At 45.0% G+C, this 142955-nt stretch overlaps 3 protein-coding genes, 1 long non-coding RNA gene and 1 other non-coding gene across 9 annotated transcripts; 3 read left to right on the forward strand and 2 right to left on the reverse strand.

The window, feature by feature from the left end:
• The first annotated feature begins 4848 nt into the window (after positions 1 to 4848).
• On the forward strand, positions 4849 to 38365 carry FDFT1 (farnesyl-diphosphate farnesyltransferase 1). 3 transcript variants are annotated; one of them, XM_055346166.1, is made up of 9 exons: positions 4932 to 5046; positions 9135 to 9167; positions 13430 to 13527; positions 14430 to 14613; positions 20514 to 20642; positions 24064 to 24255; positions 29854 to 30030; positions 31566 to 31718; positions 37432 to 38365. In XM_055346166.1, the coding sequence occupies exons 3-9, from the start codon at positions 13523 to 13525 to the stop codon at positions 37651 to 37653; spliced, it is 1062 nt and encodes a 353-aa protein (XP_055202141.1). In that variant the 5' UTR covers positions 4932 to 5046; positions 9135 to 9167; positions 13430 to 13522; the 3' UTR covers positions 37654 to 38365. The 3 variants fall into 3 exon arrangements, with proteins under 3 accessions (XP_055202140.1, XP_055202141.1, XP_055202139.1); XM_055346165.1 differs by lacking the exon at positions 9135 to 9167 and having other exon boundaries at positions 4849 to 5046; XM_055346164.1 differs by lacking the exons at positions 4932 to 5046; positions 9135 to 9167 and having other exon boundaries at positions 13111 to 13527.
• A 3948-nt stretch (positions 38366 to 42313) lies between these two features.
• On the reverse strand, positions 42314 to 62683 carry CTSB (cathepsin B). Of its 2 annotated transcripts, XM_055346328.1 has the most exons (10): positions 62583 to 62683; positions 50493 to 50643; positions 49234 to 49319; positions 48194 to 48308; positions 47070 to 47188; positions 45921 to 46006; positions 45468 to 45611; positions 44836 to 44952; positions 43689 to 43817; positions 42314 to 43311 (listed from the first exon to the last, which is right to left on the reverse strand). In XM_055346328.1, the coding sequence occupies exons 2-10, from the start codon at positions 50616 to 50618 to the stop codon at positions 43214 to 43216; spliced, it is 1020 nt and encodes a 339-aa protein (XP_055202303.1). In that variant the 5' UTR covers positions 50619 to 50643; positions 62583 to 62683; the 3' UTR covers positions 42314 to 43213. The 2 variants fall into 2 exon arrangements, with proteins under 2 accessions (XP_055202303.1, XP_055202304.1); XM_055346329.1 differs by lacking the exons at positions 47070 to 47188; positions 49234 to 49319; positions 50493 to 50643; positions 62583 to 62683 and having other exon boundaries at positions 48194 to 48267.
• A 13432-nt stretch (positions 62684 to 76115) lies between these two features.
• On the forward strand, positions 76116 to 79990 carry LOC129493619 (uncharacterized). Of its 2 annotated transcripts, XR_008661176.1 has the most exons (4): positions 76116 to 76438; positions 76651 to 76730; positions 79242 to 79360; positions 79509 to 79990. It is a non-coding gene; the product is annotated as an uncharacterized LOC129493619 (long non-coding RNA). The 2 variants fall into 2 exon arrangements; XR_008661175.1 differs by having other exon boundaries at positions 79242 to 79990.
• A 55459-nt stretch (positions 79991 to 135449) lies between these two features.
• DEFB136 (defensin beta 136) lies at positions 135450 to 136131 on the reverse strand. The gene is made up of 2 exons (XM_055299941.1): positions 136077 to 136131; positions 135450 to 135622 (listed from the first exon to the last, which is right to left on the reverse strand). Exons 1-2 carry the CDS (start codon positions 136129 to 136131, stop codon positions 135450 to 135452), a joined length of 228 nt encoding a protein of 75 aa, XP_055155916.1.
• Positions 136132 to 139651: 3520 nt separating this feature from the next.
• LOC129494026 (small nucleolar RNA SNORA72) lies at positions 139652 to 139784 on the forward strand. The gene has a single exon (XR_008661283.1). It is a non-coding gene; the product is annotated as a small nucleolar RNA SNORA72 (small nucleolar RNA).
• The last annotated feature ends 3171 nt before the right edge of the window (positions 139785 to 142955 follow it).

Genomic DNA, 142955 nt, shown 5'->3' on the forward strand with positions numbered 1-142955 from the left:
ACACTGAAGATCCAGGCTAGACTGCTCCACCTCCCAACTTTCTCCAACTGCATCCAGAAGCCTAGGCTCAAGAACAATGAAACGGATGCCATATTAACCCACAGTTGAAGGTGGTCAGGGTAAGAATGGAACAAGGCCAGCGAGGTAAATGAGAATCCTTAGTATTTAAAAAATTTTTTAAAAGATTTTATTTCTTTATTCAAAAGAGTCACAGAGAGGCAGAGACACAGGCAGAGGGAGAAGCAGGGTCCCCGTGGGGAGCCTGCTGTAGGGACTCGATCCCAGGACCCTGGGACCACACCCCGAGTAGAAGGCAGATGCTCAACTACTAAGCCACCCAGGTGTCCCTAAAAATTTTTTTTTTTGATATTTATTTATTCATGAGAGACAGAGAAAGAGGCAGAGACATAGGCAGAAGGAGAAGCAGGCTCCCTGTAGGGAGCTTGATGTGGGACTCGATCCCAGGACCCGGGGATCACGACCTGAGCTGAAGGCAGATGCTCAACCACTGAGCCACCCAGGTGTCCCTGAAAATTTTTTTTATTATCTTTTAAATTACATATACCAAAAGATTCAAGTGATATAAAAGTTTCCAGAACAGAACATAGAAGAATAATTCTCACACCTGTGTCCTCTCAGGAGCAGACTTCTTCCTCTGACTTCAGTGACTTACTAAAGTCTGTAGAATGAGGGGAAATAGAGTGCACCTAGCGGTTGAGTTGTAGGGGTCGCTGTCAGCACCATCGGAATTATAGCAGAATTACATGGACTTAGTGGAAGAAATGTGAAAGCAGGAACATGGGTAACTGACAGAAACCATAGCTACTGTGCTCCCTTTTGAGATTTTATCCAGCATGGCAGGAGGCACTCGGAAAGTTTTAGTCCTTAAAGGAGGGCAGGTAGGGATGGCAGAAGCGGAGTGGATGGCAGCTAGAAAAGAGGTGATGGGGTGGTGTGGAGCAGTGGAAATTACTCATATTGTCCTTATGCTATTAGGATGGAAGGAGAGGTTTTTGCTTGACAGAGTTGCAGGTGAAAGATGGGACACATGGAGAGTCCAGGTTTCACTTAGAAGTAAGGAGAGGTGACACTTGTATTCAGCAGATTCTAGGGGAAAGATTTCTCTATCATGAATTAGAGTTTTGTGGTAATTGACACTGAAAAACGTGATGTGTAATGTTAGTGGCCCTCGCCATTCAATAAGTATTTCTGACATGCCTCCTAAATGCTGTGTCTGGGAGTGCAAGGATAAAAAAACAAACCCCTATAGGATAAAACCCCAAGGATAAAAGAAAACCCTTATAGTGATAGGAAGAGACTGGCTTATGACAAAGAATGTTAAGTGTTTCAGGTTATAAAGAAACTGCTCTGTGAGGGTGGGGAGGCTGTAAGTGTGTCTAAAAGTTCCCATACAGTTCTAATTTCAAGCATTGTTACTCCACAGAAAGTAGTGGAGACTTGTTATGGGGCAAGCACTGTGCCAGATTTTATGTTTAAATGAGAGGCTCTGACCTTGAGTTCAGTGAAGACATAGAAAAGAGATCATTGGAATACAACAAGTTCAAGACAAGAGCATCAACTGAACATGATGGAAGTATTGAGGTTTGTGGAAATAAAGACTACTGAAATAAGAACAAATGAGGCTCTTTATTCAGAGCTTGCTAGAGCAAGGGCAGCAGCCATTGTCACTTGTCACTTGCATTTGGCAGAGACTCAGAAACAGGCAGGGGAGTGGGTAAGCTCTATAATGAACAAAAGGGGAGGAACCAGGTATGCATACTCTGGTCGGAAGGTTGGCATGGAGAAGCTGGAAGCAGGCTAACCAGCAGCTGGGTATCTTATGTAATTTGTTTGAGGAGTATATTTGGCTTTCTGTGATTGGTCCTGAGTTGAAAGTAGGGGAAAAATATGGGGAAGTTATTGACCTAGTCCTGACTACTCTGGGCCTGTTGCTGCACAGGTTGTGCATCAAAGTTTTGTCATGGTGTATGGTCTGGTCATTGTCTATCTGTCTATGCCATCTCCGACTGGGCACCTAGGTCAGACTTAGGAAGCTGGATTAGGATCCAACTCTGTCTCAATAATAGCAACACCATTATATCAGCCATGTCTGTCTCTTTCTCCTGTCTGCTGGCCCTGGAAGCTCTTTGAAATCAAACCTCATCTTGCTGGTTTGTTTTTTGTTTTTTTTAGTGTCTGCCACATGACTGGTGTCAAGTGGATGTTTGTTGAATCTAAAGAACAGATAAAGGAGAAGTCAGGGAACTTCAGAAAAGAATTTCTGAAGGAAGGGTATCCACGTAAGCTGTGATGACCTTAAGGCAGGTAGCTGGGTGAAGAGAAAGGAAGGACATCCTGGGTGTGAATTACTCTGGTGGAGACTGGGGTATGTGGTCCTGTGGCCTGTTGGGGAACTGCAGGTGCTGCCAGGGCCAGATCAGGGCTATACAGAACAAAAGTGATGGGATAGAAAACGGCGAAAACCCATAAAAAAGGAAAACAGGTGCCAAACAATGAGGGAGTTTTTATTCAATGCCAGAATCTTTAATTTTATCTTGAAAGGCATTTCTTATAAGGCATTTAAAATTGAAGAATTGTAGGCAAGAGAATAATATAATCAAGTGTGTGGGTTTTTTTTTTTTTTTAAGATTTTATTTATTTATTTATTCATGAGAGACAGAGAGGGGGGGGGGGGCAGAGGGAGAAGCAGGCTCCATGCAGGAAGCCTGTGGGACTCCATCCTGGATCTCCAGGATCAGGCCCTGGGCTGAAAGCGGTGCTATACCACTGAGCCACCCGTCTGCCCACAAGTGTGAGTTTTAAATTACTCAAGCTGTCACATGGGCATGCATGGAGAGAGAGAGAGGTGGGAAGTTGACTTGAAAATAGTTGGGAGAGAAGATGAAGCTTAAAACAAGATGAATCAGAGAGGAGAGGTTACAATGAGAGATGTTTGTTTCTTAGGTTCCACAGACTTGATGGAGGGCAGGTGTAGGAAGAGAATGGAGTTAGGGATGACATCAGGATTTGATAATTAGGCAATGTTGCTAGTGCCATTCACCGAAGTGTCAATGGGAGAGAGATTTCAGTTAGGGATGTAATAACTTTGGAGGACATCAAAGAAGAGGAGGTACAGGTCAGTTCAGTAAATGTTCACTGTGTACCTAGTATGTACCAGGAACTGTTCTAAATGCTTGGGGGTGTGTTAGTGAACAAAATAAAGATCTGTCAACCATTGAGCTTAGGTCTAACAAGAAGAAATAGACACTGAACATACAAGTAAACTTAGTATTATATCAGCCTGTTATAAATACTAGGGCAGGGATGGGGGTTGGGGTGGGGGTGGTGGTGGTGAACTAGAGCAGGATGGGGATCCGCAGTAGTGGTGGGTGGAGGGCGAGCACAGTAAAGCACTGATCAGGAGAGTGGCTGGCTCAGGGTCCTGGATGGAGTCCAGAATCGGGCTCCCCACGGGGAGCCTGCTTCTCCTCTGCCCTTGTCTCTGCCTCTCTCATGAATAAATAAAATCTTAAAAAAATAAAATAGTGACCAGGGCTCATGGCTGGCTTGGTTGCTTAAGCCGCTGACCCTTGATGTGGCCTCAGGTCATGATCTCAGGGTGAGAGAGTGTGGAGGGGAGAGGGTGGGGATTCACATTCAGCCTGGAGTCTGCTTCTCTCCCTAGGCCCTTGGTGCACTTGTCCCCAATCTCTGTCTCTCCAAAAAAGAAAAAAATAATAAAGATGGAGATATAAATTTCTACATCAGCCTTTCATAGGTCGTAGAAACGCTTCTGATGCATTTTGGGGACAAAGTGGACACACAGTTTAAAAGATCCTAGAGATGGGCAGCCCGGGTGGGTCAGCGGGGTGTGATCCTAGAGACCAGGGATCGAGTCCCACATCAGGCTCCCTGCATGGAGTGGAGCCTGCTTCTCCCTCTACCTGTGTCTCTCAGGAATAAATAAATAAAATCTTAAAAAAAAAAAAAAAAAATCCTAGAGGTGAAATTCTTGGAGTGAGCGACATCATCCCGCGAGAAGTGAAAGGCTCTGCGAGCTGTGCAGCGGGCACGGGGTCACTGCTGGACGGGGTGCCCAGTGTTGCACGGGGCTGCAGGTGTGACTGCCGGCCAGGCTGCCCGGTGTTGCACGGGGCTGCAGGTGTGACTGCCGGCCAGGCTGCCCGGTGTTGCACGGGGCTGCAGGTGTGACTGCCGACCGGGTGCCGGTGTTGCACGGGGCGGTCAGCGCCTCCAAGCCCTCGCTCCCCGGGGCGGACAGTAAGCGCCCGCACCTCCATGGTCCGCCCCCCCGCCCCCCACCCGCCCTTTAAAAGTCCGGCGGCCTCGCGCAGACACAGCACGGGGAGGTGCACGCCCCTGAAGAGTCAGTGCGGCCGCAGGACAAACAGGACCCACCACGTGGAATGATGACTGACAAAGTCGTAGCGAACTCGCCCTCTGGGCTCGCACCAAAAACTCAGGACGCCGGAGCGAGGACCCGCCGCCGGCACCTTGCAGGTCCCAACTCGGGTCTGAGATCCCGCCCCACCCTCTGCAGAGGAGAAGCGCAGGACAAGGCCCACCCCCCCACAGAAGCACCAATCCCGCTCACCCGCCCCTTTCTCGTCCTCCAATTAGCTCAGAGGGTACGGTCGTCACGCCAGACTCCTCCTGCAGCCGATTGGCCGGCGTCTCCCTGGTGCGAACGGTTCTGGCCAATCAGGGCTCGTCAGTCCACCCCGCGCGCCCCCGAGAAGTGGCGCGAGAGCAGAGCCCGTTGAGGGGGGCGGGGCGGTGGGCGTGGCGCCCCGCTCTGGGCCCGCCTCTGCCCCGCCCCGCCCGTTGCGATTCCGGGGTTTAATCCTTCGCTGAGCGCCGGCCGGGGTCCACAGGAGGTGTCCGGAGTAGCGCGCCAGCCCCGGGAGCCTGCCGCCTGCCGCCAGCATGGAGTTCGTGAAGTGCTTGGGGCGCCCGGAGGAGTTCTACAACCTCCTGCGCTTCCAGATGGGGGGCCGGCGGAAGGTGATACCCAAGATGGACCAGGTGGGCCGAGCATCCTTGCATCCCGGCCGGGGCCGGCCGCTGCGCGCGGTGCTTTGGGGCCTGGCGGGCAGGCCCGGCTGCCGCGGGCGGGGAGCGCGGCGAGCGAGTGCCCGACGCCTCCGGCGCCCTCCTTCCCTCGGGGTAGCAGACCCCCGCCCCCGCTGGCGGCCCCGCCCGCCCCGCCCGGTTCCGCTTTCCTTACCCCAAATCGGGCCCAGCCGACCCAGGTCTCGTCGGCGGGCCTCGTCTCCCCTCCCCCGACCCTCCCCCGAGTTGTCTTGGTGCTTAAAATGTTTCTGCTCTTTGAAGACATTGGTTGTCAGGTAGGTTTTCTTCATGCTTCTGTCCTTGCGCGCTGATGTTTATCTGTGTGTCTTGATGTTGCAAGATTGAGATTATATGGGTAGATCAAGTGGGAGAGGACGTGGGAGAGAATTTCATCAAGGGAACGAACTCTGCAGATGTTCCCACGATGATCTTTTCTGCAACGAAACGTTGCTCATGCTTCCAGTTTTAGGTTATCCTTCTCCCAAAAGCTTCCCTCCCTTCTTGGGTCTGATCAATCCCTACTCGACAGCGCTTCCTCGTTTTGTTTTTTGTTTTTAGTAACACATATTTACTCTTCCAAGTTCTTATTTGCTACCTGTATATCTGTCGAGCGGCAGCCTTGTTGGCCAAACGTGGTTTTATTTACTTCTATTTCATCCGCCTCATTCTTTGCTAAATGGATACTTACGAAGGTATTTATCACAACAAGAAAAATTATTCTTAAGTGATCATTGAATGAAGAAGACACATTCAACAGAATTAGTGGGTTATATCAAAACATTTAAGTTCTCTTCTCCAGTGGCACATCACAGGTACCGTTCTTTGTTTTAAATGTACTTTTAATTGGTGTTCTTCATCAAAACACTTTCATTTCCATCAGAAAAAAAAATGTTCACTTTCCTTCATAACTCAGGATCCTTCTCATCCTTCAAGGTATAGCTTCCGCCGTTGCCACCTCTGTTCACCCTTCAGTGCACAGGGACGCACGGACACCTGTGCCTTGCTAGGTGTTACGCTTGATGCACCATGGCGGAACGGCATGGATAGACAGTTAAGACGTACAAAGAGCTCACCATCTTGTCGGGTCAGTAAAGTAAGATTGTTCATAGAAAATTTGGGGGCACCATAACAAGTAACCTGTGAAACTTCCTCAGCCATTTTATCTGGTACTGCTTCATATCAGCCCCAGAGTCTTGTATTGTGGTGATTTGTGTATTGGTTCTATGATCCCCAAATCCCTTTCAGGTTTAAGATTCTATATTTGATTCTGGATCTTTAAGCTACTGGGATATAGGAATCCTATTTGATGTCCCTTTAGTGAATTAATGAATAAAAGGCGGGGGCACAAGTTAAACTTCATGTGTCAGAGTATAGTAATTGCCATAAGGAAATTTACAGAAGGGAGAACTCACTTCTGGCTGGAATAGAGGATTCATCTTTTGGGGAATGCTTAAATTGCTCACATGTCTTGCTCAGTGAATGTTTAATTAGAGATTCTTGCTAAGAGTTTTTGGGGCTTTCCTGACATTATTTGCCAATATTTATGTTGTTGCACATCTGTGTGTTTTGAGGGGAAAACAACGGCCCCTGTCCTCATATTCTGTAATCCAGTTTGTATGGTCTCCTGAACACCTCCTGTGACAGGTAGTTCACTACCCCTGGAGACTTGCCCTCCATCCCCAGACAGTTTTGGATTTTAGGAAGTGTTACGTTACTCTGTTCTCCTTCTGAAACCAGAGTCTAATCCTTGTTGTGTGATACAGCACTTGATGTGTTTTAAGAGAACTCTCATACTCTCTCTGAGAATACTGACATTCCAGCCAAATGTTCTGTGTTTTTCCCTTACTTATCATCATCTGTAACTCTTTCCAGATCATTTACCAACCTGGTCTTTCTCCTTTCAAAGTCCAAAGTTCAGTGGACCAGTGTTCACAGTTGAACAGTAACTACCCTTTCAGTGTGGTCTGGTCATTTCAGAACTTTAAATTCCTTTCTTATGGATGCTGTATGTCTATGTAACATAGATTAAGACTGCTTTCAGTTTTTTAAAAAAATACATTTTAACTATAAAATATTTTAAGGAAATAGAAAAATATTGAAAATACCATAACCAATTTGTGTCTATTTCCAAGATTAGATGGATAGTGTTTGCTGTATTTGCATCATCTTTTTTTTTTCTTTTCTTAAGAAATAAAATGGTGATATATGCAACGAAAGTCCATTTCCCGATCCTACCTCACCAGCACATCAGTGTTCACTATCTTCTTGAAGTAGTCTCATCATGCTGGGGACTTGGAATTGTTGTCATTCAGGTCCCTAACTGTAATTGCTCAGAACCTTTTCTTCCATTTTGATGCTCTGTTGACTTTTTAAACTTAGATTTTCACCTTTTAGATAAAGAGTGTCCTGATAATGGCTAATGTTTATTGAGCTCTTACTATGTGCCAAGCACTATTTTATACACCTCCTGACATCTGTTATTTAAACCTTCCCGTATCCTTATAAGGAAGGTACTAGTTTTCCTGTTTTATAGATGGGTTGTGGCTGGACAGTCTGTTGGTTAGCAGGCTGGAGTGTTAAGGGCATCCTGGGCCATATGTGTCTCATCATCCGCAGGCTAGCCCTGAGGTCCCATGTGGCAGCTGGAGTGTTTCAGCCTTGCTTGAATCACATTGGCTGCTGTCTTATTGGCCAAAAAAGGGGACCTAGATTTAGGGAGGCAGAGAGAAACCCCCATCCTGTGATGAAAAGAGCCATAAGCTTTTGGGACCTTTTTGTAATTCATCGCACTTAGTCAATCTTGACAACAACCCTAAAGTGACAAACACTATTATTACTGCTCTTTTATAGGTTAGCAAACAATGGCATAAAGTAATCAGATAACTTGTTCAAGTAGTGATTCCAGAGTGCCAACCCAGGCTACTCTGAAAACCTCCTTGCCCCCAGTTTGGAGGCTGCCTGCAAGGAAGAGCTCAGGTTTGACGGCCCCAGACTGCTGATCAGATCCTAGTGCTGTCACATGCGCTCCCACATGTGATACAGATACTCTCTAATTCCTAGTTCTTTTCTTCCTTTCCAAACCTGGTGTATATTAGCTTCCTTCCTTTAACAATTATGTGACCACCAATGTCAAGTACTATTCTAGATGCTAGAGATACAAAAGTAAACAAGATAGGTGAAGACCTTGCTTTTATGAACCTTATATTTTAGAGGAAGACAGAATGAAAAAAAAGCAAGTATGGTTGATCCTTGAACAACGTGACTTTGAACTGTATGGATTTACTTATACATGGATTTTTTTTCCTGATAAATACAGTCCAATACTGTAAATGTATTTTCTCTTTATTTTTTTTTTTTTTTTTTTTTTAATTTTTATTTATTTATGATAGTCACAGAGAGAGAAAGAGAGAGAGGCAGAGACACAGGCAGAGGGAGAAGCAGGCTCCATGCACTGGGAGCCCGATGTGGGATTCGATCCCGGGTCTCCAGGATCGCGCCCTGGGCCAAAGGCAGGCGCCAAACCGCTGCGCCACCCAGGGATCCCATGTATTTTCTCTTTAATATTTTCTCAAGCTTACTTTATTGTAAGAATACAGAATATAATACATATAACCTATAAAAACCTAAGTGTTAATCACTGTTTATGTTTTGGTAAGACTACTGGTCATAGCAGGCTATGAGTAATTATGTTTTGGGGGAGTCAAAAGTTATAGGCAGATTTTCAGCTGTGGGAGGTGGCCCATGTTCCTTATCCCCACATTGTTCAAGAGTCTAAAGTATGTAACATTTCAGGTGGAGGTAAACACTACAAAGAAAAATAATAACGGGGCAAAGGATCTATGTGTCTAAAGTCAGGGGACACAATTTATAGGGTTGTGATTTGGGTCCAGAGACTTGAATTCTCTGAGATTCGTTTTTCTTTCTATAAAATAAGGCCATTGGAGAAAACAGTAGCATTGGTTACACATAGAGAGAAAAGTGGTAAGGGCATAGGAGAAAGACTTTCCACGTTATAATCTCTTGATTTTTTTTTTTTTAAGTGAGACTCTTCTAGCTCTAAGATTTGATGAGCAGTAAGTACAATATTATTTGTTTTGTTGCTTGCAGTTTTTCTGAGCCCTTTTTAAGCCCCCTAGAGCCATTAAAAAAGAGAATAGTTGAATAGAGGAAGCATAGGAACGCATTTTCCTTTGCTTAACATGATCTTAGCTTCTCTCTCTTTTTAAAGATTTTCTTTGAGAGATAGAGCAAGTGAGAGAGAGAGCACATGAATAGGAGAAAGGGAAGAGGGAGAAGCAGGCTCCCCACTGAGCAGGGAGCCCACATTCTGCTCAATCCCAGGACCCTGAGATCATGACCTGAGCTGAAGGCAGATGCTTAACTGACTGAGCCACCTAGGCACCCCCGTTAGTTTCTCTATCTCTTTCTTCTACTTTTTTTTTGAAGATTTTATTTATTCATGAGAGACACAGAGAGGCTGAGACATAGGCAGAGGGAGAAGCAGGGTCCCTGTGGGAAGCTGGATGTGGGACTGTATCCCAAGACCCCGGGATCATGCCCTGAGCCAAAGGCAGACTCTCAACCACTGAGCAACCCAGACATCCAGTTTCTCTTTTAAGTTAAGTAAAAACTGGGGAGAAATGTGCATTTAGAAGATACTGATGGTTAGCTGTTTCTATCATGGAAGAATTTGGCTATAAAAATTCAGGGTTCAGTAAACTTGATTTATACTGAATTTTTAGAACTGCCATCTGCAAGTTGTGTGATCAGAGGGCACGTCATGGGCAGCCCTGGTGGCCCAGTGGTTTGGCGCCGCCTTCAGCCTGGGGTGTGATTGAGTCCCACATCGGGCTCCCTACATGGAGCCTGCTTCTCCCTCTGCCTGTGTCTCTGCCTCTCTCTCTCTCTCTCTCTGTGTGTCTCTCATGAATAAATAAATAAATAAAATCTTTTTTAAAAAAAGGGCAGATCACGGTAAAAGGTGTTTTGTAATTGTGCATTTCTGGCTTCTTTCAAGTCTAAATCCTAACTCTTAGCTGAATAACTTTTGGTAATTTAACCTCCAGGCAACAGTGTCTTCATCTATAAAATAGAGATATTGATCACAGGCCCTTAACCACAATTTCCCAATGCGTAAATGGCTTAAAGATGAGGAATGTTTTCATATCTACCTCAAAGTCATGTGGCAGCAAAGCTACCCTGAAGTGACCCTGGCTTAGTACAAATATTCAAAGATTTTGCTAAAGAAATACTAACAATTAATTATGGAATATTACTCTACTGAGGTTGGGGCCATATTTACATCTTATTGCCTGTTTTCTAAGACATTAAAAATTCTGAATTCTGCTGTACATCTGGCCATGAAGTTTGAATGAAAGTGGATGTAGGTCTGTAATATCTTCCTTAAAAGATTTTTTAAGGATGAAAGGTAATATTTATATTTTGCTTGGCCTGTAGTAGTTGCCCAGTAAGCGATAGTTTGTAACTTTATTGTTACATAAAATTGGTTATGTTTGTGGGATTTCTCCCCATTCTGAGGAATCTGTGTTAAAGTCTTAAGGAAAGCTGTGGGAATGGTCAGTAGCCATTCTTTCAGTTTGAGGCTAGAGTCCCAGTCCTGGGAGTTGAGTACTTCTAGCCACTGCACACTCTTCCTCCAAATGCCCTCCATCCCTGTTTCTCCCCCACTTGAGGGTTCTCAGGAGCACACTTCATCTCACACACCAGTGGAAAACATCAGAAGGCTCTAGGGACAGGCAAGCAGTTAGCTCTAGTTTTTTTTTTTTCTACATCTCCCCTCCCCCCTAGCAGCTCATGGGAATCAAGCGCTGGAAATTTTCACAGTGAGTCGAGTTTTCCAGTGTTTGATAGTTATACCTTCCTGTATCTTCTTGGTAGTTTGAGGAAATTCTTTGTTGCAGAGTGAGGAACTGAAACAGGTGACAGAAGAAAGAATGATGAGGGAAGAAGGCAAAGGAAGGGATTTATTGTCCTTGCTCATTTTAAGAGTGGAGGAGTGTTGGTAAGGAGCCTTTGATATTCCTTAAAGTTGCTGTTCTTTAAAAACCTCACGTCTTTTATTTCAGTTTATGGTTAGAAATCAGCCCCCAAGCCATTAATTATATCTGAGGATTAAAACATTTGGTAGTGCAGTGAAAGGAAGCATTCTGGCCTGGTAACAACAGCTTAGGTGAAGACCTGCCATAGAGCTCAGTAGTAGCCGTTATTTTATTTTACTTGACTGCTAAGCCTGGCCTTTCCACACTTGAGAGGGAAGGAGTTAGTGAATGGTTTTTAAATACTCTGAACTTATTCGTTTATTCATCAAACCTTCACTCAGTATAGTCATATGCCAGATACTGCGTGAAATTATTTTACTAATTTATGGTGCTAAATATTAACTTTTACTAATAATTTTTTATTGACTATGGCAAGGAAATGAAATTCTCATGATTATGTGATTTTTTTTTTTAAAGCCTTACTTTCTTGATGTAGGATAGGCATCCATGATAAGAAATTCAGGCAATAATACACATATAAAAAGAACACGGGTCCACCAGGGTTCAGAGTTCACTGTTAACATTCCAAAGTGACTATAGTATATTTCCACCAGTGGATATGCCATATAGATATTAACCACTCTCCTGTTAGACATTTCAAATGTTTTCCTTCTCTTAAAAAGAGTGAGGGAGACCGAATGGGAGAGGGGTTGGGAGGATATATGGGAACTTTGTATTTTCTAATGTTTTCCTGCTAACATAAAAGAGCTCTAAAATTAAAGTCTCTATAAAACACACACAGCCAGCAATTCTTTCAGATATACTTGCTTTGAAAATATGGCACCCTTTTTTCCCCTGGAAAAATGATTCTTGTTTTCCTTAGGGAAGAGTAGAGTTCAGGAAGCTGCTCATTACAGCTCACTCATTTGAAAGAAAAAGACAATTGGGGGACGCCTGGGTGGCTCAGCAATTAAGTGCCTGCCTTCTGCTCAGGGTGTGACCCTGGACTCCTGGTGCTCGAGTCCCCATCGAGCTCCCTACATGGAGCCTGCTTCTCCCTCTGCCTGTGTCTCTGCCTCTCTATCTCTCTGTCTCTCATGAATAAATAAAATCTTCTTTTTTTTTAAAAAAAAAAAAGGTGATTGGAAATGTTAAAAGTAATAGCATTCCAGAGGATAGAAGACGATTAACAGGTGTTAAAGAAAAGCCAGAGGTGAGGGATCCCTGGGTAGCTCATCGGTTTAGCGCCGCCTGCTGCCCAGGGCGATCCTGGGGACCTGGAATGGGAGTCCCGCATCGGCTCCCTGCATGGAGCCTGCTTCTCCCTCTGCCTGCCCTCTGCCTGTGCCTCTGCCCCCCTTCTCTATTTCTGTGTGTGTGTCTCTAATGAATAATAATAATAATAATAGAAAGCCAGAGGTGGTAGTTAAAGCAGTAAAAGTAGGTGTTATTCAGAATAGCCACTGCAATAGGGGAAAAGAGACCTGCGTATATAGAACTGGGCTCAGTTCCGAATACAAGGACAAGTGGGAATTTCTAGCTAAGGAGCAGAGTGGACGAGGCGGTGGATGGAAGGTGACGAAGACGGCATGTCTGGGGTGAGGGATGTTTTCCCCAAATGACCTAACCTAGCTGCATTCTTGCTGGAAGCAGACCAGGGCGATGGGATGACGGGGAATGAGGAACTCCGTCGGGTAGTCAGGGTGATCAGTAGCAGGATTCTTGCTAAAATTGGGCGATGCGGGAACAGACCCAGAAGTACAAGAGTGGAGGGTTCAGAGGAGCCAGACTCCAGTTTGGTGAAGGAGAGCTCTTGGCACCAGGAGGAAAAGCCAGCTTCCAGGAGAGGACCGGGCTCCGCCAGCCGCCCGCGCTCCCGGGAACAAGGGAAGGCACCGGTGGCCGGGGGCGGGGCTGACCCCGGGAGGGCGGGGGGGGGGGGGGGGAGGGGAGGGGGCGGGGCGGGCAGCCGGAGCCGCCGGGGAGCCCATCCCGCCCCTGGGGGGGGGCGCCTCCCAGCTCCGCTCGGGTCTATGGAGGAAAAACTCTCCGCGGGCCCTGCGCTTCCCATGGCGGCGGCCGCCTGCGGCACCAAGGCCATGTCCCTGTTCAAGCGGACCCTGGTGCTGAGCCCCGCCTCGGCGCCCCGGGCCACGGGCACCGGCTCCCCGCCGCGCGGCTGCCCCTTGCCCCCCGCCGCCTGGTCCTGCAAGGACCGGGCGCGGGGAGAGGGCGTGTGCGGCCGCCTGCGGAGCCCGCCCGCCGCCGGCCGCCTGCCCCAGTCCCACTCCTGCTCCTCCGCGGCCCCCACCTCCGTGTGTCTTCTCTGCCCGCAGGACTCCCTCAGCAGCAGCTTGAAAACCTGCTACAAGTATCTCAATCAGACCAGTCGCAGTTTTGCAGCTGTCATCGAGGCGCTGGATGGGGAAATGCGGTGAGTGGCCAGACAGCTTCTTTTCACTTGGGGGGAGGAGAGCTCTTCCAGGGGACTTTGAGCCCCTGGAGGCTGCTTTCTGACAGCCCCGAGCATTGCAGCCTCCGTTTGTGCCTCAGCGAGAGCATGCCCTAACAGAGTGGAAATGTCCTAGCTGGAACACCCATGTATTTACTTTAGAATGCTCTTCCGGGCACTGCGCCCTAATAGTGTCCCTGTGGGCCCAGCTTGCAGGGAAGCGGGGAGGGGGGGGGGGTGTTTATTAACTTTTTTTAGTCCTGGCAGCTGAACCTGTCTCCGAGTAGGTCATGCCTTTTTCTTGACTTCACTGTGCCTGCCACATTGCAATTCTAGTATATGGAGTCAATTCTAATGAAGTTGCTTTTTTATTTTTTTAAGTTTTATTTAGTTAAGTAATCTCTACAACCCCACGTAAGGCTCAAACTTAGGACTCCTGTGACTGAGCCAGCCCAAGCGGCTTCTGTGCAGATTGCGTACATGAACCTAGACCAATTGCCTTGGTGTATGATAGTATTTACACTGAGAAGTTTTTGACTTTATTTTTTATCTACAAAATACTAGTTCCATGTAAACACTTGGTCTGTTGATATTTGTGCTGTTAGTTCTAAGTTAGTTAAATGTAACTCATTCTGTGAGCAGTTGTGACAGCTGGTAGGTTTTTTATTTTGTTTTTTTATAAGTAAATCACTGAAGTCCATCGCTCCCATCTAAGACAGGAAAACTAAGATGTTTCGTTAAATACTAAAAGCTTTGGCTGTCCTTTCATAGTTCTTTAGAAGTAGGGCTGTAGGAGGGTTTGCATAAATGACATTTTAAAATAAATATTTTGGAATGTTCGTTGCATTATATTAATGCATTTTACATGAATTCCATTTTTACAGCCATGCGGTATGCATATTTTATCTGGTCCTCCGAGCTCTGGACACTCTGGAAGATGACATGACCATCAGTGTAGAAAAAAAGGTTCCACTGCTACACAACTTTCACTCTTACCTTTATGAACCAGACTGGCGGTATATGGAGAGCAAGGAGAAGGATCGACAAGTGCTAGAGGACTTCCCAACGGTAGTGGAATTACAAATCTCTTCTGTGTATGGTTGTGTTTATAATTGATGATATAGTTGTCAGCCAGCCCCCATACCTGTAGAGAACAATAAAATAAGTAGTCTGAGGGCAGTTATGATATGATGTGATGGTTAAGAACTCTGGTAGCCAAAACTCTGAAGCCAGACTACCTGGGTTGGAATCCTCTCTTCCACTTATTAACTGGTGCATAGTGATGTGGCCTGTGTAAACCTCAGTTTCTTCATCTCTCTATAGATACCTGACTCCTAGTATTGTTCTGAGGTTTCAAAGAGTCACTATAGGTTAGAATGGTATTAGCTCCTATTGTTAGCAGTATGTTGCTTAGAAGCCCAGTGTTTCTTCCTTTGGAAAGATACATTCTAATTCTAGTGGTATTAAAGATGGATTCTAGGCTTGCTCACAAAACTCATTGCCTATATAATACAGCTGAAGTATAGGGTGCTACTGGCTCCTGGTACCCTTAGCCTGGTAGCACGGGTATACTGTTCATGATGGGTAGGTAGCTGCTGGGTTGAGGACCAAAAAGCAGGGTGATCCTCTACCACTAACACTACATGATCCAGGACAAGTTCCTAAGTTTCTTTTTTTTTTTTTTTAATTTTATTTTTTTTTTATTCATTTATGATAATCACAGAGAGAGAGAGAGAGAGAGAGAGAGAGAGGCAGAGACACAGGCAGAGGGAGAAGCAGGCTCCATGCACCGGGAGCCCGATGTGGGATTTGATCCCGGGTCTCCAGGATCGCGCCCTGGGCCAAAGGCAGGCGCCAAACCGCTGCGCCATCCAGGGATCCCAGTTCCTAAGTGTCTTTGCCTTAGCCTCCTCATTTGTAAAGTTAGAGTTCTGAGGATTGATAAGTTCATATATATAAAGTACTTAGGAGAGTGCCTGCTATATGCTAATTATTCTATATATATTAGGTATTTAGTCCCTTCCGTTGGACTTAAGTGGGTTATAATTAAAATCCTGAGTTTTAGAAAGTTGACAAGGCTATGTTATATATGTGACTAGATCTTACTTTTCTGGTATTTGTATGTCTCATCACACAAATAAGTGCTTCTTTCATATCTTATAAATAAAAGTTTGCTTTAATGAAGTCTCTTGTTCAGAGACTTTGGTCTAACAGACCAAAGAAGCCCTTCTTTTTTGTACTTGCTAGCATTTGAGGGGAAGAATAGTCCTCATGTGGCTGTTGCTACTGGAACAATCAGTATTTCTGAGTAGGGAGGGGAGGAATCCATGCTTTGCAAAAGAATGTTTTGAGGGCACCTGGGTGGCTCAATGATTGAGCATCTGCCTTTGGCTCAGGTCGTGATCCTGGGATCCTGGGATCCTGGGATTGAGCTCTGCATTGGGCTCCCTGCAGGGAGCCTGCTTCTCCATTTGCCTATGTCTCTACCTCTCTGTGTTTCTCATAAATAAGGATAAAATCTTTTAAAAATCAAAAAACAAAGAATGTTTGAGGGGCTCCTGTTGGAGTAAGGACTATTTCAGATTACTGAGATTATGTCTTTACTGTCAAAGACAAAAATAAAATACAATAAAGTTCAAACCAGAAGAAAAAGATCTGTGAGGAATAATTAGGTGGAGCTGATACAGTATAATGCAATTCAAAAGAAGAAAAAGGGAAAATAATTTGTGAAGCATGATTAGGTGAGGAGTTAAAGCACTTACCTAGAGAAGGTACCGGTGATTTGGTTCTCCCAGAACACCTCTCATATGACCAGAGAGGCTGGGTTTCCTCCGACTAGAAATCCATGGCCATTCACTGATGAGCTTGTGAAATTCTGCTAACACAGAGGAAGTGCTGAAAGCAGGGTCCCATAGCATTTATAATTGATGTGTATTGTCACTTTAAAAAGTTATATTCTAGGGGCCTCTGGGTGGTTCAGTCTTAAGCATCTGCCTTCAGCTCAGGTCATGAGGTGCTGGGATTGAGCCCCATGCCAGGCTCCCTGCTCAGTGCGGAGAGTCTGCTTCTCCCTTTCTCTCTCCCTCTGTGTTCTCTCTCAAATAAATAAATAAAATCTTAAAAAAAAAAAAAGTTATATTCTAGCTAGAGCCTCCAAAACCAAAAAACTCTTCCAAACTATTTTCAACTTGTGTAGATTCATAACAATTGAATAATGTCTAGTCCTGGGATAAATGTTATAGGTATTTTAAAAATCAAGGCAGCCCAACCCACTCAGCAAAAATGAAAGAGTATGAAAATATGTGAATGCTAGAATAATTTGGGGGCTATAGCTGGTAAATGTTTAGATAATATTTCAATATGCTTAGAAAACCAGTCTTCTTTATAAAGACTGCATTCCAGTGGAAGAAAGTTTGCTCAAGAAAATGTCATCATTAAATCAGTCTTTCCTATGTTGGGTAGTAGGGTGAGAGCAGATAGACACCACCCTTCTGAGAACAAGAGACTGGTCCTGGTAGAGTAGAAGGGAGCAGAGAGCACAGGCCAGGCATCACTGTTTTGCTGGTGTTAACCTTTTATATTCTTAAGAATGGGAACCATATGAAGCTATGTGTTTCATGAGGATGTAACTTTGTTTGGAGGTCCTTATAGCCTGTCATTCCGATTGAGATAGGAATATATGGAAAGTCATAGTGCCTCATTTTCATAGGGAATGCTTTGTCTACATGCTGATATATATCCCAGCACCTCCTTGAGACAAGATGTACAATTTGAAGGGTAAAGCAGTCTCCTTGGGTTAGATGTACTATCAGTTTTGGGCGAGGTCCTGAGACAGAACAGATAACTTGGCCTCACTCACACAGTACTGCTCTTAGACTGAGGTAAGAAGGACCTTCGCCTCCTGGCCCCTCACTTTTGGGGGCCCCACTTAAAGAGATGAGGGGTCCCCAGGGCCATGGGAGTATGCCTTCCCAGAGTTTATGCAGCTCCCCTTCTAGACTGTGGTCCTGGTTTCTGGAATTTCTTGCCCTCAATTCTCTGAGCCCACTTCCCAGGTTTGCAGTCTGTTTCCTCAGGCCTGTCTTCTCCGGGGGGGACAGTGATGGTGCCCCTAGGCCTTCTGGTGCTAGACAGAGCTGGGAGTGGGAAGGGAGGGTGCAGGCTGGGAGATGGGGATCAGCAGTCTCTGCCCTACTGCGTTTTGGAACAAAGCCCTGAGGAAAATTTAAATTCACTCCTGAGTCCTTCAGGTTGTGGTGAAGGTATCTTTATAAAAGCAGGAGAATAGAGCATACTGTTTAACAAGTTACTAGTATGCCTGGTAATTTTAAGATTGTAAGCCAGTATGGTATGTAGGCTTCCATTTGTACTCTTGTCCTGGGCCCCACAGACTTCAGGCATAAGCCTAGACAGAGTGTTCTAACCCAGGGAGCCCTTCCTCAATGTGTGTGCATTGAGATAATCTGGTGTTTTATGCTTTAGTGGTCATTAGTGGATATCATTTGAAGTCAGGCTTTCTAGAACTTTCACTATATGTTATGGATTAGATTAGAGAATATCTTTTTTACCTGGTACTGGTGGAAACTAGTAGTCTTCAAAATCTACCCCTAAACACAACTTGAAGGGGCAGCTGGGTGGCTCAGTTGTTTAGGCTTTTGCCTTTGGCTAAGGTCATAATCCTGGGCTCCTGGGATTGAGCCCCATTCAGGCTTCCTGCTTCTCCCTCTGCCTCTGATCCTCCCTCTGCTCCTGCTCTCTCTTGTTCTCTCAAATGAATAAATAAAATATTTTTTAAAAAACACAACTTAAGGAATAACAGGGCTATTTTTAAATGCTACTAGTAATAATAACAAACATTTATTGAGCTATGAATTAGTTATGAAATATATTTCATTATTCACTTACTATTTGTATTTTATGTTAATATAGTTTTAACATTTAATCACTGGCATACTTTACTACCCTTTTAAAAATTGGTTAAAAACAGAATATTGCATATAAGTGAAGAAGGTAGAATTACCCAGTTGTTTTGATCATAACACCCCAAAGTTTATAGGGAATTTTTATTTATAGGTGAATAGAAGTGTCATGCTACCGTTGACCCCTACTTGGTGTTTGGCCATCCTCCATTATACTCGTGGATTCACCATGATATCCTTCCTCCATGTACTTGAGTCACCAGAAAGTGACTCATGGACCTATAAATCTATTATAGTTGTGAAACAGAATTACCTGGAGGGGCGGTAAAAAGTCACTCAGAGCTTGTTACTCCTACAGAGTATGTGAATCTAGGTGCTGAGTGTGGAGGAGTCAGCAGTGTTCTCTCTCCACCCTACTTCTAGTGTCTGGGAAAACACCACTTTTTCCTAGATATTTTTGTTTCCATGTTTTGAATTAGATATTTAGTCCTCCAGAGTTGTTGAAGGAGATGTTTCTCCTTCAGCAGTAATGTGTTTACTTCATTTTGGAGTGCTTGATGTTAAGAATCTAAACCACTCCTCTTTCCCCACCTCACTGATCTCTGTGCTTATAAATAGAGTGACCTAGTCAAGGGTCTGTGTGGAAAGAATGGGGTCTGAAGGTGACTCAGGGATTCAAATACCCTTTGGTCGAGTTGCTCATTTGTTTCAATCCACAAAGGAATGACTTTTTGGCTTTGTCTTGGAACTGCTATTCTGGAAAGAACAGCATTCTGGAAAGATTGGATTGATTTTATGGATTCTAGGGGAGTTTAACAATTGGTGCTGATCAGAGTAATCCTAAAATTTCTTAGGGTTCTGAATCCCTTTGGGGCTGTGCAATCAGCTGGTTTTCCCTTAGGTCCTTAAATATAGGTGTTTCCTGAGGAAGCTTTTCTAAGCTTTCTGTGAACATAGACCAAGTATTTCTCACACTTTTGATGCTTAACAGAGTCTGTTAACTGTCTCCAGTATTGTGTGTTGGCTCTATTAATATTTTGTAGCATTTTAAGAAGTTTCGTGGTGTTTCCATATTGTATTTTGATCATCTATAGACACTTCTTTAAACTTAAACAGGTTATTTGTGCAATAGCAATGAATTTAAAAACCACCAGTATGACTTCTACATTAGAGCTTGGGCTATGAAAACAAAATGTGGGGTACCATGCCTCAGATTACACTAAATTGAGTCGTGTAAGGAATTAAAATGTGTAGTCTTATATTAGGGGAGACACTAACTTCCTGATAAAAATTTGAGAAGTGATGATAGAAAACATTTGGCTGATCTTGGTAGAATGTAAACCTGCCAGGGGCTTAAGATTCGGCTCCTTTCCAGACTGTGCATCCCCAGTGTCTAGAACAAAGCTTGTTATGTAGAAAATGCCTAATACATGTTTGTGGAAATGAGTCCTCCCTATCATGAGGTTTGTCTGAAATGGGACATTCTTCCTAAAATTCTTACATTTATGTCCACTTTATGTTGAAGCCCTTATTTATACTGGAAAGATGAGTATAGAGCCAGACGTTGAATTTTCTCTGGAGTCTAGAAGCTTTCACATTTTAAGATGCTTCTGTTTTAACAGTAATAAAATTTCTGAGTTTTTTTTTTTAAAGATTTTATTTATTTATTCATGATAGACATAGAGAGAGAGAGAGGCAGAGACACAGGCAGAGGGAGAAGCAGGCTCCATGCCAGGAGCCCGACGTGGGACTTGATCCCGGAACTCCAGCATCGTGCCCTGGGCCAAAGGCAGGTGCTAAACCGCTGAGCCACTCAGGGATCCCCAATTTCTGAGTTTATTATTGCATAACAAGCAATATGTAGAAAACTAGCATAACCTAGGTTTTAGGCTTATAGATGAATCATTTGGGAGTCTTTTTTTTTTTTTTTTTTCATTTGGGAGTCTTAATGAGTTCTACTGCTGCTCTGTTTTATGATCTATACGTACCATGTTGGTTCCCAGTATAAATTCATGTTTCGTGTTTTCTGTTTTATGATTTCCATTTCAGATCTCCCTGGAGTTTAGAAATTTGGCTGAGAAATATCAAACAGTGATTGTTGACATTTGCCGGAAAATGGGATTTGGGATGGCGGAGTTTTTGGATAAACACGTAACATCTGAACAGGAGTGGGACAAGGTTAGTGCCTACAAAGCAGTGCCGCATATTCACTGCGAAGTTCAGACTGAGGAATAAAGTTGTCTGCGGTTCCAGGTTTTTGGTTTTACAACCCATTAATTTAGGTTGGCTGTCTCCTCATACACCCTTAACACAGGGGCTTATGGTTGAGTACTTGAAATAACCCATGCCCTAGGGAATTTACCATTCAAGTGGGCCAAAGTAGATAGAACCTGCCCAGGGGTACAAACATTAAGCTTTGAAAAGTGTCTGTGACCTGCAATAAAATTTTAGGTAAGTGGCCAGATTACTTCATGTAATATAGAAATATCTGAGGTTTACAACTCTTAAAAATGTGTTTTTTGTTACTTATTTTTTTCACCACTGAGCATGTGTGTATGTGTACATACCTTAGTATCTGAGCATGTGTGTATGTGTACATACCTTAGTATCTGAGCATGTGTGTATGTGTACATACCTTAGTATCTGAATCAATCTCCAATTCCATCTTAACACAAGATGACTTTTTTTTTTTTTTTAATAAACACAAGATGACTTTTAAACTCAGTGCCCACTTGACCCCATTTGTTGACAAGAAGTAGGTATCAGGGCACCTGGGTGGCTCACTCGGTTAAGTGTCTGCCTTCAGCTCAGATCATGATCCCAGGGTCCTGGGATGGAGCCCCACATGGGGCTTCCTGCTCAGCGAAGAGCCTGTTTCTCCTCCTCCCTCTACCCCTCCCCCTGCTCTAGCTCTCTCTTTCTGTCCCTCTCTCTCTGTCTCTGCCTCTCTCTCTCTCTCTCAAAGAAATAAATCTTGAAAAGAAGTAGGTATTACTTAAACTGTTAAGTGGTATATATGTTTTCGTAGAAACAAAAACAAGTTTATGAGAATTCAGAGGTACTAACTTTGGATCGTGGGTGTGTTGTGCTGAGGCGTGAGCGCTTCTCCAATACCTTACTACTTCCTTTCCCATCATCCCCCTACAGAATTAACACAATAGGAGAAGTTCCAAGTTTCTTAACCTCCCTCCCTCAATTCATATGGCGGTAATAAGCAAATATGTGTGGGGATTAGCAGTGGGAGACCCCACACAGATGAGGTTGTCTTCCTCAGGAGACCTGGAAAGGGATATGAGAGCAGATGATGAGGCAAATAAAATTATAATGGCTTTTATTTGGCCTGAGTTTACTCCTGAGCAGCAGCTGTATAGGATATTGGCCAGGGTGGAAGTAGGGGTTCAGGGAGAAAGTGCTTATCTAGACAAAGGGACCTAATTGACTATGGGTATGACTAAACTAAACATCAAAATACAGGATAGGAAAGAGGGGTCTTGCCCATTTTCCATAGGAATCTTTGGCAGACTTCTTCATCACCCCAGTGGAAGCAAAGACATTTTAAACATCTGAGCTATGTGTGTATTTTGTATCTTTAGGAGTGTTTAAGTTAAGATCTCAGAAGAGAGGCTACTACATATATATTCCTCAGGTGAGTGTAGGTCCAGAGTCTGACCTCTTAATCCTTCAAGCCTTAGATCTTGCTGGCAACGTCTTTGGAACTGTTGGTTTATGCTCTCCAAGTTAGCATGAGTGTGGCTGCTGCTGAATTATCAGCCTATGAATGTAAAGTTAAAGCTGAAACTCCTCCTGGCCAAAAATCAACCCTGGTTAGCTGCATGGTATCTTCCTTTTCTGCCCTACAGACCTATGTCTACAGGAAATATAATGTTAGGTTGTTGAATACAAGTTCTGATTAGGTGAAATTCAATACAATTCAATTTTAATGATTTTTTTAACCCCTTTCAACTTTGGAGGAAAAGGACTACCTCCATTCTAGGAATATTTCTATCTAAAGAATTCTTCTTAAAATAAAATCTGCCTTTCCTTGGGTAGCACTAAGGAAATACTAATGTATTTCATTTTATTTTTTAAAAGATTTTATTTATTCATGAAAGACAGAGAGAGGCAGAGACCTAGGCAGAGGGACAAACAGGCTCCATGCAGGGAGCCCGATATGGGACTTGATCCCGAGACTCCGGGATCATGCCCTAACCCAAAGGCAGTCAACCACTGAGCCACCCAGGCATTCCAGTACTAATGTCTTAATGTCTAGTAATTCTTTTTAAATTTCTTGTAGTTGTCCACAGCTCATTTCTCTATCTCATTTAGCATATCTTTATGCTTTCCAGATTCTTCCTTTCCTAGCCATATTTCAAGTACTTTCTTTTTGGTGTTTCATTGGGCCCCTTGATTAGTCTCTGGCTTTATGTTACTTTTCAACCAGAGGCCCTCCTCTTTGGTCTTTCTCGAACTTTTACCCTTCCTAATGTCCACCCCAGAGGGTACCTTCCTTAACTGCTCTCCACTTCTTAAATTGTGTAATGAGCATTCATTTCATAAGAGTGTTGCTTTAACTTGTCTTGGGAAACTCTTTTCAGGAGAGGATAGCTTTGACAAACCACTTTTACGGGGAAAAAATCCTTTGATGATCAAAAATGACATTTACCAAGATCTCTTTGGAGAAGAGGCAGTTTCAGCAAAGTTGTTAGAGCCTACCTCCTAAGCCACACTGCCTGGCTTTGAGTCACTGGCCTCTGACTTTCAGATGAGTCAGATGAGTGATCTTGGGAAATTAATTGACTGACCTCTAGTTGCCCAGTTTATACATTTGTAAAATAGTGATAGTAATGATACGTGCCTCATAAAGGTATTTGTGAGGATTAAGTATGCAGAGTGCTTAAAACTGGTAAGAACAGAGCCATAGTACTTTGTTCTTCTATGAAATGAAGATTTTGAGACACTGCAAGATCCTAAAGTATCTTTAAGACTAAACTCCACTTCGTATTCCAGTTTCTATTAGAATATTCCTCATTCCCTTATTGCTATCACTCTCAGTTTTAGATATCAGAAAGCTTACTGTACTAGTTTATTTTTTCAATGACTTTTTTTTTTTTTAAGATTTTATTTACTTATTCATGAGAGACACAGAGAAAGAGAGAGAGAGAGGGAGAGGCAGAGACACAGGCAGAGGGAGAAGCAGGCTCCATGCAGGGAGCCTGACGTGGGACTCGATCCCGGGTCTCCAGGATCAGGCCCTGGGCTGAAGGCGGCGCTAAACCACTGAGCCACCAGGCTGCCCCTTTCAATGACTTTTTATTCTAGGAGTAGTACGTTTTCATGCTAGATAGAGAAAAAATGCAGTTGAAAAAAATAAAACCAGCCAGAGATCAGAGATCACTTTTGTTCAATCTTTTGTGCCCATCCTTCTTGGCTGTTTTTTATTCCTTACATGTACATAGTGTATATTTGTGGTTTTTAATCAAAACAAGATCTTGTCCATTCTGTTTGGAACCTGTTTTTGTTTTTATAGCTAATGATCTCTAATATTCCCATTTTAGTAAATACTGCATTATTAAAGTCTTTTAAAAATATTGTTTTACAGTACTGTCACTATGTCGCTGGACTGGTGGGGATTGGCCTTTCCCGACTGTTCTCAGCCTCAGAGTTAGAAGACCCTTTAGTTGGTGAAGACATAGAGTGTGCCAATTCTATGGGCCTGTTTCTGCAGAAAACAAACATCATCCGTGATTATCTGGAAGACCAGCGAGAAGGAAGAGAATTTTGGCCTCAAGAGGTAACAGATTTAGGGGACTTGGGAAAAATAATCATAAATACTTTTCTGAAAACAAAACAAAACTTTTGGTTGGAAGTGATGGAAATGTCGGTTCAAATAGCTTATCCAAATAAAAGAAAGAGAAATTAAACTACCCTGAACAATGTAAGAGGATTTATAAAACAAGTTATGACTTAGTTTGCTTCAAGGTAGACTGGCCAAGTCCAGGGATTCAGATTATATACGTAGTCATACACAAACATACACACTCTTACACAGAAGCTCTCTTTTTTTGTTACCTCTAGGATGGGCTTTCTCCAAGTGATGGATATAACAACTCATGACTCACAATCTACTGGGTTAATAAAAAATTTCTTAGGAAGGCCCAGTTGGTGGGGCTTGGATCCTGTGCCCATCCCATAATAAGTTACTATAGCCAGAGGGCTGAGTTCTCTGGCCAGCCCTGGATTCTGTCTTCCTAGCACACATAGATTGGATTCTTCCCCAAAAAGGATTCTATGGCAGGAGGGAGGAAGATGTTAAATAGGCAAAAACTACAGGATGTTCATTATAAGGGACAGGAGTTGATCTTTGACTTAATTTTAAGAAATGGATAGGGAAGGGCAGGGATTGGACATGGGCTTTATTCAGAAGGAAAGCTAGAAAATCCTATGACTGTTTCCTGATTTTAATAATCCAGCATTTGCCTATTGCTTTCCATAAAATGGTTCTCGAAATCAAGTGCTTTTAATTTTTGAAAGATTGTATTTATTTGAGAGAGAGACAGTATGAGTTGGGGGAAGGGACAGACAGTATCAGTTGGGGGAATCCCAGGTGGATTCCTGTGTGGGCAGGTTAGCAAAAGAGCTCATGACCACCCTTCCTTTGACACCACAGCTCAGTTAAGGGAGGGGATTTGTGTAAGGACCCTCAGTGAGTCAGTGGCCACCTAAAAGGGTCGCCTCAGTCTGCTGAGTCTCAGCCAGAGTCTCCCCCATACCACACTGCCTAACACACAGGGGCATCCCTCCAGTGTGGTCGTAAGCACCAGCTCTGTAGTCCTGCACACAATTTATTTCCCTCTTCTCTGAAATTGAATTGTTAGACCACAGGGTGGTGGTGTGAATAAAATGAGCTGAACTTTTAGCCAGACTGGTTACTAAATGTCAATTCAAATAGCTTGACCAAAACAGAGATTAAAGAGCCCTGAGATACTATTTCTTGTTTAGGATTGGCAAAAAGTCCTAAATTTGATAATCCCTGAATAGGACTGGGGACACGAACACTCTGTTTGAAAAAAAACATTCTGTTTGTGTGCTTGGTGAGAGTCCCCTGATACAAACAACCCTGAGAGCTGGCCTCTTGGCAAGTGGATAATATGGGAAGTTATTGATCCACCTTTGTTTCTAATAGTTACATTTTATAAACCACTCAGATATTCATCTATACAGGACTGATTGAATGAACTATGGTATATTCACCTGGTGGAGGACAAAAAGAACTATACTATGATGGAGTAATCTCCAGGTTATATTATTAAGTGAAATAAAGCAAGGTGCACAGCAGCATAGTTTATTTTATTATTATTATTATTATTTTTTTTTAAGATTTTATTTATTTATTCATGATAAACAGAGAGAGAGAGAGAGGCAGAGACACAGGCAGAGGGAGAAGCAGGCTCCATGCCGGGAGCCTGATGCGGGACTCGATCCCGGGACTCCAGGATCATGCCCTGGGCCAAAGGCAGGCGCTGAACCACTGAGCCACCCAGGGATCCCCAGCAGTGTAGTTTAAACAATAGGAGAAGCCAAAACATAATAAAATGTGATTAATACTGTTACTGAAATATTGAAACTATTACAGAAACTTTTGTAACTAATAGCAAATAGGCAGTTGTGTTCCTGTCAGTTGAGGAACCAAGATTTTTAGTCTAAAGTAAAAGGTACAAATATAAAACTATGAGTTAAACAAAACTCCCATAATCCTAAACTGAATTGGAAATATCAGTCTGAACTCCTGTTCCAGATTCTCTTAAAAAAGAAAAAGTCCAGCTCTATCTATGAAGAGGTATAGAAAGAAACCAGCGGTAGTATGTACTGCTGGTGTATCAGTTTGGTCTTTTAATACCATTTCACTCTATGGAATAGTGGGGGCAGGAAATATACAAAATGAGCTTGGAATACACTGTCATCCCAGGAAAGAAGGTAGCTATCAAAGTGAAAAGTACAGGATCCAATTTAAAGGGGCTTTCACTGGCTGCATATGGAATAGTTTGAGTATCAGAAAGAATAACCGCAATGGCTTAAAACACATCAAATGTATTAAAATCTAAAGAAAAATAAGCATGCGCCTCTTGAAAGATATTGGTGTGTTCCCTTATCAAGAGGTATGTAATGTCGATCTTTGCCAACTTTTGGTGTTAGCAGTTGTTAGGCTTCATGCCTAGTTCTGTTAATTTATTGTGATTACAAAACAGTATTTTTAAATTGCTACTCTATTGAGACAGTTTACATACTATCCAGTTTATCTTTCTAACATTTTTAGTGTTTTTGTTGTGTTTTGTTTTGTTTTTAGTATGTTCACTGAGTTGTGCTCCTATCACCACAGTTAATTTCAGGACATTTTCATTTTTCCAGAAAGAAACTCCATGCCCACTAGCAGTCACTATTTTCCCCTGGTGTCTACTCCCCAGCCCTCGTTAACCAACCTTCTTCTTCCTGTCTTTGTAGATTTGCCTGTTTTGGACCTTTCATGTATAAAAGAATCATACAATATGCGACTGACTTCTTTCACTTAGCATAATGTTTTCAAGGTTCATCCATGTGCCATGAGAGATACACAGAGAGAGAGAGAGAGAGAGAGAGAGGCAGAGACACAGGCAGAGGGAGAAGCAGGCTCCATGCAGGGAGCCTGATGTGGGACTCGATCCTGGGTCTCCAGGATCACACCCCGGGCCGAAGGCAGGCGCTAAACCGCTGAACCACCCGGGCTCCCCTCATCCATGTGCTAGCATGTATTAGTACTTCATTCCTTGTTATAGTCAAATAATATTCATTTGTATAGGTAGGCCATATTTATCCATGCATCAGGTGAGGAATATTTGGATTGTTGCCACTTTTTTATTATTAATAATTCTGTGAACATTTGTATACAAGGTTTTGAGTGGACGTGTTTCCATTTCTCTTCAATATATACCTAGGAGAGGAAATGCTGATTCATATAGCTACCAACCTTTTAAGGAACTGCCAGACTTTTTCCCACAGTGACCGTACCATTTTACCAGTCCTGCCAGCAGTGTGTGAGGGTTCCAGTTTCTCCTCCTCTTTGCCAACACTTATTATCTTTTTTTATGTATGTGTATGACATCTTTTTATTGTGGTAAAGTTTACGTAATATAAAATTTACCATTTAAACTAAGAGTTACACAATAACAGCCTACGCCTTCTCCCTGTTATCTGTCTTTTTGATTCTACCCATCTTCATGGGTGTCAAGCGGTATCTCATTGTGGTTTTGATTTGCAGTCTCTGATAGCTAATGATGTGGAGCATTTCATGTGTTGATTGGCCATTTGTATATTTGCTTTGGAAAAATACCTATTTGGGTACTTATCCTGAAAACTACTAAAATACTTTCAGATATTTTCATGATGTTGTTTGTTGTTACTATTGAGTTGTAAGGGTTCTTTCTACTTCTGGATATAAGTCCCTTTTTTATCAGATACTTGACTTAGAAATATTGTCTCGCATTCTGTGGGCTAACTTTTTTCTTCTTTGATGATGTCCTTTGGAACATGAGAGTTTTTAATTTTGATGTGGTGTAATTGATTTAGTTTTCTCTTTTGTTATTGTGTTTTTGGTGTCATATGTAAGAAACCATTGCCTAATCTAAGGTCATGAAGATTTATGCCTACATTTTCTTCTAAGAGTTTTATAGTTTGAGCTCTTACATTTAGGGCTTTGATCCATTTTGAGTTAATTTTTGTATGTGGTGTGAGGTAGGGGTCCAGTTTCATTTTTTTGTGTGGGTGTCCAGTTGTCCCAGTACTGTTTGTGGAAAAGATTGTTCTTTCTTCATTGAATTATTTCAGCACCTTGTTGAAAATCAGTTGACCCTAAGTGAAGGTTTATTTCAGGACTTCCAATTTTATGCCATAAAGTAATTTTTAATTCTATAATTGTGTCTTCCTTTATTAGCTGGACTGATTTAACTCCCCTCCTTTACTATTTGCTTATTGAATGGTACAGTTGATGTATGGAAGGCAATATATATATTTAATTCTTTTCTTTACCAAGCTTTTAAGATAATGAATTTTCTTTCATCCTCATAAGGTGACCAATTACTTATTTTTTGCTATCATTATAAACTCAGGGATTAAAACATACTTGATTTGGTTTAATCTGCCATAATTATTCTCATTACTAAAGTTCAGAATTTCCCTCCTTTGGTTGGGAAGAAGTTCAGGTTGGCTCCTGAGTCCCCATGAGGGGACCCTTTGAGCGCTTCCTTGCCATTTGGTATGTGAAGATGTTCTAAGCTCATTTTGTACATTTCTTGCCTGAGCTCTGGATTCATCCAGCTCTTCAGGAAGCCTAGGTAAGACACCTGGGCTAATGGGAAATAGTAACCAGCAGTGCACTTGGCTACTAGGAATAGTCATTGCTCTTGGGGTAGTCATCGTGTGTGTGCGTTTAGTTTTAAAACTAAAATATCTTGGGATGCCTGTGTGGCTCAGTGGTTGAGCATCTGCCTTTGGGTCAAGGCATGATCCTGGAGACCCGGGGTCGGGTCCCACATCAGGCTCCTTGCATGGAGCCTGCTTCTCCTCCCTCTGCCTATGTCTCTGCCTCTCTGTGTGTGTGTCTCTCATGAATAAATAAATAAAATCTTTAAAAAAAAAACTAAAATATCTTGTAAGTTGGTACTGATATTTCCAGTTCACACATTCAGGACTGTCAGCTTGTTACATAATCTCCTCTGTATTACATCTCTACTTCATTGCTTCCTCATGGAGATTCAGAGATGCCAGAATTAGTATATGCCATAATTACTCATTTGCTTTTTTTCCCCCACATTACAGATCCTGCCATCTCTTAATAGTGATGCTAATGCTACTACCACCAAATATGATTACTGAAAATAATTGAAAAAATGTTTTTGCACATGCCATACTAATTCCCAATTTCTTATGATTGTGTTCATATCTGAATTGGCAGAGCAAGTAGCTATGGCAACCATAATAATGTTTAATGTTTAGCTTGCAGTACTGTTGTAGCTGATTTTGTATCTATCTGGTTACTTCTTTCAGGAGTAGACTAATGCCTTTCTGAATAACAGGAATCCTCTTTATCTGAAATCATCAAAGTATTGCTTAGTACACGCTTACTAAATGTCCCTGAGACCATTTCCCAAATACTTAACTGACTCCTAGGCTGTGATCAGACCCTGACAGGTTGTCATAAATAGCTACCGCATGGAGCTTAAAACAGACTTGATCTTGGGGAAGGATGAGTCCGGAGCTAAGAAAAATGTTACTGTATATCATAGTTCTTACTCATGAATATTCTCTCCTGTTGCTTGTACATCCTTCCCTTATGCACATGCTATAACTTATTTTTAAGGTTTGGAGCAAGTATGTTAAGAAGTTGGGTGATTTTGCTAAGCCACAGAATATTGACTCAGCCGTGCAGTGCCTGAACGAACTTATAACCAACGCACTACACCACATCCCACATGTCATCACTTACCTCTCAAGACTTAGAAACCAAAGTGTGTTTAACTTCTGCGCTATTCCACAGGTATGCAGTGGAACTATCTTGTAGATGAGAGGTGGGAGCTAAAAAGAGTGGCATGGGGGTAGTGATGGGGATGGAGAGAATGCATGTACTATTTTGGTTTGCTTGCATTTAGGAATATGGTTCCTTGAAAAGATGACTCTGGTCTATTTTCTTTTGCCGAGGGGGAAGCAGGGAGTGTTTCACCACACCTTTTCTCTGCCCCACAGCTACCACACCCAGCCAGCCTCATTAGATCCTTAGTATTACAATTAAATCTAAGGCTTTGGCTTAGATTTACTGGGAATGCTGGGTAAAATGTAGGTGAAGGTTTGTCATTACAGAGTCTTACTTATGCGCCTAGTTTTTGCTGTCCTTTTCTCAGACTCAGGATAATGGAACCTGATACTATGGACCTAGCCCCTCAGTCCTCTAGAAGCTTACGCTTTTTAATTGCCTTACCAGTTATTTTATTTTATTTTTTAAAAGATTTTTATTTATTCATTCATGAGAGACACACAGAGAGAGAGATGGAGACCCAGGCAGAGGGAGAAGCAGGCTCCATGCAGGGAGCCCGACGCGGGACTGGATCCCGGGTCTCCAGGATCACGCCCTGGGCCAAAGGCAGGCGCTAAACCGCTGAGCCACCCGGGCTGCCCTTTACCAGTTATTTTAGTTTTCAACTCAAGTACATGCAAGTCATGAGATTTAACTGATTTAGAAACTTGATTTGAAAAAAAAAAAAAAAGACACTTGATTTGATCTTTTTTTTAAAGATTTTATGTATTTTTTTGAAAGAGAGAGAGTGTGTAGGAGACTGGGGGGAGCATCAGAGGGGAGAGGGTGAAGCAGACTTCCCACTGAGCAGGGAGCCTGACTTGGGATTTGATCCCAGGACTCTGGGATCATGACCTGAGCCCAAGGCAGATGCTTAACTGACTGAGCCACCCTGGTGCCCATTGATTTGATCTTTTAAGGACCAGTCTTGAGTGGTTATTGGAGCTAAATTCTGCATGCCTGACTTAGGTTCCCATTTACCCTAGAGATAATTTGCCTATGAGCATTGGGGACTATGCCCCCTTCCCATTTCCCCCCCACTCCCTCCATGTTATTTTTCATGTGTAATGGATATGTTCATTGTAGGAAAAATAGAAAATTCTTTGTAAATATTATTTTGAGATACATTTTTTGGACCTCTTATTACTCTAGCATGGAAAATGACTTACAGGCGTAATGCTTGTGTTTTTCCAAATAAAAAGGGGTCTTTGGGGTTAAACCAAAGAATCATTTAAGACTTCAAAGACCACTTGATTCTATGTGTAGTTGGAGAAAGGACGAGTGGGAAAGGTCCAAGTTTTGACATGCTTTTTTCTTTGGTATTTTTTCTTGGTTAGTTATACCTTAGCCCTTTGGACATGTTCTTATTCTACAGAAGATTTTTTTCACCTTTTCATAATGGTGATTGTTTAGAGTGCCATTTCATACTTTTTTTCATGAAATTAGTTGAATTAGTGTTTTGTTTTGTTTTTTTTCCTCTCTCTCCCTCCTTCTATCTGTAGGTGATGGCCATTGCCACTCTGGCTGCCTGTTACAATAATCAGCAGGTGTTCAAAGGTATAGTGAAGATCCGAAAAGGGCAAGCAGTAACTCTAATGATGGATGCTACCAATATGCCAGCGGTCAAAGCTATAATATACCAATATATGGAAGAGGTGAGTTTTCGTTTAACTACCTGGAGAATTTGTAGCTATTTTTAGGATTTAAATATTATCACTATTTAAATAGTTCATATTTGGATGTTAGATCATTGTTAACGACTCACTGTATTATGGTATAAAGAGACAGGAGTTGGTGTCCTGCATCAGGAAAAAATGTGTACTCAGGTTGCTGATGGTTCTGATCCGTACAGCACGATAGTGAGAGGGTATAAATGCAGTAAACCCTTAGGGTGGAGCCCCTCAGTAGGATCAGATTTTTGGAGGGGGATGATGGTGTTAGAAGCCAACCAGTCTTCTTGGTTTATGGGTGAGGAAGGTGAAGCCGAGGCTTGTGCATGCTAATATAGTATCTGACCTAGTGGATCTCGGACTCCAGGCCACGTTGCCTGACACTCAACCTGGTACTTCCCATTATTTCATGGGCTCTAACTGAGAAACCACAGTAGGAAATTTCAGTGAAGGAAAACCATCATGTTGCAATGATTTCTCAACTTTCTAATGCAAATCTCATTTCAAATGCCAAAACCACACTATAAAACAAAACATATTGGTGAAGTCAAATCTCCTGCTGTGGGAGATACAATATGACTAGGTTCAAAAAACTTTTTCTTAGAGGCTAAAACTAATCACCAGGCCTTAGAGCAGTAGTTCTTAATTGAAGGTGCACTCTCTCCCCACCAAGGGGCATTTGGCAATGTCTGGAGACATTTTTTATGATCGTCACACTAAGGAGGGAGGTGGCTTCTGATGAGTGGAGGCCCTGCGATCCTTAGGTATGTTCTACTGAAGATTGAACTACTACTACAGAAATACATGAAACCAAAAGACCTTCTACCTTCTCTCCCAGAGATAACCACTGCTGTCAATAGTTTTCTGCCTCCTTCCCATCCTCCTTCCCATCCCTTTACAGGGATGTGATTTGTAATAGTGGTTTCCCCTAAACAGAATTCTGCAAGACCATGATTTCCTCTGATTTCTATTGCATTTTGCACATTTTCCTTGGAGTTCCTACCTGTCTTCTATCTGACAAGCTTTGGACCTTGGCATTTCTACCAGAGGCACCAGAGAAGACATAAGAGAAGATCACATTTTTTTTTTTTAATTCTAAAATTTTTTAGTGACTAGATAAAGTGTTCGTTCAGCCAGTGACCAAAAAATTGCTACTATTGAGATTTGGGACAGTCCGGTTCACCGTAAATTGCCAGCACTTCCTCTGAGTTCCCTGTGTGCCTGGCATAGCAACTGAATAGTAGGTGGGTACTATTAATATCAAGGAAACCTGAGGCTGGAACCACGATTTGGACCGAGATCTGGCTGACTTCAGAGCCTACGCTGTTCACTACAATCCTAAGGGGTTTGGATTACCCTTTCTGAACTGAATGGTGCCATATTAGACACTTTTCCTCCATTTTATATAAATTGGAAACCTTTTGTGTAGTTTGTAGTTCAGAGAAGATTTTAGTTCTGTAGTTTTATACTGACCACTAATTTTAGAGAACGATTTTTTTTTAAATGTTGTAGATAGTTCCATTACTCTCTTAAGATTCAGATTTTATCTGATGTTTTCTTTAACCATCGGAATTAAATCCTAGTTGTGATTCAGTTTGATTTAGGGTACAGGTAGGCAAACTACAGCTGGCTGCCCTACACCCTCATAAATAACATTTTATTAGAACACAGCCACACCTGTTTGCTTTTGCACTGTCTATGGGTGCCTCATGATACAGCAGCAGAGTTGAGAGGCTGCAACAGAGGTGGCCCACAAAACTGAAAATATTTTCTGGCCCTTTAAGAATGTTTGCAGACCTCTGATTTAAAGCACCAGTTGTTTAAAAGTACTCCAGTGAAACTCAAGGTAATTTGGGGAAGACATTAATACTTGAGTTGATTTGATTTAGAAAAATCTCTGAAGACTTCCGAATGTGAATGAATAAAATGTAATAATAACTTTGATGTCAACATGAATGAAATTTCAAGTTAAAACTTTTTGTGTCAAGTCCAGAAGTTGTCTGGCTTTTTTTTTTTTTTTTTTTAAGATTTTATTTATTTGTTTTGAGAGAGAGCACAAGCAATGGGGAGAGGCAAGGGCAGAGGGAGAAGGAGAATGGGGCTCCATCCCAGCACCCCAGGATCATGACCTGAGCCAAAAGCAGACACTTAAGACTGAGCCACCCAGGCGCCCCAGTTGTCTGGGTTTTTGCTGCTGTCCAAATTTTAACACTGAATCCTACTTCTCCTCACTGATCAAGTTTGTTCTTTATGGGAAGACAGGAAGGCACATTTATTCTCTCAGGTGTTGGGGCCTAACTGGTGGTCACAGTAATGCACTTGCAGGGGACTTTAAAGCTTTCCTCACGCAACCTGACTGCTTAAAGGAAGAGTTAGAGTGACAGCCGAACCGGCTGAGTAGGTGGACACTGCTCCTCAGTGTCCTGCGTCCTCTGGAGCAGCCACAGCTTCAAACCAGTCTGGACACCTGTCAGCTGGCGAGAAGCTCAACCAGCTATTTTGGGACCAAAACAAATGCTCAGGCCAACAGCCAGAAACTATTATTTCCTTCTCTGCCAATCCTCATTCCTTGGCGAGGGCAATATTTTTCAAGTTGACACAGCTTCCTGTTTCACCCTGCACTGTGGTTCATCTGGAGCATTGTCCTGCCCATCAAGCCCTTTCTAAGCTCACGACTCACAAGTATGGTCCTCCGGTCAGCCACATCAGTGGCCCCTGGCCACTTGCTAGAATCTCACCCCTACTCAAACCCATTGAATCAGAATCTGCCTTTACCAGGATCCGCAGGTGACACCTGTGAACCCAAAGTCTGGAAAGCACTGTTGTAATCCCCATCCTCTCCTGAGCTGGCTCTGCCTTTTCACCATGTGAAGAAGTGTGAGCTAATGTGCTGTGAAGCCCCTCCACGCCTCTGTGTCCACCTCTGCTGTGGGAGCCTACCCCCTGCATGTCCACGCTCCTGCTCCCCACTGTCGCCCCCTCAGGGTCGGCGGCCTCTTTATCTGCAGCTCCACCAACCGCCCCACTCTAGTCACTCCTCTAGTGTATGTGTGCTCAGGCCACTCTGCTTAAAAAGTGGGCACATCACTCTCAAAAAAAGTGGGCACATCGTGACCCTGGCCTGGCTTTGTTGTTCTTTACCTGCTCTCCTCCCCCTTCTCCCTCACAGTTAAGCTTCTCAAAAGATACGTATACTTCATGTTATTTATTCCTCCTTTTTCAACCCACCTCATGCTAGCTAGCTTTTGTTCCTATCTTGTCATTAGAACTTTTCTTACTGAACTGTTTTGATGACCTTCTAATGACCAGTTTTTTAAGTGTCCCTGATCCCACTGTACTGTTTGACAATGTGGTTCTTTTTCACCTCGAAAGCCCTTTCCTCTCTTGGCTTTTGTGACACTCATCCCCGGTTTAACCTCTTACCTGTCTGTCTACTCCTTTGCCTTTCTGACTCCTTACACTGTTATTTCCCAGAGTTCTGTCTTAATTTTCATTTTCTTTCACTGAGCAAAAGCTTTCTGGCATTCTCTTTGGTGGCCAGGCTTCTTCCTCCACCACATGCTCATTACTCCTGACTTGATTACTCCAGCTCAGGACTTGGTCATAACCTTTTTTTTTTCTGGTTAATGACATTACCATTTGCCTGATCAAGCAGTCCAGATAACCCAGGGTCCTCTGTTATTCTCTCTAAGCCTGATGTATAGGCATCTCCCTTTTCTGCCTGTTGTACCTATGGACTTTCCTACTCCTCAGAATTTTGCGTGCATTGCCCTCTGACCAAGCAATTCTAGGACTTTACATACAAAATTAACCAGAAAATGTGCAAAGGTGCTTATCGTAGCATTTTGTCCTCAGTCCTCATTGGGAATGAATTGATTAAACTATTAGAGTACATTTGCATTATGCGGCTTGTGTTTAAAACTGGAATGAAAAAAATAAAAAATAAAAAATAAAACTGGAATGACATCATTTTCTAGGTTCTGGCATTAAGAGATGTCCATAAAAAATTATTTAAGTGAAAAAAGTGAAATTGCAGCATAATATATTTATAGTCTATTTTTAAAATAAAATTGTGGGGGGCTCATGACCTGAGCTGAAATTAGATGCTTAACTGACTGAGCCACCCAGGGGCCTCTCTATTGCTTGTTTTTAAGAGCATTACTCCATCATGTAAAATTTTTTTTAAAAGAAAGTAGAAAGGAAATTGCAGTTTCATCCCTGCTTATGTTTTTCTCTCTAAAGCTACTCTTGGTAGCATAATATTAGGTATTAGATATCATTAGCATATTTCTTTCTTTCTTTTTTTTTTTTAATGAGCTTTATGCCCATTGTGGGGCCTGAACTCATGACCCCAAGATCAAAAGTCACATGCTGTCTTGATGTAGCAGCCAGCCCCTTGTAGGCATATTCTTTTATTTTCTTGTTATACTAAATTGCAGCTGGGCCTTTTTGGTGGGGAGGTAGGAGGGTGGCAAGAATATGAAATATGTCTGTGAAAAAACATGCCCATTATATAATGGAAATTTATGGAAAAAATTATTTAAAAATATGCCTGCTCTGTTGTCTGCTTCCTCTTTGCCTCTGTCTTGGATCATTCCCACTTCTCACCTCCATCATCTCTTAACTGCTCTGTCAGTTTGAGTCAGTGACGATTTGTGCAGGGCCTCTTGTGTGCCAGGCACAGAGCTGGGCAGGAGGCAGAAAGATGAGGCGTGGTGCCTTTGAGTCTTGCAGTCTAGGGAGACACAGAGGATAGCTGAATTCAGTGTTAAGCGATAAGGCGGCACATGGCCCAACTGAGGGATTCAAGGCAGGTTTTCTAGAAGACCTGATACCTAAGCTGAGACTTGGGCAACAGGTGAGAGTTGGCCGGGTGAAGGAGCATAACAGGGGCATTCTAGGAGGGGGGAATGATGTGAGCGAGGAGCAGAGCATCACACTTGTGAGACAACGGTCAGCAGTTGAAAGTTCAGACCCTCAGCAGCTGATTGGGAGCCACTGAGGGTGTCAAGCAGAAGCCTTCACTTTCTTTGGTGACGGTATGGAGAGCAAGCGAGTGGACTTGAGGGTTCCAGTAGAGTCAGGAGCTCAGTTTGGAGGCTGGTCATAGCTCAGCCGAGAGGCTTGGAGGGCCTAGCCCGCAGCAATAACTGTGAGCATGGAGGTGAGGCCTGGGTTCAGCAAATGCTTTGGAGGTTTGTGGAGGGGTAGGAGGGCAGGGCCCCCGAGAGGACTCTAGGATGACTACTCTCCGGCTTCCAGCTTCTGCTCTGGCCTTTCTGCATCTAGCCTGTGGCCTACACCATAGATCCGTCTTGTTTGGCTGCGTTTGCCCAGTCTCTCCAGTATCCTTTCCCCTCTCCATGTTGCTCTGCTCCAGCACAAACTCTGCGGGCGCAGCCAAGCTCCCCCTCTGTGCCTCGCTCTGTGAGGCGTTGTGGACATGAAGATCAGTGAGGACCTGGGGGCAGGGACTCCCTGGTGCTCCCGAGGACCGGCTGTGGGACGAGGCCAGCCTCAGTGGACATCCTGCCTACTTGTCAGGTGGCTTTGGGTTATTCCATTCATGTCCTCATTGGTAAGATGGACATAAAATACCTACCTGTTGAGGGTTATCATAAGAAGTAAACACAGAAGATGCTTATAAAGTTCCTAGCACCCAGTAGTGCCACTTACTGCTTTTTCCTTTCTTTCACAGATTTATCATAGAATCCCCAGCTCAGACCCATCTTCTGGTAAAACAAGGCAGATCATCTCTACCATCAGGACACAGAATCTTCCCAATTGCCAGCTGATCTCCCGAAGTCACTACTCCCCTATTTACCTGTCGTTTGTCATGCTCTTGGCCGCCTTGAGCTGGCAATATCTGAGCACCCTGTCCCAGGTCACAGAGGACTATGTTCAGACTGGAGAACACTGATGGCTATCAGTCCAGAAGCTACAGTTCATCACGGATCGACCTTTTCTTCAAGAGAAAGGATATCAGTACACCCCCCCCCTCCCTTTTTTCCCTTCCTGCTTTAATCCCTGAAAGAACTTGGTGGACTTGGGACTTTTAGAAACTGTGACAGGCAGTCGAGAAGCTAAGAATAAAAGGGGTGGATACGTCCCCCTCAGCAAGCAGGCACTTGTGGGCAGCACTCACCTCCGTGCGGTGGCAGCAACGGAGCGCTCCTGGCTGCCCGTCAGGGGAAATGGTTGCTTATGGGGCTGCCGAGAGATATTTAGGGTGAATCCTGGCTAGAATCATAATTAAATGTATTTAATTTGAAGCAACCTTGGAATACATGTCCTTGTGGAAAGTGAAGTGAATTTTCTCAGTTGGATTCCCATTTTTCTCATTTTGCTTTCTCCAATCGATCTGAATGTAGTAGGTGTCAGTGTTTGTGGGTCTAGGTAATGGCCTCATGTTTCCTAAGAATGCAGACTGTCTTCTGCCCATGAAGACTAAGGACTGATTCGGGGCGGGGGGGTGTGTTCTGGAATTGCTTCCTCATTTAAAAGTTTAGCTTTCAGAAAGACTGCAGGACTGCTTTGGGCCCCATCGTAGAAGATTGGCCTCCAGTTAAGGCTGACTTTTTGAGAAGACATCATATATAAAGATGTGTTTATAATAAAGATCTGAATTACTTTTTTTTTTTAATTTTTATTTATTTATGATAGTCACACACAGAGAGAGAGAGGCAGAGACACAGGCAGAGGGAGAAGCAGGCTCCATGCACCGGGAGCCTGACGTGGGATTCGATCCCGGGTCTCCAGGATCGTGCCCTGGGCCAAAGGCAGGCGCCAAACCGCTGCGCCACCCAGGGATCCCAAGAACTGAATTACTTTGTATTTGTCGAGGGCGGCTTACTCGAAAGCCTGGACATGCATGGCCAATAGGAGCTCAAGAATGGAGTTAGTGATGGAAGGACTGATGGCTGTCTGCTGCCAGCACACAGCCAGCCAGGGAGGTACCAAGGAGAAGGGTCCGGCTGCCCGGCCTCTGCATGGCTCTGCCTGCAGGAAATGAGCATGGGGCAGCCTTGCTTCACTGGCCAGCCGGCTCTCACTTAGCTCCATGCAGATGTTATCACATCTAGGGATTGTGTTTGTGGGTTTTTTGGTCTTTTGTTTCTTTTTTAAAAGAATCTGTTTCTATACTGAAGCCTCAAGAAAAGCAAAAAGTGTTTTCAGGCGATGGGCTAGAAAGCCGAATGGCATTTAGCCAAATTCTTCCGGCACCACTGTTTGCCTTGTCTTTAGCCACACACAGCGGGGGGTGGTGTGAGGTGCGCTCACTCGTGACTACTGCAAATCAGCCTGGGCCCCGGAGGACGCGGCCCCTCTTTCTACGGTGGTTTGAAAAAGCCCCTCAAGCTGAGGCATCCCCATTGTGGGGGCATTAAAGGACTTAATGGGAGCCGTTATGCTCAGTGTACATAGTCTATAGTCTACTCTCCTGCTGCAGTCCTTCATGTATGGTGATTAATCACCAAGCTGAGGGCTTTCTCCAGCAGTAGTGCTGGCCTCGAATTGTACTACACAGACTCACATTGATTTTCTTCCTGCTGCTGCCACCTGATGCAGTGGCTTAGTTTGGGTCCCTGGAAGCTGCTGTTAACTGGTTCATTTGAAGCTCAGCTCTGGACAAACTGGTCACCACCACGCTGAAGCCAGTCATTTGCCACGTGGAGTATGGCTATGAGCCAGACTCAACAGTAATTTTCCAGGTATTTTAAGCATCAGAACTTGGTTTGAGATCCCAAGGTAGGTTGTTAGAAATTTGTGTTGAGGTGCCAGATGAGTTCTGCTATGGCCCATGTAGGACAGAGGACAACCTGGTGGAGAGTCTTGGTCTGAGGTGGATGTATGGCTCAGTAATGACCTGTGGGACGTTCTGAGCTTCTGTATGGTTTAGAAGATCTCCTAGGTTCCTCCTCGCCATAAAATAACTTTTACTGTCACTGACTTCTGCAAAGTCTAAGCTCTTATGCCCACTCTTGAGTGCTTTAGATGATTTTTCTTCTAAAAATATTTCTCTTAAAATTGCCAGATAAAATACAGGATGCCCAGTTAAGCTTGAATTTTAGACACACTAGGTTTCTTTTTTTTTAGTATAATTATGATCCAAATATTGTAAGGACCTATTCCTCCTAAAAAATTACTTGCTCTAAAATTCAAATCTAATTGAGCATCTGGTTTTTGTTAAATGTCGCAACCCCACCCTCTGCTCCACACTTTAATCAAATGTATAGCATCTCTGGCCTACAGTCTACTTGATTTCTACTTACAGTGGAATATTTTAGCTTTTCCTCAGAGGAGTATTTGACCCATCTGAATCTAGGGATCTAAATTTAATAAAACTCCGTTATGTTACAACAGACCGGAGTAGGAGCCCGATCTCCACATATTGGGAGCCTTCTAGAGCTCCAGGTTAAAGCTGCACATGTGCATCCCCATCTCCCTTTGGGAAAGTACTTGGAGCATTACCTGGAAGCCCCATTCTATCACAACCATTCCTCTGGGGCTGGCACACCCATGTGTGTAGGGGAGGAGGGAACTAGCCATTTGTTAATTATCCTTAGTCATTTTGGAAGCAGAGTGCTAAAGCTGTGGTTCTCAAACGTTAAAATCTGAATTGCCTGAAGGCCCCAGATTGCTAGGACCATTTGTCTCTCAGGTCTGGGGAGTACCCCCAAACTGACATTTTTAACAAGTTCTCCGGTGATACAAATGCTGCTGGTTAGGAGCCCAGTTTGAGAACCACTGCTCTAAGGCCTTATTTTTCAAGCTTTAACGAACATATGAATCATCAGGAGTCTTGTTAAATTGCAAGGGCAGACTCAGAGGTCTGGCCCAAACTCTACGTTTCTAACAAGCTGCTAGGCGATGCCCACGCTTTTGGTCTGACGCATTTTAGAGTGGAAAGGGTTCGAGTACATGCACAAACTTCTAAGTCTAAACTAAAACCGTGCCCTCCTCCAGATAGTGAAGAAGAAGGCACAGTCCCTTCCATCAATCATCTCGTTTGGACAGGCAACCAAGAAAAAGCACCCCACCCGTTGAACTGAGGTGACACGTGATCAATTAGGTAATTTGAGATTTAAGTATTGACATCGATCCCAACGCTAAATAAGCATAGCTGGTTTTGTTTTCTAACAAAGAGTCCTAAACTAAGTGTGCAGATGCCCTGTAGTTCCTTTGGGTTCTTGTGGTAGCACGACTCTGCACGCATCTTTGTGGGCTTTCCGGGTGAGTGCAAGCTGCTGGTGGGCACGGGGTGGAAATGGGATTATCCAACTGTCAGGGAGCAGGTCAAATTTATCAGAACTACACTGAGGTAATGAATGTCTCCTCACTGAAATTTAAGAATAAAGTCATTGCAAAAAAAAAAAAAAGAATAAAGTCATTGCAAATGTGTGGCTTTGGTAGCCTTTGTTAAGCACTTAAAAATTTGTGAAACCTAACTTCATACTTAAGTTTTTCATCTTAATTCCAGGTCTCACAGCTTTTCCCTTTCATATTTACCAGGTGTTTAAGAGCTTATCTAACAAGGCAGTTTCTGAGCCCCTCCCCCCCCTTTTTAAAGATTTTATGTGTTTATTCATGAGAGACACCGAGGGAGAAGCAAGCTCCCTGCTGGGAGCGTGACACAGGACTCGATCCCAGGACCCTGGGATCACGTCCTGAGCCAAAGGCAGACGCTCAACCACTGAGCCACCCAAGTGTCCCCTGATCCCTAACTCCTAATTCCCATCAGAAGTCAAACTTCCCGTGCTTCTGGAGCTAGCCCAACCCTAGGCTGGGAAAGAAAGTCAGGTGCTGACAGGCCAGTGGGATGGATGCAATCCTTCCAGTTTCCTCTGTTCCCTCAAGAACTCCTGTACTTCACTGTTCAGGATTCTTTTTTTTTTTTTTTTTTAAAGATTTATTTATTCATTCAGAGAGAGCGAAGAGAGAGGCAGAGACACAGGCAGAGGGAGAAGCAGGCTCCACGCAGGAAGCCTGATGTGGGACTCGATCCTGGGTCTCCAGGATCACGCCCCAGGCTGCAGGCGGCGCTAAACCGCTGAGCCACCGGGGCTGCCCACTGTTCAGGATTCTTAACCAGGACCATGCAGAGCAACGCTTCATAACCAGCAATGTAACCCAGAGACAGGGAGCTCAGCATACAACATGCAGGCTCTGCTCCCACCCCGTCCCAGCATCGGAGGGGACCAGGGCCACCGTGGTCCTCCACTAGGACAGCTGGGCTCCGGCATCATGCATTAACCGTGCTTAGGTGAATCCTCACACACGTTACTGCTGGCTTGGAGCCAGTAAAGAACGGACTGCAACTATGTTCTCAGCTTTTTAAATTCACCAGGAGCAAAGCTAATCGGGGCCTGAGACATGGTTTAGGCGATGAATTTACAGAGCCAGGGCCAATGAAAATGACAGGGAACTGGGAAGAGAGAAACCGCGGTTTGAGGCAGGAGATTTCTGGTTAGAATTTCAAGGATGCTTGGATCCAGGAAAACAGGATTCTGTGGGATAAGGACAGACGGCACTATAGGCCTACAGATGGCGGGATGTCACCAGAACACAAGACTACGAGGTAAGGGAGAAAACGTTTTATTGGCATAGTCATTCCTTTCCTTGTTGAATTAAGAGAGTGAAGCAGTGACTTTTAAACAGTTAAAGCTGGTTTCTCCCCAAATGAGCTTCCACTGATTATGCTGGTAGGCCAGTCGGGTCAGGACCACCCAGTTTTGTTGTAAGGGGACAGACAGTCTGTAAAGCGAGTACAGCTCTTCCAGCTATTCCTCTTTCATTCACATGATCAGCAGAGGTGCACAAAAAATAAAACTTATATTGAGAAAGGAATCATGCCAAGGACCAGACCGGAGAGGGTCTTTGAGGCTACTTGACTACAAGCTCAGGAGATGCAGGGACCCCGGGAGAATGGCTTTCTCCCAAGGGCTGCTCCACTACCTTTCTTTCCAACCTCTTCCAAATCTAGTGAGCTACTTGCTTAGAAGTGCTGCCGCCGGTGGGGACTGGTCTCATTAGGAACTCTACTTTCTATGGCTTTGGAACACCTAACAAACCCTCTAGGGTCTCCGTCTTGCTTGCATGACGTGCATGGAGAGGGGAAGACGTGGAGGGAGCCACAGCAGGAGCTGAGCAGGGGGGCACTACTGGCCCAGCACTAGTCTAGGGGGGAGGCCTTGCTTCACTCACAGCAGTGGTTCACGTGGTCTAAGTGTGCACTGGGACTGCAGTCCACCCCATGGGCTGGGGGGCAGCCAGGCCTTGGATGTGTCTCCTTGGAAGATAGCTCTGACGGTAGACACGAGGTTGGGCCCAATCCTTCAGGCCCTGTCTAAAACCTCTTGTATCTTATCTGAATTCAAAGAATAAAAGACATTCCTTACCCTCCACCTCCTCACCAGCCCAACTGGCTATATTTAGGGGGAAAACTGCCCAAGGGCTGGCAGGGCCAGTCCCATGGCAGATTAGATCTTTTTCCAGTACTGGTCAGTGCATGGGATTCCAGCCACGATTTCAGATTCAATTCCACAGTGATCCCGTCCTCTGAGGATTTTAAAGAAGCCTGGAAAGCAAAAATAATATGCCTTTCAAGTGTGTGGAGTTTTGACCCTTGCCCACATAGTCAGACTCACCTCAGAAAGACCTAGGAGTAGGAGACGCCAGACTTGCCCCACAGCAGTCACCAGACTAGCACCAACTTGCTCTACCGACTTCTACGCTGTTTGCCCAGAGCCAGACACTGACTTGAGGCCATGTCCCAATCCCTACCACCCTCTATCAGGATCAGATCTGCCCTGCAAGGGAACCCTCAGCTCACGAGCACCCAAGAACCTGGAGGTCACTGCTGAGCTCTAGGCCTAGTGTTTGGAGCAGAGGACAGGATGAGCCCTCCGTCCTGGCTCACACACCCCATTAACAGGAAGAGAGAGCTCCGCTCACCATTGTCGCCCCAGTCAGTGTTCCAGGAGTTGCCAACCAGCCAGTAGGGTGTGCCATCCTCCACTCCCCAGCCCAGGATACGGACAGCATGGCCTCCCATCATCTCTCCAGTGACGTGCTGGTATACTCCTGAGAACAGGACAGCCCATTCAGGTGGAGACCAGGCTGTTGCCCCACTTCCCAGAGCATCCCTCCAATTCAGCTGGCTGCCCTGGCAGGACAGGGTCCAGAGAGCCCACCAAGCCCTCCCAAGAAACTGTTTGCAAACAAGGTTATACAGAGAGGAAACGCTGATGTTCTCTCAGAAGGTTCCAGGAGCTCCCATAACATTTGGGAATTATCTCAATAGGTTTTTGAAAGCCCAACAATCAAATACGTTTAATAAATATTAAAGTGGAGTCCCAACAAAATGTGCTTGCTGGTTGCCTTTAAAGTCATAGATTCTAATTTAAGAAGTAAATTTAACGTTAACATTCGATTCCAGTTATTTGTTCGCCATACTAGGACTCCACGTGAGGATCTCTTTGTCAAAAGGGTTTTGTAACTTAAAGAGTTTGACGCTGCTGCCCTGGGATGCCCCCTGCAGAGATGAAGCCTGAGAGAGGCTGGGGTGGCAGCAGCCAGCGTTGACCAATGCAGAAAGCTACAGGCCAAGCAGGCCAAGTGCCCCTGGGGCCTGTGGAGCAGGCGATCCCCTCACTGATGAGTCACTTTGTCAAACTAGAAATGCCTCCTTCTAAACTAGAGGTGAGGACTGCTAAAAACTGCCAGCTTCCTAATTTTTTCTTGCCAGCATCATCTCCCTCAATCCAATGATGTTTCTTAAGAGTCAAGAGCTTTGAAGTTTTCAATGTGGCAGATCATAAAGGAGATAGCACTGGGCAGCCAGAGGCTGGCTGTTCATGTAAATGGGGGATTTCTAAGGCAGCTCTCAGGCCGGGCGCCTGTCCAATGGCCCGGGGGGGGGGGGGTCCCCACAGCCTCGTACACAGCCACCTGCCTCCTGTTTCCCCATTCACTGAACCTGAGGCATGGTCTGGGGCGGCTCCAGCGCAACGTTATGTCTTCCTCCTCCATCTAGTCCCGGCCGTGCCCAGAACCCACACCTCCCTAGCCCCCACCGCTGCCCTTGGGAGCCAACACACACCGGACTTGTACAGCAGGAAGTCGGAGTACACGGTGAAGGCCGCCTCCACCGGGCCGTTTTTGTAGATCTCTGCCATGATCTCCTTCTCGTTATCGGACACACTGTAGGAACTGCATCCTGGCAAAAGAACCAGCCGAGCGGGGGGTGAGGCGGGTCAGGCAGGCCCCCCAGGGTTCCAGCTGTCAACTTATCAATGATTTATGGGGTCCGCCAAGTGAAGACCACATCTAGGGGGCTCACCCGGCCCAGGGGTCAGGGAAGGCCTCCCCGGGGAGCAATGATGGAGCTGGACCGGGACCGAGAAGTAGGAGCGCACAGCTCTGTGGCGCAGGGGCAGCGAGCACGAAGCCCTGAAGAGTGGTGCCCTGGGTCCTAGGCCTGATCACTCCGCTGTCAGGTGAGAGTCCGGTCCCTCCGACCCGGAGGGTCTGTGACTGACGCAACAGGAATCCTGAGGCCGAATTCGGGAGGGAGGCAGCCAGAAGCAGCAGTGTGCTGCTCCCTGGCAGGACAGTCGTTCATGGCCTTCCGATCTCCAGGGAGAGTCGGATTGCCCTGTCCTCTCTCTTCCTCTGGCTCGGGAAGGGTGTCTGCGGGGCCCGGGGTGCTGGGGAGCCCAGCTGCCGCTTTACCGTAGTGTTTGTCTTCTTTGTAGGATGGCGAGTAGCCGGGCTCGCAGATCTTGCTGCACTTGGGGGTATCCCCCTCCCCTGTGCATGGAGGCCGGGAGCCGTTCACGTGGTGCTCACAGGGAGGGATGGAGTAGGGTCTGCAGCCTGGGGGGCCAAGTGGAAAGGAAGGGATCAGCTGACAGCCTCCTCAGAAGCCCCTGGCGGCAAGAGGGAAACGCTGGAGGAAGGCGGGGAGGTGTTGGGAGGGAGGGAGGATCATCACATCTGCAGCAGGGACACCTGACACCGTTGCTAATTCTGCCCCCGAGGGAGGGGCAGTCCCCTCCCTCGTATTTCTGTTGGATTCTTCAGTGGCCTGCTCTCAACTCTCAGCCTTCACTTTATAATGCGAGGCCCATTCTTACTGCCTATAAGCTCCATCTAGCCAGAGAGGGTGCGACGGCAGACACTCACCCACATGAGAGTCATAGAGGCCCCCCGACACCAGGCCTTGCTTTGTCCAGAAGTTCCAAGCTTCAGCAGGAAAGCCTCCATTACAGCTGAGGAAGGAGCCACTTGTTAAGTTCACTGTGAGAGAAACTCTAGCTGCGCCCAGACCATTGCCCATGGCCCCAGGGTCTCTTGGGGACACCCCAGATAGTCACTTCTTCCAGGGACTCACCCAAGCTCCCAGGCCTGCCTGCCACCACCCTCAACAAGACAGAAGGACCCTCATATCCATGGCTACCCTGAACCAGGCTGTGCCCTTCCCGGAACCCAGATTATCAATCAGCACGCTGCAACTCCCTGGCGTTTTAATACAGAAAATGTTTTATTATTAATTAATTAATTAATTAATTAATTATATTTTTTATTTATTTATGATAGTCACACACAGAGGGAGAGAGAGAGAGAGGCAGAGACATAGGCAGAGGGAGAAGCAGGCTCCATGCACTGGGAGCCCGATGTGGGATTCGATCCCGGGTCTCCAGGATCGCACCCTGGGCCAAAGGCAGGTGCCAAACCGCTGCGCCACCCAGGGATCCCCTAATACAGAAAATGTTAATGCTGGGGACTGGTTTAACTGTATGAGGTGAGGCCTGGACACCTTTTTAAAAACTCCCGGGTATTTCTAATCTATAGCCGTATCTGACAACCATGGTTGTAAAACCAAGGCCAGAGTGGGCAGAAAGGTAGGTACCCACGGTGGGAATTTAGTGTTTGGTGACCAAGCTGGGGACCCAACATTCTTCATTACAGAAAATAGGCCCCAAGGTTATTACATTTCCTTGAGCACAGAAAGGGAAAAAGGATGACAAAAACCAGGCCCAAGGTCAGAAAGTGAGCCACATATTCTGAGACGGTCTCTGCTGTGCCTGGACCCCAGCCCCCACCCCCAGCGCTGGGGGGGGGGGTCAGCCTGACTCTAGGGCAGCTCACAGAAAGCAGCAGTCATACCACGGCCTGCTTCCAGACCGCCCAGGTCCCCAAGCTGTCTCGCCAAAGGACCGTTATCTGACCTGGAGTACCAGTCCCATCCTCACAGAGGCCTCAGCCTGGGGGCTCCTGGTGCCATTCCCAGGGGCCCGGCTCCTGCAGCGGGAGGCGCGGATTCTGACTCACCCGTCCCCACACTGGTCGCCACAGCAGGTGAGCATGTCCTCGGCAGACACCTCCACGTTGACATGCCCATTGGTGCGGATGCAGATCCGGTCAGAAATGGCTTCCACGGCCCCAAATGCCTGCAGGGACAAGCCCCCCACAGGTGAGCCCCACTCCTGGACGGTGGCCTCTGCCAGCTACCGTGTCAGAGGACCACACCTCAGACCTCCTGGGTGGCTACTCTCCCAATGTCAGGGAGGGTCCAGGCCCTCACGTCTTTGAAGCGAGAGACCAATCTACCCCAAATCTCTACCTGGACACTCGGGTCATTTCTAAAATGTGGTTTTTGTTAACCTAAAACAGCTCACACAAAGAACAAATACTGTATGATTTTACTAAAATGAAGTATCTAGACTGGTCAGTAAAAGAAAGTAGAAGGGTGGTTGCTGGCGGTGGGGGAGGGGAAAGGGTTTCCATTCTCACAAGATGGTAAGAGTTCTGTAGATGGGCGGTGGGGACTGCATTCGTGTAACGTGAATGTACTGAATGCCACTGAACAGCGCTCTTAAAAATGACTAAGATGGGGCGCCCGGTGGCTCAGCCGGTTAAGCATCTGCCTTTGGCTCAGGTCATGATCTCAAGGTCCTGGGTTCATCCCTGCTCAGCGAGGAGTCTGCTTCTCCCTCTGCTCCTCTCCCTGCTCATGCTCTCTCTCTCTCTCTCTCTCAAATAAATAAAATATATTTTTAAAATGACTAACAGACTTAAATTTATACCACATATACTTTTACCACAGTTAAACAAAATTAAGATAGCGCATTGATACAGATGGGATATTTCTTCGTGAAGCAGCGGAGGGGTCAGAACTCCTGGTGTTTGCTAATGGCCTGGGGCAGCGTGTTAAACGGGGAAGTAAAAGCAGCTTCACCACTGCACATGGGCCAGATCCATACACCACACAGGGCGCTCTGCACATCGGTTCTCCTGCCCAGTCCTGGCAGTAACTCGCGACCACAAGGATCTGCATGATTTTTATGTTGATGGAACGGAGACTCAGCAGGTTTATATAACTTGCCTCCACTGGGAAGTCTGACAACACGCCCCACACCCAAGGCTCGGGCCCCTCCCCGCCAGCAGGGCCTCACCCAGCAGGAACCGCAGGAACCCTGGTCTCGGATCTCTTTGATGGTCGGGCAGTTAGGCCACTGTTCGCGGGCATCGAAACTTTCCGGCAGAATCAGGTTCTTGGCAAACTGAACTCTAGATAAAGGAAGGCCTCCGTGACCCGCTTGCAAGTTACCACCCTCCCCCACCCTGGCACCCGACAGCAACTGCAGGCCGGGCCATCACCTGGGAAGTGAGACCCACGGAGGACAAGCTGGAGAGGACATCCACAGGGCTGCCCCCCGGGAATTTATAAAACTAAACCAGGAATTCTACTGTTCAACGCATCTTATCATTCCCTATGCTTCTTCCTAGTCTTCCTCTATGAGATGTTTTTCAAGAGTTTGGCCACAAGATCCACACAACTGCATTTCTTACTCCCTTTACCCCACCCCGGGTCTGCCCAGGGTCCTCCCCTCATTTTTAATATTTTCACTATGGTGTGATGTCCCATAACTATTCTATCCACCTTGTTATTTTTTTTTTAATTTTATCTATTTATTCATGAGACAGAGACACAAGCAGACTCCACACAGGGAGCCCGACATGGGACTCGACCTCGGGTCCCCAGGATCAGGCCCTGGGCTGAAGGCGGCGCTAAACCGCTAGGCCACCAGCGCTGCCCTTCTTAGATATTTCTAATGCTTCCTACTAGAGTAAGAGCCACTTGACAATGCTCACTGTAGAGCTCTCTAGGAAGAAAAAAAAAATGAAACCTTAATGGCCAATCAGATGGCTTTTCTTAGATTCTCCTTCAATTATTCAAGACTGGGTCCATCCAGGTCATACAGAACCAGACCTGGAGCTGAGACACCTGGAGAAGCACAGCAGGACACACAGTGCTGGGGGCTGAGCCTGTCAGGTAGGGTCCTTGCTGCTCCGAAGGGCTGAAACCTCTTTCCTTCCTTCCCTCCTTCCCGCATCCCAAACACACACCCATGCTGGGCATGGCAGTGGTGGGCATGGCAGTGGTGTGGGCATAGATGCGGAGCGTACCCACCCCCAGGCAGCAGGCACTCACCTCTGTGGCAGCTTCGGCCCACCCAGGAAGGTGCCACATAGCCTCCTCAAGTAGCTCGGATCCACGTTATGGAAGTTGTGTCCAGCCTGGAAGAGAGCACCGGCCACAGCAGTCAACAGAGGGGGGATCTAGGGCTGGGAGTAGATGGGAGGCCTAACCAAGCCAGGGGTGCCATCCAGCCTAGCATAGCAGGGGGTGCTGGGGAACTGCTAGAGAACAAGTGCATCCCCCCAAATTTATGTTGAAACCTAGCCTCCAAGGTGATGGCACCTAGAGGTTGGGCCTTTGGGAAGTGATTAGGTCATTAGGGTGGATACTTTGTGAAGAGGATCAGAATGGGGTTAGTGCCATTTTTTTTTAAAGATTTTATTTATTCATGAGACACACAGAAAGAGGCAGAGACATAGGCAGAGGGAGAAGCAGGCTCCCCATAGGGAGCCCGATGCGGGACTTGATCCAGGACACCAGGATCATGCCCTGAGCAGAAGACAGACCTCAACCACTGAGCCACCGAGGTGTCAGATTAGTGCCCTTTTAAAGGTGGTATGAGAGAGCTGGCTGGCCCCTCCAACTAAGTGAGGATACAATGAGAAGTCACTTGTCTGCAACACAAAAAAGTGCCCTCCCTAGAACCCAACCATGCTGGCACCCCAAAAGTGTATTTCCAGCCTCCAGAACTGCAAGCAATACATTTCTATTTGAAAAAAAAAATACATTTCTATTTGTAAACCACCCAGTCTGTGGTATTTTGGTATAGCAGCATGATCGGACTAAGACAGGCACCCCCCAGAGCAAGCAAGGACCCGCCCCCGAGTGAACCACCTGGGCAGCATGCAGCTCCGAGACCGGTGGGTATCTTCTCGGATCTGCTACATTGCTGAGGTGAAGACAGGCCCTCTGCAGCCCTGAACATGGCCCATTCTTCATTTCTTCACTCCTGCAATCCAGGAGCTGCCTGATGAGCCTTACCAACTACCATGTTGGGGGTTCAGGTCTTCCTGGTTGTGAACATTTCCAAAGCTCATTTCTCCCCACTGCACTACCATGCACTCATGCACACATGTACACACATGCACGCGCACACACACAGCACAGAAGCAAAGGAGGATGCTAAGCATAGTCCTGAATGGCCATGACTCTCAATCAGACCAACTGTCTGAGACAGACTGTCCTACAGCTACAGTCACCACCCTTCGGAGTCGGAATGTACAAACTGAACCCCTAGAGAAGGGACATGCACAATGGTCCCCACAGCTCACCTTCCACGTAGTGTTACGTTTGTTAACATAGTCGACCAGCTCATCCGACAAGGGATGGAAAGGCAGCCTGCTCTGGGCACCGGTAAGCATCACCAGGCAGCTAAGAGTGGCTAAGAGCTGCCACATTTTGGAAGCTGGATCTTGGATTCACCTAGAAAAGACATCAGGACGCTTCAGTTCAAGTGCTTTACATAAGAGTGCCAGCTCTGGCAGCACAGTTCGCGGGCCAGAAACCACCCAGCAGCCAAAAGACCCATGTTCTCTTCCTGGCTCCGCCATTTGCCCCTTTTTTCCCTCATTGTCCTCTTCTGTAAAGCCTGGGTGTGGGTGCACAGAGCCCGCAAGGACCTCCAGTGCCCGTGGGCTCCCAGGCCCCACCTCATCCAAGTCCCAACCTATGCCCATAGCACACAGGGCCATGCTGAGGGCTGAATGTCCATCCACCCCCGTGCCACCCCCCCCCCCAACCAGTTCATGTGGAAATCCTAACCCCAGTGTGATGGAATTAGGAGGTGGGGCCTTTGGGGGATGACTAGTCATGAGGATGGAACCATCACGATGGGGCTAGTGTTTTGTTTGTTTTGTTTTTTAAGATTTTATTTATTTGTTCATGAAACACACAGAAAGAGGCAGAGACATAGGCAGAGGGAGACACAAGCAGGCTCCACGCAGGGAGCCCGATGCAAGACTTGATCCCAGGTCTCCAGGATCATGCCCTGAGCCGAAGGCAGGCGTGCCCAAATGCTGAGCCACCTAAGCGTCCCGGAGCTAGTGTTGTTATAAAAGAGACCCCAGAGAGTGGTCTCACCTCTGCCATGTGAGGACACAGCTAGAATGGTGTGTCACGTGGAAAAGGACCCTCACCCGGCCAAGCTAGCACCCTGACCTCAGACTGCCACATTTTGTCCCAAAATGAGAAACAAATTTCTGTTTAGAAGCCACCCAGTCTGTAACATGCTGCAGTAGCAGCCCAAATGGGCTAAGGAGGACTCCTCCAGATGCCTTGGAGCCAGGACACAAAGCTGCAAGCAGTGAGGCCCCTCTGCAACTGCGGCCTGGTGACTCATGCACACTGCTGGGTCTCCAGGGCTGTTCTCAAGCTGAGGCTGGGCTCCCGGCCTAAGGGGAGCAACTATTCCTTGGATGCTCCGCGGCTACCTCGGGGCCTGTGAGGATGGCACCAGCACCACCCCACTGTCGGTCAGAACCCCAAGGCCCAGGCCACAAGCAGTACCAACGACTCCATCCAAAGCAAATCAATAAACCCAGATCTTGAGGCTAAACGGACTTCGGCGCCCCCACCTCCTGCTCTTGCCAAACTGCCTCTCCCTGGGTTTGTCCAACTACGTTTGAGACTCTTCCAAGTGAGCGCTCTGAGAGAGCAAACAGTCTATATGATTCGGTCCCAAATGGAGGACCAATAAGATAAGAAAAATGCAAATGAAAATATATTTCATAAGCCACATTCTGGATATAAAACAAGCAAACATGAGCCAACAAAGCCGAGCAAGTGCCGATCTCAGAGCCAAGGCAGCAGAGCTGGTTTGGCCAGTGGCACAAGTCTGGGACTTTCTCTGGTTTTTCCAGCCAGCCAAGGGTTCTCTTTCAAAGATGGGTCTTCCAGGACGGGAAACTGTCACATTACAACCACAGTCCTTAGATCTTAAACTGGCCTGCAAGTTAGGAGACTGGCAGTTTCCAGCTCCGCCTCTGAATCATGCTCCTAGGCAAGCAGCTCCAATGAAAGCAAGAAATGTCCTGGGTGCCATAGCACCCAGGGGCCTTGCAGGATACCCATGTGAGGAGTGGTGGCAGGAGGAGGGTTTTCTGTCCTTGACCTCAGGGGCTTCCAGAGTGTCTCAACTCCTCCCAGGTCACAGGGTTATGTGAACATGCTGCCTGCCTTCCACAGTGAATTCTATTTGAGGCAAGATTTAAAGTTGATGGTTGCTTAAGTAATAATTCATCCCGAAGAATAAAGGTGCAACAATAGCAAATGATTCAAGAACACGAATGGAGGCCTACTCTCTGGGGCAGTTAAGGAATTAGGAAACCCTGGGAACACTGGCCCAGGGACAGTCCAACCAACAAAGCAGACCATTCAGAAGCATATCCACGGGGGAATTTAGCATCTGTGGCACAGGTGGGAGAAGCAGCAGTGCATATCAGTGATGGGGGCCCGGCACCGCAGGCTCTGCATTTGAAACAAATAGTAAAGTCGAATCTTTACACCTGATTTCTCACACCCAAGAAGCGCTACATGGAACAATGATCTTGAATAAAAACAAGCTGCATGAAGAAAGTAAATGCACTTTAAAAACTGTAATGCCGGGATCCCTGGGTGGCGCAGCGGTTTGGCGCCTGCCTTTGGCCCAGGGCGTGATCCTGGAGACCCGGGATCGAATCCCACATCGGGCTCCCGGTGCATGGAGCCTGCTTCTCCCTCTGCCTGTGTCTCTGCGCCTCTCTCTCTCTCTCTCTCTCTCTCTCTCTGTGACTATCATAAGCAAATAAAAAAAAAAACTGTAATGAAAATAAAGTCTCTCTTCTAGGGGGAAAAAAAAAAGTGGCAAACTGACAAAACAGTCCTCACATATACTTCAAGGTTCCTTTCCCTATTATGTAAAAGGTGGTTAAAAATCTAAATAAATTAATTTACAGAAAAAGAACTACAAACATCCAAAGGTATGAAAAGATGCTCAACTCACGGGGAAGTACAGATAAAATGAGGGCCTCGCAAAGGCTGAGTGGCTGGATGGTTCCTGGCGGGGGTTAGATGTGGGGAAGCAGAAAGGCTGTGCTGCTGCTGAACCCTGGTGGCAGGTACAATCATGGAGAGGATGGCCTGGCCATTTCTAGTAACTTTTCGATCTCCACGCCCTTTGACTCAGCAATTTGACATTTAGAAATGTATCCTACTGTATTCAAAGATATGGTATACATTTGTTTACAGAATATTCTTTGTATAACAAAAGACCAGAAACAAAGTGTCTAAGGACACAGTAACTCTTACCTTACGGTAAATGATGAACAGAATACATTAAGGATGCAGTAAAGTGAATCATACTGTACTGATACAGTCAATATGCCCAAGATCCACGGAAGTGGGGAAAAAGCAAGTAGCAGCAAATGAGTCATGGCACGCGTGTGAGCCCAATAAGCAATATACACGCATATTACCGTTAACACATGTGAAATATTAAGAAAAACACGAAAGTGGTTATGTGTGGCAGGGAGATTTATTTTTCTCTATCCTTTGTAAAAAAATTAAGTGAACATATTACATTCAAAGTTTTGGTCTTTTAGGAAGAAGCGTAGCTAGGGCTACCAAAAACCCTGGACCCCCAAATGCACTTCCAATTGATTCCCAGTCAACAGTGAGGCCTTCTCCCTAGTAACTTTCTGCTGAAAAGCCCCAACCTTCTCGTTTTCAGTGACTCACGGGCAGGCTGGTGCTCACATGACCACGGCAGGAACCCAGACGGCCTCCAAACCGTTCAGTAAAGGTCTTGCTGGGTCCTCGTGTGGCAGAAGGAACAAGGGGGCTCTGAGGTCTCTCTTAAAACATTTCCTGGGCAGAGAAGCAAAGCACTCGGGCTCCTTTCTTTTTATCCTGCCATCCTCGGACTTACACTTGGCACCTTCGCATTTTCCCAAGATAGGGGAACCTCGCATGAGCACCAGAGTGCACGCTGTGGGCACACGGGCGTTCAGACCCATGAACTGGACTCACACCCAGGAGGGCTGCTCTCCCCAGCTTTCACCACCACCTGTCAGGGGTGACGGGGCCGCGGCTGGGTCCCAAGGCAGTCCCAGGTGAATGCTCCCTGTGTGTCACAGAGGGGCACCCCAAGCCGACCCCTGGGGGCTCAGCCATCTGCTGAGAGGTCACACCACGAGCGAGTGGAGGATGGGAGCAATGCCATGGTAACTGAGACTTTGAACAAGATCTCTCTGGCTTTTCTGGTGGCAGAGAACACAGGCACCTCCAGTTCCCAGGCAGTTCTCGGTTTCTGTGCCGATGGCCACCAGGGCCATGGCCAGGCCCCCCGTGAGACAGTCACGCACTTTCCCTTCTCATCTCCGTTCTACCGGTCCTCCTCCGTATTTCCTGTCAACATCATTCTCAGGGAGAACTAGGGGCTCAGTGAACTACAGAGCATAAGCCTGGAGGCCTGAGCTCAGCTTGAACCACTGACTCCAAGGCCCATCACTGAGCACTGGCGAAACTCTTCCTTTCAGCCTGCCACCCCAGGCCCAGGGCTGTGGCATCTGGGAGAAAGTCTGGTTTGGGGTTCAATGAAGAAATAGCTACTGTGGCCTAAGGCGAAGGCAAGCACTGGGCTTGGAGTCGGGACATCTGGATTAGATCTTGCACTAACTGTGCAGCCTTGAGTACCAATCTCCACTGAGCCTCAGTTTCACCACCTGTAAATGGGGCTGATGACCATTTATCCAGGTGGAAGTCAAGAGTGCCATGACAGTGCCTGCTCTATAGTAGGAAAGCCATGAAAGGTTGCTCATTTAGGCATGCTCAATTCCCAGGTCCAACTTACCACCCAATCTTCCCTCTCTGTCCTCTTCCTTTCTTGCTTCTAGCCTGCGCCAGATTAACTCTAGTTCACTCCAGACCTGTCCACAATACCTCTATATCACAAAGAGTCTGAATTAAAATGAATGTTGTTTTGTTTTTTAAAGATTTTATTTATTTACGAAAGACATACAGAGAGAGAGGCAGACACAGGCAGAGGGAGAAGCAGGCTCCCTGTGGGGAGCCTGACAAGGGACTCGATCCCAGGACCCTGGGATCATGCCCTGAGCCAAAGGCAGATGCTCAACCACTGAGCCACCCAGGCGCCCTAAAATGAGGTTTTAATTTCAATTAACGTCCAGATGGGAAGACTTCCAATGGGAGACTGCTGAGCCCAAAGAACATGAAGTCAGATTTCTCCCCCTAGAGGGGACGGATGCAGATATCCTGAGAGCAGTGGCAGTCTCACTCCAGTGGGCACCAGGAATCTTTCTGGGTCCACACAGATCGTGAACACTGGACCAACCACGACAAATGGCTAACAAAGCTGTATTCTGAACAAGCTGGCCATAGGTCCTTACAGCCTTCACTTGAAACAGAACCAGTTTTCACTTCCCCTCTTTTGGGCAAACACTTCCCTTTTTCTCAGTCTTGTGGGTTTTTTTTTTTTTTTTTAATTACAGGAGAGAATAAACAGAGAGTTCTTACTTATTCTATGAGAAAAGAGGTGCCCAAACTGAATAGGAACACTTGTAAGTCACCAGACGGCCTTGCATGGTGTGGATGGGTGGGGGAAACAGCTGTGGACAGATGGTACTTCTAGCCCTCCGTCAGCTGGTCTTCCTGGGTAGACGCAGGGTTCCACTCCACCCCTCCGCCCCTTTGCCAAGCCAACCTCTGGCTAAAAAAAAGACAGGCTCTCGCATTTCTCCCATCTCCAAACCCCTACAGCATTTGAGTTTATATGAAAGGACATCCCACTGAAGATCTGTAGAAGGTCATGTGCAAAAGGGGCCTATGGCCAGCTCAACCAACTCCCCCCCCCCCCACCATTGCATACATTCTAGACTACTTTGAAGCCATTGCCAAGACTACTGTAGACCTTGGAGCCCTGGAAGGAGATGGAATTAACGCAGGAGAGGAGCTGATGCTAAGTTGCAGAAAGCTTCAGTCCTGATATTCTCTAAAGACACGGATTTGACTCGGGCTGCCATGGAGCTTCATTTGTAAAAAAGTTTTCTTACGTGGTTATAGAGCCCTTAAGTAGACTGGATTCTAGATCTGTCTCAAATCTAAGGAGACAGGACATGTGTATGTGTGATTTCCAAATATGCCCCGCTGCAATTTTCTGGCCAACGCAGAAAAAGATGAATGGGTGCCCAGCACATCTTTCGTCCGGACTCCGCTCGTCCTTGCCCACTGCTGTTGTTCCTGCACCGCAGGACCGCTTTCACAGCTGGCTCTCAAGAATCAAAAACCGAGTGCCTCAATTTTGCCAAAAATCACAAAGTAAGTGCCTTATACACCACCAGAGTGCCTACAGCCCAGGAGAAGGTGGACCGGTAGGAGGATCGTGAAGATTAGTGGGACCTAGCTAGAGAACTTGCAGAGACTTTTCTTGCCTCTTGCCATCATTCATGGCAGGTGTTCTTGAACTTTCAACCACTTCGGTACCCCCACCCACACATCAGAAAGAGGCAGATCTTCATTTCCTCTGACACTGAGGGGGCGGACACAAGTGCCTTTATCATATGCTCCAATCGAACTGAAGGACACCTGGCCTTTGAGTTTGAATCACAGCCTTGATGTTTCCTGTCTTTGTTCATAATGGAAATATGTTTAACAAAACAAAAAGGGCTTCTGGTCGCCTGTCTCCTTAGAGCTGTGAGGATGAATAGGGCACCAATTTGCGCTCTCCTCTAGAGCCAGGCTTCCCGCAGCTGAATGCCCTCAGGCAACTCCTTTGTGACCCAGAGACGGCATCCCCTGCAGCTGGCTACAGCTGTGCAGCTAACGGGGGGGGGGGGGGGGGGGGGGGGGCGGGCCTCAACAGTTAAGCGGCTGCCTCCAGCTCAGGTCATAATCTCAGGGTTCTGGGATAGAACCCTGTGTTGTTCTCCCTGCTTTGTGGGGAGTCTGCTTCTCCCTCTCCCTCTGCCTGCATACACACTCTCTCAAATGAAATATCAGAAAAAGAAAGAAAAAGAGAAAAAGAAAAAAGAAGGCTCCACCTGCCTCACCCACCTAAACAGTTGAGGCCACTTAGAGGTACTCCCCCTGCTGCCCACCTGCCAACCATCTGTCCTCAAATCAGGGACTAATTTCCACCAGGTTGAGCAGGGTGGGCCTACACAAACTCATCTCCCACAGTGCCTGGAAACCATCTAGCTGCTGTGCCCACAAATGGAACAATGCTTAAGATCATCCATAGCAGCCCACATCCTGCAAACGGAAAATTACTACCTTGTCCTTGAAACAATGGACCCGAGGAAGGCCCGAGGCAGGTGAAAATTTTTGTATTGTGGAAAAACATGAATACGGGAAAAGTTCTGGAAGCTTTTGCTCACCAGCTTTGCTCACTGACTCTGATACTGATTTCCTGAGATGCTAAAGGGGGCATAACATTCTCATGTCTCTGTTTCTAAAGTAGGCATACCGCCCAGAGTCTGAAGGACCTTAGGACTACTTTATAGAAGCTTTCAGAAATCCTTGGAGATTTAAATGAGATTAGCAGCCCACACCTCCCCAGCTTGCAGGAGCAGGGAGGCTCTAATGCAACTGCAGGCCAGATCCCATCTCCCCGCTGGCTGGGTACTTTGGAATGAGATACTGGCAGTGGCAAAAGCAAGCAACAGAAGGGTCTTGCCTCTCCTGCTCTCTCCTCGTTCCTCTCTTGAGGCCCTAGGAAGACATCCTCACCTCATGAGGCTGCTGGGAGATGTAAGGAGATGATTTGTCTTTTTTCCTTCTTAAAGATTTTATTTGAGACAGAGACAGTGTGCAAGTTGGGAAGGGAGAAGCAGACTCCCTGCTCAGCAGGGAGCCCACATGGGACTCGATTCTAGGACTCTGAGATCATGACCTAAGCCAAAGGCAGACGCTTAACCGACTGAGCCACCCAGGTGCCCTGGAGATGGTCTTTCTCAAAGTGCCTTCCATGTAGCCTGGCTTGGAGCACACAGCCCTTACGATGAACTGCCACCAGGAAATGGTTGTGTACTCACTGGTGAGGTGACTACACATCTCTCTACTCACAAACTAGTTAATGCTTAACAAACCAGGCTAATCTTTTTATTCTCAGAAAAATTATGATCACCCTATCAACCAAGGCCTCAAAACCTGGTTTATTCTGCTATCTTGACCACCAGAACAAAGCACTCCTAAGCACCCACAGGGTTCAGTGGATGAAAAGATGGCTCCCAGCTGATGTACGACAATGCCTCCAACCCCAGAGTGGCCACAGCCCCTGGCTGGCACCACTTTCCCAGGCCTTGCACAAGCCCAGAAACGTCGTGACTTATGTATGTGTAAGCACATCCTGCCCAAGCCCAGGTCAGAGGGTCACAGAGAAGCCCAGCCCCAGCTGGATCTCTTGGCAGAATAACCCTCACAGTACTTTATACTGGATCAGTTTACTCGTTTGGTGGTATCTAACCCCTCCTCCTCTCCTCATCTTCGCTAGTGACCAGGTTATCCTGAGGGCCAGACTGAAGTGAGTTATGAGCCTGGCAGAGACAGATAACACAGGCACAGGTATCTCCCTCGGCACCCTGCAGTCAACACAGTGATGTTGGAAAAAGACCTTTCGTCTCCTATAAAATGACTATTTTACAGCTGAGGGAAACTGGTTCTCGAGAAGACACCATAAGCAAGCAAGCTTGAAAGAGGGTATCTGAGTAGGTATGGACAATTAAGAGCTCAAACTCGAAAATCCCAATTATTTCAGTGATTCCTGCCATGTCACAAGCTTGCAGGAGCCTCAGTGGCCTCATCTGTAAAGTGGAAGAGTCAAACTCCACTACTCATAACTCACGTGCATTCTGAAAATTAAAAAGTAAAAATAAAAAATTAGAAAAGGTTATTTAATTGCAGAAGCCCAGATACCTGGTAGGATCTAAAGAAACCTCAGTAAGTTCTTGCTGTTCACAAACACATTAAAACTACAAACACTGGGCAGCTCCGGTGGCTCAGCGGTCTGGTGCCGCCTTCAGCCCAGGACGTGATCCTGGAGACCCAGGATTGAGTCCTGCGTCAGGCTCCCTGCATGGAGCCTGCTTCTCCCTCTGTGTGTCTGCCTCGCTCTCTCTGTGTCTCTCAAGAATAAATAAATCTTTAAAACAAAACAAAAACTATAAACACTGCGATCAACGACAAAAATACAAATCCTCACTAATCAATGACTTCTGAGAGCAAAGAATGACTTGAATTCCCGGTCCTAAAAATTCAAGCAGCAACACCATTTCAAACGTATCAGGTTGCTAAAAATCAAAATCTGATAATATCTAATGGTGGTGGGATCCCTGGGTGGTGCGGCGGTTTGGCGCCTGCCTTTGACCCAGGGCACGATCCTGGAGACCCGGGATCGAATCCCACGTCGGGCTCCCGGTGCATGGAGCCTGCTTCTCCCTCTGCCTGTGTCTCTGCCTCTCTCTCTCAATCTGTGACTATCATAAATAAATAAAAATTAAAAAAAAAAAAAGACCATTTAAAAAAAAAATATCTAATGGTGGTAAATGAGGAACAGGTACCCTCAAGCACTGCTGGTAGTACATATTGGTAAAACTTCACTGGACAGCATTCTGTAAGTATCTAGCAAAACAGAAGATGCACATGTCTTATGACCCAGCAACTAACTGGACTTCTGCTTTTGCCCTGGAGAAACACTCAGGGGTGCCTGAGAGATATAAGGATTTACTGCAGCGCTGCCACGATCAGTGAGAAAGTAAAAACCACCTGTCTCTCTGTAAATACTCTATGTTTGGGATGAATGAACGAACAAGACCTTCGTGTATCAACATAAATAATAAAGCTCATGAACAGGCAATGGAAAAAGATACAACCAGCACAATTACAGTTAATAAATTTTAACAGCATTGTTCATGGATTGATACAAAAGTATTAAAAGCACAAAAAAGAAAGACAGGGTGGGGCACCTGCAGTGGCTCAGTGGTTGAGTGTCTGCCTTCGTCCCGGGTTGTGATCCTGGGGTCCTGGACTCAAGTGCCGCACTGGGCTCCCTGTAGGGAGCCTGCTTCTCCCTCTGCCTCTCTGTCTCTCTCATGAATAAATAAATAAAATCTTAAAAAAAAAAAAGACTCAGGATTTATTGCACACACACCCTTTCTTAGGCAGCTTCTGGAGTGTGCTCGGAGCTGAAACGAAGAGGTGATGATATGGGATGGGGTATAAACACTGCTGACTGCCGCCCAGCGTCCACTGAGTACAGTACACAGCTGCACATGCCCCCACTACATTCATCTACTTGTCAACCCCCACCCCTCTCTGCATGTGAAGCTGAACCATATGAAAAGTACCTGATCGCCACCCTTCTTGATCTAGAAAAATTCCCATATATCATCTTAACATTTTCCTTGTGTCAAACTATCTAAAAAGGGCTGCAGACGTTGAGCCTTTGCTCCGAAATAGTCCAGTCCTTCCCTCCCGAAAAAGAGGATATCCCACACAATCACGAGGCCTTACCACATTTAAGAAAATCACCCAATGGACACTTTCTGACTCCCCTGATTGTGCTCTCCCTTGCTTCCCAGCCCAACATAGATACAAAACATCTCTTACCCCTAAAATGTGTGCCATCTTGCTACCCCAACTCCCAGGTCCTCTAATGGAGGAAAAGAAAGGACCAGTCTCTGAGAAAGGCCTCAGATCAAGCTGCTGAATCAGCAGCACCTGGGCAGGTTTATCCTGAGGCTAAAGGGCTCCCACCCTCACCACCTGACCAGTCGGGAAACCAGCAGGGGAGTTAGTGGAGCCAGGGCTGGGCTGGCTTGCAAAGCCCCCAGATAAGGAATCTACATCCTTCCACTGCTGAGTGGCAATAACCCAGCTCTGGGACAGATGCCTAAAAAGATTTGAGGGGAAGCTTTCTCCAGAGCACCTTCAAAACTCTCTCTTTGGGAAAAACCACACAGGGTGTGTGGGGGGATGCAGCTCAGCCCCTTCCTATATAAAGCTCAAGGGCTCTAGGTCACTATCACCAGTGCCAACAGGAAATAAGTCTCAGGGCGCCTGGCTGGCTCAGTCAGTAAAGCATGTGACTCTTGATCCCAGCATCCTGAGTTCAAACCCCACGTTGGGCACAGAGCCTACTTTACAACAAAACAAAACAACTCTCCCATTATTTAAGGATGTTACGGAAGAAAAGCAGCCCCTACCAAACCAGACAGCCTCCTAAGCCTCTTCACTTTCCTATCATTCTCGAACTATAGAGTCAACTAGATAAATGCATCCCAGCTGCATTTCTGTCCGATGGATGCACCGAGGATCAGTTTTTTCTAAGGTAACTAAAGATGCTAGCTGTCCATTTGAACCCCGCCAGCTCCGCCTCCCACCGGGTGTGAAGGACTGGCAGAGGGATGCCGGCGGGGTCCAGGTGCCTGAGGAAGAGAATGACTTAGGCCCACAAAGGGGCAAATCCATTTCACATCTAATTGGATGGTCTGCTGAGCCCGCCAGACTGTTACCCCTAAATGCTCCCCATATGCTCCCTTCCGCAGGCCTCCAGGGTCATTAACTGAAGGAAGAGCTGAGGCCTCAGGGTCTCTGCCCTGCTTTCCCGTCTCCCAAACAACCCGGGCCTATGTAAGGCTCAGCTAAGAAGTAAGGAGTGGCATCTTCCCCTTCCACCCCAGCCTCCCGGGGAGGAGAATTGGGGCTTCCAATACCTAGACTCCTAACCACTGCTCAATTTCTCTTCCCATCAGTGGGTCTAACTCATCATGTGGCCTCCACCCTACACCACCTAGTTCCAGGTTCGTTTTCTGGTCTCTGTCCTCTGGAGTCCCTGGAATTGTGTGTTCGGTTGTGGGCAGAGAATTGCCCAAACCCTATGAAATAAGAAAACACCTAGAACAGACGTAGGGAGACACTATGATCTCAGCAGTTTCCTGAGGAAACTGAGGCCCAGGAGCTCACCAGGGGCCGGGCAGCTAGATTCTGGCCGAAAGTCACCGGGATCCCAGCCCAGCGCTTCCCCGCAGACTACGCAGGCCCGACGCCGGAGCCGGGCTGACCGCGGACACAGCCCCGGGAGGAGGCCGGGGACGGGGCCGGGGTCGGGGCCGGGGCCAGGCCGCCCACCCGGAGTTGGGGGCTTTTTGCTTTTCTCACCGCGATGACTTTCCGGAGCGTGCGGGCTGCCACCCCCCACCCCCCCCCCCGCCTCCTCGCCTCCTCGCCTCCTCGCCTCCTCGCCCGCCCCGGGATGCCGCGGGGCCGCGCCTGGGCCCGGCGGGGGCGCACAGGGGCCCGGGCTCCCCGCCTCCCCGCCAAGGTCACCTCCACCGCGGGGGCGCCGCGCCCGGCCGCCCGCCCGCACTCACCGAGCCCGCCGCCGAGAGCCTGGGCCTGCAGCCTGCGAGCGCGCCGGGCCCCGCCAGCGCCGAGCCGAGCAGCCACCCGGGCTTCCCGGAGCCGCCCCGCGCCTAAGTACCGCCCGCCCCGCCCCGCCCCGCCCCGCGCGCCCGCCCCGCCCCGCGCGCCCGCCCACTCGCCACGTGATCGCCGCCGGCCCCGGCCCGCCCGGCCCCGCACCCCGCCGCCTCCGCCCCGGCCCCGCTCCCCCTCCGCCCTCCGCCCTCCGCCCTCCGCCCTCCGCTCCGGCCCCTCACCCCGCCCCCTCCACCCCCCCCTACCCCCGCCTCGCACCCTCCGCCCTGCACCCCTCCGCCCCGCACCCGACCCCCTCCGCCCTCCGTCCCGCCCCGGACCCCTCTGCCACCCCTCGCACCCTTACCCTGGCCCCGCATCGCCTCCACCTTCCGCCACCCCCGCCCCCCTCCGCCCTCCGTCCCGCACCCCTCCGCCCTCCACCCCGCACCCCCTCCGCCCTGCACCCCTCCGCCCCGCACCCAGACCCCCTCCGCCCTCCGTCCCGGCCCCGGACCCCTCCGTCCCAGCCCTGCACCCCCTCCGCCCCGCACCCGCACCCATCTGCCACCGCCTCGCATCCCTTAGCCCTGGCCCCGCAACCCCTCCACCTTCCCCCCCCCCGCCCCCCTCCGCCCTCCGTCCCGCACCCCTCCACCCTGCCCCTGCACTCCCTTCCGCCCTCCTCGCCCCGCCCGCACCCCGCACCCCCTCCGCCCGCACCCCAGGCACCTACGCCCCCACGGACCCTGCGCACGCCTCTGCTCCCGGAGATCCCGCTGGGGTGGGCTTGGCCCGGGGAAGAGGGACTCGGAGCCTCGGGCCAGTGGGGAGCGGAGGGGAGATGAAGGTGGCCCGAAGGGTCTCCATCCAACCTGGAGAGAGCCCCAGGGGCCGCCGCCGCCTGAAAGCAGCGGTTCAAAGCCTGCGGGATCCCTGCTTGCAGGAGGGGGTGACTGTCCCTTATTTCGTCCATTCAGAAACCACCGAGTTGGGGGTATCATGATAGCAGGCCTCCCAGGGGAGCCTTTAAAGGCTCCTTTAGCGATGATATTCTAAGAACGTGCCTATAAAAGTCTCCAGTTATGTAATAATAAATGGGTCTGACTTTCAGGACCTGCTTCAGGATTTCTATAGAGAAGGACCTTAGGGGCAGAAATCCGTTTGGAAGAGGGGTCCCAATAGGCCTGTCCTAAAGGGACAGTATTTTACTTGGAGTTTATTTGGGAGTGCTTACAGACGATGGTGGGGTGGCTCAAGACTCACTATCTCCATGAATCCCCGTGTTTCGAATCCTTCTGACAACTTTGCAACGTTGGTATGATCCCAGTTTTTCTTCCAGAGGCTCAGGAAAGTCTAGTATTTCATCCAGTTGCTTTTGGTAATAATAAGAAAGCTATAGGCCTGGTGGACTCCCAGAGGCCCTGGTGATGTAGTTTTTTGTTTTTGTTTTTTGGGTTTTTTTTGAGTAGTTCAGTCCGGAGACAGCAGACAAGAATTCTTGAGATATCTTTGGTGCAAAAAAAGTGATATTAAAGCATGGAGACATGACCTGTGAGGACAAAGAGCTGCTGCCCCAGGATTGTGGGGAGCTAGCCAGGGTTGGGTGAAGTAAAGAAAAGGGAAGTTTAAAAGGACTTTCAAATGCTAAAGAAGACTCTTTTTTTTTTCTTTAAGATTTATTTATTCATATGAGAGAGAGAGAGGCAGAGACACAGGCTGAGGGAGAAGCAGGCTCCATGCAGGGAGCCTGATGTGGGATTTAATCCCAGGACTCCAGGATCTCGCTAAAGAAGACTCTTGGATTCCTGGAGGCCTTGCTATTGTCAGGCTAAGATTATTTTTCCCTATGGCAAAACATTGACGTTAAGACAGCTGGGAGCTTCCTGGAGGAATGTTCTACTCTGCGGATCCCAATATGGGCTGCAGGTTATAAGGCCATTTAATTTTTCCTGCATTTCCTTCTGTCTTTGTTTCCCACATCACTGGCTACTATCTGCTGCATCTTGCAGATACCTGGCCGCCAGGTGTCACACAGTCCCTGCGCCTGCCGGGGCACATCAGAGAGCTGTCTAGACACATGTACCTCTTTGGTCCCAATTAAAGAAAGGAGTCAAGATGGCCCCACTGCAAGCTTACCCAGTCATATCTTGAGAACCATGGACTCAGGCTGCAAATCAGTGTTTTGACATGTCCTCTCCCACATGGTGTCAATCATTTTCAAACCCAGTAATGGAGCTTATAAAAGGAAACCCAAATGGGGAGGACACACAGATGACCATGGGAAATCTCTCCTCATCGTAACAGGAGTGCTGAGTACTTTACATGATCTCTCTCTCTCTCTCTCTCTCTCTCTTTTTTTAAGATTTTATTTATTTATTCATGAGAGACAGAGAGAGAGAGGCAGGCTCCATGCAGAGAGCCTGATGCAGGACTTGATCCCAGGACCCCAAGATCACACCTGGAGCCCAAGGCAGACACTTAACCGCTGAGCCACCCAGGCGTCCCACATGATTTCTTTTTTATGAAATTTTGAATGGGTGTCATTGTAGAGATAGATTATCACTTTTGAAATAACAAGAGAAATAAACAAGTACAACTTCAGTAGAATGTAACCCTTCCTGCCTTAGCTAGGAATGCTTCATGGAGAAAGGAACGCACCACATAATTTGTTTATTCTCGAAGCCCTCACTGGATCTTAAACTCCAGGATTTTTGCCTATAGTTAAAAAGAAAGCCCAAAGTAGAGTTGTTATGTGATTGCAGGGTTCTTGTCTCACGGAGTCCAAGAATGAATCTCACAGAGAAGTGAGAATTTATTAAGTGAAGATGGGAGCAGAAAGGAAAAAAAGAAGCTCTCTAGCGTGAGAGGGGCCCTGCCGTGTGGGTTGCCACTGGGCTTTTACTGGCAGTCTTGTATTGAGAACTGACCAGGAAGCTTGTGGCCTTGACTTTTTTGTGCGGGCTTGGTTTGAGCAAGGACTATTGATAACATCCTTAATGGCCTACTTCTTCTTTGAGGTCTGGTTGTTTTCTGTGATTACAAGGTAGCTCACAAAAAAAAAAAAAAAAAAAAAAAAAAAAAATACTTCCCAGCCTTCCCATTTAGGGCTAGGTGGTCTAGTTTATTCCCTTATCTTGGGTTTTGTCCACCTCAGCATTTTTCCACATTTGGGATTTCCACTCCCCTGTGGAGCCTAGTTAGAGGAGTCAGGGGCCTCCCATCTCCCCCTGCCTAAACCCTAACCCTTTCCTTACTCAGAGTCACTTGTCCCCAGGATAGCAAGCCAAGACTTAAATGCAGCATCTGTCTTCCCAGGAATGGAATGTTAAGCCAATGAATCCAGAATTTCTGGTCAGCACCAATGAGGTAATCTGTCACATGGCCCTTTCTAACCTCCCCATTCCCCAAGGAAAATCACATTACCCACCTAATAAGACCTCCTGCCTTTCTGGCTAAGGGAAAGTAACCTTGCCTGGAACAGTGCTTTCTTTTGCTAATAACTTTTTGCCCCATCCTTTTCTCCATAATGCACAACTCCTCTGAGCTCCCCTTACTTGCCAGATGGGGTGATGCTAGTCAATTCATAAATTGTTTAATAAAGCTAATTAGATCTTCATATTAACTTGGTGGAACTTTGCTTTTTTTAAATTAATTTATTTTTTTAAAAAACATTTTATTTTATTTTTTAATTTATTTTTATTTATTTATGATAGTCACACACACACACACAGAGAGAGAGAGAGAGAGAGAGAGAGAGAGAGAGAGAGCGAGAGAGGAAAGACACAGGCAGAGGGAGAAGCAGGCTCCATGCACCGGGAGCCCGACGTGGGATTCGATCCAGGGTCTCCAGGATCCCGCCCTGGGCCAAAGGCAGGCGCTAAACCACTGCGCCACCCAGGGATCCCTTTTTTTTTTAAATTTATTCTTGAGAGAGAGAGATTGAGGCAGAGACACAGGCAGAGAGAGGAGCAGGCTCTTTGCAGGGAGCCCGACGTGGGACTCCAGGATCACAGCCTGGGCCGAAGACAGGTGCTAAACCGCTGAGCCACCCGGGCTGCCCGGAACTTTGCTTTTAAATGCTATGTAGTTCTTTCTGCCCACCCCCACCCCCACCCCCCAGCATGTAGCAGAGAGCCTGGCACCTAGTACAGAATGAATATTGAGTGAATGTCTCCACGCATGAAGTGGGCCTTGAAGGTTGAGTAGAATTTTGCCTTAACCTGCCAAGTTTGAGGTCAGGGTCTCAGGGAATGTTGCTCAGAGCTTGCAGAAGAGCCTGGACCTGTGGCAGAAGCCATTTGCCTGCCGAGCTTCTGGAAAGAGGCCTGGGTGTCTACTCAAAAGAGATGAAAACATATGCCTTCACAAAGACATGTGCTCAAATGGTGATTGTAGCATTATTTATAATAATCAAAATGTTACAGGACTTCCTTCTCCTTAAGGTGCCGGCAGTTCTTGGTTATACCACTTTGAAGAATGAAGAAGTAGACCAGACTAAGATGGTAAGCAGCAAAGTTTCAAAATTTATTGGTTGATAATAAAGTGATAGTACAAAACTCGAGAGAGAGGGGATCTGAGAGGGTTGCCATCCATGTTTGTAAGTCTAGGGATTTCTATGGGTTTATTGGAGGGCTATTTTAATCTGATTAACCCTCCCTGCACCTGTCATCCAACGCTTTTTGTCATCTATCACATGGGAAAGGGTGGAGGGCTCCTTCCAGGGTGGTGTAAAATCCTTCTGAGGGTGGTTTCCTCTTGGGTGCAGGGCATCATTGTCTCTGCCTGCCTTTTCTCCAATTTTCCTCCATCAAAAAGATGGAAAAACCCAATGTCCACACACTGATGAACAAAATGTCATACACCCATACAATTCATAAAAAGGAAACCCATTCATAAAAAGGAATGAAATACTTGGGCATGCTATAACATGGATAAACTTTGAAAACATTTATGCTAAGTGAAAGAAACCAGTCACAAAGGTCACATTTTTTCCATTTATACTTAATTAATTAAAATATAATGTATTATTAGTTTCAGAGGTAGAGGTCAGTGATTCATCACTCTTATTTAACACTCAGTGCTCATTACATCACATGCCCTCCTTAATGCCCATCACCCAGTTACTCTATCCCCCTACCCCCTCCCTTCCAGCAACCTTCAGCTTGTTTTCTATGATTAAGAGTCTCTTATGGTTTGTCTCTCTCTCTAATTTTTGTCTTATCTTTCCCTCGTTTCTGCTATGATCCTGTTTTGCCTCTTAAATTCCATCTATGAGTGAGAGCACATAATGTCTTTCTCTGACTTATTTTGCTTAGCATTATACCCTTAAGTTCTATCCATGTCCTTAAAAATGGTAACATTTTGGGTTTTTCTGATGGCATATATGTGTGTGTGTATATATATATATATATATATATATATATATATATATATATATCCAGATCTTCTTTATCCATTCATCTGTGGATGGGCATCTAGGCTCTTTCCATAGTTTGGCTATTGTGGACATTGCTGCTATAAACATTGGGTTGCAGGTGGCCCTTCAGATCACTACATTTGTATCTTTGGGGTAAGTATCCAGTAGTGCAATTGCTGTCAAAAGGTAGCTCTATTTTCAACTTTTGAGGAACCTTCATACTGTTTTCCAGAGGGCTATATCAGCTTGCATTCCCATCAACAGTGTAAGAGGGTTTATTCCTAGATACCATATGGTTTTTGGTGCCATTGTTAATGGGATTGATTTCTTAATTTCTCTTTCTTCTGTCTCATAGTTAGTGTATAGAAATGCAACTGATGTCTGTGAATTGATTTTATATCCTGCTACTTTGCTGAATTCCTGTATGAGTTCTAGCCATTCTGGGGTAGAGTCTTTGGGGTTTTCCATATAGAGTGTCATGTCATCTGTGAAGAGTGAGAGTTTGACTTCTTTTTTGCTGATTTGGATGCCTTTTTATTTCTTTTTATGGTCTGATTGCTGAGGCTAGGACTTCTAGTACTATGTTAAACAGCAGTGATGATAGTGGACATCCCTGCCATGTTCCTGGATTAGGGGAAGAGCTCTCAGTTTTTCCCTATTGAGAATAATATTTACTGTGGGCTTTTCATAGATGGCTTTTATGATATTGAGGTATGTCCCCTCTAGCCCTACACTGTGAAGAGTTTTAATCAAGAGCCACATATTTTTTTAATCCTATTTATATGAAATGTCCAGAATAGGCAACTCTATACGGTAGAAAGATTAGAAATTGCCTTGGGCTGACCTGGGAAATTTGGGAGGAGAAAGATAAAAGGCATAGAATTTCTATTCAGAGTGATAAAAGTGTTCTAAAATGGATTGTGGTGATGGTTTTATATATATGCTTTTTTAATTTATTATGTTTATATATGTATATATAATATACATTTATTTATTACATAGTTATATACAATATATAATTTAAAATTATTTTAAATTATAATTATTATAAATAAAATATTTCTAAATTATAATTTATAATTATATATTTTATTTTTTTTTAATTTTTTTTTTTATTTATGATAGTCACACAGAGAGAGAGAGAGAGGCAGAGACACAGGCAGAGGGAGAAGCAGGCTCCATGCACCGGGAGCCCGACGTGGGATTCGATCCCGGGTCTCCAGGATCGCGCCCTGGGCCAGAGGCAGGCGCCAAACCGCTGCGCCACCCAGGGATCCCTAATTATATATTTTATATACACTTATGTAATTGTATAATATTTATTTGTAAATAGAAAGTTACATATAAATTTATACTATATATTTACTATATATTTTTTATACATAATGTAAAATTATGTATAAACCATTGACTTGTGCACTTCAAATGGGCAAATATCATGGTATGTCACTTTTATCTCAATAAACCTATTGCCAAATAAAGGATTGATGAGGAAAGTACTAGAAAAGGCTAAAGCAGAAATAATCCCTTTTTTCCTTTTTTTGGCTGTCCTTTAAGAATTCCTTTTCTGAAGGAATGCCTGATTTTTTTTTTTTAATTTTATTTGTAAATGCCTGTAAATTTGTTTTCCCCTGGCCTCTCTCTGCCAGCTTCTAAAATCCCAGGGAGTTAGACTCTGTGGTGGAGATTTTTCACCAATAATCTGTTGCTATCTGGTGGGTTCTTTAGTAGTTAACAATGGTTTCTGAAGGTATTGTAAGCAGAAAGAGTTAGGGGTCCCCAGAAAAAGAAAAACAGATTTAGCTCTCTTGACATAAGAAAAATCATTTTAGGTCCCCAACCATCTTGTGAAAGAATGTAAGAAGAAACAGCCACTATCAGATCAGGAGGTAGCTGGATCATATGCGAAAGTGGAAAGTGACCTGACACACGCTCTTGAGTTATCTTTGCAGGATCTAAACCCTTCTGAGCACTCAGATACTGGGCCAGCTGGAGCCAGGGAATTGATGATGGCCATTGCACAAGAGCCTTCATGAATACGTAGCTTAAAACCACCCCAGTTCCACTGTTGTTTGGGAAGACACTCTTTGGGAAAGATCCCAGGTGTTCTTTTGTACTTGCTGCAAATAAAACCCTTCCTTTTCCTATTCTTTGGCTTGGTTGTATCTTTGGGCTCAACACCCACCAAGAGGCGAACCCAGTTTCAGGTAACACTTTTAGCAGCGGTCAGTGTTTTCTCCTGTGTGTGGGCCCAACAGTGACATCTGAGGAATGCATCCCCTCTCTACCTTCTCGTTCCTCCCAACAGTGCTCAAACCTGTTAGTTCAAATTTATCTTCAAGCTCAGAGTTGCAAGGATCTTACAAGATCAGACCAACGTTCTTACCCAGACTGATTTAAAAAGACAGAAGTGGGAAAAGAAGGCCCTATGCCCAGGGCAAAACCAGAACAACATGGAACTGTTTTCACAATCCTCAAAGGAACAGGAAAATTAAAAACAATAATTGATCATCTATTATGTGATCTGCTCTGTTATGTAATACATATCTTTTAAAGAATATTTTCAACAATCCTGGCATGTGGGAAAGTTCTCTCCATTTTACAGAGGAAGGAAAAGGGACTCAAAGACATTTGGAAGATCTGTCTGGGCCCCTCATTCTTCCTTCAGGCCTTTTATGAGCCCAAGAGCTTCATTTCCTAAGACCTCTAGCAGGTGGAGGGAAGCCAGTGTATGGGGAAGGATTTTCTTCCCCCCTTATCTTCTGTCCTCGGGTCATCCAAACCTACAGGGTCAGAAGCATGAGCTTCTAATATGAACCAGAACATTCTGAGCTTCCTTCCCAGAGGGCTGTAGTGGGAAAAGGTTGACAACACTCCTTTATACAGGGATCTCCCTTCTCAACACCTTGTTTCTAACTTAGATGAAAAAAAAAAATGGATCCAGAAAAACCTGGATTTGAATCCAGTTCCACAATGACCTCACTTCTCTCCACCCCTGAACAAGCTGTTAGGAGGAATAAATTTAAATTAGATTCTGTACAGTACAGCAACCACAGTACCCCCTGTACTTGTGCAATGATGACAAGCCCCTCCCATTTCCTGACATACAAAGCAAGATATATAGAAAGGTCTGGTTTTATTAAAAATGCTGATGATACCAAATGTTGGCCAGGATGTGGAACAATGCGGGTAACTGTATATTGTTTGTGGGAGAATAAAAAGGCTGCAGGCACCTTGGTTTAAGAAACTCTGGTAGGTTTTTTTTTTCTTTAATAACAAAACTAAACGTACCCTTACCCTATGACCCAACAGTTCCATTTTTGTGTTGTGAGAACATTTCAAGAGAAATGACATATGGCCATGAAAAGACTTGTACAAGAGTGTTTATATACTGGCCTTATTCAGAACAGCCAAAAACTGGAAATGGCCCAAGTGCCCATCTGTACAAGGATGGATCAACCAGCCCCAGTATATTTAACGATACTTCCCAAACAGAAAAAGAGGTCAAATTACTGCAGCACACAACCACAGGATCAGTCTCAAACACATTATGCTGAGTGAAAGAAACTGTAAGCAAAAGAATGTGTACTATATGAATCCTTTTAAATGAAGTTCTAAAGCAAACAAAACTAATGTATAGTGGAACACACTTATAATAGTTTCCTCTGGGCATGGTGAAGGCGGAATTGACGGAGAAGAAGCTTGACAGCCTTCTGCAGTGGTGGGTATATTGTATATCTTCATAGGGGTTTGGGCACACAGGTGTGTGAGTGAGACTGATGCCAACTTGGACAAATCAGCCATGATGACGCGTCTGTGACCTGAAACCTTCTTAGGTGCACCTCTCCCTCCCCTGTTCTCTCCTTTCATTTAACCACATCCTTAAACACACCCTCAGGGCATAATGTCCTTGATTGCCCTGGAGATACCACTGTGACATAGGCCTATTCTTAAATATTCTCCTTTTGGGTGATCTCCCAACAAGTACTCCCAGCACCTAAGGGCTATAAAAGTAGGTCTTAGGGGGAGTGAGGTTGCAGACCGATCTTCTTTCCTTGGTTCCCTAAATAAATCATTTCTCGTCTCAATGAACTTCTTAGATTTTTTTCTCCTGTCACAGGGCTCCTTTGGCCTTTTTTATTTTATTTTTTTAAAAGATATTATTGATTTATTTGACAGGGAGAGAGAGTGCACCCAAGCAGGTGGAGTGGCAGGCAGAGGGAGAGGGAGAAACAGGCCCTGAGCAGGGAACCTGATGTGGGGCTTGATCCCAGGACCCTGGGATCACAACCTGAGCCAAACACATATGCTCAGCTGACTGAGCCACCCAGGTGCCCCTCCTTCAGCTTTTAGGAGTCTTGCTGCATATACCTCCCTTTTGCAGAACGACAGGTGTATATCCCTGTCAATACTCCGGGAATATACCCTTCAGGTTTGTGAATTCCATCATTGTAGATACATTTTACCTAAAAAGAAACCATCATGGGCAAATACTGAATTCTGGTTAATGATAGGGACGCTGAAAGGGAAGTTAACAGATATCTGCAACTTTGAGATACATTAAGATGACGGATGGCATGAAGAAAGAGGGAGGGAGGAGAAACTGGATAGGCGTGCAATGAAGCACAGTAAAATATTAATGGTGGAATACTGGCTGTACATACCAGTGTACATCATAAAATTCACTGTAAATTTTTTTTCCAGTTTTTTTGTCTTTGAAATTTTTCTAAATATCACGATGAAACAAGAGTTCTGGTCTTAGAACCATATGTAACAGAGCATAGTATAAGTTGGAAACAACTCTGCCAAACCAGATGTAAAAGGTAGACTCGAATCTTTCTTTTTAAAGATTTTATCTATTTATTCATGAGAGACACAGAGAGTGTGAGAGAGAGAGAGAGAGAGAGGCAGAGACACAGGCAGAGACAGAAGCAGGCTCCATGCAGAGAGCCTGATGCGGGACTCCATCCCGGGACTCCAGGATCAGGCCCTGGGCTGAAGGCGGCGCTAAACCACTGAGCCACCCAGGCTGCCCTTTTTCTTTCTTTCGCACACACAATCTCTGGTGTCTCTTTTGTGTCCTAATCTTCTTTTCTTATAAGAACACCAGTCAGGGGATCCCTGGGTGGCACAGCGGTTTGGCGCCTGCCTTTGGCCCAGGGCCCTATCCTGGAGACCTGGGATCGAGTCCCACGTCGGGCTCCCGGTGCATGGAGCCTGCTTCTCCCTCTGCCTGTGTCTCTGCCTCTCCCTCTCTCTGTCTCGCGTGTGTGACTATCATAAATTAAAAAAAAAAAAAAGAACACCAGTCAGATTGGATTAGGGCCCCCTCAATAGAATCATTTAACATAATTACGTCTTTATAGGCTTTGTCTCCAAATGCAGTCACATTCTGATGTCCTGGGGGTTAGGGCTTCAACACATGAATTTTGCGGGGAGGCAATTCAGCCAATAACACTGTCTTGGAGGACAGGGCTGCTTTGGACTTTCCCAGAAGAGGCAGGCTGTTTGGCAACCCCAGAGAAAAAACTGACTGGGGACATTCCTGACTATGTTTCTGAACTGGGAAGCTAACAGAAAACAATGCAGGAGCAAAGGTCAGTCATTCTCAGCAAATGTTCATACATACGTCAGTTATGGGACAGGTTCTCTGCCAGGTACTGGAAGTTAAAAGGAAACTTTACTGCAAAACAGATTGGGTCAGGTTGCGCATGTGTTGGTAATCAAAATAAATTTCCTTGAAGACGAATGCAACAGCAAATGAGCTTTCCTCTATTCCTTTTAAAAGTGTCTTTGTGTTGTTTCCCGGTTTATAATCAGAGGCAGGATTCAGGTTTTTACATTGCAAATAAATAGCTTCATTATCTTCACGTGAGATACTGGTTTGGTTGCCTTGATGTTTAGAACTAACCTTATATGGTTAAACCATCCCAAATGGTAGTACCTACTTGCTGCCTGTGGCTCTAGTCAAGAGAGAGCTCTGTAGTCCCAGTTAAGAAGGATTCTTGGAGATGTATTAGTCGGGGTAAGTAATACCAACTGCTGTAACAAATAGACCCAACCCAACACCAGTTCATTTCTTATTGAAGATTGAGACCAGTGAGGTTTGGTTGGGGGGAGGTGTTCTGCTTCATGATGTCACTGAGGGACCCAGGCTGCTCCCTTCTTGTTGCAGGGCCATCTACCCATGGTCGCTGAGGTCCCTGGCAAAGGAAAGTGAGAGAATGGGGAAAAGGTCCCTGTCCTCTTCACCACCCTGGCTTATGGGTAGTATACAGAGCTTTTGCATACATTCCACTGAAGAAAACTCTCCAATTAACAGGGCTGGGGAACATGGTTTAGTTGTGTGCCCAGGAAGAAGAAATGGTTTAGAGGAGCTTGGGCTGGTCTCTGCCACAAATTCCTAATCGTGGTTCCACCACTTCCCAGTGGGCAGCCCCGGCCTTGGACAAATTCATTAAACTCTCCAGGCTCCCTTTTTCCTCATCTGTAGAATGGCAGTGGTGACAGGATAGGGGTGATCGCAGGGTTGTTGGGAGATCAAGGTAACATCTTACTCAGCTTGCACTGCTATAACAAAATCTCATAGACAGGGTGACTTAAAGAACAGGACTCTATTTCTCACAGTTATGAAGACTGGAAGTCCAAGCTCAGGGTGCCTGTTGGGTTGGTGTCTGGTAAGTGCACTCTCTTTGGCTTGCAAATGGCTGCCTTCTTGCTGTGTGTGTCCTTATATGGTCTTTCCTCCATGTGGACAGGTGGAGAGAGAGAAGAGGCGATCTCTCTAGTGTCTCTTATGCTCATAACCTCACCTAAACCGAATTATTTTCCAAAGGCGCCATCTCCAAATACTGTGCCATTGGGGATTAGGGCTTCAACAAACGTAGTTTGTGGGGGGACACAGTTCCATCTATGGCAGAGATTGGTACATGTAGAGCACTGAGTGCCCAGCACAGAGCTAGTTCAGTAAACATCCTGCTCCAAATCAAAAGCACTGACCATATCTGGAAGGGTGTTTACACTCATAAAGCTTCTTACGGTTTATAATATATTCTCACCCTCAACATTTTCTACTTGGAACCTCTTAGCAGCCCTGTGAGGTGGACTTTTTCCAGATGACAAAACCAAGGAAAGGCTGGGCGATTTTCCAAAGTCACATGCACTTAAGCAGTTAAGCCTCCTGACTCAGTCCAATGTTCTTCCTCTCTCATATTCTGAGGTCATAGTCACTACCTTCAGTGCCATGTGGTTCCCTGGACCCATCCCAAGGCTGCTGAGAAGCTTGACGAGAGAGTCTGAGCTAAGAGAATAGATGAGCCTACCTTGGGTTTCCTACCTTGGGCTTTCATGGGTTGTTTCAGTGTATTTTTGTCCTACATGCTAAATTTCCTCTAGGGACAGACTTACTGACTTAGCTCTCTGTGAAAAGGCAGCTCCATGCTTCCAGAAGTGAATACCAAGTGTCCAACTCCTGAAGTTATCAGGAGGGGTGGCAATAGGGAAGTACCCAAAATCAGGATTTCTCCATCACTTGTGGCCTAGCTCATGGTAGGTCCAAAGAGAGAGTAAAGAGTAAACTGTTTCCATTTAAATCATTGCTCTGGCTCATTTTAGACATCAGTGAGACTGGCCATCAGAAGGGCCTAATTGCTACTATCAGTTAAGAAACATTGGCTCATTTGCTATATCTAGCCAATAAGTGTTTTTCAAAAATTAACTAATCTTCGAAGAAGCATTTTTATTTTTCGGCTATTCTGCTTTTGCTTGAGAATGTCTTTAGATTTGAGAAATCCAGGGTAAGACATAAAATCCTCTGTTTTCTCAACATTTACCTGTATGAGCTTTCCATCCTTGTTTGTTTATCTAGGGTTATGCATAGATGAGAAGACCTCCTCTAATTGATGTGTGCGTATGAGCAAACGTATAAAGCATGCTTCACTCGTTAATGATCTCATCTGTGTGTGAAGGGAAGAAGTGGATCAGTCATCAGGGGATCAGGTGGGGGAAGCTGGTGAATTTTGTATCAAGATGAGAAGGGATTGGACATTTGGTGGGGGCAGGATATAGCCTCACTCCCAAGTCAGTTTACTGCCTTTCATTCAGCCAGACATGGCCTTTCATCCTGGAGCTTTCTGGAAGGTTGGCTAGGGTTATGTGCCCTGGAGCCTATCAAAGAATGGGGCCTCCTGCCAATGAGGGGAGCTGACATGCAGGAGGCAGGGTTACAGCGTGACCAGACCTGTCATCAGAATGAGTTGGTAGCACTGAGCCAGATGTAGGTCAGGTAGCCTAGGGCAGAAGACAGTCTTTACTTGAAGCCTGAAGCCAGCCTTCCTGATGAACCAACACATCAGCTGAAGACCACGGGACAGGAGGGGAACCATGGTCTGGGTATCTAAGATTAACTTGACTTAGTCAAAGCAAAAATATCTGTGCTCTGTTAAGTTGTTCCTTTTATGCTTTCCTATTTTTTTGCTTTTGCATTAGACTTTCAACTGGGGCTTCCCCTTCCTTTAGAACCAGGTAAAATGGATGGAAACCTTTTGTTTTCATGGCCCCTTTGGATGTTTAAAGCTGTACCTTTCATGTTTGCATATCTATAGGGGAGGAAGGTGTGCTGGCTTTCTGAGAACAGAAAACTCTACCCCATGCTTGATTTCCACACACATCTGCAAAAATCCTGGTGAGTTTAGTAGACCTTCCTGGAAGTTTGGGAGTAGGCATTGAGGGAGCCAGGAGGTGAAGGGTTGTATCTTGCAGAAATGCATCCAGAATATGAGGCATCTCCTTTCAGAAAATGTTCTTCAGTGACCCCAGCTGTGCTGTCCATTTACTCCCAACCTCTCCATCTTTTTGGCTCTTTTGCTTGTTCCCATATCTCTCACCTTTTCTTTCAGTGGCCAAACAACCCATTTTTCTCTGTCTCATGCACAGCAGCCTCCCTGTTCTGTGAAGTTGAAGTCCCACAGACTCATTTAGTCCAACTTGGCCTGACAAAGGAGTTCCAGCATCAGTCAGAGCTCTGGCGCTTGCTGTGTACTCTTGCTTTTCAATTTCACTTCTCTGAGAAAGGTCCTTTAGGAAATCCAAACTTGCTCAGTCAAACTAAATGGGTCAGGGCAGGATTGCTGGTGGGATTGTGTGTGTGTTTGTGTGTGTGTGTGTGTGTGTGTGTGTGTGTGTGTGTGTGTGTGACCCAGCATCATGCTGGCCACCATTCTGGGGTGTGCCTAGAGAGAGGATGAGGTGGCTATTGGGGAGCCCACCACTGGATTGAGGGTGGAGAGGTGCAGCTCCTTCCCAGTTGGCACAATGGTTTTGCTGGTGCTCCAGAAGCTCTCCTGGGAGAGGGAATATGTTCTAGACACATCTACCCAGACAACAAACTTGCCCTGAAGTGTTTTTTTTTAAATAGACTTTAATTTTTTAAGGCCTTTTTAGGTTCATAGCAAGATTGAGAGGAAGATAGAGATGTTTCCTATGCCCTTGTTGCCCCCACACACCCACTGCCTCCCCTACTATCGACCTCCTCCACAGAATGGTACATTTATTACAGTGGATGGGACACCTGGGTGGCTTAGTGGTTGAGCATCTGCCTTTGACCCAGGGTGTGACCCTGGAGTCCCCCGATTGAGTCCCATATTGGGCTCCCTGCGAGGAGCCTGCTTCTCCCTCTGCCTGCGTCTCTGCCTTTCTTTCCATCTCTCATGAATAAATAAATAAAATCTAAAAAAAAAAAAGGCATTTGTTACAGTGGGTGAATCTATATTGACACATCATGATCACCCAAATTCCAATAGGTTACATCAGAGTTCACTCTTGGTGTTGTACATTCCATGGGTTTGGGCAAGTTTACAATGACTTGTATCCACCATTACACAGAGTAGTTTCCCTGTCTTAAAGATCCTCTATACTCCACCTATTCATGCCTCTCTCACTTTTGCCCCAAACTTTTCATCTTAGAAATGCATTTCAAGTTTGACTTTCATTCATAAGTGCATATTCATGTTTATATTAACATAAAAATAATGTATTCTTCAGGTTTGCAGTGTTTATTGTATATTTATTCTGTCTACTATGTGCCAGGCACTGTACTAGGCTCTGGGAATTGAAGGCAGGCGTGACTAATGTGGAACTTGGGATCTAAGTAGAGAGATGTTAGTCAGCCTGCCAACAGAAAACACCACAGCTCTGGTTTTTAATTTAGAGGCTGAATACTTTTAGGGGTCTGAAAAACCAGGTTACTAAGTGCTATTTTACTCCCTTCTCCCTTGCAAAGTTTTTCTGTAGCTATTCCAACAAGTCTCAGAGGAGGCACTTAGGAGATGTTGGCTGAATGAGTGAATAAAGGGATAAGTGTATGGATTATAAAGTTTGACTCTAATTCTCATCTAGGACTGTGATGGTTAATTTTATGTGTCAACATTACTGTCCTGAGGGATGTCCAGGTAGCTGGTAAAACATTGTTTCTGGGTATATCTGTGAGAGTGTTTCTGGAAAAGATTAACATCTGATTTAGTTGATTAAGTAAAGAGGTCAGCCCTCACCACTACAACTGGGCATCATCCAATCCACTGGGGGCCCGAATAGAACAAAAAAGGCAAAGGAAGTGTAAATATTTTCTCTCTTGAGCTGAGATGGTCATCTCTTGCCCTCAGACATCAGAGCTACTCGTTCTTATTCTTGGGACTCCTGGATTTATAGCAGTGGCCCTGATCCTTTGGTCTTTCACCTCAGCCTGGGACTTATACCATGGGCTCTCCTGGCTCTCTGGCTTTTGCACTTGGACTGAATTGCACCACACGATTTCCTGGTTGTCCAACTTACAGCAGATTGTGAGACTTTCTGGCCCCAATAACTGCATGAACCAACTCTTGGAATTAATTAATCTTCTCTTGTCTATCTGTCCTTCTCTCTTTATATATCTATCCTATTGGTCTGTTTCTCTGGAAAACCCTGCCTAATATAAGGAGTTTGTTATAACCAGTCTGAGATAGAGATGAAATCTGAAAACCCCGGTGCTTTGATGATCTTTGGAGATGATTTAGCTTAACCCCATAGTTGGAGCTCAAGGAGGATGAGGCCTAGAGAAATAACACAGGCGTGAACTATCTGGGCTAGAATGGACAAGATCCCAAGTTCTTGGGAGGCATTGTGGACCCAAATCCACTCCCCCTGCTGTCTATCCTTTCAGGCACATGCAGATGACTGGCATCCCCACTTGACACAGATGTCAACAAACATGACAATGCATTCATCTGATAGGGATCATCATCACTGCTGTTTCCAGAGCCAGAGTTAACAAACGCTAAGGTAATAGCGTGGATACTGTCTGCTTCCCCAACCTCCTGGTTGCCTGCTGCAGTGTGGGTCAAGGGCATGGGGTGGAGAGAAACGGGGTGCTAGGAGCTAGGGAAATGGCTTGGCGTGAATGTGCTATCTCTAAACCATCTTTGGCTAGGCTCCCATTTTATTAGGTGGATGATAAGCCTGCCATCCCTGGAGTTCCTCCTGTGTCTTGTGGTAAGGCTACACGAAGAGGCTTCAGTGGGCTCTTGAGGATGTCTTCTCAGGGGTCTTGGGAGTAGCACTAGTGGGCTATACAGGTGTGTGGTTTCTCTCAGCATGAGGCAGGGTGGTGGGGAGGAAGGGCAGCCTTTGGGGAGCTGTAACTCGGGCTCTGTGCCTTTTCTAGTTGGTGTCCCCTTGAGCAAGTCACTCAGCTTTCTGAGTCTTAATTTCATCCTGTTTCCTCTGTGATGGGGATAGTATTACCTTACAATAGGGACATCAAGTGCCTAGCATCGTGCTTGGTAGATGGAAGCTGTAGGCGGTGGTCATCATCATAATTATTAGATAAGGAGCCTGACTGGGACGCCTGGGTGGCTCAGTGGCTGGGCGTCTGCCTTTGGCTTGGGGCATGATCCTGGAGTTCCTGGACTGAGTCCCACATCGGGCTCTTTTTGCAGGAAGCCTGCTTCTCCCTCTGCCTATGTCTCTGCCTCTCTCTGTGTCTCTCATTAATAAATAAATAAAATCTTAAAAAAAAATAAGGAGGCTGACTCTCTGCTATCCATCAGAGAGGGGGGCTGAGATCAGGGTTTATGGAATAGTGCCTCTTTGAGAGGGTGCAAAGAATGTCTGCTCCTCTCCCGACTGCTTCCTGTTAGGTCCTGTTGGACACCATGTGGCTCTAATACCATGAGAGGACCTGATGGAGCTTTCCTCGTCAGGCTGTCATCAGCTCTGCAGGTCCAGATGATCTTGCTGTGGGTGGTGATAAAGCATGTCCAGGAGATTAAACTGAGTAGAGCCCCATCTCCCATGGTACTGGCAAGAAATCCCTTCCATTAGAGCATCTTACATTGATTGGCCAGGATAGGTTCTAGAGTATTTTCAGTAAAACATCAGTTTTACTAAGCAACTTGATGTGGTGGAAAGAATACAATATAATGTATCATAATACACAAGCCTGATGTAAGGCAGATTTTATATTTATTTATCTTTTAAAAGATTGTATTTATTTATTTGAGAGGGCGGGAGAGGGACAGTGAGCACAATTGCAGGGAGGGACGGAGGGAGAAGCAGACTCCCCGCTGAGCAGGGAGCCATCTGTGGGACACCATCCGTGCTGGGATCATGACCTGAGCTGAATGCAGACTTGTAACTAACTGAGCCACCCAGGCACCCCAGCTTTTATATTTATATTGCAAACAGTGCAGTATACAAGCCTGATATAAAACCCTGGCTCTGCCACTCACTCACTGTAAGAATTGGGGAAAATTAACTGACTTCTCTGAGCCTCAATTTTTTCTGCAAAATAAAGACAATAATCTGAGTAGTTATGAGGATGAAATGAAATGCCCCAGGCACAATAGTTTGCTAGGGCTACCATAACAACATACCACAGATTGGGGGACTTCAAAAACAGAAATTAGTTTTCTCATCGTTCTGGAAGCTAGAAGTCTGAGATCAAGCTGTCAGTAAGTTTGGTTCCTCCTGAGGCCTGTCCCCTTGGCTTGCAATGGCCAGCTTCTCTCTCTGTCGTCACATGGTCTTTCCTCGGCGCTTGAGCGCCACTGACGTCTGTGTTCCAGCTTCCTGTGCTTGTAAGGACACTAGTCATCTTGGATTAGGGTTTACCCTAATGACCTCATTTTAGCTAAATAACCTCTTTAAAGGCCCTATCTCCAGGGTGCCGGGGTGGCTCAGTTAGTTACACATATGCCTTCAGCTTGGGTCATGATCCCAGGATCCTGAGATGGAGCCCCATGTCTGGCTCCCCAGAACCAGGGAGCAGGGAGTCTGCTTCTCCCTCTCCCTCTGGCTCCCTGCAACCCCTCACTTGTGTGGGCATGTGCTTTCTCTCTAATAAATAAGTAAAATCTTAAGATGAATGAATGAATGAATGAATGAATGAATGAATAAATAAATAAATAAATAAATAAATAAATAAATAAATAAAGGCCCTGTCTCCAAATACAGGCACGTTCTGAGGAACCTAGGGCTAGAGCTTCCACATATGAATTTTTCGGGGATACAATTCAGCCCATGACACCAGGAGAAGCTTCTAGCCAAATAGTGGCTCCCATAGATGCTGACTATGAGGAGACCTGGACATTTCTTTCCCCAGCCTCTTTCTCCCTGCTCCTGGAATGTTTCTGTGGTTTGGGAGTTGGTAATTGTGCGGGGGGTGGGGGATAGTGATATTTTTCACAGAGTTCAGCAGTAAAAGCTGATTAATGGCAGGAAGGAAAACACAAAGAGCCTCCTCAGCGTTGCTCTCTAAGCAAAGAGTCTACCCTCATGCACTATTCTCGGACTGGTATTCCCGAGAAATTATTTGCAAGTTCTAGAATACGCAGAAAATGTGTGGAGACCAGGTCGAAAACATGCTGTGGTTACCACCCACCTCTTGTGCCTTTTGTGATGGACTGCTGGCCGCCTGAGTGAAGAAAGGTGGGCTAGTAGATATTTATAGACCCACGTAAGTGGAGGCTCTTTGGTGAGAAGGTCTCTCTCGGTAGCAATATTATTTATGTGCATAATCCCTGAAAGAGTCTAAGGAATCTTAAAACTGAAAGGCACTGCAAGCTGATTGTATGGGCCAGGTACGGTGCTGGATATTGAGGATAAGATTGGCTCTTGACAGGCTCTCTCCTCTCACAGAGGTCAGCTTTCCACAGCGTCCCGCACAGACACTGTCAAAAGTCCATGAGGCAGTAGCACTTGCCATACATCAGGTGAACTCAGGCCAGTGATTGCTGGCCCAGTGCTGGCACATTTGGGGGGCCGAGATCCTTGCTACCTCGAGGCCTCTCTGACTTCTGGATTTTCTCATAGGGGGTTGGACCTCTGTGCCACCTGCTCCACTCCTCAGGTTCAAATATCACTTTGTACCCGGGCCAGGCTGCCACCTCCTTTGGTGAAGAGCCAAATGGCTTCAGCTCCATCAGCTCATGCTCCCGGGGTACAGTTCCCAGGCCTGACATCATTCTGGGCGGGCCTCTTGCCATCTGCCACTGTCTCCCTAAGAGCAGAGCCTCCAGGATAGACCCAAGCCTGGAGTAGTAGAGCCCCCGGGGGTGGGATGAGAGAACAGCACTCCCCGCTAAAACCAAGTACCACTTCTTCTGGAAGTAGTAATATCACAGATAGTTTTTTAAGGGCAAGAGTCTTTTTTCTCAAATTTCTTGTGTTCGGACTCCTCATTAAGTCACCTGATTTCTCTCTTCTCCACATTAGGGTAGCATGATGAAGCCACTTTTCTCTCATGTTCTTATTTTTATGAATAATATTGTTCATTTATTTATAAACCTGTTGACCAGCTAGGGAAAAGCTTGATGTAGCAAAAGCCTTGTCCTAAATATATTATGGATTTCTTTTTCTTCCTTTTTTTTTTTTTTCTTAGAGAGCGAGGGAGCATGAGTCAGGGGGTGCTGAGGGAGGGGCAAAGGGAGAGAGAAAGAGAGAATCCCAAGCAGACTCCCCACTGAGTGCACACAGGGCTCAATCCCCACACGGGACTCAATCTCACGATCCTGAGATCATGACCTGAGCTGAAAATCAAGAGTTGGATGCCTAACTGACTGAGCCATCCAGGCACCCTTTATAGATTTCTAGAAGTCTGACCTGTGGTTGGAGCTGCAAAGAGGATGACAAGAGTTCCTTTGTCTTTCCAGACTAGTCCCAGGTCAGTATGAGCTCAAGGACAGGTCAGTGTCTTCTGCTCAATTTCAATCATTGAGGCATATTCTTACTTCTGGATTCCAGGTGAAAAGCCTTTGAATTCTCAAAATTAAAAATATATGTTATATATTTAAATCTCAGATTTAAAAATATATGTTATATATATACACATAACACATGAATATAAATGATAGTAATAGTCAGTATGCACTTTCAATGTGCAATGTCAGTCTGTGTATGAGGAAACTGAGGCAGAGAGATTGAGATTATCTGTCCAAGAACCCAGCAGTCAAGCCAAGATACAGACCCAGTTCATCCGGCCAGGATTCAGGGAATCAGTCAGGAGCAGTAACCAAGACCAACTGAAGCAGGAGGCAGAAAACAGAGGGAACCTCCACACCCACCCCGGGAGATGGTGGTATTCTACTTGGGGAACCAAATGAGTTGTACTTCAGCACACACACAGACACACATATACACACGCACATATGCCCCCCCCCACACTGTGTCAGGCAGATGATGGGGCGAGAGAGAACATAACTGGAATTCTTTTATTTATTTATTTGACAGAGAGAGAGAGAGACAGAGAACAGAGGGGAGGGGCGGGGGGTGGTGGTGGAGAGAATCTTCTTGATTTCTTCCTGAAGAGAGCCCTACATGGGGAGCATCTCATGACATTGAGACCATGACCTGAGCAGAAATCAAGAGTTGGATGCTGGGATCCCTGGGTGGCACAGCGGTTTGGCGCCTGCCTTTGGCCCAGGGCCCGATCCTGGAGACCCAGGATCGAATCCCACGTCGGGCTCCTGGTGCATGGAGCCTGCTTCTCCCTCTGCCTGTGTCTCTGCCTCTCTCTCTCTCTCTGTGTGACTATCATAAATAAATAAAAATTTAAAAAAATAGTTAAAAAAGAAAAAAAGAGTTGGATGCTCCACTGACTGAGCCACCAGGGTGCCCCAAGCATAATTGGAATTCTGATTTAGAGAGTCAGGGAAGGCTTTACCAAAGAGACTTTGGGGTTCAGACTTCTAAAGACAATAGAGTTTCAACAGTAGGAAGAATGGGGAGCCAATGCCTCAGATCCTTCTAGGGGCGGGATCAGCATGAACAGGGTTTTGGGAGGAGGCACATGGCGCAGCACATCCCTGAAGAGGGCTGGATGTGGCAGGAATGTCAGACCTGGGGAGGGGAGTTAAGCAGCGGGGAGCAGGAATGACAGACTCAGCAGCCTTGTGAAGCTGATTTCTGAGGCACCCCTTGCTTCAAATGCTCTCCCTCTCTCCAACTCCATCTTGGAGTTCCAGGCTAAGAATAAACATGTTTCCCCTGAAGTGTTTATTGGTCCCTGTGGCGGGAAGGGCACTCCCCCTCTCCTGGGGCTGCTAGAGTGAGTTCGGTTCTCTGGAGTCACCCTTGCCAGCAGCCTGTTGTTATTTGGTGCCAAGCACCCTGGGGAGCCCCAGGAAGGAGAGGTGGTGCCCTGCTCACCTCCGTCCCTTCTCGGAACCCTGTTTCTGAGCCTGCCCCTGGGCATCTCAGTGCTCACGGCGGCCTCCTTCCTCACTCCTCGCTTCCCAATGCCCCTCCGGCTAAATTAGTCCATGGTCTTGCCCCTCAGCCGATCCCAAGAGGCCTTGGCGCTCCCTGGGCAATAAATTCATCATACTCCGGGGAGCAGGGGGGACCTAAGCTGGAGCCATTACCTGGTCTTGACCCCTCACTGAGCTTTGCACTCCCCACTCTCAGAAAATATGCCAGGCAGAGAAAGGAGGAAGTGTTACACCTGTAGAATCTCTTGCAGATCTCTTCTGGGTCTATCAAGTGGGCTTGCTTTTTAATGTTTCAACTGGCATTTAAAAATCCAAAGCCCTTGCCCCACATTATTATCAGTGAAGTAAGTGAATTATGATGGCATGACTGTGTGAGCCCCACTCTGCCCTGCGGGGAGGGAAGTGAGGCTTGCAGCTATGACCCGGTGGCTTCCCCAGGCTTCTAAAGACAACAGGGGGGGACCCATCAGGGGACCCATCAGGGTCACCCTGTGGCTGAGGGAAGGCTTCCCAGTGATAAGGAAATAAAGGGAATGCAAAACATTTGATCTAGTCTCTATTAGTGTCTAGAAATTTCTTTACTGCCATAAAAACCATCAAGTTGAGGCCTAATCTAGAGAGGTCAGTTATGCCTTGTTCGCTCCTGAGTCTGGGGTCCTCTGCCCGTCCCAGCTTCCAGACCCTCTGACAAGCGCAGGGTACACCTTGCTCACCTTGGACTTCAGAGACCTCCTGATATTTGCCCTGCCCCTCTCCCCTTTGAAGATCTGGGGATTCCCTGAAGCTGAAAGTAGGAGGCGTCAAATGCGTCCATTTTCTCCTGAGGTCATAACCAACTCCAAGCCTTCTTCTTCGTTTCTTTTTTTTTTAATTTTTATTTATTTATGATAGTCACAGAGAGAGAGAGAGAGAGGCAGAGACACAGGCAGAGGGAGAAGCAGGCTCCATGCACCGGGAGCCCGACATGGGATTCGATCCCGGGTCTCCAGGATCGCGCCCTGGGCCAAAGGCAGGCGCCAAACCGCTGCGCCACCCAGGGATCCCTTCTTCTTCGTTTCTGTTCTTTCTCCTAGTAGCTGTGGAAGGGCTCCTTATGCTGCCCTTACCATCTCCCCCACCACCTCGCTGGGACCATTTCCTGCCTGCTCTGTTCTCACAGCTTTGTGCCACATCTGTATCTTTCTCATGCCTCCAGAATCCACTGAACAGCTGTGCAGATTGCTCACTGCACAAGCCTCGGGGCACCATTCACAGAGGCAATGAGGTGAGTTGCACAACAGTAATACTAGCTCTGTGGGCAGCCTCCATACTTCATACATTGTCTTTGTCACGTCAGAGTCCCTCAGAGGCTTCCCTGAGTCGGCAGCTTTGAGTTCCTTTCCCCATTTTTGAGAAAGTCTTGCTCAGACATGTATTTCTCTACTATAAGAAAAGAAAGTTCATTATGACAAGTGTCCGTCTCAGTGTTAGGGAGAAGCGTGGGGAATGGTGAGGAGAGGGGAGCCATGGAGCATACAGGCCTTACATAAAGGGTAACTTTACTCAGTTCTAGAGATTCTTATCATGTAAGGGATGCCAAAAGAATGTGGCTATGCCTTCTGGTTTATTTGGTAGAAGTAGAAATCTGGATTTTTAGGGGGATCTAGTTGGCTCAGTCAGTAGAGCCTAGGACTCTCTCTCTATATATTTTTTTGCCTTCCTTAATTTTTTAAAAAAAATTTAAAATCATTTAATTAACATATAGTGTATTATTAGTTTCAGAGATAGAGGTCAGTGATTCCTCAGTTGCATATAACACCCAGTGCTCACTACATTGTGTGCTCTTCTTAATGTCCATCACCCAGTTACCCCATTCCCCCAACCCCTTTCCTCCAGCAACCCTCAGTCTGCTCCCTATAATTAAGAGTCTCTTATGATTTGCCTCCCTCTTTGTCCTCATCTTATTTTACTTTTCCTTCCTTTCCCCTATGTTCATTTGTTTTGTTTCTTAAATTCCACATATGAGTGAGATCATCTGATATTTGTCTCTGTCTGATTGACTTATTTCACTTGGCATAATATCCTCTAGTTCTATCCACATCATTGCAAATGGCAATATTTCATTCTTTTTGATGACTGAGTACTATTCCATTGTGTATACATACCACATCTTCTTTATCCATTCATCTGTTGATGGGCATCTGGACTCTTTCCACCCTTTGACTATTGTGGATGTTGCTGAACTAAATATTGTGGTGCAAGTGACGCTCCAAATCACTATGTTTCTATCCTTTGGATAAATACCTACCAGTGCAATTGCCGGATTGTAGGGTAGAGTAGAACATAGGACTCTTGATCTCAAGGTCATGAGTTTAAGCCCCACAGTAAGTATAAAGATTACTTAAAATAAAAAAAAAATAGAATTTAAAAAAATGAAATCTGGATTTTTATATTTTTACTGCTTTTATTTATTTATTTATTTATTTTGCTTTATTTATATTTTAAATGGAAGTATTTTTATTTTATGTACAAAGAGCTAGCATTAAGGTAGAAACCTTGCATGACCCATTCAGGCAGTTCACTTAAACCAACTTAATGCAGTCTTTATTCTTTGCCAACTGACAAAAACACCAGTGGCACATATCGAGGCTGTGTTTCTGGATCAGATTGTGCAGGTCTGAGTACACACCCTGAGATGGTGAATTCCAGCCGGATTTTCTTGGATGGCTCCAGCAGAGTCACTGGTGACCCACCTTGCCTTCTTAGATGCAATGAAGCAAAAGGGGAAGAGCTCCCAAACGCATGTGCTCTTTAAATTTGGGGTGGAGGGGAGGACACACAGTTTACCCAGAATGTGGTGCTGACAAGTGAGGCAGGCTTTGTGTGGCTAGCTGCTTTGCAGGAGTGAGAGAAATCTGGATTTTTAGATGGAGCCTCCAGCTTTTTAAATGTTGGCTCAAATGGAAAATAAATATCAGATGGGACCAAACAAAAATGATTATGAACTGTTTTTGTCCTACCAGTTACAGATGGTAGTGATTTCTGCTTTATATCTCAAAAGGCAAGATTGTCACAGAGGACGAAAACTGTCACCAGGGGTTCTGCTATACATGATGGAGACTTTTTGGGGGGCAGCATCTTGTGGTTTTGAAGGTTATCTGACCAAGTGGCACCTATGGGATATGCAGGATTTTCCTGCTATGATGGCACTTTCCCCTGCCTGGTTCCAAATTTCCTGATGAACAATTTCCTGATTGTCCTTACGGCAATGTGGGGACATTTAATCTCCAGGGATGACAGTCGGTTTGGATATAGTGGTGTTCCCTTACCAGTTACAAACAGTGACATAGTTTGTAGTGGCAAAGAGCCCCTGAGTGCTTTCCCCACTTTTTAAGGCCTCTTTGGAACCCTTTAACCTAAAGAGTACCAAAGAGTTAATATCTAGCACAGCAGGAAACCTCCAGGCACCAAGTCAGTCACTAAATACTTTGAATATTATCCACATGGTATCCTATTTTTAGATTGAGAAAGGAAATCTAGAGGTTTTCTCAGTTTTGCCTGTAACCAGCTGCCTGCTTGGTGAATGGTAGAATTAGATCATCAACTCCGGTCTTAATTTGGCTCTCTCTTAATGAGAACACATGATTTTCAGATATTTAACAGCTTTGAGCATGAAACTTTGAAGACCAGTGTAGCCTCCAGGTCTTCACAAAAGGTAAAGAAACAATGCTCTGAGTCAAAGGACACAGGTAGCAAAGAGCATGGTACACACGTGAGAAGGTGACCCTTCTTATGTAAGACAGTGTTAGAGAACGTGTCCCTGGGAGTCTCTGCCTCTTCAGAAGGAACCTTAAAACAAACATGGAGCTGACCTGAACCACAGCATAGCCTGTAATTGAAGCAAATCCCTGAACTAAGCTCAGTCTAGATTTGCCAAATAGGTCAACTTGAAAACCAGTGAGCAAGAGACCAAATACTTGTTGTTGCACGTCACCAAGGTTTGGGATGGTTTGTTATGCAGCATCATTGTGGCTGTAGCTGACTCACACAGAAATTGGTTAATATTTTGATGTGAGTCAGACTTAAGTTTGGCTTGGCTTCTACCACCCCCTGTGTGATCCTGACCAAGTTATTTAACTTCTTACTACCATAGCCTACAGCTTATTTTTGTGAAGATTAAATGAGACTATATGTGTAATTTGCTTAGAATATTATCTGGCACACAGTAGTTCTGAATATTCTAATTAAAAATAATGTCAATTGGGACACCTGGGTGGGTCAGCAGTTAAAGTGCCTGCCTTCAGCCCAGGGTGTGATCCTGGAGTCCCGGGATCGAGTCCCAGGTCGGGCTCCCTGCATGGAGCCTACTTCTCCCTCTGCCTGTGTCTCTGCCTCTCTCTCTCTCTCTGCTCTCTCATGAATAAATAAATAAAATCTTTAAAAAATAATAATGTCAATTGATTTTTTGGGGAGAAATGTACTCCCATTATCCTAACAACTATTCTCAAATTGCACATTTCTTTCCATTCTTGTCCACATGAATACATATTTCATATCCTTGCAATCACAATGTACATAGCCACTTTCACTTTGATCAGAAATATTTCCCTTTGTTTTTAAATAGCTTTCATGATATCATTTCTTTACTGTTTACAGAAGACTTGTAGAGAAAGACTATAAGTTTTTCATGATTTTATATTTCTAGTTTAAAAAAATATTGCTAATGCCACAATATGTACTAATTCAAACATTTTATTGGGCATCTGCTCTGTGCCAGGCATTGTGCTAGGAGCTAGGGACATAGGAGTAAATAAAAGCAGACAAAAATCTCAGCTCCACAGAACTCATTAAAGTGGGAAGACAGACAATAAAAAAAACAAATACATAATAAAATATTGTGTCACTTGGTGATAAGCTATGGAGAAAAATAAAGCAGAGAAGGTAGATGGGAAATACCAATGGAGTTCAGGGTATGGTTTGCAATTTTATATAGGATGGTATGGGAATATCCCTTATCTTACCAGAGTATAGGAGGTAAGCAGTTGAGCCATCCAGATATTTGAGGAAGAGCATTTTTAAGATTTTATGTTTAAGTAATCTCTATACTCGATATGGGCATTTTAAGTAATCTCTATACTCGATATGGGGCTCCAACTTACAACCTCGAGATCAAGAGTCTCATGCTCTACCAACTGAGCCAGCCAGGCGTCCCAAGGAAGAATATTTTTGATAAGAGAGATTAGTGAGGGCAAATGTGTGTTTGAAGAATAGTCAGGAGGCTATGTGAGTGAAGTGGAACATGTGAGATGGGAAATGGTAGGAGATAAAGTCAGGAAAATAAAAGGGAGTCAGAATGTGATGGGCTTTGGCTTTTTTTCTTTTAAGCCTATCTATCTTTTGTGTGGTAGATAGGTATGCAACCATCACCACCATCCATCTTCGGAACTTTCAGTAGTCCCAAATGGAAACTCTGTACCCTTGAGACACTACTTCTCCCCACCTCCCCCCAGCTCCTGGCAGCTCCCATTCTATTTTTGCACTTTGGCTTTTACTTTGAGTGTTATAGGAACTACTGGTGGGTTTTGAACAGACAAGTGCTATGATTTGACTTAGGTTTCAACAAGCACATCTGGCTGCTGTGTTTAGAATGATGTAAGGGAGAGGAAGGGCAGAGGCATGGAGGCTAGATTGGTGGGAGAAGATGGAGCCTTGGACCAAGGTGGTTTCAGGGCAGGTGGTGAGAAGTGGTAGTAAGCTCAAGGCAGAGACAACAAGACTTTTGAATGAACTTGATATGGATTGTGAGAGAAAAAGAGAAATCAAAGATGAGCACAAGATTTTTTGGCCTAAGCAACTGGAAGAATAAATTTGCTGTAAAGTTGGGTGGGGAAGACTTCAGAGGAGGTTTTTTTGGGGAAGATCAGGAGCTCAGTTTGGACATGTCTAGAATGACATACTTTATTGAGCATTTGAGCTAAGATGTTGAATAGAAAACTGAGTCTGGTATTCACAGACACCAAATTGAGGATCAAGATTTGAAAATAAGCAATGTATAGATGGTGTCTAATGCCATAGACTGATTGAGTTTACCAAAGTAGAGAGAATGGCCAAAAAAAAAAACAAGTCCTGGGAGTGAACCTGAAGACTCTCCAAGGTTGGGAGGTCATGAATACAGGAGGAATTAGGAGGAAAAGTGAAGAGAATCAGCTAGGGAATGACAACCAGAAGGGTGTGTCTTGTGGAATTCCAGTGAAGAATGTGCTCCAAGGAGCTCTATGCAATCAGTAGGGGTTTGTACTTGATGGGATCTGTCTGTACACCTGCTGCACATGAGGGTCATTGGGTAGGTCAAGGAGTGGAGTTTATGAGCCAGCATTTAGGAAAAGGGATTGAGGCACAGTTCAGGGAGGGCCAGGGAATGAGGGACGAGGGCCCTGAGGAGTGAGTGGAATTTGTGGATTAGGGAAAACAGCTGTTCAGAAGTGTCCATTGTGGGCTCCAGATGCTTGGAGTGGAGCCCCAGAGTAAAGGAGACTGGGACTGTGGCAAGGCATGGGAATGCAGCAACCTTCCAGGTCCCTGGAAGCCCCCACACCCTGATAAGAAGGCCTCCAATGAGCTCTAAGGATGCTGGTGGAATTGTCTTCAATCAGATGTGTTCAGAGGCTACCTGTCTGATGGTGAGAGGCAAGGATAGTAGGGCTGCTAAAATAAGATCTGGTCTATGTTATGGACTTTGTGTCTCCCCAACCCCAATTTCATATGTTGAAGCCCCAACTCCCAGTATCTCAGTGTGTGACTGTATTTGGAGATAACCTTTAAAGAGGCGATTGTGTTAAAATGAGGCCTTTAGGGTAGGAGTCTTATTGGAGTCCTTATAAGAAGAGGAAATGTAGATACCAGACAAGCACACACGGAGGGGACCATATGAGGACACAGTGAAAAGGTGCCAATCTGCAAATCAAAGAGAAGTTTCAGAAGAAACCAACATTTCTAACACCTTGATCTTGGATCTCATGGCCTCCAGAACCATGAGAAAATAAATGTCCTTGTTTAAGTCATCCAATCTGTAGAGAGGCCCATAAGGTAAGAAACTGAGGGATACTTCTGGCCAAAGCCAGCTGGGAACTGAGGCCCTGAGACCAATAGCCCAGAAGGAACTGAAGCCTGTTGACAGACACATCAGTGAGCTTGGCTGTGGATTCACAGCTGAGCCTTCAGATATGAACACAATCTTGACCAACACCTTGAGTGCAACTTTGTGAGAGACCTTGAAGCAGAGGACAGCAAAGCTGAGTCCGATCCCTGGCCCACAGAAAGAATAGATTTGTGCCGTTTTAAGTGTTAGGTGTGCACTAATTTGTTACTCAATGGTAGATAAATAATACATTCTTGGAAAGGTCCTTGAGATTTAGACTGAGGTTTCTCTTCGACCCAATTAGCTTTGGACTGAGGCGGCCTCCTTGAATGTAAGCAGAAATTTGAATCTCCTGGGATAAATCATCTTACCATTGACCCCCTCAAATTCCTTATGATGAAATGAGAAGTCTGCACAGATCTCCGAGATCTCTGTGAGTGCAAACTTTCTACAACATGCGTTAAGAGCCCACAGCCAGTACACCTGGATTGGTTGGCTTGTGGCAGCCCATTTTTGCCTTACTTGAAAGCCAGTTTTTGGTGTTTCAGATTTTTGCAGAAAGCAGCTGGAGCGAGTCAAATAGTGTCTTCAAAATTCATATCCATCTAGAACCTCAAAGTGTAACCTTATTTGGAAGTAGGATCCTTGCAGAAATAATTAGATTGAGATCATACTGGATTAGGACAATAACTGATGTCCTTATAAGAAGCGGTGAGGACACACAGAGACAGGAGAAGGAGATATGAAGACAGAGGTGAAGTTAGAGTGATTAGCTACAAGCGCCTGAAACCCGGATTTCCAGGAGTCCAGAGGAGCTAGGAGAGAGGCAAAGAAGGAATTTTTCCTAGATACTTTGACTGTGAGAGAGTACATTTCTCTTGTTTTAATACACCTGGCATGTGGTAATTGGTTATGGCAAGATTAGGAGACTAATCAAATGGCATTACTTATTTTCCTTGAAACTTGCATATACTATACAAAATTATCAGGACTCTTGGAATTTTCACGAAAAATTATAGATATCTAAAAAAAAGAGAAAAATTATAGATATCTCACTATGTGGCCATGTAAAAGAACGATTTTGAAGATTCTAGGTAATTTGGAAAGCTACTTCTGATTCAGTGTTAAGACCAGAAAGCAAAAGTATGTACAGCATGATTATAACTAATTTAAAAAGAAACCGCCTGCACAGGGAAGAAGAGGAGGCTGTGAGCCGAAATAGAAATAAGATGGTAGGATTGGGGAGGATATTCTCTGCTTTAATTTTTCAAAATTCTTTGAGGTGCTTTATATTCACTTTTGTGGATAATATTATAGGAAAACTGAATAAAAGAAATCTAGATTTTGAGAGAGAATCTGAGAAACATACAGATTATGGGCCATAAGACTGAAATAAAGTGACTCTGCCACTTGATCTAAGAATAACAATATTAAGGGCGCCTGGGTGGCTCAGATGGTTAAGCATCTAACTCTTGATTTCTGCTCAGGTGGTGATCTTGGGTCCTGTGATCCAGCCCTTTGTTCAGCTTCATGCTCAGCATGGAGTCTGCTTAAGACTCTCTCCCTCTCCCTCTGCTCCTCCCCCCTCACCATGCTCTCTCTAAATATAATCTTTAGAAAAAAAAAAAAGGGATAACACCATTAGCCACAAAAGTGCCTTACCTGCACCCTTCCCCATCTATCCCCTCCCTTCCAGAGGTTTCAGATGTTCAAAATTGAGTACCTATCACTATTTTGCCTTTAAAATATATATATATATATATTTTAGATTTTATTTATTTATTCATTAGAGACAGAGAGAGAGAGAGAGAGAGAGAGAGAGAGGTAGTGACACAGGCAGAAGGAGAAGCACAATCCCTGCAGGGAGCTTGATGCATAATTCAGTCCCAGGATCCCAGGATCACGACCTAAGCCAAAGGCAGACGCTCAAATGCTGAACCACCCAGAAATCCTAAAAAGATTTTAAAAATTATTTCTAAGTAATCTCTAACCTAGCGCGGGGCTCAGACTTACAAACTAGAGATCAAGAGTTGCCTGCTTCACCTACTGAGCCAGCCAGGTGTGTCCCTATTTTGCCTTTCAAAAGACAGTATTATTGTGGATTATGCATGTGTAAATGATCACTGTTTGATTCTCCTTTTTTAAAGGTTTATTAGAATGGTTGTACATCCTAGTTTGGGGTTATGCTTCTTTTGATCCAATAACCATACATAGAGATTTATATTGTTATACTTCATTGATGGATGGCCTGGTCTTAAAATGTATGCATTTATAGCTTTGTCTAGATATTTTAGAACAATGAAGAAGAAGGGCAAAATCCATTTTGAGGCAGTAAAACCTTCTACAAGGAGGCATTTGCAGGCAGGATTGGACCAAGTCATGGTGGTTGTTTTTTTGTCTCTTTCTCTTCCCCACTTTGGTATTTCATATTTCCTGTCAGGCGTGATTGAGCACAGGCACCCACACACCAGTTCCCGTTCCGGGAGTTGGTGCAGGCAGGATGGAGGTGGGGGAGGGCACCATCCTTGAATGAGGAACACCTGACAGCTCAGCACAAGGCCCAAACTTCACAGCGCAGCAAAACTCTGCTGGTTTCTTGGAAGTCATTACGAAGTATCTTTCATTTTTGGCATTTCTGTTTCCTCTCTGGATCTTTGGTCCATGCAGTGACCTCAGTGTCTCCTGACTGTGGAGTCACATGTCTTTCTCTACTTTGGAGTTTGAGCTTTATAATGTTCCAACTCTTTGGCAATAGATATAGCATGTGGGCCTGATGTCAGCAGCAGGGGAAAAAGTCTTTCTGTGGCTTTCCATCAACATCCACATGATACCAATGACTCCTCATGGACCCCTGATCTGACCCTCTGATAGAAGAGGTCACATTCTGCAGATTCTCCTGAGTCAGGATCTAAAATGCTAATAACAGCATTTGTGAAGTACTTAAGAGTTTACAAAGCCTCTCCAAACACCCATTCCTGGTTGACTTGGCAACCACCCCACAGTTGAGCAGTTCAGGTCCATCTGACAGAGCAGATGATCTATTGTTAAGTGAGAGAATGGGGCACAGTGTGGTTAAAGAAGACAACCAGCATGTATTGTCTACCCCCAGGCCTACTGCTGCAATAGGTGCTTTACACACCTTTATTTGAACCTTTAAACCAACTTGTGAGGCAGGTAGTATTTTCATGCTATTATTTTTTAAAGATAACTGTTAATGGACTGCATGCTGGCTCAGCCCTCCGATTCATATGTTGAGGCTCTAACTGCCAAGGAGGATATTATTAGAAGGTGGGACTTTGGGAGGTAATTAGATTTACATGAGGTTGTGGGAGCAAGGCCCCCATGATGGGATTAGCCTGTGCACATGACTGGTAGAGTGAGAAGGCTGCTCTCTACAAGTCAGGAAGCAGACTCTCACCAAACACGGGAGCTGCTGACGCCTAGACCTTGGACTTCCAGCCTCTAGAACTGGGAGAAATTAATGTTTGTTGCTTAAGCCGCCTGGTCTGTGGTATTCTTACTATAAAATTGCCGGAACAGACTAGGACGGTAAGTCGGCTCAAAGACTGGAGCAGCACAGAAATAGTGGAAGAGCAGGAGCTGAGACCTCAGCTCTGTCTCCTGTTCAGTGCTTTTGCCTATCACTACTTATGATATCTGTTGCTGAGCAACTGATTACTCCAAATCTTAGTGGTCTATTTATTTATTTATTTTTAAATATTTAAAAAAATTGTTTGACAGAGAAAGCAAGGAAGCAAGCACTAGCAAGGGAGTGGTGGAGGCAGAGGCAGAGGGAGAAGCAGTCCCCCTGCGAAGCAGAGACCACCCCCCCTCCTACCACCCCCCCACCTCCCCCTACCCCGGATGTGGGGCTCTATCTCAGGATCCTGGGATCATGACCTGAGCCAAAGGCAGACACTTAACCCACTGAGCCACACAGGAGCCCAAAACTTAGTAGTTTAAAGCAACAGCAATTATTTGTGATTTTACAGTTTCATTTATTTATTTATTTATTTATTATTTATTTATTTATGATAGTCACAGAGAGAGAGAGAGAGAGAGAGAGAGAGAGAGAGGCAGAGACATAGGCAGAGGGAGAAGCAGGCTCCATGCACCGGGAGCCCGATGTGGGATTCGATCCCGGGTCTCCAGGATCGCGCCCTGGGCCAAAGGCAGGCGCCAAACCGCTGCGCCACCCAGGGATCCCTACAGTTTCTATAGACAAGGAATTTGGGGCCTGTTGTAGCTGGGCTGCTCTGGCTCAAGGTCCATCACAAATCCTCGTCAAGATGTTTCCTTGGGGCTGCTGTCAACCTACCTGAAGACTTGACTAGGCCTGGAGGATCTGCTTCCGAGGGGATCTCCAGCCTTCCTGGCTGACTCACATGGCTGGCAAGTTGGTGCCAGCTCCTGGCAGGTGGCCTAGTTTATCTGCATCTCTGCTGCGTGAGTGTCCTCATAATGTAGAGGCTGGCTTCCCGGAGTGGGAGGCCCATGAGGGAGCCAAGTTGGAGCCTCAGTGTCTTTTATGACTTTGCCTCAGAAACCACAACTGTCATTTCTCTATATCCCATTGGCTGCAAAGGCCAACACTGGGAGGCTGGAGTTACTGGGGGCCATCTTGGCATCTGGGTGCAATGCTACCTATGTTGCCTAGCAACATGGAACGTTGATGTTGATTAAAATCCAATACAGAGATACCATTTTCAAGTCTTAATTGGCTTCCAGAATCTGACAGAGTGAAGATTTTAGGTTTCCATAATTATTTTTTAGGTTTCTATGATTTTTTTTTAAGATTTTATTTATTTATTCATGAGAGACGCAGAGAGAGAGGGGCAGAGACATAAGCAGAGGCAGAAGCAGGCTCCCCGTGGGAAGCTTGATCCAGGACCCCGGGATCATGACCTGAGCCAAAGGCAGATGCTCAACCACTGAGCCACCCAGGAGTCCCTGTTTCTATCATTTTATAATAAAAATTGTACTTTTGCTTGCCGATAATGTAAACAATGGAAAGGATGAACATAAAACGTAGCATTTTTTTGAGGAGACATAATTGATGAATTAAAAATCCTAAACATTCAGTATAGGTTTAAAAAATAGACCCTCTCCCAATACACTCAAGTTAACATTATCACACATTATAAAACAATAATTCCTTGATATTGCCTAATCCCCAATCCAAGTAGTCTCCCAAGTATCCTTTTCAGTTGGTTATACAGAGCTATACATTGCATTTCGTTGTCACGTCCCTCAAGTTTCTTTTATTCAAAAGTAGGCCCTTTAATCATGACCCTGACTTGGAAGTTCCTGACCCAGTAGTTTTGCAGAATGGCTTTCTGGGCTTCTCTAATTGTTTCCTTGCTGGGAAGCTTAGGCTGTTTCTCTATCCCTTGCATTTCCAGTTAATTGAAAGTTAGGTCTAAAGATTTGATAGGTTACAGTTAACTCCCTAAACTAGAAGACATCATAGGAGACGGACTTTATGTTTCCATGTATCAAGAGACACATTAACCCTGTCTCCTCCTCCATCAGTGGTTGTGACATTGTAATATAACAAATATATATTTGGTCTGTGATAAAATAAGACATTTATGTTTGTTCTTCATCCCTGATTCCTGGCACAAGAGCTTCTTAAACCCTTGGAATTTCCTAAGTGGTGTGGGTGAGAGGAGTGTCTTTTGTTATTCATAGAAAAGCCCCTTTCAGCCTTACCTGGGTTTATGCTAATAAAGCGACTCTTGGCGGATCCCTATGGAGCTTCAGGATTGGAACTGCGGGCTGGTGGAATCAACCACGTGATCAGAGGTTTGGAATTTTCAGCCCAATCCCCAGGCCTCCAGGGCCTTGAAGATCCTCCAAGTTGGTGAATATATCCTGGTGCTGCACCCCAACTCCACAGGGACAGAAAGTCCTGTACTAGAGCTCCTTCTGGTCCTCACCCTGTGTTCCTCTACACTTGGCTTTTCATCCGTATTCTTTGTAATATCCTTTATACTAGACCAGTAAACATAAGTAGTTTTTTTTTTTCCCTGAGTTATGTGAGCTGTTCAAGCGAACTATGGAACCCAAGAAGGGGTATGTGGGAACTCCTGATGCATAGTTGACTGGTCAGAAGTATGGCATCTGAAGTGGGGGACAGTCTAGCCTGTGGTGTCTGGGCTAAGTCTGGGGAGTTGGGGTCGTAGGACACCCAGTTGGTGTTCACAGAGAATTAGGGAATTGGTTGGTGTGGGAAAAACAGCCCCACATGTTTGATGTCAGAAGTGCTGTGAGTAGAGAAACAGTTTTTTCTTCGTGTGTATAAGAATTCCAGGATTAGGAGTTGGCAGCCTCGTCACTTCGTCGGGCAATTGTGCTATTTGCCTTGTGGCTGTACAGTAATGAGTGGGTGTTACTTTGGCTCTACACAAAGTCCAGCTCCCCATTTAGCAATTCACTTCACCATTTCAACATTAAGGAAATAGTCTTCAATGGAATCAATAATCTCATTAGAATTGGAAAGTATTGATTTTCCAATTCTGTCAATACTTTCATGTTTAATAGCTGACATTTTTCTGGAAGGTAGAGCTTTCTCTCATCAACTGAAATACAGTTCCTGCTGGAAAAGTAGAATAAATGCTAATGCTTTTATTTTACATGACTAATTTTCAAAGTAAGGGGCTGGTTTTATAGTCACGCCAACTAATAACAAATGAGTGTTTTTTCCGTATTAGCTTGGATTTCTCTTCTTTGACTATCATCATGGATTTGTGGACTTTTATTGATTCATGTGTTTCAAGCAACTATATTCATAATGTTTTAATGCTCTTATGCATTTTTCACAACTATTTTGAGGTATAATTGACTTATGGTAAACTACACGTATGTATACAGTGTACAATTTGATGAGTTTTGACATATGCCTATATCAATGAAACCATCACCAAATAAAGATAATGGATACTTTCATCGCCCCCATAAGTTTTACTCTGTGCTTTGTAATTCACCCTTATTTCCACCCGTCCTTGGACAACCACTGTCCATACACAGTGTTCAATGCACTATTGCTATTTGTTTTTATTTCCAATAATTTTAAATAAATGGAACCACACAGTGCCTTCTAGTTAATGTCTCGCTTCTTTCATTCACATAATGATTCTGACAATCATCCATGTTGTTATGTGTATCAATAGTTTGTTCCTTTAAAAATATTTTGAAAAATTTAAGCAGCTTTATTGAGATACAATTGACATACAACCAACTGCATGTGTTTAACATGTATACTTGGATAAGTTTTGATCCTTGAGTATATGTGATAAAACATCACTGTAAGCAAGGTAACGAAATCATACATTACTCCCCAGATTTTCTTGTGCTCCTTGGTAATCCCTCCTTTCTGCTTTTCTTTTTTTTTTTTTTTATTTTATTTATGATAGGCACACAGTAAGAGAGAGAGAGAGAGAGGCAGAGACACAGGCAGAGGGAGAAGCAGGCTCCATGCACCGGGAGCCCGACGTGGGATTCGATCCAGGGTCTCCAGGATCGCGCCCTGGGCCAAAGGCAGGCGCTAAACCGCTGCGCCACCCAGGGATCCCGTCCTTTCTGCTTTTCTGTCTCCACCCTCTCTCTACAGGTTTGACTTCATTTTCTAGAATTTTATATAAACAATCATATCTTGTGTGCTCTTTTTTTTTTAAGACCCATCTATGTAGGTGCATGTACCAATAGTTCACTTTTTAAAAATTGCTGAGTATATTTCTTTTTTATTTTTTACAAGATTTTATTTATTTGACAGAGAGAGAGAAAGATCGATCATGAGTGGGGACAGAGAGAGAGAGGGAGAAACAGACTCCCTGCCAAGCAGGGAGCCTGATGTGGGACCCTGGGATCATGACCTGAGCCTAAGGCAGATGCTTAACCAACTGAGCCACCCAGGTGCCCTCTGCTGAGTAGTATTTCCTTGACTAGATAGATCATAGTTTGTTCAGTTGCTCACTTGTCAATGAAAGTTTGGGTTATTTCCATTTGGGGGCTACTATAAAGAAAGCAGCTATGAGTATTTGAGTATAGTCTGTGTGTGATGTATATTTTCATTCATTTTAGGTAAATACCTTAAAGTGAAATGGCTGGGTCATATCTAGGTGACTTTTTTTTTTTTTTTAAGTAGGCTCCATACCCAGTGTGGAGGCCAACGAGGGGCTTGCACTCATGACTCTGAGATCAAGACCTGAGCTGAGATCAAGGGTTAGACACTTAACCAACTGAGCCATGCAGGTGTCCCAGTCAGTGACTTTTTAAGAAAACTGTCCAAACTGGTTTTTAAAGTGGTCAAACCATTTTACTCTCCAACCAGCAGTGTGTGAAGAGTTCCAGTTTTTCCCCATCCTCAAAAATGGTGTGGGCAGTCTGTTAGTGTAATTATTCCAGTGGGTGTGCAGTGGTATCTCATTATGGTTTTAATTTGCATTTCCTTGATGACTAATGATGTTGAGCATCTTCTCATGTGCTTATTGGCCATTCATATATATTCTTTCCTGAAGTGTTTATACAGACCCTTTGCCCATTTTTGAAATTAGGCTGTTCACTTTCTGAGTGTATAAAACACAAAGTATACAGAATTATAAACATGAGAGTTATCTGCATGAGGACAGTGGGTTCTGTCTGTAGTTTGCCGCTCCTGTCGTGACCAGAAAGTGGTTGGTCAAAGGGAACTGTAAGCTCCTGGGCAAATGCAGCAAAGAGAGTCACATGGCAGGGGAGAAGGTCAGGTGGAAGAGAAGGAAAGATGAGGCTGGCCAGCATCTCATGGCACTAGAACCTCTAAGATGGGGTCCCTGTGACTGGGAGGATCATTGTGTCTGGGCACCTCTTTCCCCTTTTTGGTCCCAACTCATGGCTCCCAGTCAAAAATCCTTCAGACCACAGACATAAATTACCAGGAAATTTGGCTGCAAAGCATAAACTCTAGAGATTAATCCCATCTCCAAACTGATACTTGTGTGAAGCAAAAGAGCTAGGAGTATGGGTTTGGTGGTCTTTGCTCTGCTGCCTCAGAGAAGTTTTGTAAATCACTGGGTAATGATTTTGATAGTAGTGATGATTAAGATTGGGATATTCTATACTTTTGGTGCATGTAACAATTTTGAAAGTATGTCCTGGCCGAGTATACTTCTTCCCTTTGTGATGGGCAGGGCGTTGGTTAGTGTGCCCATTTGATAGCACAAATAACTGAGGTTCTTCTAAGTTGGGAGTAGTGGGGCTAGGAATCCTTCTCCAGTCCAGAGACCTGGGGGGAATCATTCCCAGAGCAGTGTCTAGCATCCCACATGTTTACCAGCTCTAAAATCATAGATCCCACGTGTTTCATACGGAAAATTCAACTAAATACATTTCAGAGATGTAACTGATTTTGTGAGACAATTCATGAATCGGGCAACCTCCCATCTAACAAGTAGAGGTGTACAAAATGGAAGGTTTTTACAGAAGAAAGGCAGGGGGAGAAAGTTATCAATGAAAGAAAAGGATCATTCCCGGCAAAGCTGCTCTCCCTCCGGGAGAAAAGCAAGAGGTTTCATCATGCAGATTAGTTCATCTTTTGGGGGATGGGGGATGGAGAGGGCCCCTGTGGTGGACTCATTGGCTCAGGTGGAAAAATCCCTAACTGGCTGGTTAAGACTATGTTTCCGGGGGAGGCTGACCCTGCAATCACATGAGGTATCAAGCTCTGGTTTGGGAATTTGGTTTATGTTGTGCCCAAGATTGCGAATTGGAGAAACCACCAAGGAGCTGACACCGATGCAAGAACACGAGGGTTTATTTACAAGCTCGAGCTTGGGTCCACGTATACTCCACACAGCAGAGCAGGGGCTTGGACCCGGAAGTGGGTTACAGATGGGTTTTTTATGGGCTGGTCTAGGGGATTTTCAGAAGGGGTGGAGGAATTTTTTTCCATTCCAGTATGGGGGAAAGGGTGGGGGAGTTTCTTAAGATCTGACATGGGATTCTCTGCCGAGGGCATTCTGAGCTTTACCGTCTGTCTTTCTGATATGGGATTCCCTGCCTAGGACATTGTGCAGTTTTTCCTGTAAAGTTCAGCTCTCATTCCCAGGGGCCTAAGATGGCTGTACTTGTGCTAATGCTAAACTTGAGGTGGAATGGCCTTCATTTTTCTCAGCCTCCACAGTTTAAGTGACATCACTTGGGGCCTGTGGTTTTGTTTTGTTTTTATTTATTTACTTTATTTTATTTAAAGGTTTTATTTATTGATTCATGAGAGACCCACAGAGAGAGGCAGACACACAGGCAGAGGGAGGAGCAGGCTCCCCACCCGGGGAACCAACTCGATTCTGGGCTCACGACCCGAGCCACCCAGGCGCCCCCGCGGTCCTGTTTTTAACAGGCCTACCTTGTCTTCTCTCCTTCCCCTGTGGATTCATTGCACAACCAAGCCCTGGTCGCAAAACAAACAACAAAAAGAGAAACAACTGCGCCTGCGGGGCTTCGGAACCAAAGACCCTTGAGGAGGTCCTGTAAGCTCCAGGTACCTCTTCCTCCACGAGGAAACGGAGCCGCGTGTCCTGCCGTCCTGCCCTGCCGTCCTAGTGGGTCCCGCGGAGCCCTTCTGAGCCCCGCCCGACACCAGCCAGCGGCTCGGGCTTGTGTTTGTTCCTAACTCAGGCCCGCAGGTGGCCCCCCGACGTCCTAGAGCCTCGGTCTTCCCCGACTCAGCCCGGGTGAGCCCGGGTGAGCCCGGAGGTGCAGGGAGGCGGGCGGTGGAGGGATGGGGGGCAGGGCGTGGGGGGATGGGGGACGGGGTGATGGGGGGTTGGGGGCACAGGTGGCCCAGCCGCAGCTCAGGTGTCCCGCGGGGTGGCGGAGCCCGGCGGCGCCCTCCGTCCTTGCCGACAGCGCCCCCCAGCGGCCAGCCTGGAGAACAGCCGGCCGTCGCCACGAGTCGGCGGTGCGGGCTCCGGCGCGGAGCAGGTGGGCCCGCGGGGCGTCCGTCCCGACCCCAGTCGGATCCCGCGGAGGCCAGTCGTGCGGGGCGCGGCCTCCCGGCCCTGCGGCGGAGTCCCCGAGCCTGGAGCTAGAGGGCGGAAGCCTCCGCCTGCCACTCCAGACCCCAGCCTCTCCTTGCAGCCTGCCGCTGTTCTCTCTTGCCTGGGCAGGTGGGCTGGCGGGGGTCACGCGGCATCCCCATCCCCGTGATGGTGCCTCTCCGCCCCGGCCCTGGCTCCTGGCTCCGTTTCCGTGGCCTGGAAGGCGTCCGCCCCAGTGCTCTCTGCCTGAACGCGGCTCCTGCCTGCTCCCCCCCCCCCGCCCCCAAACCACTGCGCCACTGGGGCTGCCCGATGCCCTCTGTTAATTACCTAGATGTTTCCTAACCAGAAGGGCAATATCGTTGCCGTTTTACACAGAAAAAAACGTAAAGAAAAGGAATCATCTATTATCCTACATAATTACTAATTTTAAGACTAATTTTAATTTAATATAACCCTCTAGACTTATAAACCTTTTCTCTGCAAATACATGTATTCTACAGACATAAGATCACATATATTAAGCATCTTTTAATGTGCAAAAGTGACCCTTCTGTGGTCGGTTATTGAGTTTTGAGAAAGCAGGAACTCCTACTTACCCTTCAAAGCCCAGGCCATGGAGGCAGCTGGGTGGCTCAGCGGTTGAGCATCTGCTGTGGGCTCAGGGCGTGGGACCGGGGTCCTGGGATCGAATCCCACATCAGGCTTCCCTCGGGGAGCCTGCCCCTCCCTCAGCCCATGTCTCTGTCTCTCTGTGTCTCTCATGAATAAATATATTTTAAAAATCTTAAAAAAAAAAAAAAAAAGCCCAGGCCAGGTCACTCTTCCCAGCAGGACTCCAGTTGGCACAGGCCATAGTAACTACTCTCTTATCCATGACGTATTGATCATATTTTTATATCAGTACTTATTTTGTATCTGGTTTATGCATCTGATTTCCCCACTTTCCTGGAAACCTTTGAGAGGGGACCCTTCTGATAGATTTTCATATTCCTGACTGTTAAAGAGAAATTATTCTTTCTTTTTCTTTAAGAGAAATTATTCTGATGCTTGTTAAAATGACAAGGAAGACTTAGTTTAAGTATACTGCAATCGGGGTCAGGACTCTGGCAGTAGGGGAGAGAAATGGGGTTGACGTTTGGATTATAACAAGGTCAAGTGAGGACTCACAGCCAAGGAGCAGGGTAGGGTCAGTAGATGGAAATGACTGAGAAGAAACATCAGAGTAGGGGGATTCTTACTGGAGGCTTAGACATTGGGGGTGCTGCGTGGTGCACTTGATCAGACATTCAGGGTGCTCCCGTATCAAGGGTGGGGGATTCTTGCTAACCTGACTTAGCAGGATTCATGCTAAAACTGAGCCAGGCAGTGGGAAGACAGGATCGGGCTAAGGTCAGGGTCAAGGCCCGCTGAGAGGGGGACTCAGAGGAGTCTGATTAAATTCAGTCAAAGAGAGTTTTTGTCACACTATATACATATCCTGGGTCACAAAGGGAGGTGGGAGGAGCAAGGAGACAGGCCATATTTTAGGGACCATCATTTTTGCTCTTGCTCCAGGCTCTACGAATATTTTTTTTAATAAATTAATTTTTATTGGTGTTCAATTTACCAATATACAGAATAACACCCAGTGCTCATCCCGTCAAGTGTCCCCCTCAGTGCCCGTCACCCATTCACCCCCACCCCCCGCCCTCCTCCCTCTCCACCACCCCTAGTTCATTTCCCAGAGTTAGAAGTCTTTATGTTCTGTGTCCCTTTCTGATATTTCCCACACATTTCTTCTCCCTTCCCTTATATTCCCTTTCACTATTATTCATATTCCCCAAATGAATGAGAACATACACTGTCCTTCTCCGATTGACTTACTTCACTCAGCATAATACCCTCCAGTTCCATCCACATTGAAGCAAATGGTGGGTATTTGTCGTTTCTAATGGCTGAGGAATATTCCATCGTCTACATAGACCATATCTTCTTTATCCATTCATCTTTCGATGGGCACCGAGGGCTCTACGAATATTAAGGACAGTCCTGGGAGAATTAGGATAGGGGCTTTTTCTGGGGTGGGGATGGGGGTATTATTACAACTTTAAGCAGGATGGTCAGGGAGGGCACATGGAGAAGGTGACATTTTACTAAAGACCAGAGAAAAATGAGGAAAGGAGTGATGTGAATATCTGTGGAAGACCATTCTAGTCAGGGGAAAATGTAAGTGCAAAGGTCCTGAGGCAGAAATGTGCCTGGCATGTTCAGGAAAAGTAAATGTGGCTGCTCCCCAAGCACACCTCAGCCCATGGGGACCTGCTGGATCTGTGTTTGTGCAACACATAAAAGAAATAGACCATCCATAAATGTTGTATTGCCTGGCTGAATGAGTGGGCCAGCCTCTTTGAGGAGCCACTCCCAACAGCACACAGATGCATCTTCCTTGCCTACTCTGTGCCAAAGGCTATTTCTTGGCCACCTCTGATATCCTGATGACCAGGGACTACTACTCTACAGGCCAGGGTTTTCCCAAACCTGCTATTCTTACAAGCTTTTCCCAGTTCCTTCGAGACTCTCTCATCACCTCCACTTTCCTGTTTTCCTCTCCCAGCCAGCACCCTTAATCTCCCCATGGTGTCCCCATACATCTGCTTGTCCTCAGAGGCACCAGTGTCTCAGATGTGGCTGCAGACACAGAGCTGAGAAGGGGCAGTGGTGGTGGTGGTGGTGTGTAGCCATGGCCCCCTGGCCGGGGGTGGGGTGGGGAAGGGTTAGGGCCTTCCTTAGGAAGGAAAGACTCAGAAGTTGGAGGCTTGACCTGGTCTCAGCCCAGGGGAGCATGTGCGGGTATTTACATGGTAAGAGGAAAAGAAAAGAAAGAACCTTAATTTTAGGAATAGGTCCAGAGATTTTGACCTAACATGGAGTCTGGGTCTTAAATTTTTAGCTGATGGCTTCTGGGCTTTGCTGCTCCTGCTCTGAGCTTCTATCCTCAGTCTCTGGAGATGGACATGCTTCTTGTGCGGGGAGGAGTTGTGGCCTCCTGCTTCAAGGACATGTAGATGCTCCCCCCACTCTACCTCCCCAGGTCTGCCCTCTTTCCCTTTGCACGGGTTGTTCCTCTGGGCATGACCTTCCCGTCTTTTTGTCTAGGCACCACCTATTCATGGAGGACTCTGCTTAGGCCTTCCTGGCTGCTGTCCTGGCCAGTGAGGCTGCGTGGGTACCCCCACCCCATGCTACTAGAGAACCCAGACTTTCTTGTTATGTTCCCTTGGTCACTCCTGCCCCCAACGAGCTCATTTGCTTCCCTTGGTGGCAGAGGTCATTCTTATTCTATGTCACCAGAGTCAGCTTGGACTGGATGTGGGCAGTAGGTGTTCAGACCATTAGTTTAGTGAATGAATGGGTAGAAGGTGAACCCCAGAATATGCTCACTGGAAATTTGGTGCACCCAAGGAGTCATCTAATGGTGAAGGGGAGTGCCATGAGAGGGGACACTTGTTGGAGTGAAAGTGGGGGCAGGACTTGGATTTGGCCAAGATTTTTCATGCAGTCTCTGGAGGTCGAAGAGGGTTGTACCTGCGATCTGCATCCACAGGGAGGAGTCAGGGAGCTGGAGGAGTGCTTGGTGCATGTTTGTAAAATGCTTTAAATACAAAGGGTTCAAAATTACCATCTATACAAGGTCAAGTCCACTTGGGAGGTAGGTGGGGCAAGGACAATATGCTCATTACAGATGGAGAAACTGAGGCTCAGAGAGGCGACTTAACTTGATGTAAAGGCAGGGCCAGGGCTGAGCCCAGTCTTGGGTTTTCCTGGGCTCTGTCCATACTTTCTCACCAGCATCTTGTCCCTCTGTATAGCCTTCTCCCAGTGACAAATATTGACACAGCTGGTGCAGAGAGGATCCAGAGTGTGTGAGCTTGTGCCTTCCATAATGGTGTGGGCTGCTGGGTTTGGACCACATGTTCCCCATGGCTTCTTGCCATGGTCAAAGCCTCTGATCTCTTCAGGGGACTTGTGAGAAGCACTCTTTTCACAACTCCCCTTAAAAGGTCCCTGTTGAAGGTATGTGTGTGACAGAGCTGGCTAGGGGGGCTGCCAGGAGGTGGTGTTGGAAGGCAATAGGATTGGCTCCTGTCCCCCATTCCCCCATTGCTCTTGCATCTCCCAGGCCCCATTTTTGCAGTTGTTTGGTTTCATAACTGCCCTCATCTTTCTAGTCTCACCATTACTTGGGGGAGGGATAAAAGATATTTGTAAAATGGGACATTAAAATGAAGTTGACTAACTTGCATATATTTTATTCAGCATTCTTTTTTTTAATAAAGATTTTATTTATTCATGACAGACAGAGAGAGAGAGAGGCAGAGACATAGGTAGAGGGAGAAGCAGGTTCCTTGCAGGGAGCCTGATGCGGAACTCGATCCCAGGACCCTGGGATCACGACCTGAGTCCAAGGCAGACACTCAACTGCTGAGCCACCAAAGCATCCCTCATTCAGCATTTTCTCATATATTTTTAAAATATTTTATTTATTTATTCATGAGAGACACACACACATACACAGAGGCAGAGACATAGGCAGAGAGAGAGAGAGACAGGCTCCGTGCAGGGAGCCCAATGTGAAACTGGACCCTGGGACTCCAGGATCACGCCTTGGGCTGAAGGCAGGCGCTCAACCGTTGAACCACCCAGGCATCCTGCATTTTCTCGTATGTTTTGAGGTAGATATTGTTATTCACACTTTGCAGGTGAGTCAACTGAGGCATGATTAATAATTACAACTGGACACTTATGAAGTGCCCAGTACTTTATTTATATTCTTTATTTAATACTAGTGGCTTCATACTTAGTATGTGCAGATACTGTTCTAAGCTCTGTACACACATGAACTCATTTGATCTCCACACAAACCGTAAAAGGTAGCCTGGATGAGGAAATGGGGGCGAAGAGAGGGTCAACAAAATACCTAAGGCCAGAGCAGGGAAGTAGCAAATCTGGGATTCAAACCAGGTAGTCTGACTTTTATTGGAAAATCCCTGCCCAAGAGACATGGTTAGTCACTGGTGGGGCTGGGATTTGAACCCAAGCAGCAGACTCTAGTGCCATTGGCAGAGCTAGGGTACAGACACTCTCCTCCAAGTGCAAATGTAAAAGCTTCTTTCTTTACATGATGCTTTAAGCTGTGCCAAATAGCTTACCTGCAAGGTCTTGGGAAGCAAGAATGGTATTTACCTATGGCTGGTTTCTATAAGGAGAGGTTTTTCCTCAGTGCCCTCTGGGCCTGCTCTGGTCCCCTGTCGGCTGGGATGGAACAAGCAAGACTGTCTCATTTGGAGTTCCATTAACAGACCAGCTTGGTGAGTAGATTCAGAGCATAATCTCCTTTTTGCTTGTTTATTTTATTTCTCAAAAATGTTCATAATATGAACAGGAAAGTGGAGTTCTTTTTGTTGAGTATGTTCCTAGAGACCTCAACATTTACACAGTACCGAGAACCAGGGGTCATATTAAAAACATTTTACATTCAGAATGGGACAGAATAGAAAATGGCCTGTATGGCAGTGGAACTTGGCCCTAGGGGCCTGCTGTTGTGCCAGGTGTTATTCCTGTAATTGCCGAATTGTGCAGGGTTCAAGAAGTTCCTGAGGAAAATATCAGGAATACTGGGGTGGCCAGGGGACCTCCAGGAGGCTCAGGAAAGTAGGTATTTTACAAAACACGTTGGAAGTATTTTAGTGTTTCAAGAACTGGTTGGCATGCTGGCTAAATATTAAACTGCATAAACTCCTTGATATCTATTGACCTAGTTTACAGATGAAGAAACTAAGGTGCGAGAGAAATTTAAGTAATTTGTTCAAGATCACTCAACTATTATGTGATAGAGTCAGGATTCTCATCTGTCTGGCTGAATTCAAAACATGGGATTTGGAGCAAAATATTTGCCAGATGGAGAGGAGATGTCATACCAGCACTTACTGGGGCCATGCCTGTATCCACATGTGAAAGCCTACTGAGAGGATGTTGCAGTAGACAGCCCCTGGGAAGGTCCTCATTCATCCCTGCTTCCTGGTATCCCCTCTCTTTGAGTGACTTGCTTCTCAGTTCTTGAATACCTCAACATAGGGAGATGTCACTTCCATGATTTGATTACAAAGATTTTGACTGCTGTCTTGCTAGCTGACTCTCCCTTGCTGGCTTTAATGAAACAAGTTTGTAAGGCCCATATGGCAAGGAAATGAGGGCAGCATTTAGCCAACAACCAGTTGGGAACTGAGGCCTTTAGTCCACTATTCCAAAAAGAATTGAATTCTGCCAAAAACCACATATGTGAGCTTCTCCAGTTGAGCCTTCAGATGAGTCCCCAGCCCTGACTGACATCTTTGTTGCAGCATGCTGAGAGAACTTGAAGCAGAGGACTCAGATAAGCTATTCGTGGATTCCAAACAACAGAAACTGTAAGATAATAAATATGTGATTTTAAATCCCTGTTTGTTATGGGAAAATAGGTAACCAATACAGATGTACATCCAACAACTTAAAAAAAAAAAAAACTATGGGAATTGTATTATCCAGATGAGTTAAAGGTTGAAATACATAACAGTTTTAGTTTTAAACATCTTGGTAGAAGTCATAAAGACTGTTCCTTCAAAGCTGCAAACAGTTATCTGTCTTCATTTCTCTGAGAGATTGTTATTTGGTTGAGGGAAACCACCAAACTATTAGTTAAATAAATGTTAAATAACCTAAAAAAATCAGGCTGTGGAAGGTTAGGTTATTTGGACCAAATAGTCCATTGAAAACAAGAAATTATTTTTTTTAACTTTTTTTTAAAATTTATTCAGAGGCAGAGAGAGAGAGAGAGAGAGAGAGAGAGAGAGGCAGGCAGAGAGGCAGAGACACAGGCAGAGGGAGAAGCAGGCTCCATGCAGGGAGCCCGATGTGGGACTCGATCCCGGGTCTCCAGGATCACACCCCAGGCTGCAGGCGGTGCTAAACTGCTGCGCCACTGGGGCTGCCCGAAAACAAGAAATTATTGAATTTTAAAAAATCTTAAAATCATTTATGTATGGACATAGCAGTACTAAATTATCTGGTCAAAATTGGAGTGTAAACAAGTATCTAGAAATGTAAGCAGAATCTAGAAAGCACTTTGGCTTTGAAGGCATTTACTGATGCTGGCAAATTTGGATTTTCCTTTGGCAGCCTCATGGATTGGATGATAGGGCAGAGAAACAAAAGTCCAAGCCCACGTAAATTGGAAAGTCTAACAGAAAATTTCTCCCACAGTATGCTGGCCTCACAAAAGGCTATATCCCTAGCGTAACGGTGAGCCAGATATATACCTGTCCTACTGAGGGTGAGCAATTGCAGTTCTCATTGCCTGGGCGGACCAAGGAATCTTAAGCTTTGAACTTGGTTTAAGGCAGCTCGGGAGGTGCATAGCCCCTAAGCAACTCATAGAAACAAGCAAAATTCTCTTTGGAGAAACATATCTTTATATTGGATCTGAAATTATTACTATAAATATTTTTCAAGTATAACGAGTAGCTCACAATAAAAGATAACCTGGACCAAAAGAAAACAAGGTACCATCAGAAGAACAAGCAGAAAGAACAGACCACAGAAATAAATCTACAAATACTTGATTATTGGAATAATCAGGAAGAGATTCTCTTCTGTTGGTTATTTCAAACATATCCCCACAAAAAATGTACTTAATATGCCTAAAAGAATAAAAGAGAAGCTTGAAAATCTCTGCAGGAAACTTTCCAAAGTGACATAAGATCTTAAATGAAACCAAATAAAACTTTTAGAAATAAAGTGTACATTAACCCAAATTTAAAAAGTTCAATGCCTGGCTGGCTTTAATAGCAGATGAGACACAACTAAAGAGAGAATTAGTAAATAGGAAATTAGCCAGAGAAAGATCTCTTGGATTACAACACAGAGAGATAAAAAGAATAGAAAATGTAGAAGAAAGGACAAGGTATATAGAAGATAGAATAAGAGAGTCTATTATATGTTTAGTTAGAATCCTAGAGGAGATGATAGAATAGAATAGAGACTAGATTTGAGGGATAATAGGTACAGATTTTGCAGAATTGATAAAAGACCTCAAGCCACAGGTTCAAGTGTAATAGAATAAATCCCTAAGTGAATAAAGAAACCCTAGCCACATCTTACTAAAACTGCAGAAAACCAAAGACAGAGAAAAGAATCTTATTTTATTTTATTTATTTAATTTATTTATTTATTTTTGTATTTATTTATGATAGTCACACACACACAGACACACAGAGAGAGAGAGCAGAGACACAGGCAGAGGGAGAAGCAGGCTCCATGCACCGGGATCCCGACGTGGGATTCGATCCTGGGTCTCCAGGATCGTGCCCTGGGCCAAAGGCAGGCGCCAAACTGCTGCACCACCCAGGGATCCCCGAGAAAAGAATCTTAAAAGTAGCTTGGGTGGGTGGGGGGATGACCACACCAATAATAATGGAATCTAGAAGGTCATCAAATATTTTCAATTGTGCTGAAAAAAAATATAACCATTAATCTAGAATTCTATCAGTGATTTCTTTTTAAGGAATAAGAGCAAAATAAACAGATAGATGTTGTTATTTTCAGATAAAACCAGAGGAATTTTCCATTATTAGTAGCCATGTAAAGGAATCTTATGGGATGTGCTTCAGGCAGACAGTAAAACAATCCCAGATGGCAAGACTGAGATACAAGAATAGAGAGCAAAGAAAACGAGTAAATATACGGGTAAGTTTAAATTTTGTACCCTACATGGTATGAAACAGCAATAATAATAATTAGTGGGATTTAAAAAAAAACTGGAAAAATTGAAATATATAGCAATTGTGTATAAGCTGGAGGGGTAAATGGAATTAAAGTGCTGTAGGTCATTATATTGTCTGGGAATGGGATAAACATTTATTCAGCCTTAGACTTTGATAAGAGGTTAACTTTGCATGTTATGATTTCTGGGGTTATTATGATAAAAATAGGGATTGTGACTTCCAGAGTCGTGGAGGAAAAAAAAGCATGATGGAATCAATCAAGTTAAGTGATGGCAAGAAGAGCAAGGAAAAGCAAACATAGGGCAACCAGGACTGAAAAAAGTCATAATAGTCAGAGACTTAAATATGTCAGCAATTACATTAAATATAAATGCACTAAATGCTGCTGTGAACAAAGAGGTTAGGACTGTATAAAGTAACTCTATGTGGCCCAGAGAGGGAGCATTAACCTGCCCAAGGTACCCTAGGGAGTTGAGTCAGGGCTAGCAATGGGGTGACCTGCTTCCTAGTCCTGTGTTCTGTCAAGCTTACCCAGTCCAGTTCAATCAAGCCCATTTATATTGAGCAGCCAACTGTTTGCCAGGTGGTGTCAGATACTGCAACACATAGATGAGTAGAATAAGTTTGCTGTCTTTGCGGCATTTTCCTGAAATGAATAGAAAGTATGTCTTAACATGAATTCTAGGGCACAGAGTTCTCTAGGGATTTATGGTGACACCATGTCTACGTGATGGGAGTGGGGAGGGTAATGACAGTTTTGAGGTTGTGTCTGAGACAGGCCCTGCCTGTGTGTCTGAGTGTCCATTCCAGCAGCACCACATGAAGGCAGAGGGGGAGGGAGGGAGGGAGGGAGGAGGTGCTTTTCTGAATGGGAATTCATCAATGTATTTCTGTCTGGGGCAGTTATCAGAGTTGCTATTTCAGTGAGTAATGGTGGAGCCTTCACCGGGCTCATGCCAGACGCTGGGGGTGGGGGCACAGGGCAGTGATATGGCAGGGGTCCTCTCTTTCGTCAGAAAACATGAGCTCATGCCAAGGTTTCCACAGGTCACCGAGATAGCACCGGCTCTCTGGAGACAGGCGTGACCCTCAGGTCGGCTCCTAGTCATTGAACTAAGTGGGCTCAGATAAGGGCCGGATAATGGTAGCCAAACTCCCACGGCCTCTTTGGGCCTCCCCCAGGGCCCTGAGGCCAGAGAGAGGGCAGGTCAGGGAGGGGCCAGTGGGTGCACGTGGCCTGGGAGCCTGCTTGGAGTCCCCTGGAGCCAGCCACAGGGGAACCCGGACCTCCTGGGGCTCATGGCCCACACTCTTGGTCTGTGCCCCAGTCTCCAGACCAGAGTTGTTCGGACATACAAAATGGGGGGTCCCATTAGACATCCAATATCAAATATGGAAAAATATCAAACTGGTAGCCCTTCCTTCTCTGGACTTCTTCTGATTTCAAATTTGCAGTATCTGTTGGCAAATTTTAGTGAGTGGGGAAGTAGGAGATGTTTGTATTCAGGGCCCTGCTATGGATCTGGGGTGGCCAGGGTTAATCTGCCCAATGTTTTCAGGGAAAAACAAGGCCTGATTTCTCAAGTTCCTCAACCTCTGTGTCCTATGACCCTGAATTGGCCATCTATGATTTAGTGACCAGTGGCCATTAAGACTTCCTGGGTCATAAAACAAGCCACACTCATTTAAAAAGAAAATGAATAAAGTGAAATCTGTGTCACCCCAACAGAATGATGGTCATGGCCCCAGGCCCGCCAATCTCTGGGGGCTGCTAACGCAGTCACGTGGTGAGAGTAGGAGACAGATTTAGAGCTGAGGAGGGACTTCCATTTGGAAATTGTCCTCTAGGGTTGGCAAACACCAGGCATGCACGCTGCCAGTTCCCCTCTATCGCTTGTAGATTATGGAACCTTTTTTTTTTTTTTTTTTTCTGCCCAGAGTAGCCCCCAGAGAACCACTATCAAAGGACCAGAGTCAGCATATGATAATGCTATGCTTTGCTGTCTCTGAAGGAGTCCAACTCCTGTATTCTACAGAGGGGAGCGCTGAGGCCCAGAGAGGCTGGCACAGCTGCCTCTGAGGTTGGTACAGCTCGGACGAGAATGCAGATCTCCTCCTCTCTGCTCATGCCTTTGTACACACCCTGCTTTTGTGAGCCTTCCTTCTAGGGAGAGGACAGAAAGAAATCATCTGAATTATCACTGCTTACAGGATGGCTCTTAAATTAAAAAAAATAAAACTCTAGGATCTTGCATGTAGACCAACTGCAAATGAGAGTTAATATTTCCACAGAAAGAAATCTGTCACTAGAACAGAGAAACAAAACAAAACACCAAAACAACCACAAACCAGACCCCAATATCCCTCCCTGACTGGAACGCTAGTGACATCTACTGGAATGTGCAGATACTGCATGGGGACAGGCTAACAGTCACCCCTTCATTTCAATATGATTTAGTATGCATTTTTGTGTATGTGATTCTATATCTTATTTATACACATGTAGAAAAAGTATAAAATATGCTTGCAAATGATAAATATAAATTCACTTAGCAGTTACCTTGGGGGAGGGTAGGATGGAGCGCATGATAAAGGTTTTAGCTCTATCTATAATGTTTTTCTCTTTTAAAGAGATCTGAAGCCAATATGACTAAGTATTTACACCTGTTAAATCTTGGCGGTGGTAATATTGGAGTCTGATTTTCTGCACCTGTCTCTTTGTTTAAAATAGTTTAAAATAATAGTAACAATGATTACATTTATTATGTAGTAATCATTACATAGTATATATATTTATTATCCTCTATATTAGTTATATAAATCATATATTCATTATATGTTGTATAATTACATTTATGTAAGGACAATAAAAAATAAGAATGTAAAATTTGGAGTTCAGGTTCTTGTCTCTGATATCAGGCAGCAGTTATTTATAGCATAAGTTATTCATACTTGCTGGCTATTATTATTATCATTAATAGGTTTACTGGAGTTGATGTAAGGAGCTGAATAGCATCCAAAGATTCCCATATGGGTTACTGAGGAATGACACTCTTCAAAAGAGGTGACAAGATGAAGATGACATATGCATTTGCTGGTGTGATATTGGGCAGACTCACTTCTTTGCTCTTGTTGAAGAATGATCTATTCCCCATAAGGACATGTGTCCTGGAACATCTGGATGTCAATGGCATCTAGAATGAGTCTAGACTTTGTAAGGAAGATCTCAGGTAGGAGACTGGTAGGTAAAATGGACAATCAGTATTATTTCCAGATTAAGGTTGCGGCCTCAAAGTTAACTAGGTTACTTTCTAGTTAGGATCATAACCCAGAATCTGCCTGAGCAAGGCAGCGGGGCTACAGCAGGTCTCACCCTATTTTGACAATTCAGGTTTACTTTCATAGTTTTTGCATACACAGGTCCCTTGTGTATGATTGTTTACATAATGTATTTTTATTTAAATAAACTTGCTTTTGGTTACCAGAGATTTGAATGTGATTGGTCTGGGATGTGTCCTGGGATTTTTTTTTTTATTTCACTTAATTCTGTATGAGCCCAGGTGGAAAACCACTTCTTCAAAGCAAGAAAGGGCAATCTTGGTGTTTTGGGGATGAAGAGGGAATTGAAAATGAGGATAGTTAGTGTGAGAGCTGATACTATGGGCTCTGGAGTCTGGGTGGGGTGGATTCTGAAAATGGGTCTATTTGGTAGACGCTTGATTTTAACATTCTCATAGGGACATATGATGAGGCCCTGGGCCTGTAAAGAAGGGAAGTTAGATTTGAGATACCCACATAAGTCAGGGCCCTTGAAAAGCCACATACTTAGTGCTTCCCCTTCCACCTTCACATTGGTGAGGGAGACTGTTTGCCTGCAGCTCTAGGTAGGAAAAACCTTCTAGGATAATTCAAAATTCCAGCTGACAAATTCACTTTAGAATTAGTCCCAAACTACCCAAATATCTTTTCCTGGGTGAATGAATAAACAAAATGGGGGCACATACATGCAATGGAATATTATTTGGCCTTAAGAAGGAATGCAATTATTTTCATTTATTTTCACAATTGAGATATAATTGACATATAACATGTTTTAGATGTACAAGGGATGAAATTCAGACACATGGTACAACATGGATGAACCTTGAAGATACTATGCTAAGTGAAATAAGCCAATCACAAAAGGACAGATGTTGTATGATTACACTTATATGAGGTACCAAGAATAGTCAAATTCATGGAGACAGAGTTGAACTCATACAATGGTGGTTATCAGGGAATGAGGGAGGAGAGTGGAGAGTTAGTGTTTAATGGCTATTGAGTTTCTGTTTGGGATGAAGCAGTTCTGGATGGTGATGATGGTGGCACAACAATGTTGAATGTATTTAGTGCCACTAAACTGTACACTTAAAAGTGGTTTAAAACGGTAAATTTATCATGTATATATTACCACCATAAAAAAATTGGTCCCAAGTTTATGATGCCCCTGGAATTTTTGGCAGAATTCAATAAAATATTGTTTGGAGGAACAATCCTCTTTCCAAAGTGTATGTGGTTCCCTATGTTCACTGAAAATAGGTTCATAGTAATAAATTACAAAATGGGAAAATAACCTATCATGAAAGAGATTCATCAGACATGATAAGCAGCAGGATTGCCACCCCAAGAGTTGAGACAATTAAGCAATCTGAAAGAAAATAAACAGATATGTTAGAGATGAAGAAACAGTAAGAGCAAAACATACTTTTGTGCAAAATAACAGCTTAGACACAGCTAAAGAGAAAATTAGCAAATGAGAATACAGATCTGCATGAAGCCCAGAACAAAAAAGAGATGGAAAATATGAGAGTGAGGTTATGAGACATGAAAGATGGAATGAGAAGTTTCACCCTAAATCAGAAGTTGATGTTGGCAGTGCCTTGTGCTAATCCTTTCGAACCATCCGACTAGTGCAGTTGTGGTGGATAACTCCACGAGTGATGCCTACATCCCTTTGTAACCACGTGCCACAATGTCTCTCTGTTCTAACTCTGGGCTTTTGCCAATATTGCAATATTGCTTTTTGTCTTCACCCTTTGGTCTGAGGCTCCCTGGCTCCCATCTCCCCAGCTAGTGAGATATTGGATTATGTTAGCAGCATCGGTGAGTATGTTTGTTTAAGAGCTTCACCTTCATCTCTCCTTGGTGGGGGAGCGAACATCTTAACTGTTGTCTACAGATCAAATTCCCCTCATCTCCCCTACTGACTAGAGGGGAGAGGAGAAGTAATTATAGCACTGCAGGGACTTGTGCTCTACCTCTCCAGCCTCAGTTTCTGTATTGATAAAATAAATGGGGGGGGGGATTGGCCCACACTGATGCATTTTCTGACTCTAACTCAATGGAAAAAACTTCTGATCACCCTCCCTGGTTTCTCTGCAGCGGTAGCTAGCTACTTTCCAGAACAACACAGGTGAAAATAACTTCCTCCTCCATCGTGTCCATGAGGTAGGCCAGGGTGTGGTGGTGACTGTCTCTCCTCCAGTTGCTCCTCCTGTTCCCTCCTCCACTCACCAGGAGGTTGAGAACCAGGCTGAATCACAGGTTTGCCACAGGAAACAAGATGTTTATTTTCTTTCTGGGTTTTGTTTAGATCATAGGGTCTATGGTGGGTGGATTCTAGTGTTGCTGTTTTCTTCTAAAAAATTAAAAAGTTTTTATCATCACACAAATTTTATGGAAATGTCCTTCCATTACAGAATAATTCAGATAATGCTAATAAAGCAGATCATTTCCTCGCCTTTAATTCCAGCTGTCTTTAGAAGAAACACTATAGTCATCCAGTGTTTTGCCTTCCCTGCCTTTCTCTCTTTCCTTTATTCTCTATTTCTAAAATACAGGAATATATATGAAAATATATAAATATACATGATAACATATGAATATAAATAATGGGTATATATATTTAAAACATAATAAATATAAAAATCTATATGCAAAGACATAGATATAGCTAGATATCTGATATCTATTTCTCTAGAAATGTGTATATTTATTTATATAATATAATGTATATAAATTCCACAATTTGTTCTTTTTTAAAATTTTTTTTTTATTTACTTATGATAGTCACAGAGAGAGAGAGAGAGAGGCAGAGACACAGGCAGGGGGAGAAGCAGGCTCCATGCACCGGGAGCCCGACGTGGGATTCGATCCCTGGTCTCCAGGATCGCGCCCCAGGCCAAAGGCAGGCGCCAAACCGCTGCGCCACCCAGGGATCCCAATTTGTTCTTTTTTAATAAAGATTTTATATTTATTCATTTGAGAGAGAGAGAGAGAGAGAGAGAAAGAGCAAAGGATTAGAACAGGAGAGAAGGAGAGGGAGAAGCAGACTCCCCACTGAGCAGGGAGCCCGACACAGGACTCAATCCCAGGACCCCGAGATTGTGACCTGAACCAAAGCAGATGCTTAACTGACTGAGCCACCCAGGCTCCCCTTGTTCTTTTTTTAAACTTACATATTTGGGGGAATCTTTTGGCATGAAGATTTTTCTTGTTCCTTCTGACTGATAGTTAGCATTTTAGAGTATTGAGATACCAACTGTAATATATTTAACCACTCCCTTGTCTATTCACATTTAGGATGTTTATAATTTTTGCTACTACGATAATTCAGCAATGAACATATTTGTACATTTTTGTACATATCTCTGTGTACACATGTAAATATTTCCCTTGGGTAGATATGGAAAGTAGACTTACCAGTGACGAGAAGACACACTCAACTTTTCAACATTTTAACAATTGGAGATTGTTTTCCAAAAGGGCTATATCACTATACAAGTCACCTAATCAATGTATGAAAGTATCCATTTTTTTTTCAGTCTTTCATGGAAATGGATTGTTTTCAATATCTTAAATGTTTTTCCCTGCTGTCATTTTACTCCTTTAGTATCTCCCACCCTTCGTCTCTCTTTGTGGCATCTCCTTCTCCAACGTATCAAACACAGACGTGCTTCACAGACTCCTACTTTGTACTCAAGTCATAAAATTACCCAAACATAATCCATATGGTCAGAAGCCATGGAGGGAAAAACACTCAAAAGACATACACGGGAGTTTGCAAAAACACATGTCTTCACATACAAACAGTCTTCTTTCCAGTCAAGATAAGAATATTGGTGGGAAAAGTGCTGCCGGACTATCTCACTTCCCGGTGTGGGTGTCCCAGATAAGTGGCCTCCCAGATCTGGACAATAAAACCCAGCCTGACAGCTTCTCCAGAGTCCTTCCCCCACCCCTCCTGAGAAGCCTCAGCCTCTCTGGCTGGTCTGCAGCCTAGCCCAGGACAGGCAGGGGTGATCAGTTCTGAGCCAATCAGAGGGGTGGACAGTGACAGTGACCTAGGAAGAGGGGTCAAGCCCATGATTGCCGAGTTGCTGGGGATATGCTCTTGCCCAGAATCACTTATCACTGTGGTCTGGAAGGGAGGATGGCACTGTGGCTCAGCTTGAGGTGGACACACAAGTTTGTAAACCTCCTTCCTCCTTTTCTACCCAAGGCACTCTAAGTGGGATGCCCTGATAAGCCTTCCCTCTCCTGCCAGCGTTCCCGTCCCATCCTACACCTCTCAGGTTGACACTGCGGCATCCTTCTGCCATACTTTAGTAAGTGCCGGGTCCTTTGTCCTAAAGAATACAAAAAACAGTAGGTTCCTATTTCTGCCCTTGAGGACCTCATGGTCTGGTGGAATGTCCCGGGTGCCTCTGGCGTTGTAATTATAATTCTAGACCAGGTCTCCCCGCTGGGAGTCTAAAATTAGTATAGTGTTCCTGGCTGCTGTGTCTTATGCATATGGTCTCGGTGCCTGCTGGTCTAGGCTGTGCTTGGGATCCATTTTGAGTCCCTTCTTCTATATGTCAGGTACAAGCATGAAGACGGGCACATAGGAGACTAGCAGTGATGGTGGGGGGGGTGGGCTACCTCGTCCCTCAAGGTGGTGGCAGCTCCATACTGAGCTGAGGCCAGAGGAATAGACTACTCCATGTTCCGATATTCAGGGCTGGGGACAGAGAGGCCTGACAGTTCCTCTGAGACTCTGGGTAGCGGGACACCTTGTTAGGCTGTACAGAGTGTGAAGGTGCCCATACCAACTATCTCTGTTGGTCCCCACGACCTGGGAGGGAAGTGGAGCAGGGCTTCTCATATCCATTACAAGGGGGATAACAGAGCCCATAAAGGTTAAATGACTCACCCCAGCTTGCACAGCCAGAAAGTGAAGAGCCCAGCTGTCTGGGCTTGAGATTTTGGGGCAGGCGTGGACCGTGTCTCTGGGAGCTTGGCAAGCTGGCGCCACATGACAGATCCCTTGGGAAGAGGGGGTCAGAGGCTCTCCAGGGCATTCTCATGAGGCTCAGGCCCTGTGCACATCCTTAGGGAAGGGTAGGCAGAGCAAGTCACACTTATGTCCTACTCAGCCCCCAACATGAGCATGAGTACGAGATGGTTAAAAAGAGAAGAAGAAGCATTAGGGTGGACTTGAGGGCTAACTTCTCTGGAAGGTGGGTTTACACTTTGGTTGTATTTTATAGGCCTGATATTCCTAGCACTGGTTGATGAAGCTACTGGAATATTCCATTGAAACAGTTTGAGTCTTTTGCTCTCAGTCAGGTTAAGACCCGAACCCTTAGACTTTTTCTCTTTCTTACTGAACACTGATATCCTAACCACAGTCACAGCCAGGTCACTGGGGCCTCGTACTCTGAAATGAGGAGCCGTAACTCGGGAGTGTCCTAAAAGAGCCTGTCCGGACTGGGAAGAGTCAGAGAGGTAGGTCCAAGGCAAAATTCTCTAAAAGAATTTAGGGTTAAATATCAAATGTTGGGAAAACCCAAATGTAAACAATGGGGCCAAAAGCAGGAGTGGAGCCGAAGTTCAGAGCCAAGGATTTGGAGTTGGATCAAGAAGTTCTTGATGGGAGGTTTGAATTGAGAGGCAAGGAGAACAGTAGCCGGGATATTTTGGGGTCCTGGTTTTAAAGTGTGACAGCCTTCCTGTTGATACTTCCTGTTGACCAGCACTCTTGATAATACTCATTATTATAACTAAAAAATGGCATGTCTGTGAAGGCTGTGGTCCTGGAGAGTCTTATTGTCTGGGGGTGGGGGAGGGGAGTTTAAGTGCCTGGGTGTTCCCAGTCCTCACACTAGGCCCAGCGCGTGGCAGACCCTTGGAAGGATTAGCAGGAGGCTCTGTGTGGTTATCACCCCAACACGAGGGCTATCAGGCCTCTGGAGGCCAGCCCCAAGTGGCCCTGCCCAGCTGCCCCTAAAAGAAGGAGGAAGCCTCTCCTTTTGGAGCAGCCAGATGGATACAGGGCCTGCTCTTCAGAACCAGAGCCCGAAGGTCCAGATGGAGCTGTTGTGGGGGAGATAAGGTATGTCGAGTCAGGAAACGGAAAGATAAAGGCCGCATAAAAATGCAGGAGGCTATCAGAGCTCTTTAGAAGGAGAGGGTACGGATGTGAAATCTGGGATGGGAACTACTATCCTCCGCCCTTCCTGCCCTCTGACCACCTGACCCACATCCAGCCTCTGGGTCCCTCCTAGAAGCGCAGGTTTACCCTGGAGGTGACTCCTGGCCAAGAAGAGACACCCAGGGTCTGCACAAAGGTTCGAGAGAATAAAGTGGCCTGGTGCTTCCAGAAGGGTGTAGGAAGTGAGTGGAAAGGGAGAGAGAAGGCCTGGGGGACTGCATTTATCTGGGAGCTGCTAGGACGGCATGTTGCCCACCTATTGGCACCTTCCCTCTGGGGTGGGGAAAGCAACTGTCCCCTCATGTTTGACAAATGTCTCCCTGACAAAGTCCACTTCTCTATCTAGCAATTCCTGAAATCAGGAGATGACTGAGATGCCAGAAGTCACAGTGTGTCCTGAGGAAGGAGAGGATGGAGTCCAGGGGAGCATAAGGCTCACATAGGTCCTGTGATCCAGCAGGAGGGAGCTCAGAGGCTCCCGGGGGTGGGGGGGTCATAGAATCCCCATTTGTGTGCCCAGAAGATGGGGCAGGCTGTAGGGGCTGCGGGAGGAAGGCAGAAGCTGACCACCGTAAGGGACCACTGATAGCACACAGGCTCTAGTAACAAACCACCCCCACACTTACCGAACGTTTTTTACACGCCAAGCATAAAGTACTAATGTATTAATTTATTTGATCATTACAACAGTGGTCTGGGAGAGTAACAATTACATCCCCATTTTACAGAGGAGGTGGCTGCAGTCAGAGAGGGAATTTACTTTGCTTAAGATCATGTGGCTGTCGGAAGCCAGCGGCTCAGCTCCGGAGCCCGTCCTCTGTGGGTGACCACGAGGTTCACCTGGCAGGGGAAGGAACCGGCATCCTCGATCGGACTGGACGGGGGCACCAGCAGTGCAGTGACATAACCAGGCAGGACAAAGCCCGTTCCCTGGGGCCGGGCAGGTCACCCCTGAGCTCCCCATGGCTCTCTCCATAGGCTCACATGACCCTGGGCCAGGAAAGTACACATTGAAACTGGACTGTGACTGTGACTTTAATCCCTGAGCTGTATTCCTCACCCCCGATCTGGCCTGAGACTACCAACGCGGACAAAAATTAATGGTCGGCCTTGGCCTGGAGACTCAGGACCAGGAGTAGAACCATCGAGGGACAAAGGGAGACTCCTTCTTCCCCTCTGCGCCTGGCTAGCTGGTGGCTGCCAGTTGCAGCTGCCTTGCACCCAAGTGTAGCGCACAAGAGTGGGGAGGCTGGGCTGGGAGAGGGGGCCGCAAGCAGGGGCATTGCTGGCTGCTGCAGGAACCCCCAGAAGGAGGTCGGGGCTCTTCCGATTTGAAGGCTGCGGCTGACACTCCCCAGAGCTCCAGCCTGTGCCAAAGTAACCAGAACTGCGGCTGTCCTCTGCCTGCGGGCTCCCTCCCCCTCTCCCCCCTCGGCTCCCAGGGAGGCTGAGGAGCAGATAGGAGCTGGGCCCCGAGATGAAGTCATCTGTTTTGGTGCCAGGGAAGGGAAGGGCTGAGGGGAGCGGGTGGAGGGGCCACAGGGCCCGGGCTCTGTCTGCCTTTCCCTGGTTGGCGCCACAGGTTGGAAAGCCTGAGTCTTATCTGGGGAGTGCCCATAATGGGGGCATTGGGGGTGGGAATGGGGTCCCGGGAGGGCAGGGGACTGGTGAGGAGTGTCTGTGCATTGTTAGCAAATCTGGAAGTAAAAATGAGAGTTTGGTTGAAATGTCGGAGATGGGGGAATTTGTGAGTCTCTTGCAAATTTTGTCCAGCTGATAACTGTGAATGATTTAATCCGTGATCTGATAGGAGTCCTCCTTTGACCATATGCCATTCTACAGAAGAGGAAAATAACCTGGGGGACATTCCAAACTGTAAACGCTTTGGCCTGCTCTACAGACACTTCTGTTATTTGTCACTGTCTTTGAAGGAGCCCCATGCCGTTTGCTAGTTTTCTCTCTGGACCTCAGCAAAATTGGGCTTCAGATGCATTCTTATGAAGAGACATGCCGGCACAATTTGCTACTGTCACATACCCTTTTCAAAAGTGAAGTTTAGCATAGAGTGCACAAATCTTATGTGTACAGATCGATGCACTTTTACTAATGGATGTACCCTGTAGACAGTGCCCAGATCCAGACATAGACCAGTCTCTGTGCTCCTGCCCTGTCATTGCTCCCAACCCCCCACAACTGCAACCAGGACCTCTGCCACAGTTTTGTGTGTCCTTGAAACTCATACAAGCGGAGTCATGAAGCTCTGTTCTTTTGTATCTGGCTCTTTTTCCCATCATTGTCTGGGAGACTCACTCTACTCTTGCATTGTGTAGCCACAGTTGACTCTTTCTCTTTATTCTAAAAAAAGTTTTAAAGCATTTTATCTTAACAGTAAAATTGAATGGAAGGTACAGAGAGTCCTCAGGTGCTCTGCCCCCACGCTCAGAGACTCCCTTGTGATCCACGCATCTCTCCACCAGCTGGATACATTTGTCACCATGATGAACCCTTGGGAAGTGGAAGCAAACAACTGCACAGGAGGCATTGCTGGCTTAGATGCAGGCTGTGCATAGTGGAGGATAAGGGAAACTGAGTCAAGCACTGGCTATGTTTTTTGGACTGTTTTGAAAGTCCATCTGGGGCTTCTTGGCCAGGCAGATGTAAACATCTTCCTCTTCCGAGGAGTATATGACGTGTGTAGGAGTCAGAAATGGAAAATTAATGAAAACAAAAAACAAGCCCAGAATCCAGAGCAGCTAAGGCATGTGAGCCGCTAAGGCTCACATCTCCTGCTGTGATCTGAATGGTTGTGCCCTCCCAAATTCATGTTGAAATCCTAATCCCTGAAGATGATGGTGGTCGAAGTGGGGTCTTTGGGATATGCATAATCACGAGGGTGAGGCCCTCATCAGGGATTATGTCCTTATGAAAGAGATCCCAGAGAGCCCTCTCTCCCTTCCACCATGTGGGAACACAGCAAGGAGCCACTGGCTATGAGTCAGGAAGACACCCAGTCTGCCAACACCTTGATTTTGGACTTCCTAACTTCCGGAACCCTGAGCAATAAACTTCTGCTGTTCATAAACTATCCAATCTGTAGCATTTCATTACAATAGCTTGAACAGGCTAGGACACCAGCCAGCCGGGGTGCCTGGCAGGTTAATGATCCTTTCGGGCCTGGGCTGAGCCTGGGACAGTGGGGGCTCAGCCAGGTGACTCTTTGCTGCCCACAGACTCCTTCAGGGTGTTGGGCTGGGATTATGTGCACTCTGTGGATCGCTCTGTGTTACTGTGCAGAGCACAGCAGGAGAGGGGCTCCCTCCTGAGACCTACCCAAGCCACTAAAGACCCCGACCTGTCCCTTACACACTAGGGCCCACAGGGCTGCCAGAGGAGGAGGTGTTCCTTGTGACCAAAGTACCAGGTGTCTTGCCAAGGTGCAGCTAAAGAGATGAGAAGGTGAGGCTTTAGATGAGAGAGCTCCTGGCGGGGAAATGGGTCTGGATGTGTCTTCATGTCTTCCACCCGCCTTTGCTGGGTTGCAGCTGGCATGCTCTGTAAGCGGCATCCCAACAAGTGGGCGGTGACTATTCTCACATTAGAGTTTCATCATTATTTTGAAATACAGGTTCAATGAGTCAGAGCACCATGATTTTGGAATGTTTCATACAGATTCAAAAGCTATTCTGCTACAAACTCGTTAAACATTGTATTTGTCAACTAAAGAAGAGAAAGGCGGGATCCCTGGGTGGTGCAGCGGTTTGGCGCCTGCCTTTGGCCCAGGGCGCGATCCTGGAGACCCGGGATCGAATCCCACATCGGGCTCCCGGTGCATGGAGCCTGCTTCTCCCTCTGCCTGTGTCTCTGCCTCTCTCTCTCTCTCTGTGACTATCATAAATAAAAAAAAAAAAAAAAAAAAAAGAAGAGAAAGGCTGCTAGAGTTTCCATGTAAAATCTTGATTGCTGCGAGTCTTTGAGGAACCCTGGACGTGGCTGAGGTTGATTTTTTATCACCCACTTGTGTGAACAGAGTTTCTCACAGATGATGACTTTTAGAGAATGTGAGGATCTAATAATTAATAGCCTATCAGGAAAAGTCTGGGACTGTTTGAAATATAAAGATGGATAGGAAAAATATATATCCAGAGAAGTAATTTCAAAGGTCTTGTTAAAACTTTTAAAAGATTCTGGTTGGAAGTTTTACTTCAACTTCTAAAAATTTCCTGTTTACTATGTTTCCTAATTATGTTGCCAGTTTGTAGTTGGTGTTTTGACTTTTACAGGCAGAAATGGTGGGTTTTGTGCAGTTTATCTGTTATTTTTAAAAAGGTGTCTGTCTTAGTTTGGGCTGCTATAACAAGATTCTTTAGACTATGCTTAAACAACAGAAATTTAGTTCTCACAATCCCGGAGACTGACAAGTCCAAGGTCAAGATGGCAGCAGATGTGGAATCTGGTGAGAGACCACTTCCAGTTGTGCAGGGGAGAGAGGGGGCAAGTTCTTTCCTGATGTTCATAAAAGCACTGATCCCATTCATGACGGCTCCACCCTTATGGTCCCGTCACCATCAAAAGCTCCACTTCCTGATATCATCACCTTGGGGGTTAGGATTTCATCATACGAATTTTGGGGGCACACAAGCATTCAGGCCATAGTAGTACTGGAGCTTTATTACAGGTACACGGGTTGTAAAATAATTATTCTATGCATTCTTTTAGTACTGATATGGATTCTTCTTAATATCTTTAAAAGTTTGATCCATTTGGAATATATCCTAGCGTAGTGTACGAAGTAAGCATCCAACCTTATAATGTTTCTGATGGGTCTCTAACTTTCCCAACACTATTGAATAATCTTTGATCAGATGGCTTCTTTACCATTTCTAAATGCTCATTGTTTTTGGGTCTGTATCTTCACTTCAGTGATCTGTTTAGTTCTTTGCCCTTATCACACTGTTTAATTATTGAGACCAAGTAATAGCTTTTCACAAACACCCAGAGAAGCTACTTGTCAATACTCTTCATTTTCAGAATTTCTGACAAGAGTCCTACTTTCAAATGTTTTCCTATAAGATTGAAAATGATAAAAAAAAAAAGATTGAAAATGATTCTTAACCTTTTGATATTTTTAGAAAAGTCATGTTCAATTTATAGGTCAACTTAAGGAGAGCTGCTAGGTTCATCACGTCCAAACTTCTTATCTAAGAATGTGGTGAATCTTCCCATTTGTTCACCTCTTTCGGGTCCCTCAACAGAGATTTAAAGTCCAGTTGACTCTTGAACAACACAGATTTGAACCATGCAGGCCCACCTATTTATGGATAATACAGAACTTTAAATGCATTTTCCCTTCCTTATCATTTTCTTAATAATATCTTCTTTTCTCTAACTTACGTTATTGTAAGAATCTAGTACCTAGTACCCATGACATACAAAGTATGTGTTAATCAGCCTTTTATGTAATTGGTAGGGCTTTGGTCAACAGGAGGCTATTAGTTAAGTTTTTGGGATTCCATGATAATTTCTGATTGCCCTGAGGGTGGCTATCCCTACCTCCTCCCCACTCCTCTCCCTCTTGCTCAAGGGTCTATTGTACCTTCATGTAAGTATTTGCACATTCCTTGTTAAGTTTACTTCTATGCATTTTACTTTTTGTTTGTTATCTTAAGTAGGGTCTTTTGTTTCATTGTATCCTCTGGCTAGTCGTTGTTTGTATTGGCAAACTTAAAAAAAAAAGATAGCCATCTGACTGAATTGTTTTGGGGATTAGAAATATTATGGAAGAAAACACCACGTACCTTGGAACACGTCTCTTCTGACCTCTTGTCAAGTAGACTCTGGGTATAGACCTGCTACCTGCCATTGATTCTTATTATTAACTAATAGACTCAGATGTACCCAACATCTCTTGAACTTAGATGATGTGTCATTGTGCTAACCATGTCACCTGATTTCTTACCTCTTGGGTGATTACTATTTTTCCATTTAGGTTGAGTAACTGAAATTGAGCGCTTTTCCTAATATCATTCTGCTAGTAAGTGACACATCAGCTTGCAAGTTACATCTGAGTCTGTAACTCTTCAGGGCTTCGATTCACAGAACTGTCCATTATATTTGTTTTGCCTGCCCCTGTTTTCCAAATTAGTTTCTTTTCTTTTATATGCATTTTATGTACAATTAAAAAAGACTTCACCATTTTATTTGTTTTGCTTGCCCCTGCTTTCCAAATTAGTTTCTTTTATATACATTTTATGCACAATTAAAAAAAAAAACTTCTTCACCTCCAGTTGATTCATCTTGGCAGCTTCTCTTTGCTACTGTTTCCATCTCTTAAATAGCCAGAAATTGACTTCTTTTACAAAACTGGGATAAATATGCTCTTCTTCAAGCCCCACCCTCCTCCACCCCCAAACCACGTACACTTTCATCTACTGTATGGCATAAGGTTTACATCCAAGCTCACATTTTTCCAGGTTTCTGTCTCACTCTTCCGAGAGTTGTTGAAGATTGCCTCTTAAAAGTGGAAAAATGACAAGAGAGGTCATCTTGGCGTTGGAAAGAGCCACAAGGTGGGAGAACAGTGGACAATTTCGCCACCTGTTCGCGGGAAAAACGGTCAGGCGCGCCCTCTGGTGGCGAGAACGAGGAACTGTAACCACTAACCTTTGGAGCTGGAAAAGTTAGGCCTTCCCTCCCCTGGTCATTTTCACTCGCAGGTTCTGCTTCATGGTGACAAGCGGCCAGGAGCTAGATGTGAGAGCTTCCAAAAGCTCTTAGAAACTATTCAGTGACCTAAGTTCCTTTTGCACCGTCATAAGATTGCATTTAATTTTGGTCCTTTTTTTTTTCCCCTGGCATGTATCCATTTTGCAAAATAAGGAGGTTGACAAAGATTTAAAAAACAAAAATTAGCTGTGGCCCACCGTTTTGGCTGAATCCCTTCCCTAAATATACGTGGTGTGGAGCATGAAGATCTGGTGCCTTTTTTTGCTTCAGGCCTCTCCAGTAAGTGTAATTTTGGGTAAATCTCTTCCCCTCTCTGGGGATCGGTGTTCTCATCGGTAAGAGAGGATTTCTGAGGGCCTTTCCAGATCCAGGCACTGATGTGTATGTATTTTCAGATAATGATCTGGCTTGAGCAGCAGATCCTCTTGTCTGCTGCCCTACTGGCCCATGGGTGGAGCTGCCTTCCTTGGGTCAGCCCCAGCAGTGCAGGAGGGTTCCTTTGGTATAGCTTCACTCAGCTCTGGGATCCTTCCTCCCATTCAGGGTTAGGACACTAATTGCAGTGGTTCTTGGCTTGAATTTTCATGTGATCTCTGACTTCCACTTGTTGTATGGTGAAGGCCATAGTCTTATTTCTATAAAGTGTAAACACAGATTACAGGACCTGCCTTTATTAATTTACTTTGGGTTTTATTGAATATTGACTCTGTACCTGGTAGTGCTCTGACCATGGGGAATTCCAGGGAAAGCAAGTAACTGTCAAGCATGATTGTTAAGACACTGGGGCACTCACTGTCTGCCATCTGGTGGCAGGAAAGAGTCATACTCACTCCATAACAGGTGCTTTGGCAATGCCTGTCCACAGAAACATGCCATTAGGGGAAAAGAAGAGATGGCTTTCAATGTCTGACACACAGAAAAAGTAGGAACAAGTGGATTTTAAGTGAAAGTTGTATCGAAGATCCCTGGGTGGCTCAGCAGTTTAGCGCCTGCCCTTGGCCTAAGGCATGATCCTGGGGTCCCGGGATCAGGTCCCGCGTTGGGCTCCCTGCATGGAGCCTGCTTCTCTCTCTGCCTGTGTCTCTGCCTCTCTCCCCCTCTCTGTGTCTCTCATGAATAAATAAATAAAATCTTAAAAAAAGAAAGTTGTTTTGCCTTTGTATGGATTGATTTTTTTCTACACTTTAATCTATTTAAATTTGGTCTATAACTTGACGGGATGAGCACTGGGTGCTATTCTGTATGTTGGTAAATTGAACACCAATAAAAATTAATTTATTAAAAAAAATAAAAGCTGCAAAAATAAATTTGGTCTATATTAGAGGCGAAGGTTATTTATTTATTTAATAATTAAAGACATAATAAAGGCTAAGGTACGTCCTCCAGGACCGGGCACAGGGTCACAACACAGCTGTTCACTGCTTTGAAAGACAAACAACGTAACAGCATTTTGTGGCACTTATTTGTTGTCGCCTTTCCTCTCCTCTTCCCCAGGTCAAGTGTGAGTTTATACACGTTACAGCATGTGTGGAGAGTATGAAAAACAGTGGGATGCCTGTCAAGAGACCTATGTTCTTGTTTGGACTCTGTTACTGACTTAATGATAGGCTTATGGTTTCATTATATTACTAGGCCTGTGGAAGCTTGATTTTTATTTTGTTGTTATAATAATAATAATAATAATAATAATAATAATAATTATTGTTATTTTGAGACAGAGAAAGAGAAAAGAGATAGAGAGAGACAGAGAGAGAAAGAGGATGTGCGTAGGGAGGGGCAGAGGGAGAGAGAGAGGCAGACTCCCCACCAAGCACAGAGCCCAATGACATGGGGCTCAATCCCAGGATCCCAAAATCACGACCACAGCCAAAAATCAAGAGTCAGATGCTTACCAGACTAAACACCCAGGTGCCCCTGTGGAAGCCTGATTTTTAAATCAGATGGTCATTTCATTACCATCAATGTATTTGTAAAATCAAATGTATTAGAAGTCCTACAAGTTAATAATAAAATGACAGTCCAATGAAAAATTGGCAAAAGATTTGAACAGGCACTTCACCACTGAGGCTCTCCAGATGGCCAACAAGCAGGTGAAAGGATGCTCATATTGTGCTTATCAGAGAAATGCAAATTAAATGCAAAGGAGCTAGCACTACACATCCACCAGAATGGTAGAAGTTGAAAAGACTGACAATGCTAAATGTTTGTGAAGATAAAGGGTGACCTGAACTCTCACGCATTGCTTGTGGGAGTTACTCTGGTACAGCCAGTTGGGAAACTGTCAGGGTTTACTAAGAAATCAGTATTAACCAAAAAAATGGAAACCAACAAAATGCCCATCAACAGGAGAAGGGATAAAGAAATTGTGGTACATAAACGGTAATAAAAAAGAATGAACTACTGTTGCATGTAACCTAATGGATGAATTTCATAAACTTTATGTTGGATGAGAGAAGGCAGGTTCCTAAGGCTGCATAATCTGTACCTCAAGTTAAATCTCAGGTGAAAGTAATAGATGGTAATGGAATTTAGAAGAGTGGTTACCCCTGGCAGGGTTATTTACTGAGAAGGGGCCTGAGGAATCTTCTGGGGGTGATGGAGATATCCTATGTCTTCATCTGGGTGTGGTTACATAGGCTGTGTAGTACACATGCACGCACACGTATATAGGCACACACACGTACCTATACACACACATACTTATGGGTATTAGTGTATCCCTATGCACTTCCTTCAAGGCAGTAGCTCTTTTGTGATTATTAATTTGTTTATGTATTTACTTTTGGTTTATTCGACTATGCTATAAACTCAAAGAGGACAGAGATTACGTTTCTCATCCACCTTTTTTTTTGTTCACATAGTAGCTGTGAATTATCTACTGTGTTAGATGAATAAGTGAATATGAAAAAAAAAACCAAATGAAGAAATGAATGGATTTTTTTATTTTTGGGATGCTTTGTTCTTGCCCTGTAAGAATACACATAACTCAGAATTGCCGAGGGTGGTCAGGAGTTGCATTTGTAAGGAACATTTTTTGTGAATGAATAAAACTCTAATTTAATATGCATCTACTATGTGTCAGGCCCTGTGCTTTACAAATGTGTCCTTTAAGCCTCATAAGAATCCTTTGGCATAGCATCGCTTTCTTAAACAGGGAGGAGAGCCTGAGATCTGAGAAGGTCCATACCTTGTCTGAAGTCACACTGGGGGGAGAAAAAAGGAAGGCGTGTGGGGAAATGACTCAGGTGCTCCAGTTCTTGCTCTTGTCTTTTACCCATTGATTTATGTGCATCCTTCCTCTGATATTCTTGGAAGAGAAGTCCCAGGAGTCTTCTCATGCAGCCAGTTGGCTGGAGCAGGAGCTCCCCAAGGCTGGTGTTTGGGGTTCGTTCCTCTCCACATCCTCCTCAGACAACACTGCATGCGCCTTCCACATAATACTTGCACAACAAATGTTTGAGGAGTGAATGAAAGAGCAGTGGTGGTATTAATGGATATCACTGAATGTTGCCATTTGTGTACTTGTTCATCTTTCATAACCGTGTGTAGATGATAAGCCCCTTGAGGGCAGATGTCCTGGTCCAGTCTTCTCTGGGTCTTTGGCAGAGCTCTAAGGTGGGCCAAGGCAGCTGAAACATTCTTTTAGAATGTTTTAGAGCAGGAGTGGGCAAACCTGAGCCCATGGGCCAAATCCCACCCACTGCCTGTTTTTATGAATAAAGCTTTATAGAAATGCGGCTGCTTTCATGACAAAAGGACAGAATTAGCTGCCACTCAATAATTTTGTCTCTGGCCCTCTATAGAAAATGTTTGCTAACTCTTTCAGTTAAGATTCTCTTTATGGAGTTAACCTGCCTTGGACATTTTGGGATGAGCTTTGCTTAGAGTGGGTTAGTAGGTGGTCTAATAAAGGGAAAGAAGTTGGCGGCCAAGAGAAGGATATGAAGTTCCAAGTACCAGCATCATCTGTCTCACGGTTTTTTCATGTTGCCCTGAACTTAACACATACAACCAAAGGCAAAGATCTCAGGAGTGGAGTCAGGGGGTGCAGATGTTTCTTAAGTTTGGCCTGCAGCTCCCCTGTCTTCCTGGGGGATGTGGTGGGCTTGGCCATGGTGCTACACATCTCATCCACCCTCATAATGGACTCATCATAGGGTGACAGAGTCTGGGTCCTGAAGGAGCCCAACAGATTGGTGTGAGAGGCCAAATCTAATAAAACAAAGTCAAAGTTGGGACGCCTGGGTGGCTCAGCAGTTAAATGTCTGCTTTCGGGTCAGGCCATGATCCTGTACTCTGGGGATCGAGTCCCACATCGGGCTCCCTGCATGGAGCCTGCTTCTCCCTCTGCCTATGTCTCTGCCTCTCTCTCTCTCTCTTTCTCTCTCTCTGTGTCTCTCATGAATAAATAAATAAAATCTTTTAAAAAAAAAAGCAAAGTTAGAGTGAAATAAATGTAAGGTTGTGCCCTTAAATTAAAAAAAGGGACACAAGTATCCATTCTGGGAGGATAGAGATTGATGACAGCATCCAAGAAAAAGAGTAAGTGGCTTTTGTGGACAGAAAATTTATATTATTATCCACATTATAGTCAGTGATGTGACTCTCACAAAGTAAATTGGGCTTCAGGTTGCATTTGTAGGATTTGGGAATCTAGAATTAAGGAGGTAAGGCTCCTGGTTTCTCTCCACTGGCCAGAACAGGCCTGGAATTCTGTGCTTTAGAATGAATTAGAGTAGAGCAGGAATGGGACCAGAGGGTGCGAAGCTCCAGGCTTTGTCATCAATCACTTCCAGTATTTCCCACTCGTAGTAAGTGGAGTCTGGGTTGAAAAGATATAATCCACAAACAACCTGAGGTCTGGTATAGTCAAAGCATCGTCACCTTGGCATGCAGTCATGAGCATTGTCTGTTGTAATTCCATGCACTAGGGCTGGTGCTTCTTGTGACACATACAGCACTTGAGTCTTTTGGGGTGGGGGGAGCTTAAGGAACTGTTACCCCTACTGGCTTTGTGATGGTACGGTTGCTCTTGTCCTTAGAAGCCCATGCCTGGGCTCTGTAAGATGAGCTGGGATATATTGTAATTTGAAGGAAAAACTGTTCACATCCCCAAACCAAACCACCAACGTATGCAGAAGGCACTATTATCCCAACAGGTTGGTTTAAAAGTACTTCCTACCTTATGGAGTCAGAACCTGTCTACTGGGGTGACTTGTGGACAAGACTTGGAAAGCAGAGGCGGCGACCTGGATATTGTGGGTAGAAGATTGCACCTGGATCTGACCAGTGGAGCTCTCTACTGCCCTGTGGTCACTCTGGATGGGAAAGACAACAGGGAATGCACCTTTGAACTGCTGTGGCTGACTATCCTTTCCAACAGGCCCTGCTTGAACCCCAGGTGTCCGCTTGTGACACCCCCCAACCAGGTCACACCGCTCGCTCCTGTCTGCTTGGATGTCTGCACATGTGCCCAGCATAAATGGGCTTTTATTGTTGAGGATGGAGACATGATCCCTGCTGAATGCTGGTCTGTGGCCACCTGAGAGGCCTGGGCTCTTCTGCTGGCACTCTGAGTACCCAAGGGTAGGGAGTGGCTGGCTAGTCTTGCTACTAGAATTCTTCCTTTCTTTGGGTCTGGCACAGTCCCGGTGATGGTGGATGTGGTAGTGATGACCTGGTTCTGTCGCGTAGAAGGCAGGCTCCATGACCTCAGGGATCAGCTCAGGCTCCAGGCCCATCACTCCAAGTCTGTTGGCCTGACAGAGAATAGGAACTGGTTCTCGGGAGGACATCACAGAGGCACTGTTCAAAGCACGCCAATTCCCCACATTTCCCCCTCTTTCATCTCCTCTCCCCCACCCCACCCAGTGTGGTTTTGGTGCTCTTGAGATGCAAGAGAAGTTCCAAGTTGGGCTTGGAGCTGGAGCTACTTCTGTATTGCAGCACTGAAGTGTGCAGAAAGTGGCTTTTGGGAAGAGTTGCTGTGGCTCAACATCCAGATCCCTTTGAAACAAACTCAGCACACAGGATTGGAATTTTGCTATCGTTATCTGATAGCTAATTACAATTTTTTTTAAAAAAATGTGACTTCTGAAGAGACAGCCTAGGTGGAAGCACAGAATTGGTCATGTACTTCCTACTTTCATTCTAGCTGGGTTAGCTGTCTCTGGATGGACTAGTTTTTCTTTAATTTTCTCTATGCTTTCACATAAAGCATATCAGATTTGCGATATGCCCTATAGCTCATCTCCATGTTGACTTCAAAGCTTCATGTGTCAGCAATACTGTACTGTATACTTGAAATTTGCTAAGATGGTGGATCTTAAGTGTTCTCACTACACACACACACACACACACACACACACACACACGGTGACTATGTGAAGTGATAGATATGTGCATTAGCTTGTTCCATAATGCATATTAAATCAAGTTGTATACCTGATTATATACAATTTTAAATGATCAATTATACCCAGATAAAGTTGAAGAATAATAAAAGCAGATGTGTTTCCTTCAGACATATACTTGGAGAAAGGAAATCCTGACACTCAGCTGTTGCTCTTTCTCCTGAGCAGCTAATGACAAGGATCTTCCTGAAGGTCTGTTACATCTGCCCCTGGTGAGGGCTCTGGGGGGGGGGAGGTAGTAAGGAGGTGCTGCCAGAATATGCTACCTCACAGACAGCTGCAAGTTTTGTGTAGGTATGTATGGCTCATTGCTTCCACCACAATAGTGAGAGCAACGATGGTTGGTGTGTGGAATCTTAGAGCAACACTGATCTTGAAGCATCAGAGCCGCTGAGTAGAGTCAAGAATGCAGCGTAGCAACCAGGGGCATTGTGGCTTTAAGCCATAGGAAGAATTTTGAGCAGCTTGCTGTTCCAGGGATCTAGCTGGATTCTTGACTCCTCATTGGACTACAACCTACAATCGCTACAAACTACAATTAATACTTCCAGCTAGATTCCTATACTTGTAGTTGAGAGGTGGTATAGATTGACAGTAAGGACACTGGATCAAAACTGTCTGGGTTCAAACCCACCACTAACTAACTCTTACTGATTGTGTGACTTTGGAAAGTTTCCTTCAACTGCAAAGTTGGAGAAAAAAAAAGAGAATTTGTTGTGAGAATTAAGTGATTTAACATACACAAGAGCCACTTCAAAGTGTGACTGGCACGGAGTAAGCTAAGGTTATTGAGCTCAGCATACATCATATCTTTGGACCTGTGACCATATGTTAATCAACTGATTTTAAATTAAAACAGAGATCAGTGATTGGAGATGGGAGGGCAGAAAAAATAAAAGGAGATAGACTTTCCTGCAGTGCCACTTTGCAAAAATACTTCTGGAGTGTTGCCAGTAAGATGGTGAGAATCTGCCCCTCATTTGCTCCCTGTGGCTTGTGAACGATCTTAACACACTGAGTGGAAATTTTATCCATATATGTTCACATATCCTTTTAATTAGACCCATGGGGTGCAGGTCAAGGCTCTTTGACCTGGGGTGGCAAATTTTTCTTCATTTTTGTGCAACAAGATAGTATGTTATGACAGAATGCTACCCATGTCCAACCCACTCTGCAACCGAAGAAGCACCTGCCTTTAAGAGCTGTGCAAGTACGAAGTTCTACTCCATCATTTCCAAACAATCCATTCCCTAAAGGAAAAAGAAAAGCATGGAAAAGAAAAATAAGGCTTTATGGGGCTAGGAGAAATCCTAGACCTGTCTTCTCTTCCTGGTGGGTGGCTTATTTTTTTGTGATTTACCTTCTGCATCCTGTCCTCTCACTTCCTATCATATGTCAATTAGAGCCGCCATATCTAAGGCTAATCAGAGGAAGTTAAGAGGAATAGGGATTTGGATAGCTGAACAGTGATGTATACGTCATGAGGTCAGCTCCTCTCTATCAAGCTTGGGTAGAACTTCAGGATGTGGCAACTGATGAACAGGGTAGGGTCTGATGACCATTAACTCACATCCCATACCTAGCCTGCTGGTCCATCTGATATTGGTGTTCCCCCTGCTGGTCTTATGCCTATAAGGGATTTTAAATGGCTGTGTCCAAGGAACACCCCCACTTTCATGATCAGACCTACATGCACCATCTTACCTGAAGGCAGTGAGATCAACAGGAGGAAGAGCAACCCAGAAAGAGAGAGCCTCATCATGAAGAGGACATAGAGCTGGAACTTCCTGGGGGTGGCTCCCTGGGAACTTCCTTTATAGAACTGGACAAGGCTGGGTGGGGCTGGACACTGACCTCATTCTACTTGGAAGTGCCCCCAGGGGAGACAGGCTTCTTCAGGGCTAGAGGAAGAAGACTCCCTGGTTCTGTCTCTGCTACTTCCTCTTCTACAAATCCTGGAAAAGAAGGAACTCAGTCAAGACCAAACAGGTGCAGAGATCAGGCACCTTCATGCCCAGGCCCAAATATTTACCCTGTAACTCCACATGTATAATAGAAAAATGGCAGGAAAAGTGTCTACTTTCTTTCTACTTTGTTTTGCCTTTCCTTCGGAGTCCCACCAAGAACACAGGAGATCAGAGAAGTGATGTTATAAGCACAGGCTTAAGACCAGGAAGGATATGAACAAGAACTTGCTGTGTTTCAAGGAACAAAGGGTCTCAGGGTGTCAACTCTTGGTCTGCCCAAGGGTTAAGTAGTTGCTCAGACATAGCAGAGAAGGGGTAGTCTTCTCTTTGGGCAGCAGATTTTTTTTTCATTTGGCTAGAGACAGATGACAGGGAATCTGTCACCCAGAAAAATTCACTGAGGGGCTTAATTTTCCAAATGACTAGTATGAAAGGTTGCCTAGTATTTGGGAACTTCGAGGTTTCTGCAAAAAGGTACTCTTTGGGTGGGTTGGAACTCTCTTCTGGTCTCTCACAGGAAGAGTCAGATCAGTGCTGTGTTCAAGGTTGGATGCTCAGTGTTCAGTGTAGAGCAGGACACCACTTCCCTGGAGCTATAGGGACAGAGCTCTGGGGAAGGGTCATTAGGTCTGTCTTCCCTGGAGTGGTGGTAGAGGTCCAAATGTTGAGGAGATGCTAACTTTGGTTATATTCTTGCCCTTTAAGGCAGGCCTGTACCCATGACCGTAGGCTTCTGAGTCTGTAAAGGAGCAGTAGAGCATAATTTTGTTCGTTATGCTTCATTTTGCAGTCACATGCTCTTAGATAAATTATTTAGCATCTCTGATCTTCAGCTTCCTCTTCTTAAAAAGTGCATTGTAAAAGGGTTTTCTGAGGATGACAAACTACAAAGTGCATTGCACTCATTCTGGTAGAAATTAGGTTATTCATTTCCTTCTCTTCCTTCTCCCCCTCCCCTTCCACCACTTTTTCCTCCTTCTTATTTTCCTCCTCCTTCTTCTTCATTATTAAATTCCACCATTATAGATTCTTTCTTTTTCTTTCTTTCTTTCTTTCTTTCTTTCTTTCTTTTCTTTCTTTCTTCTTTTTTTCTTTCTTTCTTTCTTTTCTTCTTTCTTCTTTCTTTCTTTTTCTTTCTTTCTTTCTTTCTTTCTTTCTTTCTTTCTTTCTTTCTTTCTTTCCTTTCTTTCTTTCTTTCCTTTCTTTCTTTCCCATTCTCTCCAAGAGATCTCTTAGTGAATACAAAAAATAGCTGTGAAAGTTTTATTCTGGATTCCAACAATATGTATTGTTGAGACTATCACTGTGGATTGGCATGGGAGTGGGGAAGAGGAGTTATGCTAGTGGACTGGAAGTAAGTAGTTCAATGCTAGCTCAGGGCTGACGATTCCCTTGCATGATTTCATGGAAGCCTCCCAGGAGACTCTGCATGGGACATACAATTCCTGCTCATAGAATGCAGGCCATATCCTGACCATCTGCGGCCAAGACACAGCACAGACTTCTTATTCTTTTGGAGATGGAGGAAACAAGGCTTGAATGGATGAATGGGCTTGCAAGGAAAGAAGCTGTGAGCTGTGCCAGCTCTTTTGATTCACAGTTCAGAACTCTGTCCTTCTCTATGTATTTAAAGTTAATCAATTGTGTATTTGGGAATTGAACCTAACACTTTCTAAATCCTTCTGAATCCCTTCTATACCCGTTTCTGGAAAAGCAAATTTAAAATGCATTTGGAGATTAGCATGTGTGCAGGATGGACCCTTTCCTTTCCATCTGTGGATGATTAAATCACCATCTCAACCTTCAGGCAGGAACTTTTCCTAATTGTGCTGGGTGTTCACACCTGCTACCTGAGGTCTTGTTGGGAAAAAGTGCCAGGGAAACACAGCTGTATTCTCTCCCCTTTAATGTTGCCGCGTTGGTGCTTTCTTCCTTTTCTAGTCTAGAATTTTTGTGCTCTCTGCAACATGTCTACCTTCAAGAAAAACAAGACAAAACAAAAACCACAATGACTACATATCCTATGCTACATTAATAAATTAACTTGTGGAAGGAGCAAGCCCTCTTCTCAGCTGCTTCATTTACTAGTCACATATTTCCTGAGTGCAATGACTTCACCACTTGTTTTTCTCTACTTGCAAGTTGATTTTCACCCATGGCTCTTATTTTTAAAATTCAAAAATAAATCACTTTTAAATGTGAAATTTAATACACATAAAGAAAAATAGGCAAATCATATACAGAACTTAGTGACTGAATATATAGCAAACACTATTTAACCACCACTTAGATCAAGATAATCATCACTTTCTTGCTTTGCTTTATGGTTTTCCCTTCAGTATGTATCACTGGTGTGGTGTTTATTTTTTTTTTTAAAGATTTTATCTATTCATTTGAGAGAGAGAGAGCAAACAGCACGAGTGGGGGGAGAGGTGGCAAGGAGGGGAGGGAGAGGGAGAAGGAGACTTCAAGCTGAGCAGGGAGCCCAATGTGGGGCTTGATCCCAGGACTCCAAGATCATGACCCCAAATAGGATAGTTTAATTTGCCTCTTTTGACCTATCTGTAAATGGAAGCACAAAAGTATTATTTGTGGCTGACTTCCTTCTTATGTTTTAAAGATTTGTCTGTGTTTCTGTGTGCAGCGTTAGTTTTTACCTCAGTATATGGACTGCTTAGTATATTTATGACTGCTGACAAGCATTTGAGTTGTTTCCATCTATTATAAAGAGTGCTACTGTGGGCATTCTTGTTACTTCTATTCTGTGCACACAGGCTTGCTTTTTGGAGGATAGCTACCCTGGTGTGAAATTGCTAAGTCACAGGGCATGCATAACATCAGTTTGTTCTAAAAGTCAAATTGTTTACTAAAATGCTTTTTACTAATTTGTATATCCATCAACAATGGAGGATTTTTAATTACTCCATGTTCTTAGTATTACTTCGCACTTTAGACAACTTGAGAGCTATCTCGTGGTCCCTCATGGCGAATTAATTAAATTTTCCTGATAACAACTAAGGTAGGGTATCTTTTCACATGTTTATTGCTCATTTGGATTCTCTCTCTCTCTCTCTCTCTCTCTCTCTCTCTCTTTAAAGACTTTATTTGTTTATGAGAGACACAGAAAGAGGCAGAGAGACATAGGCAGAGGGAGAAGCAGACTCTATCCCCAGACTGGTATCACGCCCTGAGTTGAAGGCAGATGCTCAACTGCTGAGCCACCCAGGCGTCCCTGGATTCTCTTTAAAGAAGTGTCTAGTTAAGTCATTTGTCCATTTTTTCTATTGATTTATCCATTAAGAATAATTTGTACTGTGAATATTCTTGCTAATCTGATTTTGTAATACTCAAGGCAGGCTAAACATTCACTATATTAAGACCATGCATGTGTCCCCAGACCTAGTTCTTTCCCTAGGTCTAGTTTTTATAAATGTTGGTGATAAACCAAATCCGACTTATATGGGAAATGTCTGTGATTCTAGGTATTTGCTCATCCTCAAGAAATGATGGCACAGTTAGTGTAATAACTTTTGAAGATAGCCATTGCTAACTTGATGATTACCAGCTGCCATTGAATGAATTGTAGAACTATTGTGTTTTATTCACTAAAAGAAGAATTTGTAAATTATGGGGTGATCCAAGATGGCACTGTAGAAAGTCCCTGAACTTACCTCTTCCTATGTACATGCCAAATCTACAACTACCTGTAGAATAATTCCTGCTGAAAAAGAACTGAAAACTAGCTGAACAGCTTCCTCCACAAGGGACAAAATGACCACATCTAGATTGGGTAGAAGAGGCAGAAACATGGTCTCACTGGCTCTGTGTCACAGAATAGGGATGGACCTCACTCCTAAAGCCTCTCCCCAAGGAGTGAGGGATTTGTGCCCTACATTGGGCACCCTGACCCTTGAGACTCGCACCAAAGGGACCATACCCCCAGAATGTCTGGCTTTGAAAACCAATAGGGCACTTGATGGGATGAGCACTGGGTGTTAAACTACATGTTGGCAAATCGAACTCCAATTAAAGAAAAAAAAAAAAAAGAAAGAAAACCAATGGGACTTACAACCAGAGAGCCTGGGTGACTATGGGATCTGAGACATTATTTTTGAGAAGCTAGTGCATGGACTCACTTGTCCTAGGAACCAGTGCATAGGCAGCTGTTTAAGAGGTGACTGGATTTTATGTGACAGTAATTCAGTTGGTCATATTAAAGAGTGCTGGAGGGGCAGGGATTTGTTGGGATTTTTCTTGGGATTGAAGTGCTGAGGTGTGCCCTTATTTTGTGCTCTTCCTTGCCCCATCCTTCATGCTCATTCATTCACTTGTAACTTCTTTTCCTCCATTTCTAATTTTATTTCAGTCTTTTCTCTTTTTCTCCAGATGAGTCTGGCTAAAGCTTTAGCTATTCTGTTTGTCCTTTCGAAGTACCAGTTCTTACTTTTAGTGATCTTTTCTTTTGTTTTTTTTTGTTTTTGTTTTTGTTTTGTTTTTAGTTTCAATTCATTGAAACTCTGATCTTTATTATTTCCTTCTACTATCTTTGAGCTTTGTTCTTTTTTTTAGTTCTTTTAGGTGTAAGGTTAGATTGTTCATTCGAAATTTTTCTTGTTTCTTGAGTTAAACCTGAATTACTATAAATTCCCTCTTAGAACTGCTTTTGCTGCATTCCAATGATTTTGAATTGTTGTGTTTCCATTTTCCTTTGTACTGTGTATTTTTTTGATTTCCTCTTAGATTTCTTTATTGACTTTTGTTGTTTAGTAGCATGGTGCTTAGTCTTCACATTTTGGTAGTTTTTTTTCTAGTTTTTTTTTTTTTTTTTCCTTGGAGTTCATTTCTAGTTTTACACTGTTGTGGTCAGAAAAGATACTTGAGGGGTGCCTTGCTGGCTCAGTTGTTAAAGCATGTAACTCTTGATCTTAGGATAATGAGTTCAAGCCCCATGTGTGGCAAAATAAGTTATTAAAAACATGTAAGATAAAACTTTCTTAAAAAAAAAAAGAAAGAAAAGGTACTTGATATGATTTCAGTCTTAATCTTATTGAGACTTGTTTTGTGGCCCAACATGTGATGTATCCTAGAGAATGTCCCATGTACACTTGGAAAGAATGTATTCTGAGGTTTTTGGATGGAATGTTCTGTATATATCTGTAAAGTTCATCTTGTCTAATGTGTTGTTCAAAACCATTGTTTCCTTATTGATTTTCTGTCTGGATAATCTATCCATTTATGTAAATGGGGGATTAAAGTTCTCTACTATTATTATATTGCTTTCAAGTTCTTCCTTTGTGTCTGCTAATATTTGCTTTATATATTTAGGTGCTATTGTGTTGGGTGCATAGATATTTACACTTGTTTTACACTCTCTGTTGGACTGATCTCTTTATCATTATGTAATGCCCTTCTTTGTCTCTTGTTACAGTCTGTTTTAAAGTCTATTTTGTCTTATGTAAGTATTGTTACCTCAGATTTCTTTATGTTTCCATTTGCATGAAATATCTTTTTCCATTTCTTCACTTTTAGTCTGTGTGTCTTGAGATCTGAAGTGACTCTCTTGCATGGAGCACATATCTGGGTCTTGCTTTTTTAGCTATTCATCCACCCTATGTCTTTTGATTAGAGTACGTAGTGTATTTATGTTAAAATAATTATTGATAGGTATGTACTTATTGCCATTCTGTTAATTGTTTTCTGATTGTTTTAATAGTTCTCTGTTCCTTTATTCTTCTCTTGCTCTCTTCCTTTGTGATTTTTGACTTTTTTATTGTTATGCTTTATTTTTTTATGTAACTAATATATGTTTTTGGTTTTGGTTACAATGAGGTTCATATGTAATAGTCTATGTACATAGCAGTCAATATTGAATTGATGGTCATTTAAATCTGAACACACTGTAAAAGCACTACTTTTTTACTTCTTCTTCTCCCATGTTTTATGTATGTTATATAATATTTTATATCCCCCAATGGCAGGAGTCTCTCTGGAGAGATGCCAGAGGTGGTGCAGTGGAAGGTGTTTTGGAGGGGAACCTGTTGGAGTGAGTATGTTGGATGGAGCAAGTGATGCTAGCAAGGTAGATGGAAAGTGTCAGAACTGGCTCCTGCAGCTAGATTAAAGAAAGGGCCAGAAAATTTGGCTTCACCAGTACTTTTATTCCCAGAGAAATCTCCTGTAGATCCCTCCCCCTTTTGGCACATGTCCTGAAATTATTCAATGAATCTTCACATATACTCAGGCCCTTTAAAAAATATTGCTTCAGTGCTGGGTATCAGGCTGAATGATACAGCTTGCTGGTCTTTTAAGAGTAGAGATGGTTTCCTATAGTCCTTTGGCCCTACCAGAGTTAAGCCCCACTGACTTTCAAAGGCAGATGTTATGGGGGCTTCTCTTCCTGGTGCACATCCCCAGGACTGGGCCTTCCTGGTGTGAGGCTTGATCCCCCTACTCTTCCATGACTGTGTTATCTCTCCCGATTATAGGTCATTGTGTGGGGAACTGGGTTCCCAACTACATCTCCGCCCTTCCTGCCCTTCTTGATGTGACCTTCTCTCTATGTCTTTAACTCTGCCAGTTGTCAGGTTGTCTTCAGAATGAATTGCATTACATGTAG

This window comes from Nyctereutes procyonoides, unplaced genomic scaffold (assembly GCF_905146905.1).
Source record: "Nyctereutes procyonoides isolate TBG_1078 unplaced genomic scaffold, NYPRO_anot_genome, whole genome shotgun sequence".
In the NCBI taxonomy this organism is placed as follows: domain Eukaryota; kingdom Metazoa; phylum Chordata; class Mammalia; order Carnivora; family Canidae; genus Nyctereutes; species Nyctereutes procyonoides.

Bases quoted from the DNA above. Each gene is read 5' to 3' on its own strand.
- FDFT1 (XM_055346164.1), top strand. From the start codon at position 13,127: ATGGAGGAAAAACTCTCCGCGGGCCCTGCGCTTCCCATGGCGGCGGCC. The intron at 24,256-29,853 runs GTAACAGATTTA...CTTATTTTTAAG, and splicing joins GAGAATTTTGGCCTCAAGAG to GTTTGGAGCAAGTATGTTAA. The intron at 30,031-31,565 runs GTATGCAGTGGA...TTCTATCTGTAG, and splicing joins ACTTCTGCGCTATTCCACAG to GTGATGGCCATTGCCACTCT.
- CTSB (XM_055346328.1), bottom strand. From the start codon at position 50,618: ATGTGGCAGCTCTTAGCCACTCTTAGCTGCCTGGTGATGCTTACCGGT. The intron at 47,189-48,193 runs GTGAGGCCCTGC...TTGTCCCTGCAG, and splicing joins GTTCCTGCGGTTCCTGCTGG to GCATTTGGGGCCGTGGAAGC. The intron at 46,007-47,069 runs GTGAGTCAGAAT...CTCCTTCCTCAG, and splicing joins GGCGACCAGTGTGGGGACGG to CTGTAATGGAGGCTTTCCTG.
- DEFB136 (XM_055299941.1), bottom strand. From the start codon at position 136,131: ATGAGGCTCTCTCTTTCTGGGTTGCTCTTCCTCCTGTTGATCTCACTG. The intron at 135,623-136,076 runs GTAAGATGGTGC...TTTTTCCTTTAG, and splicing joins GTTGATCTCACTGCCTTCAG to GGAATGGATTGTTTGGAAAT.